The sequence below is a fragment of the Poecile atricapillus genome, chromosome 33 (assembly GCF_030490865.1).
Source record: "Poecile atricapillus isolate bPoeAtr1 chromosome 33, bPoeAtr1.hap1, whole genome shotgun sequence".
Classification (NCBI taxonomy): Eukaryota; Metazoa; Chordata; class Aves; order Passeriformes; family Paridae; genus Poecile; species Poecile atricapillus.
In genome coordinates, this window is record NC_081281.1 from 796,221 (window position 1) to 912,388 (window position 116,168).

Below are 116,168 nucleotides of genomic sequence, written 5' to 3' on the forward strand. Positions count from 1 at the left end.
GGGTGTTTGGCCGAGTTTTGGGTGTGGATTATGATCACTGAGGGAAAACGGAGAAAAAAAATCCCCTCTTGTGGGGGGTGCAGCTCATTATCCATCAAAATTCTCATTTTTTTTAATAAAAAACCCCAATTTTTCGAGTGTTGTTGTCAAAACTGGGCTGGGCACTGCTTCTCCTCAGCATCATCAGGAAGAAATTGTCCCACGGCGCCGAGCAGGAAGGGTCTGGATTCATTCCCGGATTCGTTCCCCGTGGAGAATTCCATAATTAAAGGAGGATTTCGCCCTCTCTGCTTCTTGCCCCGTGTGGGGCACAATTACCCAAGAGCTCCCGAAACTTCCCCGTTCCTTTTCGTGCCCCGAATTATTCGGGGCCCTTTCTCCTGCCCACAAAACCCCCCCGGGCGGGGCCAGCTCACACAAAACCACATTTTTTAATTAAAATTAATGAAAATGCCCAGGCCCTGCCCCTCTCCCCGCGGCTTTGGGCTCCGTCTTGGTGTCACCGGGGCTGGCTTTATTCTGTCCTGGTCCCTCTCAGCTCTGCGGGAGCCAGCGGGGACAAATCGGCCTTTTTGGGGTTGTTTTGTGTCACAATGAACCCACAGAGGCGCCGAGCAGGTTTTTAGTGACTTTTAAAATTAATTTTCTGTTTTTTTGGGGTTGTTTTGTGTCACAATGAACCCAGGAAGGTGCTGAGCAGATTTTAGTGACTTTCAAAATTTATCTACTGATTTTTGGGGTTATTTTGTGTCACAATGAACCCACAGAGGCGCCGAGCAGGTTTTTAGTGACTTTTAAAATTAATTTTCTGATTTCTTGGGGTTATTTTGTGTCACAACGAAGCAAGGAAGGCGCCGAGCAGATTTTTAGTGACTTTTAAAATTAATTTTCTGGTTTTTTGGGGTTATTTTGTGTCACAATGAAACAAGGAAGGCGCCGAGCGGATTTTTAGTGACATTCAAAATTCGTCTCCTGGTTTTACGAGGTTTTTTTTGTTTTTAGTCAGTGTGAGGTGAGGAGTTGAGCCCGTGAGAAAGTCCCACGCGACTTTTGGAGGAGGTTTTATTTTGGGGTGGTTGTGCAAGCGCTGCCACCCAAGCCGGCCGTGCCTCACCCCTCCCGGTCACCTGAGAGTCACCAGGTGCCACATTCCCGCTGCTCCGAGGGCAGGTGACACCCTCGGGATCCTCCTGGGGTGACAAAAACCTCCAGGAGCTGAACAACTTCCTCCAGCCCCGTGTGACTTCCCCGGTCATTCACCTCCTTATCTCACAGGGATTAAAAATCTCATAAAACTTTTTTTTTTTTTATCATTTTTTTAGGTCACTAAAAATCCGCTCGGTGCCTTCGTGGGTTCATTGTGACACAAAATAACCCCCAAAAAACCAGAAAATTAATTTTAAAAGTCACTAAAAACCTGCTCGGCGCCTCTGTGGGTTCATTGTGACACAAAACAACCCCAAAAAGGCCGATTTGTCCCCGCTGGCTCCCGCAGAGCTAAGAGGGACCAGGACAGAATAAAGCCAGCCCCGGTGACACCAAGACGGAGCCCAAAGCCGCGGGGAGAGGGGCAGGGCCTGGGCATTTTCATTAATTTTAATTAAAAAATGTGGTTTTGTGTGAGCTGGCCCCGCCCGGGGGGGTTTTGTGGGCAGGAGAAAGGGCCCCGAATAATTCGGGGCACGAAAAGGAACGGGGAAGTTCGGGAGCTCTTGGGTAATTGTGCCCCACACGGGGCAAGAAGCAGAGAGGGCGAAATCCTCCTTTTTTTTTTTTTTTTCAGGGAATTCTCCATCTCCATCCCGACTTTTCCTGCTCAGCTCCGAGCCGCAGGAGCGCGGCTTTGTTGTGGCTTCTCCCCGGCGGGGATCGTTCCTTTGATCTGAATCCGCGATTCCTCCGTGGCTCGGAGGTTTGGACCCTCCCTTGGACCAAAACCGGCAGCTCCCGTTTTTATTAATACCATTTATAATTAGATTTTATTTCTATTCCTTGATATTGATTTGTCCAGGTCTGGGAGGGAATTTCCAGCAGGAATTTCCACCTGGAAAAGGCGGAATTCGCGGAGTTTCAACCCAGCCTGATCACACCTTGAGAATTCGCCTCTGTTTTTCTTCTCCCTCCTTTTGTTCTGCTTGCCGGAGTTTCTATTTTCGGAGCAGGGAGGGAGCTCTGCATTCCTGGGCGCTTGGCTCAGCCTCCAAAACCTCCAAAACCGCGTTCCTGACTTTATTAAAGGCGGAGAACCCGCCAGGTCCCACCGGGCTCCTCCTCCTGGGGGTTTTTTTTGGGAGCTCTTCCCTCCTTCCCTCCTCCCTCAGCGGGCTGCGGATTCCCGCTGGAGTCAGGCGGGGTGAAAAGGGCACAATTCCAAAATCCCGGAGATTGGGAATGAATTCCGCGGTCGTCGAGTCCCGGCTGTGCCCGATCCCCGCCTGGACACGCGGAGAAACATCCAGGAATTCCTCGGACACCTCCAGGGATGGGGATCCGACCTTCCCTGAGCCCCTTTCCAAATCCTGGCCGCCCTTTCCAGGAGGAATTAACCAAATTCCAGGATTTCCCACCCCGAGCATCCCCTGGCACCGCTCGAGGCCGCTCCCTCTTGCCCTGTCCCTGTTCCCTGGGATCAGATCCCAAATCCCGGCTGGAAAATCCCGGAATTCGCCCTGGATCCCCCTTTTTTCCAGGCTGAGCCCCTCCACAGCTCCCTCAGGATTTTCCAGCTCCTTCTCCCGCTGCTCCAGCCCCTCCCTGTCCCTTTTCCATGAGGGGACACAGCCCCGAGTGTCCCCAGTGTCCCCAACCAGCAGAGCGCAGCATCGGCCCGCGCAGGCGGCTCCTGGAAAAATCCCTTGGGATCCTCCCCTCTCCCTCCCTGTCTCCAGGAAAAATTCAAATTTGGGATTTGGCCCAGTCCAGCCCCTTTTTTTTTTGGCCGCTGGATCTGGGAAGAGCCCGAGGGAGCGGCACGGGCTGGGAATCAACCGAGGAGAAGGAGCTGGAGGGTCCTGGGGAGCAAAAACCTGTCCCAGAGCTGAGCATTCCCAGGGATCGGGGAGGGATCCCATGGATCGGGGAGGGATCCCATGGATCGGGGATCTCCCGCCCCTCTGCTCGGCCTCCTGTTCACACTGCTGGGAAAACTGGGAATGTTGAGGCTGTGGAGACCCCGAGCTCCTGCCAGGATCTGCAGGGAAGCTGGAGAGGGATTTTTCCTCAGGAATTGCAGGGACAGGACACGGGGAGTGGGTCAGGGGGATAGAGGGGGAATTTGGGTGGGATTTTGGGGAGGGATTGTTCTCTGTGAGAGCCTGGCTCGGGTTATTCCAGGGATTTCCCACCCCTGGATGCGCTCAAGGGGCTCCAAACCATTCCAGGGTTCCAAATCATTCCCGGCCCCCAAACCTTTCCACAATTCCAAATCTTTCCACAATTCCAAACCATTCCACAATTTCAAACCATTCCACAATTCCAAACCATTCCATGATTCCAAACCTTTCCACAATTCCAAACCATTCCACAATTCCAAACCATTCCAGGGTTCCAAACCTTTCCACAATTCCAAACCTTTCCATGATTCCAAACCTTTTCACAATTCCAAACCATTCCACAATTCCAAACCATTCCAGGGTTCCAAACCATTCCACAATTCCAAACCTTTCCACAATTCCAAACCTTTCCCCAATTCCAGGCACAGGGATGGGAGGGAAGGGCAGGGACCAAAGGAAACGTGAGGGGACGGCGCTCGGAGCGTCTCAGACGCTCTAATTAATAATTAAAGAGCCGCAAACGAGCTGCAGACAAGAAAACTTCTCTCATTCCGAGTCCGGCGAGGAGAAAATTCCCGATTTGGGCGATTTAAGAGCGCTCAGGGCAAAATGAGAATGAAAATGAGAAAACTCCTCAGCCGAGTCCCTCTTGCTTCACCCTGAAAGGGTTTTATTACTCAATTAACTCTTGGTTTCTCTAATTAGGAGCTCTTTGTTCTGGGCCAGGCTCGGGGGAGGTTAAGCCTGGCTTTGGGGTCAGAATAACCCCGGTGACTTCGCAAAGCTCAGCTTTTCGTGGGGTTTCAGAGGCGATTTCTCTTCCCCCAGCGCCTCCGTCCCGGGATTCCAAGGGGAGTTCCAAGGGGATGGGATTCCACGGGGAGCAAATCCCTGGGATTTGGGGTTTGCCCTCGTGCAGCTGTCGGGATGGAGCAAATGGTGAGCCCAGGCTTGTAATTTTAATTATTTTAATAGTTAATATTTTAATAATTAACTCGCTCATGGAACTCGCGGGTAGGGGGAAATCCAAGATAAATCCCCTTTCTTTTTTCGAGCTCAAAAACCTCGAATTGCCTTTCCCAGCGGCACCGTGGACCTGATACTCCAAAAAAATAAATAAAAATATTGGATTTTGCCCTTTTCCGAGAGGTCAGGGAAGGCTGAGCCGTGTCCCGGTGTCCCAATTCCACCCTGGGTGACCCCAAGGGTTTCCAGCAGGTCCTGGAAAAAAAACCTGGGAAAGGCTGAACTGCAGCGAGGTCATTCCCGAGCTCCGGAGGGGGAATGGAGCAATCGGGAATTGGGTTCTTTGATGGGACGGCCGCTGGAAAAGTCGTGGGGTTTCAGTGAGGCAAGAGGAGCCCTGAGGGGGAAATTAGGGATAAATTTAGGCTGGGAATTAGCAGGAGGTTTTCAAGGAGAGGAGAAATGAGGGATAAATTTAGGCTGGGAATTAGCAGGAGGTTTCCAAGGAGAGGAGAAATGAGGGATAAATTTAGGCTGGGAATTAGCAGGAGGTTTTCAAAGAAATAAGAAATTAGGGATAAATTTAGGCAGGGAATTAGGAGGAGATTTCCAAGGAGAGGAGAAATTAGGGATTGATTTAGGCAGGGAATTAGCAGGAGGTTTTCAAGGAGAGGAGAAATGAGGGATTGATTTGGGCTGGGAATTAGGAGGAGGTTTCTAAGGAGAGCATAAATTAGGGATAGATTTAGGCTGGGAATTAACAGGAGTATTCCAAAGAGAGGATAAATGAGGGATCAATTTGGGCTGAGAATTAGCAGGAGGTTTTCAAGGAGAGGAGAAATGAGGGATCAATTTGGGCTGAGAATTAGCAGGAGGTTTTCAAGGAGAGGAGAAATTAGGGATAAATTTGGGCTGGGAATTAGGAGGAGGTTTCCAAGGAGCAGCCCAGGAGGAGTCAGGAGCAGGCTGGGAAATCCGAAAATGGGGCTCAGAACAGGGGCCAAGCTTTGTGCTGGAGTTTGGGGGATTTATGGGGAAGTTTTATAGCAGAGTCCCAGATTTGAGTCCGTGACTCAGCTGGGAAAGGCTTGGAGTTTTATAGGAATTGTCTGGATCCTGGGAAGCTCGGGAATCATGGAATTATGGGATGGTTTGGGTTGGAAGGGATCTTAAAAATCATCTCGTACCAAGCTCTGCCGTGGGAAACTTTCTGCTGTCCCTGCTGGCTCCAGCCTGGCCTGGGACACTTCCAGGGGTGGGAAATCCATGGAATAACCTGGGCCAGTCCCTCACAGGGAATAATTCCTTCCCAAAATCCCACCCAAATTCCCTTTCTATCCCCCTGACCGCATTCCCTGTGTCCTGTCCCGAGGAAAAATCCCTCTCCAGCTTCCCTGCAGCCCCTGGGAGGGGCTCTGGGGTCTCCACAGCCTCGACATTCCCAACATTCCCGGACTGCCAGAAATAAAACCAGCCAGGAAAAACCCGTGGGATGCTCCAGATCCAATCCTTGGATCCTGCAGCACTTGGGGGTGTCCGGGTTTTATTTTCGGGGGGGAGAGGACCTTAAATCCCACCCTGTGCCAGGGGCAGGGACAATTCCCACCCTCCCAGGTGGCTCCGAGCCCCGTCCGGCCACTTGGACACTTCCAGGGAAGCCACGGAGGTCCCGGGAGTCTCCAGGAGGAGACAGACCGATACTGGGAGATGCTGTAGGTGCTAATTAAGACATCCAGCAGGTGCTAATTAAGGCTTTGTTTGATGAGTTCACCGCCGTGTCCAGAGCTGGACAGGACAACGAGGAACGGGCGTGAGCCAAACCCTGCCCCGGCCGGTTCGGCGGCTCCTGAGTCAGGGCTGAAATCCAGCGGGGAAAAAGTTCCTGGATTCAGCACAAAGGTCCTGAATCCTGCGCTGGGGGGGCAGGGAAAAATCGGGGAGAATCCATGAAATTGCAAAGGAAGGCTGCTCATTTCCCCACCCCTCAAAAAAAAAATCTGATTCTCTAAGAAAAGGTCCCCAAATCCTGCGTGGTGAAAATGGTTTCCCACAAAAAGCGGATCCTTCCCCCAAATCCTGGGTGGAAAAAAGGTCAGGGAGCATCCTGAGGGTCCAGAGGGAGGGGTCCTCACTTCCCAAAAAAATCTGATCCCTGCACAAAAATCCCAAAATTCTGGGTGGCAAAAAGTCAGGGAGCATCCATGAGGAGCCCAAGCCCAGATTCTCTGCGGGGCTTTTCATTCCCAAAAAAATCTGATCCCCCCCCCACAAAAATTCCCAAATCCCGGATGGCAAAAAGGTGAGGGGAGCGTCCACCGAGTCCTGAGGGAGGGGTCCTCACTTCCCCAAAAAAATTCTGATCCTTTCCCCAAATCCTGGATGGAAAAAAGGTCCTGGGGGAGGGGTTCTCACTTCCCAAAAAAAATCTGATCCTCGCATAAAAATCCCAAAATCTGGGGTGGCCAGAAAGGCCGAGGAGCATCCACGGAGTCCTGGGTGAGGGATTCCCAAAATTTGGATCCGTTTTTTTCGGCAGAGGGAAGTGAAGGAGACCCCGAGACGCCTCCGGGATGTCCCAGACCGAGCTCCCGTTTGGAGCTGCTGGAATAAATCCTGGGAATCACCTGCTCGGGATTTGTGGGATCCGGAGCAGCGATTCCCATCCGGGAATGCCGGGCTGGGAATTTCCTTCCCCGGGGTTCTGGCGATCCCTGGAATTTGGGATGGACTGGGAGCTCCCTCCACTCCCTCACGTTTCTCCCGTCGCTTTCCCGAACCGCGCCGCTAAAAATAGATTTTTGTGCAATTCCCGGGGATGGGAAAAGCAATTCCACCTCTCCTCCGGGAAAAACCTTCCCTCCCTTTCCAGGGGCTGACTCCGGAGCCTCTTTGGGCAATATCCATCATTTTTGTGCTGAGGTTGCTGCCCGGTGACCTCTGGAGCATTTCCAGACTGGATCCACACCAGTTTAATTTCGGGAATTTGGGAATATCCATAATTTTTGTGCTGAGGTTGCTGCCCAGTGACCTCTGGAGCATTTCCAGACTGGATCCAAACCAGTTTAATTTCGGGAATTTGGGAATATCCATAATTTTTGTGCTGAGGTTGCTGCCTGGTGACCTCTGGAGCATTTCCAGACTGGAACCAGTTTGGAGTTTTCCAGACTCCAAAGCAGTTTAAGGTCAGGCCGCATCTCCTGATCTCCAGACAGGGTTTAGGATTAGTTTTGGGTTCAGGATTAGGTTTAGGATTAGGTTTAGGATTAGGTTTAGGATTAGGTTTAGGTCTCTCCCTGCCAGCCATGGGAAGTGTCTGCCTTTAACCCCCGGGTGTCGCAAGCTCGGGGTTTAAATTTGGCACCGGAACATTCCAGAAATCCTTCATTGCTGAAATCCAGAGGTCTGGGGCGGGTGGAGGTGTCGTGTCCGAGGGATGCAGCGAGCTCCGGCCTGAGGTGGAGAATTCCCTCGGGAATATTGCACAAAAATGCGGGTGGAAGGTCGGAGGTGGTGAAATTCCCTGTCCGTTCTCAAAGCCGGCTGAAATCCGGGATCAGGGAATGACCAAAGGGCGGAATAATGGGATCAGGGAATGGTAAAATTAGAATCAGAGGGTCTTGGAATCAGGAAATCAGGGAGTGATAGAATCAGGGAATCGTGGAATTATGAGATCGGAGAATCAGGGATTGATAGAATCAGGGAGTTATGGAATCTGAGAATCAGAAAATCATGGAATCACAAAATCACAAATTGCTGGAATTAGAGGATCCCAGAATCATAAAGTCATGGGATAATAAAGTCAGAGAAATCAGAAAATCACGGAATAAGAGGATCAGGGAATGGAGGAATGGAGGCATAACGGAAGCATGAAATCATGGAATAACAAAATCGGAGAAAATCAGAGGATCATGGAACGGTTTAGGTTGGAAAGAACCTTCAGGATTATCCCATTCCAAGCCCCAGGGACAATTCCCTCTATCCCAGGTTTCTCCAAGCCCCATCCAACCTTTCCCCGGACACCTCCAGGAACGGGGCAGTGCCGAACCCCGGGGACTCCGATCTCCTTCCCGGCACCTCCCGGCGGGAAGGGCAGAATTCCAGGAGCTTATCTCGGTTCCCGAGCCCTGCCTCGAAAGCAGCCGGGCAGGTCTGGGAAGTGCCCTAATTCCAGCCTGGAATCGGCACCGGCGGAGCAGCCTGACTCAGGCTGGGGGATTCCCAAAGCCGGAGAATAAAACCGAGCCTATCCCGGAGGGATCAGCAAGGCAGGACCCAGGGAAAACGGGAATTACACGGAGAAAATCCCGGAATTTTCCGGCCTTGTGCTGCTGGAAGGTTGTTGGGAGAGGAAATCGCTCCAGGCCGGGAGCAGCCGCTTCCAGGAATTCCGGGAGGTGACACAGGACCAGCTCAGCCTGTTGGAAGTGATCGTGCCGGGATCTTGATCCGATAAAAGCTCCGGAAAAGCCACGGAGATGAGCCCGGGATGACCAAAGGTGACGAAATTCCCGTCGGGGTTGGACACGGCGTCTCCAGGGCTGGAAATCGCCCTTCCCCTCACGGCTCCGGAATCCCAGTGGAGACTGGGGGGATTGGGATTGGATTTCTGAGGGTTTTCCCACCCCATAAATGTTTTGTTTCGTTTTTAGCTGGAATAATCCTCAGGGAATGCTCTGCGCACGCGGAATTCCCTTTATTTCGCATCCGAAACGCCTTTTAAAATTCCCGGTCTGGAATTTCGTGGGGCCGGTTCCCCAAATCCCATTTGGGGTTGGAAAAATCTCGGCCATTCCTAAAAATCCCTGGAGATGAACTCAGTTCCCTGCTGGGTCACATTTGGATTTTCCATCTCCGTGGAAAATGAGATTTCTCCAGAGAATTCCAGGATTTTTGGGGTTGGAAAATCCCTCCAACGCCATCGAGTCCAACTTTGGATGGGTCAACACCTTTCCAGAGCCCTGGGGGGTGTCCAGGAATTCCTTGGAAAAGCTCCCTGACCGCCCTTTCCAGGAGGAAGTTCCCGGAATTTCCAGGAAATCCCTCCTGGTGATTCCAAACCGAAATGAAAGTTGAAGGAAATCCACAAAGTTCTTCCCAGGAAAACCCATCCCTGCTTTTCACAATCCCAGTAAAACCACTTCAGAGGGTTCACTGATAAAGAACAGAGGAGAGAAGCACAAATGATCCCGAATTCCCAATAAATCCCAGGAATTCCAGACCTCAGAGCGGGTTTTAACTGTGGAACAATCCCGGGATGGGAATTCCCAATAAATCCCAGGAATTCCAGAACTCAGAGTGTGTTTTAACTGTGGAACAACCCTGGGATGGGAATTCCCAATAAATCCCGAGAATTCCCAATAAATCCCAGGAATTCCAGACCTTAGAGCGAGTTTTAACTGTAGAACAACCCTGGGATGGATTGGGATGAAGATTCCAAATAAATCCCAGGAATTCCAGACCTCAGAGAGGGTTTTAACTGTGGAACAACCCTGGGATGGATTGGGATGGGAATTCCCAATAAATCCCAGGAATTCCAGACCTTAGAGCAAGTTTTAACTGTGGAACATCCCCGGGATGGGAATTCCCAATAAATCCTGAGAATTCCCAATAAATCCCAGGAATTCCAGAACTTAGAGCGGGTTTTAACTGTGGAACAACCCCGGGATGGATTGGGATGAATATTCCAAATAAATCCCAGGAATTCCAGAACTCAGAGCAAGTTTTAACTGTAGAACAATCCCGGGATGGGAATTCCCAATAAATCCGAAGAATTCCCAATAAATCCCAGGAATTCCAGACCTCAGAGCGGGTTTTAACTGTGGAACAACCCCGGGATGGGTTGAGAATGAGAATTCCCAATAAATCCCAGGAATTCCAGACCTCAGAGCGGGTTTTAACTGTAGAACAACCCCGGGACGGGTCAAGGTGTCACCAAACCCCACCAAGCCCCCAAAACCTCTCCGGGCTCTTCCGAAGCTCCGTGAACCCGAGGCCGGGAGCTTTATCCAGGGAGGAATTCCACGCTTCACCGGGATTAGCCAAGGGATGAACTCGGAATCCTCTCTGGAAAGTGCCTACGTGTAAAACCGGGCCGGGCAGGGTTCTTGTGAAAGAATGAGCTCATCAGCCAGGAGGACTCATCCCCAGGAGGCAGGGCTCCCAAACCCTATAAAAGATCCCAAATCTCCCGGCTCCCGCATCCACTCCGCTCCCGCTGCTCCCTCGGCTGGGTGAGTCCGGGAATCCGGAGATTCCTCGGGTTCCCTGGGATTGGGAATCCCGGGATTTTTTGGGGGAGGTTTGGGATTCAGAGTTCTGGGATTTAATTTTTTTTTTTTTTTTTCAGGGGGGTTTGGGGTTGAGAATCCAGAGATGCCTCAGGGGGGTTTGGGATTGAGAATCCCAAAATTTTTGGGGGATATTCGGGACTGAGAATCCTGAGATTTTTGGGGAGGTTTGGGGTTGAGAATCCCAATATTTTTGGGGGATATTCGGGACTGAGAATCCTGAGATTTTTGGGGAGGTTTGGGGTTGAGAATCCCAATATTTTTGGGGGATATTCGGGACTGAGAATCCTGAGATTTTTGGGGAGGTTTGGGGTTGAAAATCCCAATATTCTGGGGGGATATTTGGGACTGAGAATCCTGAGATTTGTGGGGAGGTTTGGTACTGAGCATCCTGAGATTTTGGGGGGATATTTGGGATTCAGAATTCCGAGATTTTTGGGGATATTTGGGATTCAGAATTCCAAGATTTTAGGCGGATATTGGGGATTCAGAATCTCGATATTTTGGGGGGAATTTGGGACTAAGAATCCCGAGATTTTTTGGGGGGGAAATTTGGGGTTTTGCTCCTCGACTCCGCAGCCCTTCAGGGAAAGTTGGATTTGGTTCCTTGGGATACCTGGAGGGTTCCTGGAAAGAAGGGAATTTGTGGGCGTTGGGGCGGCTTGGAAATGGCTCTGGGAGGCAAATTAAGACCGAGTCTAAATCTGAGGGTAATTAAATCCTAAATTAGACCCTTCCCGAGGCACGGGACCAGACGGAATTCCGTTGGTTTAAGGAGGGATCTCCTCCCTCCAGGGAAGGGCACCAAATCTGATTTTTCCAGTGATTTTGCGGCCAAAATATTCCGAAATATTTCCCCGGGAATTCCTGGGGAAAAGGAAAAATTGGGAGCAGGGAGACAAGGAATGAAAATATTCCCCATAAGTGCCGCCTCATCCCTGTCAGGATCAAGGTCTTAATTAATTAATAAATAAAGTAATTAAGGTCTTATCAAAAAGGGCAGAGAGGAGGGAATTGGCTGTGAGAGGAGCTGGGAATTCCGCAGGGAAGGGAGGAGGGATTTCCCCTCTCTCTTCCTCGGGGACGGGTCCAAATCCCTTCCAACCCCGCTTTTGGGATTCCCACCTTTCGCTCCTGCGCTGGGATTTGGGAAGGCGGCAGCGCAGGAATTCCCGCGGGTCCGGGCGAGCCTTCGGCAGCCGCGAAATTGTCCCCAAATTGTCCCCAAATTGTCCCCAAATTGTCCCCAAATTGTCGGGAGGAGAAACCCTGGCTGGGCTGGGGACAATCCCGGTTTTATCCCTGAGAATTCCCTGCCCAGGACCGAGCCAGGCTCCAAATCCTCGGCGTTGTCACCGCGAGGGGAGGAGTTGTCCCCTGCGGGTTTAACCCCCGGCTCGCCGGAGCCTGGAGAAACCTCCCCCGGCGCTCCAAATTCCCAGGAAAAGCTGAAAATCCAGGGGTAAAAAGCGGGAGTTATTTCGGGTTTATCGGTCCGGATCACCCCCGTTTGCCCCACGTTTATATTTTTGTTTTTCTGGCGCTGAAATGTTTGGTTTTCGCCTTTTTTTTTTTTTTTTTTTGTGTTGTTATTTTGGGGGTTTTTTTCAGCTCCCCAGGACAGAAATCCCAGGGATTTGGGAATTTGGGAAGAGCTGTGAAGCAGAAATCAGCCGCGGGTTCAAAGGGGCGGCTCTGCTTCCTCAGAAAAGAGGGGTGGGATCAGGGCAGGATGGAAAAGGAGGAATAAACCCCCATTCCTTAGGGAAAAACCTCGGGAAGCCAAGGGCAGAGCAGGAAAACTCGGTTTCTTTTTTTTTGTGGTTATTGTTGATTTTTTGTTGGTTTTTTTCCCGTCACCCTCCTCCCGGTACCACATGAAATTCCCATTTTTTTCCCCCCCTTAGGTGATCCCGTTTTCCCGCAGAGATGTCTCTGAACCAGATGCAAATCAAGCAGGAGCTGACGCTCCCCCCCGGGCTGGGTAAAACCACCCCAAAAACCATCCCGGAGCCCCAAAATCCCCAAATCCCGGTGCCCGCCCCTTGCCCGGAGCCGGTGGCGAAATTCCAGGAAAAAGCGATTCCAGTGGAACCGGGAAAAGGGGAAAATCCGGGGGCTGCGGTGCCGCAGTGCCCGCCCCAGGAGCAGCAGAGAGCAGAATTCCCTCCGAAATTCCCGCTGGAAGAGAAATCCCGCCCGGAACCGCCGCTGGAGAGGCAGGAGGAAAAGGAGATCCCGGTTCCCTGCGCCCAGGAGAAGCAGCAGCGCCAGGAAATCCCGGTGTCCATCCCAGAAAATCAGGAATGCAAGGAAATCCCGGTGTCCATCCCAGAAAAGCAGGAGCGCAAGGAAATCCCGGTGTCCATCCCAGAAAATCAGGAATGCAAGGAAATCCCGGTGTCCATCCCAGAAAAGCAGGAATGCAAGGAAATCCCGGTGTCCATCCCAGAAAAGCAGGAATGCAAGGAAATCCCGGTGTCCATCCCAGAAAAGCAGGAGCGCAAGGAAATCCCGGTGTCCATCCCCGATCCTGTCCCGTGTGCCCAGGAAAAGCAGGAGCGCAAGGAAATCCCGGTGTCCATCCCAGAAAAACAGGAATTCCAGGAAATCCCGGTGTCCATCCCAGAAAAGCAGGAATTCCAGGACACCCCAGTCCCCGTCCCAGTTTCCTGCCCTGAACCCATCCCGCCTTCCCAGGAAAAGCAGGAATGCCAGGAAATCCCCGTGTCCATCCCAGAAAAGCAGGAATGCCAGGAAATCCCCGTGTCCATCCCAGAAAAGCAGGAATGCCAGGAAATCCCCGTGTCCATCCCAGAAAAGCAGGAATTCCAGGAGATCCCTGTCCCCATCCCACTCCCAGACCCCGTCCCGTGCTCCCAGGAAAAGCAGGAATTCCAGGAGATCCCGGAGCAGCGCTCCCTTCCCGAGAAATTCCCTCCCCTGGAGCAGCAGCTGGAACAGCCCGGCCTCTGGCAGAAGTAGAAGGAAAAATCCCAATCCCGGAGATTTTTCTCCAGAGGTTTTTCCAAGCCTTTTTTTATTTTATTTTATTTTTATTTTTAAACCCTTGCAGAGCTTTTTTTTTTGGTTGTTTTTTTTTTCAGGAATTCCTTCCCGCCGCTCCTCCCGCTAACGCGTTTTCCTTTACTAACAGCAGGGAATTCCCGTCGGGAATGGTTTTCCAGCAGGGTTGTAGCTCAAAATTCCCAAAATCCTGCTTTTTTCTGTTTTTTTTCCCAATCCCACGGCTTTGGAATGCCCGGAAAGCCCCACAAAAAAAAATCATGGAATGGAGAGGGGTTCATGAAGTTAAAAAACCCCAAATCCAGGGAAAAACCCTTTTTCCTTCTTTTCTCCTCTGGATTCCAGCTCCCACCTGGAATTTCGGGAAGTTTTTCCCTATAAATCAGATTAGTGCGGAATCTGCCCCCAAAACTTCCCAAAATCGGGAATTAAGGGGCTGAATATTTGGTGGAATTCAGAAGAATCCTTTGGGATGGAGGGGGGAAAAAAGGGAGATTTTTTAGGATAGATCCGATTTTGGTGGAATTCAGAAGAATCCTTTGGGATGGAGGGGGAAAAAAAGGGAGATTTTTTAGGATAGATCCGATTTTGGTGGAATTCAGAAGAATCCTTTGGGAATTAAGGGGAAAAAAGAGATTTTTAGGATAAATCCGAGCTCTCTCTCCCCTTGAATTTCCTCGGAGGTGTCAAAGAACATCTCAGGCCGAGAATATTGCATAATTATCCCGATTTATGGATCATTAACTCCACTCCAGACATGTTTGGGAAGGGATTAACCCCGGGCGTGGCGCAGACGGGATCAAGGAAGAATTCCAGCCGGGAATTTCGCCACCCGTCGGTGTTTGGGATTTTGTCTCGCAATTATTTTCGGCTGCTGTTGGATCCAGGATTGATTTCAACCGTGAAAAATTCCACAATAAAAGCGACTTTCAGTACTGAGTTTTGGGAATTTTTGTTCCTGGTCGTGGGGATTTTAATAGAGAGTTTTGGGCGATTTTTATACCGAGTTTTAAGGTTTTTAATACCGACTTTTGGGGGGTTTTATATCGAGTTTTGGGGGTTTTTTATACCGAGATTTGGGCGATTTTTATACCGAGTTTTAGGGGTTTTTCATACCGAGTTTTGGGGGTTTTTATACCAAGTTTTTGGGGTTTTTTTATACCGAGTTTTGGGGGGTTTTATACCGAGTTTTGGGGGGTTTTTAATACCGAGTTTTGGGGTTTTTAATACCGAGATTTTGGGTGTTTTTGTACCGAGTTTTGGGGTTTTTTTATACCGAGTTTTGGAGGTTTTTTTATACCGAGTTTTGGGGGGTTTTTATACCAAGTTTTGGGGTTTTTTTATACCGAGTTTTGGGGGGTTTTATACCAAGTTTTTTGGGGTTTTTTTTTATACCGAGTTTTGGGGGGGGTTTATACCGAGTTTTGGGGTTTTTTTAATACCGAGTTTTGGGCGATTTTTATACCGAGTTTTAAAGTTTTTAATACTGAGGTTTGGGTTTTTAATACCGAGCTTTTGGGGGCTTTTTTATACCGACTTTTGGGGGGTTTTTATACCGAGTTTTGAGGGGTTTTATACCGTGTTTTGAGGGGTTTTTAATACCGAGTATTGGGGTTTTTAATACCGAGTTTTGGGGTTTTTTTATACCGAGTTTTGGGGTTTTTTTATACCGAGTTTTGGGGGGTTTTTAATACCGAGTTTTGGGGTTTTTAATACCGAGATTTTGGGTGGTTTTGTACCGAGTTTTGGGGTTTTTTTATACCGAGTTTTGGGGGTTTTTTATACCGAGTTTTGGGGGTTTTTTATACCGAGTTTTGGGGGGTTTTACACCGAGTTTTGGGGGTTTTTTATACCGAGTTTGGGGGGGGGGGTTTATACCGAATTTTGGGGGTTTTTTATACCGAGTTTTGGGGTTTTTTATATTGAGTTTTGGGGGGTTTTATACCGAGTTTTGGGGTTTTTTTTATACCGAGCTTTTGGGGTTTTTTTATACCGAGCTTTTGGGGTTTTTTTATACCGAGCTTTTGGGGTTTTTAATACCGAGATTTTGGGTGGTTTTGTACCGAGTTTTGGGGTTTTTTTATACCGAGTTTTGGGGGGTTTTTATACCAAGTTTTGGGGGTTTTTTATACCGAGTTTTGGGGGGTTTTATACCAAGTTTTGGGTTTTTTTTTGTGCCGAGTTTTGGGGGGGTTTATACCGAGTTTTGGGGGTTTTTATACCGAGTTTTGAGGGGTTTTAAATACCGAGATTTGGGGGTTTTAATACCGAGTTTTTGGGTGTTTTTATACCGAGATTTTGGGAGGTTTTATATACCAAGTTTTGGGAATCTTTATCCCAAGCTTTGGGAATTTCCATACCAAATTTTGGGAATTATTTTAATCGAGTTTTGGGGATTTTTTCCCCCCAGGTTTTGGGGATTTCCCACGGCTTTTCCTGCGAAAGACGGAGAGGAGGCTCAGCTCGCAAAAGCCGGGGTTTGCCTTGATTAAATCTGATTTTTTTGGGGGAGAAAACAAGAGAAAAAACGAAAGGGAAAAACGGGAGAAAACCACCAACAAAACCACCAGGAAAAACCAGGCCATTCCATCATTTTATTGCGCCACATCCCAAATTAAACCCGGGATTAGTGATTAATTTCTAGCCCTAATTAAGCGCGTCTCCTCGCCGGGTAAATCCCGGCGGGCCAGCAGGTCCGGAGGGGTTCCCGGGAGCCCGGAGAGGTGGAGAAAAAGCAGAATTTGGGATTTGGGATGGATTCTACTTCTGCTTGGAGCACTGCTGCTGCTGCTGCTGCTGCTGGGGGAGGCTCTTGACGGCCGCCTTGGCCTGGCCTTTGGAAGCCTGGCTTTGCTGGACCCCCTTGGGAAGGGCCCCGCATTTCTCCTGGCACTGGGCCGGGATCTGCTGCGGCTGCTTCTGCTGCTGGGACATCCTGGATCAGCCTGGAATCCAAAAAAAAATGGGATTTTAGGGGTTTTTTTTGGAGCTTGGTTTGGCCCTTTCGGGGCGTTGCGGCTCCCAGGTTGACCCCATGGATTTAATCCCGGAGCAAATCCATTAAATTATTAAATTAAATTAAATTAAATTAAGTTAAAATTAAATTAAATCCCCGAGGATGCTGCAGGGCTGGCTGGATTTTGGGGATTTCGGTTTCCAGTCCGTTTTTGGGGTTTTTTTTTTTGGGATCCCACCCCATTCCCTGTGGGATCGGCCGCTCCAATCTAAATCTGATCCTAAAACTGGGATCAGAGGCCAAGCCCAGCCTAGCAAAGCCAGGAAAAGGCTGCAGAGCTGGAGAGGAGACAAAGCAGCACCTGGGGCTTTCCCTCCTTCCCTCTGCTCATTTATTTCCTGGGAATCTCAACTTTAAATGCTCAGGGGATAAAAAAAACCGTGGATTTGGAGGAAAGCTGGAAAAGCTCCAAGAAAAGCGGCCAAAGAGGGAAAAATTCAGGATTGGGAGTTTTTGACAGGGAAAAATCCTTTGTTAGCAGTCCCAGTATTGGATACCAATCCCAATATTTGATAATGTTCCCGGTATTTGATAATATTCCCAATATTTGATAATATTCACAATAGTTGATAATATTCCCGGTATTTTATAATATTCCCAGTATTTGATAATATTCACAATATTTGATAATATTCCCGGTATTTGATAATATTCCCAGTATTTTATAATATTCACAATATTGGATACCAATCCCAATATTTGATAATATTCCCAATATTTGCTAATATTCCCGGTATTTTAAAATATTCCCAGTATTTGCTAATATTCCCAATATTTAATAATATTCCCAATATTGGATACCAATCCCAATATTTAATAATATTCCTAGTATTTAATAATATTCCCAGTATTTGCTAATATTCCCAGTATTGGATACCAACCCCAATATTTGACAATATTCCCAGTATTTGATAATATTCACAATATTTGATACCAATCCCAATATTTGATAGTATTCCCGGTGTTTAATGAAATTCCCAGTATTTGGTGCCAATCCCAATATTTAATAATATTCCCAGTATTTTATAACATTCCCAGTATTTGGTGCCAATCCCAATATTTGATAATATTCTCAATATTTAATAATATTCCCAGTATTTGATAATATTCCCACTATTTTATAACATTCCCAGTATTTTATAACATTCCCAGTATTTGGTGCCAATCCCAATATTTGTTACGGATTTTTTTGGAACCACCCCCTCCCTTCCCAGCTCCCTGAGACCCCCCCCAGAGCAGGATCCACACCCAGAGCCACGAAATTCGGGCAGAATGAGGATTTTATCCAAGGAAACAGAATTTTATCCAAGGAAACAGAACCGGGATCCCTGGAAATCCCGGGAATCTCTTCCACCGCCTGCCCACGGACACCAACCTTTGTTCATCCACGGGATCCTTATCAGTTTGGGGGAAAAAATCACCGAGCTCTGAACCAAAGAGCCCCAAAACCCCCCAAAATCCGTTTCCCACTGGGATTTTTTGGGGATCAGGGAAAAAAAGAGGGGGAAAATCCCATTTTTTCCAGCCCTGGGGTGGGAAAGGGCAGGGAAGGACTCACCTGGAGCGTCCTGCTGGAGGAGGAAAAGCTGAGGAGGAGCCGCTGCGGGTGTGGAGGCTCCCGACGGAGCGGCTTTTATATCCCCGCGGATTTAATGACTCCGGATTAAACTCGGTGACCAGAATCTTTCACAACCGGAACCGGCGCCGCTCCCACCTCCTGGACCTCAGTCAAAGTCTGGGAGAGATTCCCTCCTCTCCCGGCTGCGGGGGATTGGGCACACCCAGGGCTGCTCATCGCCGGGTGATTTGTTGGTATTTTATTAATAATTCATTAATAATTCGTTAATAATTCATTAATAATTCACCCCGTCTCCGTTCCAGGCAGAGATCCCACCAGGAACCGGCAGCTGGGATGGGAATCATCCAATCACATCCACTCAGGAATGGGTTTTAGGGATGATTTTGGTTGGGGATCTCCAGAAATCCGAGAGGGGTTGGGAATCTCTCCCATCTCCTGGGAAAAGCAACGGATCCCAGCTCGGAACCCCGCGATTCTGGATTTTGCTGTTTCCCTTCTCTAATTCCCATCCCAAAAAGAGGAATTAAACTTTTATTTTTCCTCCCCAGGAAATTAGGGAAATTTTCCAGGCTCCTCCACCTCCACCCTGATGAAATATCCCCGACTTATTGCAAATATTCCAGGAATTCCAGCAATTCCTGGCGCTGGCCACAGCTGCTGCGTCAGGGCTTGGCCACAGGAAATGGCCGGGTCCCTCTGGCCACTTCCTCTGGATTTTCCAGGTGCTCTCCTGACCCCTGATCCCGGGGAAAACTGGGAAAATTCCAGTGGCTGGATGGATGGATGGGGATGAGGATGCTCCAGAATCAGGTGAGTCAGGGAGCAGAGGAGCTCCACGTGATTCCCAATTTCAATTTTTTCCATCGTTCAGGATCTCAACCTCTTCCAGGCCTCCAAGAGGACACCAAAGTGGCATTCCAGAGCCTGGATCCGCAAATTCCACGGAGGAATTTGAGGTGCTAATTCCTCATTTCCCATCCTTTTTTTTGGGAATTCCTGCTCCCGATTTTCCCCTCCTCGGGTCCTAATTCCTCATTTCCCCATCCATTTTTTTTTTGGGAATTCCTGCTCCTGTTTTTCCTCTCTTCAGGTCCTAATTCATCATTTCCCCATCCATTTTTTTTTGGGAATTCCTGTTCCTGATTTTCCTCTCTACAAGTACAAATTCCTCATTTCCCCATCCATTTATTTTTTGGGAATTCCTGCCCCAAATTTTCCCCTCCTCAGGTCCTAATTCCTCATTTCCCCATCCATTTTTTTTTGGGAGTTCCTGCCCCAAATTTTCCCCTCCTCAGGTCCTAATTCCTCATTTCCCCATCCCTTTTTTTTGGGAGTTTCTGCCCCAAATTTTCCCCTCCTCAGGTGCTAATTCCTCATTTCCCCATCCCTTTTTTGGGGGGAATTCCTGCTCCCGATTTTCCTCTCCTCAGGTGTGAACTCCTCATTTCCCCATCCATTTTTTTTTGGGAATTCCTGCTCCTGCTTTTCCCTCAGGAGTGCTCATGTTGTTTTTTTGTGCTCAGGTTTTTATTTTCAGACGTGATCCCCCCCTCGTCCGAGGGCGTCACCTCTCGGTGTCACCTTTTTCGGTGTCACCTCCTGGTGTCGACATCGAGGGACACCGAGAGGAGCCTGCTCCTCTCCTCCCCACCTGCACATTAAAAAGGGTTTGGAAAGAGATTTGGAAACACCGCTGGCACGCCCCTGAATAGAAATATCTCGCTTTTCTTCTCCAGATCAGACATTCCCCACCCTTCCCTTAATGAGGGGGTGGGTGGGGAGCGATTTCAGCATTCCCAGACTGGGAATGGCGCGGCCGGCACGGAGACGGAGGTGAAGAAAGCCACAGGCACAACCTTTATCTCCGAAATTTGGGGTTTTTTTAATGTTTTTAACTCCCTCCGGGCAATGGGGGTCTCCCTTCAGCTTCAAACTTATCCAGAATAAAGGTGTGTTTATATTTATTTAAAATTTCGCCTTCCAGGTGTTCAATTCTTTCTTTGTTAAGGCTTTCTTCCACTTAAATTCGCCTTTCAATGGTTTCTAGGATTTTCCCCCAAAGCCTCAAGCTGTGAAGACCAAAATTCTGTCTGAAAAATCAAATTTCTATCAATAATATTCAGGAAATAATTGATGATAATTCTTGTAGGATTAGTAGGAATTTCTCCATATTAAAACGTTTTGTTCTCACTTCCTGCACCAAACCCCTCCCCAACCACTCTTGAAAATGGAAATTACGGAAGAAGTTTTGGGGTCTGAGGAGGTGGAAACGGGGAGAAAAAAGGCAAAAGACACCTGGTGCCATCAATGGTCATTTTTTTATTGCTGCACAGAGAATTGACAGGACTGAGAAGAGACAAGAGGAGAAGGGAAGGGGAAAAACGTCGGCGTCTTCCACCTCCCGAGGTTCCCAACGCCAAAACATCGGGAACGCCCAAGGAAAAACGCCGGCGTGGCGGGAGCAGAGGTGAAAACACAGGGAAACACTGGGAGAGAAAACGTCTTCCAAGAGGAGGAGAAGGTGGCGGGATCAGAGCAGGAGAAGCCTGGTTGCGTGGCCGATGGGTCTGCGCCGTGTTTTCCATCCCGGAGCGCGCGGCTCGGGCTCCTCGCCGGGCTCACCGGAGCCGCTCGGCGGGGCCGGGATCAGCAGGGGCGGGAGCAGGGCTCCAGGCACACGGTCTCGCACGACTCCACGCACTTGGCGCTGCAAACCTCGGCCTGGCACTGCTCCACGCACTTGGTGACGCAGGGCTCCGCGCACTGGGTGGGGCACTGGGTGGGGCACTGGGTGGGGCACTGGGCGGGGCACTGGGTGGGGCACTGGGCGGGGCAGACATCCACGCACTGCGGGGCGCAGCTGCTGGCGCAAACGTCGACGCACTGCGGGGCGCAGGTGGTGGCGCAAACGTCGACGCATTGCGGGACGCAGGGCTCCGCGCACTGCGTGGCGCAGGTGGTGGCGCAGGTGGTGGCGCAGACGTCGGCGCATTGCGGCACGCAGGGCGCGGCGCAGACGTCGGAGCACTGCGGCACGCTGGCGCAGGGGGCCTGGCAGACCTCGACGCACTGCGCGGCGCAGGGCTCCGGGCACTTGGCGCATTTCTGCAGGCAGATGGGAGGCGGCAGGCAGGGCTGCTTGCACTGCTCGTAGTAGTAGGACATCCTCGGGGAAAAAGCTGGGAAAAAGCTGGGAAAAACTTGGGGAAAAAGCTGGGAAAGAGAGAAAAAAAAAAAAAAAGAGAGAAAGTCAGGGTATCGGTCCGTGCTTATCGACGGTGTGAGGTCTCGGAAGGTTCGGCTGAGGAATGTTGGGAAAAGCCGCCTGTGGTCCAGGATTCTGTTCTGGAGTTGGAAGGGACCCACAGGGATCTCACCAAGTCCAGATCTCCAGGGAATGGCCCCTGCAGGGATCGAATCCATGAGCTTGGCGTTGTGAGCGCCACGGTCTGGGCTAATCCCGGGGATTTATGGAATTATTAATGGAATTACGCTGCCAGAGAATCCTTTCCTTCATTGGGAACCTATCAGGAATCCTCCAGCCGTAATTCCTGAATTTTACGCTGGGATTGCCCAGAGTAGAAGCCAGAAGACAAAAATTCTTCAATTCCTGCTATTCTGGGATCCATTGGCAGATGTTCCAGGGTTTATCTCCTCCTTTCCGGATCCTCCACCCACCTGGGCCCGTCCCCCGTGCTGGGAATTCCCAACCACAACGCCCAGAGGCCACAAATCCCGGCATCATCCCATGGAATCGCGGCGTGGTTTGGGTTGGGAGGGATCTCAGTGACCATCTGCTTCCAACCCAGACCGAGCTGCTGCAAGACCTGTCCAACCTGGCCTTGGACGCTTCCGTGGACGTGGAATCCGTGGAATAACCTGGAATAACCAGGGCCTCGCAGTTCCTTCCCCGGATCCAACCTAAATTTCCCCTGTTTCAGTGCAAACCCTTTCCCCCTTTTCCTGTCTCTCCGGTTCCAGAGATAAAATCCCTCTCAGTCTTCCCTGCAGATCCTGGAGCTGAGGTCTCCACAGGCTGAACATTCCCAGCTCTCCCATCCTGATGATCCTCCAGATCCTGGGACAACACGGGAATTGTTTTGGGGGGATAAACGTGGCTCATCCATTGGTGAGGGAAGGGTTGCAGCGCCCATTCCCAACTCATTTCCTCCTCCTGGCCTCTCCCAGAGGTCTCCCCTGGCTTTGCCCGCAGGAATCCTGCAGCTCCCTGCTCCCGGATAAAGCCTCTTCCCACCCATCCCGTTTGAAGTCCCGGGAGCTGTTCCGCAGCATCCATTAATTTATTTAATTCCCAGCCTTAACGAGGCAGGAACAAATTAAGCAGGAGGGAGCAGGAGAGGCAGCCACGCTTTTGGAGGAGGTGACTTCTCCAAGCTCCTCCAGGTAGAGCAAACCCTAAATAAAACCCCCAATTCCAGGAAAATCCTCGGAAGAGACGCACGGGGAGCGAAGCATTCCCAGCACCCGGAATGAACTCTCTTCTCCACGAGATATCCTGATAAAAATTCCTTGATAAAGCCAAGGAGAACTTACCGGGTCACCGGTCCTGGCGAGCGACGGAGAAGCCAAAGGAACTGGCGGGAGCCTCCAAATCCAAACCTTTTATACGGCCGGAGTGGCGTCAGCTCCGGAAGCGCGGGAGCCCAGGGGGACGGACAGCTGACCACAAACTGCCCCGGCAGGCTCCACCTCCACATGCTTTGCATGTTTGTTTGCATCCTAATTTTTGGTGGAAGCCCTCTTCCAGGAAAGCAGGTGATGCTGAGCCAGCCCCGCTCCCATCCCGGTCATTCCCAACGGGAACGGCGGAGTCATTAAAAAAAAAAACACCCAGAAAACCAGCGGGTGATGAATTAATTGGTTTTTAGGAAGGGTTTTAATGTGCTGGGCCTTATTTCCATAAATGTCGGGTTTTGATACCTGGGGTTTTTCCAGCTGTTATTAGGGAAGATGGATAATTAATTGGATTTACTATGAGAAATACCCCGTCCTAATTCTCATGGGAAGGCACAGCCGATCCTCCAGCGCTCCCACAAAACCCTGAGGTCCCTGTTTTCCTGGAAAATTAAATTATTTCATTCATCCAACCCATTCCTCTCCATGGGTTAACCAGCTGTGCTTGGAAATTCCAACAGGGACACAACTCCGGCTCCTTTGAGGAACATTTCAATAATAATCCTCATTTCAAAGACGTTTTTCCCTCCCACAAAAGCACAAAAACCTCCAGTTTAAGTGGGATTTAGGCCCGGGGTACAATTTTTATTAAAGTTCTGCTGATTACGGAAAATCCACGTTTCTTCCAGGTATTCCAGTCACGGAGGTGAGAACGTGACCATCACAAGAATGCTAAACAGAGGTAAAAAAAACCCCAAAACCAACCAACCCAGCACGAGCAGCACGTCCTGTTTATGCCCCAAACCCGGCGTCTCCCGGAGAATTCCAGGCGTCAGCAGCGGTTCCTTCCCAGGAATTCCAGCCGGAGCTGAGGGATCTCCACGGCTTTTGGGCGGCTCAGCTTTTCCACAGACTCCGCTCCTGCCCCTTCTCCGGAGGCTCCGCTGCCCCGGAGGCTTTTCCAGGGGTAAATTTGGATTCTCAGAGTGTGGTTTGCTCGTTTTAAACACCTCCTTTGCCACGGGAGGAGAAACTGCACCCGGCAGGGCTCGGGTTCGGGAGCTGGATTTTTAGGCAGACGAATCCCTCCTGGTTTTCTCCTCCTCGAGCTGCTGGGTGTGGAAATTTTCCCCCAGAGCTGCTTCCAGCTCTTATCTTCCCGAGGAATATCCCATATTCCGGTCGGAATGGCTCCTCATTATCTCCTCAGGCTCCAGGCTCACCTCAAAACCATCTCTGAGGACCGGTCCTGCACCTTTCCACCCCGAGTTATTTCACACCTCCTCGTTAGCGTTGATTAGCCAGAAATTGGAGCCTTGCAAAGGCGGATTAATTGGGGAGACGTAAAGGGATCCGCGCTGCCGGCGGGTGGGAACGTCAAGGGGGTTGGGTGGTTATCCCTAATTGGGGATTATTTGGGAATCTCCATTACGTTTATGGGCAGTTGGAGCCCTCGGAGCCGTCACGTTGGTGCCGCCGGTGAGTCAGGACCTCCGGTGGCCCCGGTGACTCCTCCCCGAGCGGGTCAGGAGGGAATTCCGGGAGGGAATTCCACGAGGGCAGCACCCCCGGCTCCAAGGGTCCTGCCCCATCTTGTGCTGGAGGGACAAAGATTTCCCAGGATCCCAAAATCCCTGAGCTTGGGGAAGATCTCCCGCAGCAGCGAGTCCGAGCTGTGCCTGGTCACCACCTGGTGACCCAGAGCAACATCCAGGAATTCCTCAGACACCTCCAGGGATGGGATCCAACCCTCCCCGAGCCCCTTCCGAGGCTTTTTCCCCTTTTCCAGGAGGGATTTTCCCAAATTTCCGGCTCTGAACCTCTCCTGGCACAGCTCGAGGCCGTTCCCTCTTGTCCTGTCCCTGTTCCCTGGGATCAGATCCCAAATCCCCCCTGGAAGAGCCAAAAATCCCCCCTGGAAGAGCCCAAAATTCCCCCGGGAAGAGCCCAAAATTCCCTCTGGATCCCCCTTTTCTCCAGGCTGAGCCCCCCCAGCTCCCTCAGGATTTTCCAGACCCTTCTCCCGCTGCTCCAGCCCCGTTCCCATCCCTGGCCATTCTCCAACCCCTCCTTGTCCATTTTTCATGATTCTCCAGAACTGGACACGGGGTCGAGCTCCAACCTCATGCGTAATTCCCATTTTCCCAAGCAAGAAAAGGAATTTTTTCCTGCAAATTTCCATCGATTCCCAGGGAAATCAGGGATTCTCCCCATTTTCCTGCCCGATCCCTCCACTCCCGGTGGCAATTAAACCTCCCGGGCCCTCATCAGACCCAGCTTTCCCCTCTCCTCATTCCCACAAAATCCCGGGGAAGGTGGGAGGGTCTGAGCCGGCTGCCAGGTGCCTCCGGGAATCCTGGAATTTTTGGGATGCCGGGAGGATGAGAGGACACTGAGCCTCACATGGAGGTGAGGCTCCACGCCCGAGGGAGGATTTGGAGCCAGCCACGAGGTCCCGGTTCCCGGAGGAACCCAAATCCCACCATTCCAGCCCCTTTTCCTGTTTACTCCGGAAGGTGAGCGCTCGGCGAAGAATGACAATTAGCAGCCGGGTAATTAAATCTGGGAAGGAGGAACTGGCTGTGGTTATGGAAAAAAAAAAAAAAATCAAAACAAACAAAAAAACCCCAAAAATAAATTCTTCACCTCTTTTATATCTTTGATTTTTTCTCGATTATTATTTTTTTTTCCCCAGGAAAAATCTCTGGATTTCCTCTGGATAATTTTTTAATTTACTGGATAAAATTGTTTTGATCTCCATGAAAATTTTACATCTCAGAGAACTTCACCCCACAGAGTGATTCTACAACATTTTCTTGCAGTGAGCAGTGATTTTTCTGCCTGTTTTAATTCCACAGGTGTGGAATAAACATCCAGGTGCTCACGCAGGTAGAATTCCCGTCTGGATTTGGTTTTTTTTTCCCCCTGGAAATGATGTTTCTGCTCTCTGCTGCTTCGAGGCGATTTAAATCTGAATTTTACAGGCATCTGAAGGGTTAAATACCACACCAGAAGGGAAAAACTAATCCAAAACAAATTTATATTCCCACCTGCATTTTATTTCCCAGAAAAAAAAAGATTTGGGAGCAGGGGCGGAGGAAACTTTCTGTCACAGAAAATTCCAGAAAGGAATTTTCGAGGAGTTTTGGAGGGAACAGAGGAGCTCCGAGGTTGTCACCAAGCCCTTGGGGCATCTTTGGAGGAGATGGTGGCGGCTTCCAGACGGTTCCACCCCGTCTGCCGCCGCCCCCGCTCCTCCCGCCCGAATTCCAAGCGGGATTTGCTTCCCGAACCTTCCCCGGGCCGTTCTCCTTCCTCGGGAATCTCCTGGGATGGTCCTGACCTGTTCCAGGGGTTTGGGATCGGTGGGAGCGCGGGGATGTTCTGCTTTATTTGGGGTTTTTCGTGTGTTTTGTCAGCGCGTGGGATTGAGCTGGGATTGAGCTGGGATTGAGCTGGGATTGATCTGGCATTGATCTGGGATATCAGACATTGATTTGGGATTGATTTGGGATTGAGCTGGGATTGAGCTGGGATTGAGCTGGAATTTATCTAGGATTGAGCTGGGATTGAGCTGGGATTGATCTGGGATTGGTCTGGGATTGAGCTGGGATTGAGCTGGGATTGAGCTGGGATTGAGCTGGGATTGAGCTGGGATTGAGATGGGATTTATCTGGGATTGAGCTGGGATTGATCTGGGATTTATCTGGGATTGAGCTGGGATTGGTCTGGGATTGAGCTGGGATTGAGCTGGGATTGATCTGGGATTGATCTGGGATTTATCTGGGATTGATCTGGGATTGATCTGGGATTGATCTGGGATTGATCTGGAATATCAGGCATTGATCTGGGATATCAGGCATTGATCTGGAATATCAGGCATTGATCTGGGGTATCATCCATTGATCCGGGATATCATCCATTGATCCGGGATATCATCCCTTGATCCGGGATATCATCCATTGATCCGGGATATCATCCATTGATCCGGGATATCAGGCATTGATCTGGGATATCATCCATTGATCCGGGATATCAGGCATTGATCTGGGATATCATCCATTGATCCGGGATATCAGGCATTGATCTGGGATATCATCCATTGATCCGGGATATCATCCATTGATCCGGGATATCATCCATTGATCCGGGATATCAGGCCAGCGTCAGGATTGAGGGAAGGGCTGGAGCTGTGCCAGGGATTGATTTTGATTGGGATGGATTTTGGGAAAAGGTTCTTCCCACCGGAATGTGGGAGCGCTGACCCCATGGAACGGTCTCCACATCCCAAACCCACCAGGACAACGCTCCCATGGACACGGTGGGGTTTTGGGATGTCCTGGGCAGGGCCCAGAGCTGGATTTGATGATCCCCGCGTGTCCCATCCCAGGACATTCCATGATCCCGGCGAGACCTTTCCCAAGCGTTTATTTTTCTTTTTACAAAAATCAGGATTTTAGGAAAGGAATTAAAAGGATAAAAGGGAAGCGAAGGAAATGCACGAGGCCGATGCCAAGATCGTTTCTTTTATTGCTTCAGACACGGAAAAGGAAAAGGAAGAAGGAAGAGGGGAATTCCTCCGCTGCCAGGGGGAACTGCGGATTCTTTCTCCCGGGGAAGAAAATCCCGGGGGCACAAAATCGCTCGGTTACATCCCGCGAGGAAAGGCGCTTTCTTGAGGTTAAAAACAGCAGGAACGAGGCAGAACGCCAGGAAAAATTCAGGATTTACTCTTCCCTTGGAGATCCCATGGGGGGAAACCCCCCAAGGGGAGCGGGATCCCCTCAGGGAGCCCGGAATTTCGGGCAGCAGGAGACGGGGCAGCGCTGGCCGCAGACAGGGCAGGTCTGGGTGACGCAGGTGGTGGAGCAGGAGTCGGAGCACCTGGTGACAACCTGGACGCCCCCGCGGCCCTGAGGGGTGGCACAGCAGGGGTCTTGGCACGTGGTGGCACACCTGGTGGCACAGCAGGGGTCTTGGCACGTGGTGGCACATCTGGTGACATCCTGGCAGCACGTGGTCACTCCTTGGCAGCAGGGGTCTTGGCACGTGGTGACACACCTGGTGGCACAGCAGGGGTCTTGGCACGTGGTGGCACACCTGGTGGCACAGCAGGGATCTTGGCACGTGGTGGCACATCTGGTGACGTCCTGGCAGCACGTGGTCACTCCCTGGCAGCACGTGGTCACTCCCTGGCAGCAGGGGTCTTGGCATGGGGTGGGACAGGTGGTCACTCCTTGGCAGCAGGGGTCTTGGCACGTGGTGGCACACCTGGTGGCACAGCAGGGGTCTTGGCACGTGGTGGCACATCTGGTGACATCCTGGCAGCAGGTGGTCGCTCCCTGGCAGCAGGGATTGACACAGCTGGTGGCACAACAGGGATCCTGGCATGTGGTGACACATCTGGTGGCACAGCACGGATCCTGGCATGTCGTGGTGCACTTGGTGACCTCCTGGCAGCAGGGATCGACACACCTGGTGGCACACCTGGTGGCACAACAGGGATCCTGGCACGTGGTGACACACTTGGTGACCTCCTTGCAACATGGGTCCACACATCTGGTGACACACCTGGTGGCACAACAGGGATCCTGGCATGTCGTGGTGCACTTGGTGACCTCCTTGCAACATGGTTCCACACACCTGGTGGCATACTTGGTGACCTCCTGGCAGCAGGGATCCACACACGTGGTGACACACTTGGTGACCTCCTGGCAGCAGGGATCGACACACCTGGTGGCACACCTGGTGGCACAACAGGGATCCTGGCAGGTGGTGACACACTTGGTGACCTCCTTGCAACATGGGTCCACACACCTGGTGACACACCTGGTGGCACAGCAGGGATCCTGGCAGGTGGTGACGCACTTGGTGACCTCCTGACAACACGGATCCACACACCTGGTTCTGCACTTGGTGACCTCCTGACAACACGGGTCCACACAGGTGGTGACACGCTTGGTGACCTCCTGACAACACGGATCCACACTCCTGGGGTCACACCTGGTCACGCAGCACGGGTCCTGGCACGTGGTGGGGCACTTGGGCACCTTCTTGTAACACGGGTCCACACATCTGGAGCTGCACTTGGTGCCCTTCTTGGAGCAGGGGTCTCCACATCTGGACTTGGCCCCTTTCTTGCACCACGGGATCACCCACGGGCTGCTCCACTTGGTCACCTTCTTGCAGCAGGGGTCGTAACACGGCGTCAGGACCTTGGTGGCTTTCTTGCCACACGGGTCCACGCACGGGGTGACATACTTGGTGACCTCCTGGCAGCAGGGGTCCACACAGGTGGTGACACGCTTGGTGACCTCCTGGCAGCAGGGGTCCACACAGGTGGTGACACGCTTGGTGACCTCCTTACAACACGGATCCACACAGGTGGTGACACGCTTGGTGACCTCCTGGCAGCAGGGGTCCACACACGTGGTGGTGCACGTGGTCACTTCCTTACAACAGGGATCTTGACACGTGGTGACACACTTGGTGACCTCCTGACGGCAGGGGTCCACACATGTCCTGGTGCATTTGGTGACCTCCTTACAACACGGATCTTGGCACGTGGTGACACACTTGGTGACCTCCTGACAACAGGGATCTTGGCACGTGGTGACACACTTGGTGACCTCCTGACAGCAGGGATCCTGGCACGTGGTGACACGCTTGGTGACCTCTTGACAAGTGGTGACCTCCTTGCAACAAGGATCCTGGCATGTGGTGACACACTTGGTGACCTCCTGGCAACACGGATCTTGGCATGTGGTGACACACGTGGTGACCTCCTTACAACAGGGATCCACACATGTCCTGGTGCACTTGGTGACCTCCTTGCAACATGGATCTTGGCACGTGGTGACACACTTGGTGACCTCCTTGCAACATGGATCTTGGCATGTCCTGGTGCATGTGGTGACCTCCTTACGACATGGATCCTGACAGGTGGCGACACACTTGGAGACCTCCTGGCAGCAGGGATCCTGACATGTCCTGGTGCACTTGGTGACCTCCTGGCAACACGGATCCTGACACGTGGTGACACACTTGGTGACCTCCTGGCAACACGGATCCTGGCACGTGGTGACACACTTGGTGACCTCCTGACAGCAGGGATCCACACATGTCCTAGTGCACTTGGTGACCTCCTGGCAACACGGATCTTGGCATGTCCTGGTGCATGTGGTGACCTCCTTACAGCATGGATCCTGACACGTGGTGACACACTTGGTCACCTCCTTACAACACGGATCTTGACACATGGTGACCTCCTTACAACACGGATCCTGACAGGTGGTGACACACGTGGTGACCTCCTTACAACAGGGATCCTGGCACGTGGTGACACGCTTGGTGACCTCCTGACAACACGGATCCTGGCACGTGGTGGCACACTTGGAGACCTCCTGACAACATGGATCCTGACAGGTGGTGACACACTTGGTGACCTCCTTACAACACGGATCCTGACACGTGGAGACCTCCTGACAACACGGATCCTGGCACGTGGCTGTGGAGCTCTTGGCCAGCTCCTGGCAGCAATCCCGGCTGGTGCTGCTGTACTCGGTCACCCGGCAGCAGCAGCAGCAGCAGGAGGGGTTCCCGCAGGTCCTGGTGACCCCGGACAGGCCCTGGCAGCACGGTGGGACACACGTGGTGGCCACCAGGCCGCAGGGATTGGCACAGCCGGCCGCCTGGGCCGCGGCCAGACCGCCCAGACTGACATAGGTGGTGGTGCCGGGGTAGCAGCAGGGGATCCCGCGGCGAGGGAGGCGCTGGAAGCTTCTGCCGGTGCCGCAGGAATCCAGGCTGGATCCCACGGGGAAGCTTCGCGCCAGGACGGCGGGAGGGGGGATGCAGATCTGGCTCAGCGGGCAGCCCGTGGGGCGACGCATTTCTGGGGGGAACGTGGGGGAGGCTGGAAGCAGGAAAGGGATAAAATTTAAAAGGTGTGGAAACATTCCGGGCTGTTTTGTACCCAAAATTAAACCATTTTTTAATTTTTTTTTCCCCCCACAGAATCCTGAACTGGGACAAACAGCCGTGGGGAGGAAGTGACTCCACATTGAAGCATTTCAGACAAATCCGTAGCTATTTTCAAGCCATTTCCTCTCAAAACAGGAAGCAGGAATGATTTGGGCTCCTTTAGGGTTTCTGGAAGGTCTGAAGCCTCCACCTGCCCACACCAAGGGGTGAAACTTTGCCATTCCTTCCCTAACTTCACCCAAAAAGGCTCCGGATCACCCCACCCTCATCAGGGGGACACCAGTGGAGGCTCCAGGCTGGAAAATCTCCCCAAGGAAAGGCTCAGCCGCTGCTGTTCCCACAAAATCTGCCCGGCTCTTCCCACCCCGATTCCTCCTTTCGGGCAGAGCCTTCCCCGGAGTCTCCACTGGTTATCACCCCTCCCACGCCTCCCCTTTGAAGTCCCAGCCTGGCCTTTTGATCTCTCCCAAATCCAACAATTCCCTGGGTGAAGCCGGTCAGGAGACAGAGAGAGAGAGAATTTTGTCCTCCTCAACGGAGAAAGAGCAAAACCCGCAGCGAATAAACCCCGGAGAAGCCGGAATTAAAACCCGGGGGAATCCCAAGGCCAATATCCCCGAGCAGAAACGCTTTTAAAGTCTCTTAATTTGCTTCTGCGCGGCTCCAAAATGAAAGAAATAAAAACCCCAAGCACCAGGTGACTTCCCGGGAAACCCAGCTGGACTTACCCAATTCTCCACCAGGCAGCACCAAATGAAACCAAAAATGGCTTGAGGAACTGGGGAATAGGAATCCTTTTATAGGATTTGGGTGTCCGTGGCTCCGGAAGTGAGACACCTGAGGGGTATGGAAATCAAATATTTAATAATCCAGACCTGCTCCACTCCAATCCTTCAATTACTCCACTCGACATTATAATTTTTAATGTCGCCGAGGTGGGACGTGAGACTCTTATGACTGCGAGGAATTCCCCATCCAGGAATTTCCTACGGACTGGGAAGTGCGGAGAGGATGAGGCAGCCTGGAAACAATCCCCCCTCGGGATTAAACTCTGGGGGGAAAAAAAAGGGGTTTTGGTGCATTTCCTTGCAGAGCTGGGATGGGATTCTGGAAGGGGCTTGGCTCGCTCACAGTATTCCTTCTGCTGGGAATTTTATTCCTGATAATTTGGGAATTTGCCTCGGTGGGAAGAGCCGCTCCGTGAATATTTTGGATGGCTCAGGGAGGCCCCAGGATCATCCCCAAGTCCTTTCTGGGGTGGGAAAATCCTTTGGAGTGTCCAAATCTGCTTTTTCCTCAAGGTCCCTGGAACATCTGGGTGGTCTCAGCTGTGGGACACAGCTCTAGACGTGGTCCAGGAATTCCTCCAGGGATGGCCACTCCAAACCTTCCTGGGCAGCCCCTTCCAAGGCTTTTTCCCCTTTTCCAGGAGGGATTTTCCCAAATTTCCCACCCTGAGCCTCCCCTGGCCCAGCTCGAGGCCGTTCCCTCTTGTCCTGGCCCCGTTCCCTGGGATCAGACCCCAAATCCCACCTGGAAGAGCCCGAAATTCCTCCTGAATCCCCTTTTTCTCCAGGCTGAGCCTCCCCAACTCTCTCAGAATTTTCCAGAACCTTCCCCAGCCCCGTTCCCATCCCTGGCTCCAGCTCCAGCCCCTCCCCGTCCCTTTCCACGATTGTCCAGAGCTGGACACAGCACCGGACACTCCCCAGGGGACAATCCCTGCCCGGGTCTCGTTTTTGCCACAATTCTTCCATTTTCTCAACACAAATCTGATTGATTTGATTTGTTGGGATTTGTTGTCCTCCAGGGGAATCTCCACATTTCCAGGATCTCCAGGATCTCCCAGCTCCAGCAGGTGACACCCAGGGCGACGAGGGATGAGCTCCTGGACCTCGGTGGCCTCTGGGTCGGTTTTTGTGCCCATTTCTGGAGGTGACACCCAGCCCGAGAAGGTGACAAACTTCACGCGGCCGGGAGCCGCCGTCTTCTCCCCGCGGAAAACCCGTCCCAGCCTGGAAAAGAAGGAGGAGAAACCCAACCAGTTCTCCTGAGACATCAAAGGCTCTGGAATTCCTCCTCTGCTCGCTGCCACCCAGCCCGGAGTCACCCGGTGACACAACCAGGGACACGCACCGCAGGTGAGGCCGTTTCCACCAGGAGACCAAGCAGGGGTTTGGCTCTTCCCTCTCCAAATTTGGGTGCCCGGTGGTGGGTTTTGGTTATTTCCTGGAAATAAAAAAAATTCGGGATTTGTGACTGCTTAGCTTGGGAGTTTGGAGGAAAAATTTCCTTTTTTTTTGTTTTGCTGTTCCCTCAAAAAGAGCTTTTCTTGCTCAGATCTGTTCTCAACCAAACAATTCCAGTGATTTTCCAACTTTTTTCTTCTCGGGAGGGGATTGGAGGATGGGGACAGATTTATTTCGCATTTTTGGGTTTATGAATTTTCCAGCTGGGTGGAATTGGGGTGTTTTGGGGTAAAATGAAGGGAAAAGGGTGGTGGCCACTCCTCCGGTCACCTGCCTGCTCCTCACACCAGGACAATGGAGACGGGATTTGAGTCAGAACCTCGGAAAACACCACGAGACGAGCGCTGAGCGAAGAGTTTCCAGCGGCTCCGTGGAAAAACAGGGCGGAAAAAGGTCAGGCGTGGCTAAAAATAAAGGAATCCCCCAAATCCCACATCCCTAATGGAGCTCACGAGGTGCTGGGCCGGAGGATGTCGGAGCATCCCAAAATCCTGCCCCGTCACCGGGTGATTATTGGAGAGCCGGCCGGGGATCCCACTCATTTCCCAAATTCCTCCCTGGCGTCAGCGGGTGAATTCCCCAGCTCCAGCCACGGAAATAGGCGTTTTCCATTAAAAATAATTAAGCAAATCATCCCTGGCGGGGCAGAGGCGGAGCGAGGCCGTGGGGAGCTCCGGGAACATCCCGGGAACATCCCGGGATAACGCGGCCGCCTCCGTCCTGCCCATCCTGAGCCAGGTGAGTCTCTTTGGGATCCCACAGATCCTTTTTCTGGAGTGGATTCCTGGGAAAGATGGAAAAAGGGGATTTGTGGTGCTCAGTTTCCTCTGGGGTAAAGTTTCAAGGGGTAAAAATCTTCCCTTGTGCTGGTTTGGTTGTAATTCTGGAATTCTCATGGATGCTCTGGAAAATTCCTGTGGTTCCAGCACTGGATTTAGTGGGATTAAATCCTGTCCTGCCAGGAGATCCGGGATCCATTCCAAACAACTGGGGAAGGGAAAAAACAGCTGGGGAAGGGAATGAAGCAGCTTGAAATTTATAAACATGAAAACGTGAATCAAATCCGTTGTTATCCCGAAAAAAAAAAGCTGGAAAATGTTTGGAATTGTTTGGCTGAGAGCAGATTTTAATGAGAAAAGCTGAGTTTGGGAGTCTGAGGAGAAATGTGAAAAAATGAGGAGTTTTTCCCCGAATTTTTGGCAGGATTGGGTGCGAAATTGTTCTTTTTTCTTCCAGCTCTCCGTCGCAGGGAGATGAATTCCCAGTGCCTGCCCTGTTCCCGCCTGGATGAGGCTGCCCAGAGCAATCCCTGCGCCGTGGTGGCCCCGGAGCAGAATTCCCGGGTGGATCCCTGTCCCTGCCAGGACCTTTGTCCCTCCTGTCCCTGTGTCCCCCCTCAGGTCCCCCCCGGGGCCACCTCCCCGTCCCTGCCCTGCGTGGATCCCGTGAAAATCCCGAGTTTGGGAGAGGAGCCCTTCACCATCGAGACGCCCGGGATGTGCCTGATGAAGTTCCCGCTCCAGAAATCCATCCTGACCGTGGAGCTGTGTCCTCTGGATGCCGCCAGGACCTGCACGGAAAACCTGGAAAAGCTTTCCCTGGAATTCCCAGCCGTGGCTCCAGAGCCCTGCGCCCTCCAGGTGATGGAGCTGAGCGTGGAAGAGCCCTGCCAGGCCCAGGGCACGATCCTGGGGGATCCCTGCGCATCCCAAAGCGGGATTTCCCTGGATCCCTGCTCATCCCAAAGTGGGATTTCCCTGGATCCCTGCTCATCCCAAAGCGGGATTTCCCTGGACCCCTGCACATCCCAAAGTGGGATTTCCCTGGATCCCTGCTCATCCCAAAGAGGGATTTCCCTGGATCCCTGCTCATCCCAAAGTGGGATTTCCCTGGATCCCTGCTCATCCCAAAGTGGGATTTCCACAGATCCCTGCTCATCCCAAAGCGGGATTTCCCTGGATCCCTGCTCATCCCAAAGCGGGATTTCCCTGGATCCCTGCGCATCCCAAAGCGGGATTTCCATGGATCCCTGCTCATCCCAAAGCGGGATTTCCCTGGATCCCTGCTCATCCCAAAGTGGGATTTCCACGGATCCCTGCTCATCCCAAAGTGGGATTTCCCTGGATCCCTGCTCGTCCCAAAGCGGGATTTCCCTGGATCCCTGCTCATCCCAAAGTGGGATTTCCACGGATCCCTGCTCATCCCAATCCCAGGGACTCGGGGACGCCGGAGATTCCAAGGACACCAAATCCCAAACATCCCCACGGAGCCCGTTCCGCCTCAATTCCTGCACTTCCAGCATCGTGGAGCGCTGCCTTTCCCGCTGCCAGAGCTGGCTCCGAGGCAAAAAATAGGATTGGGATGAGGGAAAAGGGTCCCTGCCCGGCTCGGATGAGTCCGAGCTTCCCACAGGTTGTGAAAAATGCGGGAATTGCTTCAGGTGAGATTAAAACAAACAAACAGAAAAAAAAAAAGCTGTTTTTTCAATCATCTCCTAATTACTCCCTCGTTTCGATTGCCCAACCAGAGGTGCAATAAATAATGGGAAAACGATCCAAGTGGGAATTGCAGCCGGGGTCCTCTTTCGTCACCCGCCGCCCTTTTCGCTTCCCACGGACGGACGACGAGGTTCGGAGCCGGCTTTAATCCACTCCTGCTTTTGTCTTTGCGTTTTTAATCCTCTTTCTTACTGGTTTTTCCCATTAAAACGATGGGAATGTTGAGGAAAGCAGATTTTCCCTCGGAAATCAAACTCCAGGAGCTCCTTGCCCAGGGATGAGAACTTTTTTTTGGGGAATTCTGGGCTGGATCTGAGTTTGGGGACCACCAGCAGCACCCCAGGGCTGGGGATGTTTGGGTTTTTTGGGTTTTTTTTTTTTTAGGGAAGCCAATCCCTGGAGCTGGAGCCCAGCCTGGAATCCTCATTTTCCTGGGATGAGTCCCCAGCCCCAGAGGCTTTTCCAGGCAGGGAGAATTCCAGTTAAACCAGCAGCTCCCAGTTTGCCAGAGGCTGGGAACCCCTAGGGGAGGCGGATTTTACCTGGAGGCTCCGTTCGGGACCTCCAAAATCCAGAAGAGATGGGTGAGAAACTCCTGGGAATGTTCGGGAAGATCCAGAGCCCGTCCCAGCGCCATTCCCGGTGTCACCAGCCAGAAATGCCGCTGGAAAACCGGGCAGGCCACTGGGAGAACTGGTCAGGGCTGGATTCCACCGGCCCCGGTGTCCAGCAGGGCTGAGCCGCTCCCTCCTCCCGGCCCCAGCAGCTTCACCCGGCTCCATCCCGATTTCCATGGAGTCGGGAGAGATTCCAGCTTTTCCCGAGCCTCTGGGATGAATCTGCACCCGGTTAACCAGGATTTAAAAGCGGGAGAGTGGGAATTTCTGGGAAATCCGGGCGAAAGGCGGGAAGAATTCCAGCTGGGGAATTGGATGGAAACATCCCGGGGAATGGGATTAAAACACCCCAAGGAATTCCATAAAAATGTCCTGAAAATGGGATTAAAACACCCCAAGGAATTGCATGGAAATGTCCTGAAAATGGGATTAAAACACCCCAAGGAATTGCATGGAAATGTCCTGAAAATGGGATTAAAACACCCCAAGGAATTTGGTTAAAACATCCTGAGGAATTGGGTGAAAATATCCCAAAAATTGGGATGAAAACATCCTGAAAATTGGGATGAAAACATCCCAAGGAATGGGATTAAAACACCCCAAGGAATTTGGTTAAAACATCCTGAGGAATTGGGTGAAAATATCCCAAAAATTGGGATGAAAACATCCCAAAAATTGGGTGAAAACATCCCAAAAATTGGGATGAAAATATCCCAAAAATTGGGATAAAAACATCCCAAGGAATGGGATTCAAACATCCCAAGAAATGGGAAAATGAGCAAAAGGGAGCACGGGAAAATCCCACTCTCCCCAGGAGGATCGGGAAAGGGAACGGGAAAATCCAAAATATTTGCGAGTTTGGGGCTGGGAAGGCAGGGAAAAGATTTAATTAACTCCTCCCTAATTATCATTAATGATGGTTGGATTTATTAAAAGTGTCTCAAAGCAAGGAAAGGATCTGGGATATGAATCCCTGATTTGAATTGTGCGATTATTCAAATCCAGAGAGCACAAGAGGAGCTCTGAAATCCAATTATCCCAGCAGGAATAATCAAAATATCCTCATTAACATGGGAAAAAAAGCAGGATTAGGGGAATTTTTGGCACTTCTGAACATCACCGGGAATTAAGGACGGCAGAAAGAGCTCGGGAAAAGGAAGGATTTGATTCCAATTATTTAATTCCAGAGATGTGGGGATGGAAATCCCCGGGGAATGGGAAGGTTTGGGAATCTGCTTTGGGATGAGGCAAAAAGAGGGAGAAAAAGTTGGAATTTGGGGTGAATTCCGCAGGGGAAGAGGGAAGGAAACGGGGAGAAACAGCAAAGGAATGTTGGGAAAGGGATAACGTGGATAAATCTGCAAAAATGTGGATAAAACCTCCAAAAACCTGGATAAACCTGGCAGTAATAAATGAAATAAAAAGCAAAGCAAAATAAAATAAAGATAAAAAAAATGTAAGAATATAAAATGTAAAATGTAAGTGATATGAAAGATATAGAAGATATAAAAGATAGATATAAGATATAAAACATATAGAAGATATAAAAGATAGATATAAGATATAAAATATATAGAAGATATAAAAGATAGATATAAGATATAAAATATATAGAAGATATGAAAGATAGATATAAGATATAAAATATATAGAAGATACAGAAGATATAGAAGATTTTTAAATATAAAAAGATATTTTACATATTTAATATATTTTATATATATATTTTATATATATAATATTTTATATATTATATTATATTATAATTTTATATAATACTATATTATATAAATTTATATAATATTATATTATAATATTTTATATATATATTTTATATATAAAATATATATATAAATACAAAATATAAATAAAAATAAATATGAATTACATAAATATAAATATATATAAATATAAATATATATAAATATAAATATATATAAATATAAATATATGAATATAAAATCCCCTGAACCATTTAGGTCCGGAGGGGTTGACTCCCAGTTCTCCCAGTGGCTCCCAGCCCGGCACTGGGAGCAGAGGGAGGAATTACAGCCCTTTTCCCTCGGCGTGCCTCAGTTTCCCCACGTGTCCCCATCCCACAGGACATTCCAGGGGATCCCGGTCCCGCTCCCGGAGCCACTTGGTGGCACTGTGGGAGAAGATTTCCCTGCTGGGTGCCGGATCCAGGAGAATTCCAGGAGCTCCGGGATCACCTGGGGTCGATCCCCCCTTGGTCATCCAGGGGAATCTCCAGGAATTCCTTGGACACCTCCAGGGATGGGATCCAACCCTCCCCGAGCCCCTTCTGAGGCTTTTTCCCCTTTTCTAGGAGGGATTTTCCCAAATTTCCCACTCTGAACCTCCCCTGGCCCAGCTCGAGGCCGTTCCCTCTTGTCCTGTCCCTGTTCCCTGGGCTCAGATCCCAAATCCACCCTGGAAAATCCCAAAATTCCCCCTGGATCCCCATTTTTCTCCAGGCTGAGCCTCCCCAGCTCCCTCAGGATTTTCCATTCCCTTTTCCAGCCGCTCCAGCCCCGTTCCCATCCCTGGTCCTGCTCCAGCCGCCCCGGACCGGGCACAATTCCCATCCCAACATCCTCATTCCTCTCCCTTTGTTTCCGCTCCCTCCCCACCCCTCTCACCAAACCCGTTCCCAGCCCCGGGCGCGGCTCCGGCACCGCCTCAGCCCCAGCCCCGGCGCGGTAAAAATAACTAAAATCACCAAAATAACCAAAAATCACCTTTCACACCCAATTCCTGCCCAAATCCTGCCCAAATCCTGCACAATTCCCACCCAATTCCTGCCCAATTCTCACTCAATTCCCACTCAATTCCTGCCCAATTCCTGCCCAATTCCTGCCCAATTCTCACTCAATTCCTGCCCAAATCCTTCCCAATTCCCAATTCCTGCCCAATTCCTGCCCAATTCCCAATTCCTGCCCAATTCTCACTCAATTTTCACTCAATTCCTGCCCAAATCCTGCCCAATTCCCACTCAATTCCTGCCCAATTCCTGCCCAGTTCTCGCCCAATTCCCACTCAATTCCTTCCAAATTCCTGCCCAATTCCTGCTCAATTCCTGCCCAGTTCTCACTCAATTCCTGCCCAATTCCCACTCAATTCTCTCTCAATTCCTGCCGGATGTGTCTGTGGACAGGATCAGGAGTCTAATTCTAATTCTAAGTCTTAATTCTGGAGAAAATCCTCATTAATTAGAAATTAGAGGAATTGGGTGAGGGGCGTTTCATGGGTGTCTCCCCCGGAATTCCCAGGCCGGAATCCTGATCCTATAAAAGATTCCCTGCTCCGGTTTGGATGGGATATCCGGAATTCCCAGGCCGGAATCCTGATCCTATAAAACATTCCCTGCTCCGGTTTGGATGGGATATCCGGAATTCCCAGGCCGGAATCCTGATCCTATAAAAGATTCCCTGCTCCGGTTTGGATGGGATATCCGGAATTCCCAGGCCGGAATCCTGATCCTATAAAAGATTCCCTGCTCCGGTTTGGATGGGATATCCGGAATTCCCAGGCTGGAATCCTGATCCTATAAAAGATTCCCTGCTCTGGTTTGGATGGGATATCCAGAATTCCCAGGCTGGAATCCTGACCCTATAAAAGATTCCCTGCTCTGGTTTGGATGGGATATCCGGAATTCCCAGGCTGGAATCCTGACCCTATAAAAGATTCCCTGCTCCGGTTTGGATGGGATATCCGGAATTCCCAACCCTCCCCTGGCCTGTCCGGAGCTGAGACCCCCCCCAGGAGTGATCCCAGCTCCGGAATTCCGATCCGGGAGCCTCTGGAATGGCTTTGGGATGACGGGAGCAGCAGGGGGGTGGTTTTGGGGTTTTGGGGTTTGGGATCTCTGATTCAGAGCCGAGGCAGCCCTGGGGTTCGGGGCCGTCCCCGAGGGTGACGTCGGAGGTGGCACCGAGGGCTCCGCGCGTCACCGACCTCAGACGAGGCGTGGGGACCTCGGCCGGGCCCCGGCGGCGCCGATGGGGACGGGGACGGATGGGGACAAACAGGACGGGGGGAGGAATCCCGGTGGTCCTCACCCCGCGGGAGGGATCCACATCCCGGCTGGAAAAGTGTCCCGGGACAGCCTGAACCCGGCGTTTGGTGACATTCCCGAGGCGGTGACAAAGCTCCAGGCACATCCCGGTGGCACCAAACCCCCTTTTCCCACCGGGGTTTTCCCCAAAAATGCTTTTCCTGAGGAGAATCCGCTGGGATTTGGGGAAGGAATCGTTCCCCGTGAGGTCCTGGCTCAGGGAATTCCATGGATTTCCCATCCCTGGAAGTGTCCCAGGCCAGGCTGGATCCACCTGGGAGAGTGGGAGGTTTCCCTTGGATCTTTCAGGATCTTCAAGGTCCCTTCCAACCCTTCAAACCATTCCAGGATTCCCTGGAATCCCAGTTTGGATGGGATATTTGGGATAAATCCTTCCCTGGCCCTGGGCTATTCCATGGATTCCCTGGAAGTGTCCAAGGCCAGGCTGGATCCGGATTTGTCCTCTTCCCCACCCTCCTGCCCAAATTCCTGCCGGGATCCTGGGATCAATCCCCCCTTGGTCATCCAGGGGAATCTCCAGGAATTCCTTGGACACCTCCAGGGATGGGATCCAAACCTCCCTGAGCCCCTTCCAAGGCCTTTTCCCCTTTTCCAGGAGGGATTTTCCCAAATTTCCCACCCTGAACCTCCCCTGGCCCAGCTCGAGGCCGTTCCCTCTTTTCCTGGCCCTGTTCCCTGGGATCCAACCCTTGGACGCTTCCAGGGAATCCGTGGAATATCCCAGGGCCAGGGAAGGATTTATCCCAAATATCCCACCCAGATTCCAGGGAATCCTGGAATGGTTTGAAGGGTTGGAAGGGACCTTGAAGATCCTGAAAGATCCAAGGGACACCTCCCACTCTCCCAGGTGGATCCAGCCTGGCCTGGGACACTTCCAGGGATGGGAAATCCCTGGAATTCCCTGAGCCAGGACCTCACGGGGAACGATTCCTTCCCCAAATCCCAGCGGATTCTCCTCAGGAAAAGCATTTTTGGGGAAAACCCCGGTGGGAAAAGGGGGTTCGGTGCCACCGGGACGTGCCCGGAGCTTTGTCACCGCCTCGGGAATGTCACCAAACGCCGGGAAAGCGCTGCCAGGACCTTTTCCCAGGCGGATTCCGGCGGCTCCCGCGCGGATCCTGGGCTGGCGATTCCCGACAGTTACAGGCCCCGCCTGATTTGCATAATCACCCCAAATCCACCCCAAAATTACAGCGTCCCAAGGGTGTCATTACGGCCCAGGTGGGGCCTAATTTGCGCCGGGGTAATTAAATCCCCGAGGAAGAAAAAAAAAAAAAAAAAAATAAAAAAATTAAAAGCCCAAAAATGAACGTTGGGGACGATCCCTGAGCTGAGTGTCCCTGAGGTTATTAATTAACCGGCGTTAATTAATTGGGATCCTACACCCAGCGTGAGCCACGGGCGAGGCTGCGGGACGGGTTCCTGCTCCAGGTGGTGTCCCCGTCACCTCGTCCCCAAATCCCGGCTCTGGAATTTTCCCCGATTTCCTCCGAGTTCCTGGGGAATGAAGGAAGAGTTAATTAATTCGCTGCTCCAAGATTAAATTAAAAAATGAGGAGGTTGTGAGGTAATTACGGCCCGAGGGCAAACAGAGGAAATTCGGCGTTAATCGACCTCTCAGCAGAGGTTTCTGTTTTAATTTTTAATTAAAATCCAGCGAAGTTGGAATTAAAATCATCTAATTAGTGTTAGGAGTTTTATCGTGATTTTTCTCAATGAAAAGTCATCATGGACTCAAATTTCCTCATTCAAAAACCTTAAATTCATCTAAAAATGTGTTTAGTTTAATTTAATTCAGTTAAAATTAATTTAATTTGGTTTAAAAATTCATTTCATCGCTTAAAAATGGTTATTTTTTATTTTTTATATTGGATAATGCGGCCAAATGCTCATTAATGGGAATTAAAAATAAGAATAAAACTCCACAAGGGAGTCCCACGAGCTGAAATCAGCAGGATTTGGGAATTTCACCCAGATTTTAGGGCTGAAATCTTCTTCCCTTTGCCTGATCCAAACCTCAGGATTGAAATTCCAAAGGAAATGCACAAAAAAGAGACAAAAATCCCCTCTGGAATTGCGGGACCAATTTTATGGATCATAAAGATCTTGATTGTCCCTGATCTGCTCATCCTGAGCTCTGCCGCCGTCAGCACTTAAATTCTCCTCTGTAATTAATAAATCCAATTGAATTTAATTAATTTAATGAATTTAATAAATTTAATTAAAATACTAATTCCTATTTTTTGATGTGGTTTCGCACGCGTTAAAGACTTAACCCCCCCCCCGCCCATAACACAAATATTTACATTAACATCCACCCTCCTCCATTTACGCTCTGGAGCCCTTCCAAGATTTCCCAAAACAAAAATAAAAACCAAAATAAAACACGAAATGCCACCGTAAAAGGATTTTACGGGCCAGGATTTTCCAGGATTAGGCGGAACCGGCCCGGAGAGCCGCTGCTATTTCGGGGTGAAAATGATAGGGAAGGGTTGATAAAGCCAAAATAACCCGTTTGGGACTGGGCTCGGCCCAGGATGAATCAGGACAACGTCCACAGAGGGTGGCTCCTCTCCAACCCCGCGCGGGACCCTATAAAAGCAGCCCCGTCCTCCCCTGGCTCCGCACGGCTTCCCAGGAATCCCACCGGATCCCGCCGGAGACTTGGGTGAGTGGATCTCCCGGGATTGTCCCCCTGGCTTGGGAATGTTCCCCGTGTTGGGGATCCCGGGGCTCCTCTGGGGTCGGTGGGAAGACCCTGGTGGGGTTTTTTGGGAATACCGAGGGGTTTCTCCCCGCTGGAATTGCTGGGTTGTCCATGGGGGAATATGGGAGAAGTTCCAGGAATGTCCCCCTGGGTTGGGAACGTTCCCCCGTGTTGGGGATCCCGGGGTTCCTCTGGGGTCGGTGGGAAGAGCGGTTCCCGGTGGGATTGGGAATTTTTTGGTAAAAATTGGTGTTTTTTGGGAATACCGAGGGGTTTCTCCCTGCTGGAATTGCTGGGTTGTCCATGGGGGAATATGGGAGAAGTTCCAGGAATGTCCCCCTGGGTTGGGAACGTTCCCCCTGTTGGGGATCCCAGGGTTCCTCTGGGGTCGGTGGGAAGAGCGGTTCCCGGTGGGGTTTTTTGGGAATACCGAGGGGTTTCTCCCTGCTGGAATCGTTGGGTTGTCCATGAGGGAAAACGGGAGAATTTGGGGATGTCCTTGGGGGTGGGGTCAGCTCCCGGCTGGAGCTGGATCCCGCCGGAGACTTGGGTGAGTGGATCTCCCAGGATTGTCCCCCTGGCTTGGGAACGTTTCCCCGTGTTGGGGATCCCGAGGCTCCTCTGGGGTGGGTGGGAAGAGCGGTTCCCGGTGGGGTTTTTTGGGAATACCGAGGGGTTTCTCCCTGCTGGAATCGTTGGGTTGTCCATGAGGGAAAACGGGAGAATTTGGGGATGTCCTTGGGGGTGGGGTCAGCTCCCGGCTGGAGCTGGATCCCGCCGGAGACTTGGGTGAGTGGATCTCCCGGGATTGTCCCCCTGGCTTGGGAACGTTCCCCGTGTTGGGGATCCCGCGGCTCCTCTGGGGTCAGTGGGAAGAGCGGTTCCCGGTGGGATTGGGAATTTTTTGGTAAAAATTGGTGTCTTTTGGGAATACCGAGGGGTTTCTCCCTGTTGGAATCGCTGGGTTGTCCATGAGGGAATACGGGAGAAGTTTGGGGATGTCCTTGGGTGTGGGGTCAGCTCCCGGCGGAGAAATGGCTCCCTTTCCATGGAAATTCCGGCATTTCCGAGGGGCAGGGAGCGCTCGTGTGCCCGGGCACGTTCCGGAGGCGGGAATGGGGCACGGAGCAGCTCCCCGGGATCAGATCGGGCAGGGATGTTCCCGACGGGAGGCCCGGGGATGCCACAAGGAAGGAAGGAGGGAAGGAGGAGGCTTTGGAGGTTTCCAGGCGCAGCTTTTGAGGTCTCTGCCCCAGATCTTGTCTTGGGTTGGGTTGAGGCTCCTCTCGCCGGGATCACAGGGACGGATCCTGGGAACATCAGGAGCTCCTGGAATGAGGCCACGGAGATGCTCCAAGGGCTGGGGAGAGGTTGGGAGAGCTTGGAAAGGTTCCCCTGGAGGGGAGAAGCTCCATGGAGACTTTAAAGACCTCCCTGGGCAGCAGAGGGGTTGGATTGGGCAACCCTCAGGGCCCATTCCAAGGAAATAATGGGAATATCCATGGATAATTCCACGGGGCAGGATCCGGGGGCACCCCCTGAGTCACCACCGCCGCGCCCCCGTCACCGTTCCCGCTCCAACGTCACCCAAACGCCTCGGTGGCGGAGCCGGAGGCCACTCCCCATCCCACTAAAACCCCGGGACGTGCTCCCGGCGGGGAACTGGGAGCTGGGAATTCTCCTCCCTCTTCCCGAGGGAATCCCGCATCCCGTGCCGTGCCCCTGTCCCCCTCCAGGCTCGCTCGGATCTGCAGGATGTCCCCGTTCTTGGACAGCATCGCCACCATCGTCGGCGTCTTCCAGCAGCACGCCCGGGGCCACGGGGACGGCTCCGGGCTCAGCCGCGGGAGGATGAGGGAGCTGATCCAGAGGGAATTCGCGGATTCCCTCGTGGTGAGCGCGGCCGGGAAGGGTTGGGATGCAGGAAGGGAAAAATCTCCTCCGGAAAGGGAATGGGGAGGGTTCCACCAAAGGTTGGGGTGCTTTGTGCTGGGTCTGGGGGATCCTGAGGGAGCTGGGGGGGCTCAGCCTGGAGGAAAGGGGGATCCAGGGGGAATTCGGGGATTTTCCAGCCGGGATTTGGGATCTGAGCCCAGGGAACAGGGACAGGACAAGAGGGAACGGCCTCGAGCTGTGCCAGGGGAGGCTCAGGGTGAAAAATTTGGGAAAATCCCTCCTGGAAAGGTTGGCCAGGCCTTGGAAGGGGCTCAGGGAGTGGCCATCCCTGGGGGTGTCCGAGGAATTCCGGGATGTTGGTTTGGGTGATGGATCCCAGGTTGGAGTCAATGATTTTGGAGTCCTTTCCCAAAATCCTGGGATTTTGTGACTGCTCCCACAACTCCTCCAACCCATTGTGCCACCAAAACAAAAAAGGGCAAAAGCTTCAGAATGAGCTGGGGAATTTCCTTCAGGGAAAAGGAAAAATCCCAAAAATCCCAAAAATCTTTCACTTCTGTAAAAGGAGAACTCCCAAAAAGGAAAGAGCTCCTCAGCTTCAGCCAGGGAGCGACCAGGAAAACGGGGAATGAATTCCCACAGACGCAAAAATGAATTCTCACTTTTAGGCTGAGCCCTAAAAGTGGAATTCTGAGAGACAGAAGGAGAGTTTCTGCAATTCTTCCCACTTTTTGCATTTTCCCAGGAAGACAAAAACCCCTTTTTTTCCCCCCATCCCGTTTTATTCTTCCCCCTGCAGAAGCCACACGACCCTCAGACCATCGAGAAGATCCTGCAGTTCCTGGAGTGGGATGGGGACGGGGACATCGACTTTAACGAGTTCCTCCTCCTGGTGTTCCGGGTGGCCAAGTGCTGCTTCTGGTTCCAGCCCAGGGCCCCCTTCCTGGTGCAGAGGACGAAGCTCCCGAGCGGCGGAAAATCCCTCCGGGAGCCGGAATTCAGGAGCAGAGGGAGCCGCCGGCAGCTCCAGGAGGAGGAAGAGGAGGAGGAAGATCGCCAAAGCCGGGAGAGGAACCGTGAGGTGGAGCTGCAGCGAGACCTCAGGCTCGGGGAGGTGGAAATCTCGGAGGGAAGGAGGAGGGAGCAGCAGGAAGGTGGCGGGGAGGACGCGGAAGCGAGCGGGGAGCCGGGAAGGAGGATCCGGGAGAGGTTCCAGGAGGAAGAACCAGCGGACGTGAGGACGGGCAGGCAACGCCGAGAAACCCAACCGCGGGCGGAGCGGTGGAGCCGCCCGGAGCCGGGGCGCGGTGAACGGAGCCAGAGGCCACGAGGAGCAGATGGAGGAGGTGACAATCGGCCACGGGAACCAGAATTGCTGCGGGAAGAGAGGAGCCGCCACCGCCGGCGAGAGCAGGAACAAAGAGAGACGGGAGGGAGAAGATGCCGGGTGGCTGAGCAGGAATGCCCGGAGTCCAGGAGGCCACACCAGACGTTCCTGGAGGAACCGTTAGAGATGGAGCTCGGGGAACGTGGGAGAGCAGAGCCAGGGGAAGGCGGATACAGGCGGAGAGAAGAGCGGGAACGGGAGCTGGAAAGGGCAGGAAGGGAAAGGGAGATCCGGGAGGAGCAGGAGAGGGGAGAAAGAGATGATCCCAGAAGAAAAGGGAGAAGGAGAGAGAGGAGAGAGGATCAGGAACGGGATCTGGAGATCTCAGAGCGCCGCACTCGGGACAGGGAGGAACGAGAGGCTGTGATCGACCTGAGAGAGCCACGGGAGAGACGAGAGCGGGAAATTCGTGAGGCTGAAGAAGATGGGAGGAGAGAACGAGGAATTTATGAAAGGAGAAGAGAAACCTCAGTGGCAGAAGCTGAAGCTGAAGTCAAAGTGCGCCGTGACACCCGAGAGCGAGGGGAGGAGCTGAGAAGAAGAGAACGACCCTGTGATGTCTCCTGTGAGGAGGAGGAAGACAGAAGGATTTGTCCCAGAAGGGAGAGGGAAGAGATCGTGAGGGAGAGGAGAGAGGATCAGGAACGGGATCTGGAGATCTCTGAGCGCCGCACTCGGGACAGGGAGGAACGAGAGGCTGTGATCGACCTGAGAGAGCCACGGGAGAGACGAGAGCGGGAAATTCGTGAGGCTGAAGAAGATGCAAGAAGAGAACAAAGAGGAACTCTGAGGTACGAGAGGGACAGAGAAACCTCAGTGGCTGAAGCCGAAGTCAAAGTGCGCCGTGACACCCGAGAGCGAGGGGAGGAGCGGAGAAGAAGGGAACGTCCCTGTGAGGAGGAGGAAGAAGCAGGAGAAGCAGCAGAGAGAATTTCCCGGGTGAGAGAGAGGGAAGGAGCCCTGAGGGAGAGGAGAATCCATCGGGAACGGGATCTGGAGGTCTCTGAGCGCCGCACTCGGGACAGGGAGGAACGAGAGGCTGTGATCGACCTGAGAGAGCCACGGGAGAGACGAGAGCGGGAAATTCGTGAGGCTGAAGAAGATGCAAGAAGAGAACAAAGAATTTATGAAAGGAGAAGAGAAACCTCAGTGGCAGAAGCTGAAGCTGAAGTCAAAGTGCACCGTGAGATCAGAGAGCGAGGGGAGGAGCTGAGAAGGAGAGAACGTCCCTGTGATGTCTCCTGTGAGGAGGAAGAAAGAAGAATCTGCCCCAGAAGGGAGAGGGAAGAGCCCCTGAGGGAGAGGAGAAGTGATCGACAGCGGGAGCTGGAGGTCTCTGAGCGCCGCACTCGGGACAGGGAGGAACGAGAGGCTGTGATCGACCTGAGAGAGCCACGGGAGAGACGAGAGCGGGAAATTCATGAGGCTGAAGAAGATGGGAGGAGAGAACGAGGAATTTATGAAAGGAGAAGAGAAACCTCAGTGGCAGAAGCTGAAGCTGAAGTCAAAGTGTGCCGTGAGATCCGGGAACCACGAGAGGAGCTGAGAAGAAGAGAACGACCCTGTGAGGAGGAGGAAGAAAGAAGAATCTGCCCCAGAAGGGAGAGGGAAGAGATCGTGAGGGAGAGGAGAAGTGATCGACAGAGGGATCTGGAGGTCTCTGAGCGCCGCACTCGGGACAGGGAGGAACGAGAGGCTGTGATCGACCTGAGAGAGCCACGGGAGAGACGAGAGCGGGAAATTCGTGAGGCTGAAGAAGATGTGAGGAGAGAACAAAGAGGAACTCTGAGGTACGAGAGGGACAGAGAGACCTCAGTGGCAGAAGCCGAAGTCAAAGTGCGCCGTGAGATCAGAGAGCGAGGGGAGGAGCTGAGAAGAAGAGAACGACCCTGTGAGGAGGAGGAAGAAGCAGGAGAAGAAGCAGAGAGGAGAATTTCCCGGGTGAGAGAGAGGGAAGGAGCTGTGAGGGAGAGGAGAATCCATCGGCAACGGGATCTGGAGGTCTCTGAGCGGGACAGGGAGGAACGAGAGGCTGTGATCGACCTGAGAGAGCCACGGGAGAGACGAGAGCGGAAAATTCGTGAGGCTGAAGAAGATGCAAGGAGAGAACGAGGAATTTATGAAAGGAGAGGAGAAACCTCAGTGGCAGAAGCTGAAGTCAAAGTGCGCCGTGAGATCAGAGAGCGAGGTGATGAACTGAGAAGAAGAGAACGTCCCTGTGAGGAGGAGGAAGAAGCAGGAGAAGAAGCAGAGAGGAGAATTTCCCGGGTGAGAGAGAGGGAAGGAGCTGTGAGGGAGAGGAGAATCCATCGGGAACGGGATCTGGAGGTCTCTGCGCGCCGCACTCGGGACAGGGAGGCAGAAGCCGTTGACAGAATCCGGAGAGAAACACGGGAGAGACGAGAGCGGGAAATTCGTGAGGCTGAAGAAGATGCAAGGAGAGAACAAAGAGAAACTCTGAGGTACGAGAGGGACAGAGAGACCTCAGTGGCAGAAGCCGAAGTCAAAGTGCGCCGTGAGATCAGAGAGCGAGGGGAGGAGCGGAGAAGAAGAGAACGACCCTGTGAGGAGGAGGAAGAAAGAAGAATTTTCCCCAGAAGGGAGAGGGAAGAGATCGTGAGGGAGAGGAGAAGTGATCGACAGCGGGAGCTGGAGGTCTCTGAGCTCCGCACTCGGGACAGGGAGGAACGAGAGGCTGTGATCGACCTGAGAGAGCCACGGGAGAGACGAGAGCGGGAAATTCGTGAGGCTGAAGAAGATGCAAGGAGAGAACAAAGAATTTATGAAAGGAGAAGAGAAACCTCAGTGGCAGAAGCTGAAGCTGAAGTCAAAGTGCGCCGTGAGATCCGGGAACCACGAGAGGAGCTGAGAAGAAGAGAACGACCCTGTGAGGAGGAGGAAGAAAGAAGAATCTGCCCCAGAAGGGAGAGGGAAGAGATCGTGAGGGAGAGGAGAGTGGATCAGGAACGGGATCTGGAGATCTCAGAGCGCCGCACTCGGGACAGGGAGGGAGAAGAAGCCACAATCAGCCGGAGAGAGCCACGGGAGAGACGAGAACGGGAAATTCGTGAGGCTGAAGAAGATGGGAGGAGAGAACAAAGAGGAACTCTGAGGTACGAGAGGGACAGAGAGACCTCAGTGGCAGAAGCTGAAGTCAAAGTGCGCCGTGAGATCAGAGAGCGAGGTGATGAACTGAGAAGAAGAGAACGACCCTGTGAGGAGGAGGAAGAAGCAGGAGAAGAAGCAGAGAGGAGAATTTCCCGGGTGAGAGAGAGGGAAGGAGCTGTGAGGGAGAGGAGAATCCATCGGGAACGGGATCTGGAGGTCTCTGAGCGCCGCACTCGGGACAGGGAGGCAGAAGAGCCCAGCAGGGAGAGGAGAGACGCTGGCCAGGAGATCCGGCTGGAGGTCCTGGAGGAAGAAGAGGAGGAGGAGGAGCTGGAGCGGGGATCGTGGCGGTACCAGAGCCTGGATGTGGACAGCGGCAATCTCTGCCCCCCGGGTCAGGAGGCGCCCGTCAGTGACCTCAGGGTCCGGTACCGCCCCGCTGAGCCCGAGCTCCGGCCCGAGGTCCGGCTGCTCCCCGGGGCCCCGGAGCCTTCGAGCATCGCGTACCTGGTTCATGTGATCCAGAACCGGGCTGAGCCCAAAGCCGCCACCTACGAGATCGTGTGCCACCAGCGCGGCCAGCCCTGCTCCGTGTCCCCGAGCCACCGCCCCGAGCCGCAGCCCAGGGCCACCAAATCCCTGGAAAAACCCCAGGATGTGGATGAGCCCCGGGAAAGAGCCGGGAGGGAGGTGAAGGATGGAGCCCGGGAGGAGGCGGTGAAGTCGCAGGAGCTCCGGAGGCGCCCCGAGGTCGCCGAGGAGCAGCCCCGGGGTGAGGGGTCCCAGAAGGTCCCGAGGGAGCCCCGGAGGGACCGAGGGGACAGCGAGGCCAGGAGCTGCCCCCCGGCTCCCGAGGCTCGGGAATGTCGCGATCCGGAGCGCAGAGATCCCGGGGAGAGCCGCGGAGAGGGAATCCAGGAGGATGAGGAGGCTCCCGAGGAGGAATCCAGCAAGAGGAGCGGCCGGGAATCCGGCAATTCCCAGCTTTCTCGGGAAGGTGGCACCAAGCAGGGCCAGGAGCCCTCGCAGGAGGCTCCGAGCCGCCCCAGGGATGAATCCAAGACATCCTGAGGGGAATCCGCATCTCCCTGGAGCCTCCAGGTCCTTCTGAGCGGCACCTCTGAAGGATCCCGGGGTGTCCAGCGGGGTTTGGGGGCTTTTCCCTGGGATAAATCCCCAGCGGGAAGCGAGATCCCTCCGGATCCGGAGTTTCCGCCTCCCTGCCGGGTGTTTCCCTCGATATTTAATCACTTTTTCTGCTCTAATTGGAGTCCTTTGTCCCTTTTGTGCACCCTGGGGTGTCGCTCCAGCTCCTCCCAGCCCCGGGGCTGCGGCTCCTCTCGGCTTCTGCCGCGAAACTCCAAAGAATTCCCGATTTGGGGGCCTGGAAATCCTGGAGGCTGGGAAAAACCTTTCCAGCCTCGATTCCAGCGGAATTCCAGCGGGATTCCAGCTCCAGGCTCGGGGATTTGGGGCGGCCGCAGGGTGCTGGTGGTGGGTGGGGGATTCTCCTTCTCCTCCTTTTCCTTTTCCTTCCTTTTTGTCGCATGGAAAATGGGAATAAACGGCTGATTCCTGCAGCAGCTGCGAGCGTCTCGTTCCGGGGGGGCTGGGAGAACTGGGATCCGGCATTCCCAGTTGGGATCTGACATTCCCTGTTGGAATCCGACATTCCCAGCTGGGATCTGACATTCCCAGCTGGGATCTGACATTCCCAGTCAGGATCAGACATTCCCAGTTGGAATCCGACATTCCCAGTTCAAGTCTCACGTTCCAAGTTCATCCCGGGGTTCTTCCCCCACTTTTTCCTGCTCCGAGTCCCGCTGGGAATTCCCGGGATCCCCAAACTCATCCCCATCCCTGATTTTCCCTCCTCCCTCCTCCAGGAATCCCCTCCAGAGATTTTGGGGATTTTCCCCTTTTTCCTTCTCCAGTCCCCCCTGAAAATTTTCGAGATTTTTCCCCAGTCCCCCCTGAAAATTCTGGGATTTTCCCCCCTTTTTCCCCCCAGTCTCCCCCTGCAGATTTTTGGAATTTTTCCTCCTTTTTTCCCCCAGCCTTCCCCTGCAGATTTTTGGGATTTTCCCCCCTTTTTCCCCCCAGTCTCCCCCTGCAGATTTTTAGGGAAAAATTTCCCCCTTTTCCCCCAGCGTCCCCCTGAACATTTTGTGATTTTTTCCCCTTTTTTTCCCAGTCTCCCCCTGATTTTTTTGGGATTCCCGCCCGCCCCAGGAGGGTTTTTGCGAAGGGCGCGGCGCATTCCAGAGGCTCGGGAGGAGCCGCGGTTGCCGCTGGAAACGGGAATTGCCCAACTCTGACTCAGCCCGGGCGGGGCTCCCCGAGTTCTCTTTTTTTTCCCCGAGTTCTTTTCCTGATCCAACAATTCCAACCTCGAGCGGGTCCCAGCCATGGTGAGGGAGCCGCGATTCCCGGGAATGCGGGGAGGGTGGGAAAAGAGATTTTATATCCCGCAAAAATTGTGGGAATTGGAGTGGGGAGAGGGCAGGGAATGGTCCCGGGGGAAGGAAAAACGGGGGAGGGAAATGGGGGGAAAACAGGGAAAAAACAGGGAAAAACCAGGGGGGAAAACGGGGAAAAAACAGGGAAAAACGGGGGGAAAAACAGGGGATAAACGGGGTGGGAAAACAGGGAAAGAAACGGGGGGAAAACCAGGAAAAACTGGGAAAAATGGGGGGCGGAAACAGGGAAAAACAGGGGGGGTGGAACAGGGAAAAATCTGGGAAAAAAGGAGAAAAACTGGGAAAATGGGTGAGAAACCGAGAGGGGCAGGGGGGAGAAATGGGGAAAATCGGGATTTTCTCCCAAAAATCCGCCTCGTCCAGAGGGCGGATCCAGCCCGGGCCTTTCCCAGTTCCGCGTTGGATCCGAAACCTCCCCAGGGAATTTCCAGGCTGGGCCAAGGAGCGAAATCCCGGGAAAAATGCGGCGGGACGGGTCCGGCTGAGCCCTTCCCTCATCCCGAAAAAAACCGGGATTGCTCCTGGCACACTTGGAATGGGCACAGGAGGCTCCTCCAGCCCTTCCCTCATCCCGAAAAAAACCGGGATTGCTCCTGGCACACTTGGAATGGGCACAGGAGGCTCCTCCAGCCCTTCCCTCATCCCGAAAAAAAACCGGGATTGCTCCTGGAACATCTGGAATGGGCACAGGAGGCTCCTCCAGCCCTTCCCTCATCCCGAAAAAACCGGGATTGCTCCTGGCACACTTGGAATGGGCACAGGAGGCTCCTCCAGCCCTTCCCTTATCCCGAAAAAAAACCGGGATTGCTCCTGGAACATCTGGAATGGGCACAGGAGGCCTCTCCCTGTTCCCAAAAAACCTGGAATGGGCACAGGAGGCTCCTCCAGCCCTTCCCTTATCCCCAAAAAAACCGGGATTGCTCCTGGAACATCTGGAATGGGCACAGGGGGCTCTTCCCTGCTCCCAAAAGTCCTGGAATTCCTCCTGGAATGAGTTCAAGGGGTCCTTCCCTGCTCCCAAAAAACCTGGAATGGGCACAGGGGGCTCTTCCCTGCTCCCCAAAATTCTGGAATTCCACCTGGAATGAGCACAAGGGGCCTTCCCTGCTCCCAAAATCCTGGAATTCCTCCTGGAATGGGCACAGGGGGGCCTTCCCTGCTCCCAAAATCCTGGAATTCCACCTGGAATGAGCACAAGGGACCTTTCCCTGCTCCCAAAATCCTGGAATTCCTCCTGGAATGAGTTCAAGGGGTCTTTCCATGCTCCCAAAATCCTGGAACTGCTCCTGGAACATGCCCAGGAGGCTCCTCTGGCGGTTCCCAGCTCCCGGGAAAAGCGGGATGGGGGTGGATCCCGATCCCTTCCTGATCCCTTCCCGATCCCTTCCCGATCCTTTCCTGATCCTTTCCTGATCCCTTCCTGATCCATTCCCGATCCTTTCCCGATCCTTTCCCGATCCCTTCCCGATCCCTTCCCGATCCCGCAGCCCACGGAGACGGAGCGCTGCATCGAGTCGCTGCTGGCCGTGTTCCAGCGCTACGCCGGCCGCGAGGGCAGCCCCGGATCCCTCTCCAAGCGGGAATTCCGAGCCTTCATGGACACCGAGCTGGCCGCCTTCACCAAGGTGAGCGGGGACGGGAGCGTCGGGATCCGCGGGATCGGGGTGGGATCATCGGGATCGGGATGGGATCATTGGGATGGGATCCTCGGGATCAGGGTGGGATCCACGGGATTGGGATGGGATCATCGGGATCGGGATGGGATCATTGGGATGGGATCCTCGGGATCGGGGTGGGATCCTCGGGATCGGGGTGGGATCCTTGGGATCAGGATGGGATCATCAGGATTGGGGTGGGATCCTCGGGATCGGGATGGGATCATTGGGATGGGATCCTCGGGATCAGAGTGGAATCAATGGGATTGGGATGGGATCCATGGGATTGGGGTGGGATCATCGAGATTGGGGTGGGATCCTCGGGATCGGGGTGGGATCCTCAGGATTGGGATCTGGGATCGGGATAGGATCCATGGGGTTGGGATGGGATCCTCGGGATCAGGATCCTCGGGATCAGGGTGGGATCAATGGGATCCATGGGATCCATGAGATTGGGATGGGATCCATGGGATGGGATCATGGGATGGGATTGGGATGGGATCCATGGGATCATGGAATGGGATGGGATCCATGGGATCCATGGGATGATCCATGGGGTAGGATTTATGGGATCAATGGAATCCATAGGATCCATGGGATGATCCAGGGGGTCCCAGATTGGGATCGGGATGGGATCACGGGAACATCACCCACCGGGGAGATTCCAGGATTTTCCCATCCCAAACCCTCCCAGCCTGGACAGGGAATTCCCGAACCTCATTCCAAGCAGCAATTCCCATTTTTTCCCCCCCTCAGAACCAGAAGGACCCGGGCGTGGTGGACAGGATGATGAAGAAGCTGGACATGAACAGCGACGGGCAGTTGGATTTCCAGGAATTCCTCAACCTCATCGGGGGCATCGCCGTGGCCTGCCACGATTCCCTGCTCCTCAAACCCCAAAATCCCTAAATCCGGAGCCTCCGGAGCCGTCCTCGCAACGCTGGAATCCAGGGAATGGCCCCGTTCCCCTTTTTTAATTTTTTTGGGAAAAGGATAAAGGATAAATGATTTTTTTTTTTTGGATAAATAAAAGGTTTAATGCCCCGGGATTTGTCGGGAAAACGGCGCCGATCCCGAGGGATTCCGGGATTATCCGCTCCAAATTCCAGGAATTCCCTGCAGGGATGGGGATCCAACCCTCCCTGAGTCCCTTCAAGCAGTTCCCAAACCCTTTTTTCCATGGAAAAATCATCCCAAATGACCCAATTATTCCCAAATTTCCCACCCTGGCCCAGCTCGAGGCCGTTCCCTGGGATCAGATCCCAAATTCCCGCTGGAAAATCCCGGAATTCCCCCCTGGATCCCCCTGAGCCCCCCCAGGATTTTCCAGAACCTTCTCCCGCCGCTCCCTGGGCACTTCCAGCCCCTCAATCCAAGCCCTGGACATTCCCAGCGGGAAAATCCCTGGAATTGCATCCCTGAATCCTCCCCGCTGTGGATTCCCATCCCTCTCCCCCCTCCAGGCACCGGAATCCACCCAAAATTCGGGAATCCCGGGGCCTTTTCCATGCCCTGGGGCCAAACCTGGGAATTCCAGAGGACAAAACACCAGGACGAGCCCTGGGGGTTAATTGGGACGCTAATTACACCCCACTAATTAACACACCCGGCTCCAAACCCTTCCCATCCTCAGGAGCATTCCCAGAGCTGGGAACGGGGATAAAATCCCAATTTTTTTTGGGTGTGATCTCCAAAGCAGGAAAATCCAGGTAATTAACAAACTTTATTAACGAGGGGAGCTCATTAAGTGGCCACGACTTAAGGAGTCATCGGACACGGAGCCGCTTCCAGAGGGAGCAGGGGTTCCCTGGATTGGGGATTTACGGAGCCAATCCCGGCTTTTCCAAGTTTTTTGGGGTTTTAAGGGGAGCAGAGGTGGTTCCCAAACCAGGATTTGGGATAAAAGCGCAGGAAAACCGGTCTGGGGACAAGGAGAAGAAAAATTCCTGCTAAAAGTGAGGAAAAACCTGGAAAAGAGGATGGGAATGGCCAAAGCTGGAATGAGGAGTGGGAATTTCCTGATCCAGGAGAATTCCTAGCGGAACTGGAGGGGGCTGATGCGCAGCCCCAGCACGTCCTTCCCGATCTCCGTCACCTGCAGGGACAAAGAGAGGATTCAGGGCTGAAAATTTGGGATTCAGGGGTGAAATCTGGGATTCAGGGGTGAAAATCTGGGATTCAGGGGTGAAAATCTGGGATTCAGGGCTGAAAATTTGGGATTCAGGGGTGAAAATCTGGGATTCAGGGGTGAAAATTTGGGATTCAGGGCTGAAATCTGGGATTCAGGGGTGAAAATCTGGGATTCAGGAGTGAAATCTGGGATTCAGGGGTGAAAATCTGGGATTCAGGGGTGAAAATCTGGGATTCAGGAGTGAAATCTGGGATTCAGGGGTGAAAATCTGGGATTCAGGGGTGAAAATCTGGGATTCAGGGCTGAAATCTGGGATTCAGGGCTGAAAATCTGGGATTCAGGGCTGAAAATCTGGGATTCAGGGGTGAAAATTTGGGATTCAGGGCTGAAAATCTGGGATTCAGGAGTGAAAATCTGGGATTCAGGGCTGAAAATCTGGGATTCAGGGCTGAAAATCTGGGATTCAGGGCTGAAAATCTGGGATTCAGGGCTGAAAATCTGGGATTCAGGGGTGAAAATTTGGGATTCAGGGGTGAAAATTCGGGATTCAGGGCTGAAATCTGGGATTCAGGGGTGAAAATCTGGGATTCAGGGCTGAAAATTTGGGATTCAGGGGTGAAAATTTGGGATTCAGGGGTGAAAATCTGGGATTCAGGAGTGAAAATTTGGGAATTAAGGGTGAAAACTCAGGATTTAGGGGTTGGGTTTGTGGCTGTTGCTCCTGGGCCTGTGCTGGGAGCACTGGGAAAGGTCTGGGAGCATCCTCAGACCACCCTGGTGGGATTTGGGTGTGAATTTGAGGGATTTGGGTGTGAATTTGAGGGATTTGGGTGGAAATCTGAGAGATTTCAGGGGATATTGGAGATATTTCCATGGATGGATAAGATCCCCCCTCAGCCTCCCTCAAACCGAGCAGGCCCGACTCCCACAGGCCTTGTGGGAAAAACAGAGGAGAGATTTTTGGGGATATTGGAGATATTTCCATGGATATTTGAGATATCTCCACAGATATTTGACTTATTTCCATGAATATTTGACTCATTTCCCCAGATATTTAACTTATTTCCATGAATATTTGACTTATTTCCATGGAAATCAGATCCCCCCTCAGCCTCCCTCAAACTGACCAGGCCCGACTCCCACAGGCCTCTCTTGTGGGTAAAACAGGGGAGAGATTTTTGGGGATATTGGAGATATTTCCATGAATATTTGACTTATTTCCATGGATATTTGACTTATTTCCACAGATATCTGAGATATTTCCATGGATATTTGAGATATTTCCATGGATGGATAAGATTCCCCTCAGCCTCCCCCAAACCGAGCAGGCCCGACTCCCACAGGCCTTGTGGGCAAAACAGAGGAGAGATTTTTGGGGATATTGGAGATATTTCCATGAATATTTGACTTATTTCCATGAATATCTGACTTATTTCCATGAATATTTGACTCATTTCCCCAGATATTTAACTTATTTCCATGAATATTTGACTTATTTCCATGGAAATCAGATCCCACCTCAGCCTCCCCCAAACCGAGCAGGCCCGACTCCCACAGGCCTCCCTTGTGGGCAAAACAGGGGAGAGATTTTTGGGGATATTGGAGATATTTCCATGAATATTTGACTTATTTCCACGGATATCTGAGATATTTCCACGGATATTTGAGATATTTCCATGGATGGATAAGATTCCCCTCAGCCTCCCCCTAACCGAGCAGGCCCGACTCCCACAGGCCTTGTGGGAAAAACAGAGGAGAGATTTTTGGGGATATTTGAGATATTTCCATGGATATTTGAGATATCTCCACAGATATTTGACTTATTTCCATGAATATTTGACTCATTTCCCCAGATATTTAACTTATTTCCATGAATATTTGACTTATTTCCATGGAAATCAGATCCCCCCCTCAGCCTCCCTCAAACCGACCAGGCCTGACTCCCACAGGCCTCCCTTGTGGGCAAAACAGGGGAGAGATTTTTGGGGATATTGGAGATATTTCCATGAATATTTGACTTATTTCCATGGATATCTGACTTATTTCCATGAATATTTGACTTATTTCCACGGATATCTGAAATATTTCCACGGATATTTGAGATATTTCCATGGATGGATAAGATTCCCCTCTGCCTCCCTCAAACCGAGCAGGCCCGACTCCCACAGGCCTCTCTTGTGGAAAAAACCACTCCAGAGCCCAAATTCCCTCACAGAGAAGAGATTTTTTTGGGATATTAGAGATATTTCCATGGATATTTGACTCATTTCCATGGATATTTGACTTATTTCCATGGATATCTGAGATATTTCCATGGATGGATAAGATTCCCCTCAGCCTCCCTCAAACCGAGCAGGCCCGACTCCCACCGCCCTCATGGAAATTCGCTGATTTGACCCCAAATCCCTTCCAGGAACCCCAAAATATCCCCACCAAAACCAGCCCAGAACCCTGGAACGCCCTCAGAGCCCCGTGAGGAGAGGCAGGAGGAGCCTGACCGTGGTGACGCGGCAGATCTGCCCGCGGAACTCGGGGCTGTAGCAGGCGCCGCTGAGGGGACATTTCTCCAGGGCCTTGCCGCGGTAGATGGGGCGGTAGGAGGCGGCGCAGATGTCGAAGGGGTTGTGTTGGTCGTAGTTGAGCTGGTGGCTGTCGCTGGGGTTCTTCTCGCACGCCGCCAGGATCTTCCTCGTCTGGGGAAGAGGAGAAGTGAGAGTGGGGATGTGGTGGGGAAGTTTGGGGAGGGGGATGCCTCAGGAATGGGGCAGAGCAGGGATATGGGGATGGGGATATCACAAAATGGGGTCACAAAGGGGATTTGGGGATGGGGATACCTCAGAAATTGGTCACAGAGAGGTTTTGGGGACAGGGATACCTCAGAAATTGGTCAGAGCAGGGGTGTGGGGATGGGGATATCACAAAAAAGGGTCACAGAGGGAGTTTGGGGACAAGGACGCCTCAGGAATGAGTCAGAGCAGGGGTGTGGGGATGGGGATATCACAAAAAAGGGGTCACAGAGAGGTTTTGGGGACAGAAACACCATAAAAAGGGGTCACAGAGGGTTTGGGGACAGGAATATCACAAAAAAAGCTCACAGAGAGGTTTTGGGGACGGGGATACCTCATAAACTGGTCACAGAGAGGTTTTGGGGACAGGAACACCACAAAATGGGGTCACTGATGGGGTTTGGGGACAGGGATATCACAAAAATGGATCACAGAGAGGTTTTGGGGACAGGGATATCATAAAAAAGGGGTCACAGAGAGGTTTTGGGGACAGGGGTACCTCAGAAATTGGTCAGAGCAGGGGTGTGGGGATGGGGTATCACAAAATGGGGTCACAGAGGGGATTTGGGGACAGGGACACTGCAAAAAGGGGTCACAGAAAGGTTTTGGGGATGGGGACGCCTCAGAAATTGGTCAGAGCAGGGGTGTGGGGATGGGGATATCACAAAATGGAGTCAGAGTGGGGGTTTGGGGATGGGGACACCTCAGAAATTGGTCACAGAGAGGGTTTGGGGACAGGGGTACCTCAGAAATTGGTCAGAGCAGGGGTGTGGGGATATCACAAAATGGGGTGAGAGTGAGGGTTTGGGGACAGGGATATCACAAAAATGGGTCACAGAGGGAGTTTGGGGATGGGGACACCTCAGAAATTGGTCAGAGCAGGGGTGTGGGGATGGGGATATCACAAAATGGGGTCAGAGCGAGGGTTTGGGGACAGGGATATCACAAAAATGGGTCACAGAGACGTTTTGGGGACAGGGATATCATAAAAATGGGTCACAGAGGGTTTGGGGACAGGAATACCACAAAAAAAGCTCACAGAGAGGTTTTGGGGACGGGGATACCTCAGAAATTGGTCACAGAGAGGGTTTGGGGACAGGGACATTGCAAAAAGGGGTCACAGAGAGGTTTTGGGGACAGGAACACCACAAAATGGGGTCACTGATGGGGTTTGGGGACAGGGATATCACAAAAAAGGCCCACAGAGAGGTTCTGGGGACAGGGACACCCCAATAAAGCCGTTTCACAACTTGAAGGCCTCATCTGAGGACCTCACCTTGGGTTTGAGGACATTTGGGGACATTTGGGGACATTTGGGGACATTTGGGGACAGGACCATGGAGGTCTCACCTGCTGGGCCACCTCGGGCTTGGGGCCGAGCTCGAGCAGGCGCCGGGCGAAGGTGGCGGCGCTTTTGAAGTTGCGGAGTTTGAAGAAGAGGTTGAGGGCGGTGCGGAGCACCAGGATCATGTGCACGGGCTGCAGCTGGGAGTGTGTGAAGTAGGCGGCCATCTGCCAGGGAAAAACGGGATAAATCCTCAGGAATAACGGGAATTACAGGCAGTGCCTCCCCTCCAGGCTGGAGTTGGCGTTGAAGGAAGAATTCTGTATTTTTGATGAGTTTTTTGTGCAGGATTCCTGCACTTCTGCCCTCAGAAATTCCGTATTTTTGCCCTCAGGAATTCCTTTGTTTTTCCCTTCAGAAATTCTCACCTTTTCCCCTCAGGAATTCCCACATTTCCCCTCAGAAATTCCCACCTTTTCCCCTCAGGAATTCCCACATTTCTCCTCAGGAATTCCCACCTTGAACCCTCAGGAATTCCCACATTTCTCCTCAGGAATTCCCACCTTGAACCCTCAGGAATTCCCCTATTTCCTGCTTCAGGAATCCTGTATTTCTCTCGTCACAAATTCCCACATTTCCCCTCAGAAATTCCCACCTTTCCCCCTCAGGAATTCCCACATTTCCCCTCAGAAATTCCCACCTTTTCCCCTCAGGAATTCCCACCTCTTCCCCTCAGGAATTCCTACATCTCCACCCCTCAGAAATCCTGTATTTCTTCCTTCAGCTATCCCACATTTTCCCCTTCAGGAATTCCATGTTTTTCTCTCTGGAATCCCACATTTCCCCCCTCAGGAATTCCATGTTTTTCTCTCTGGAATCCCACAATTCCCCCCTCAGGAATTCCATGTTTTCCCCTCAGAAATCCCACATTTCCCCTCGGGATTCCCTCACCTCACAGATCCTCTTCTGCTGCTCCAGCGTCTCCTTGGGCAGCTTCTTCCTCTCGATCTCCATGGACAATCCCACGATGTATTCCCGGCAAATGGCGATCAGCTGCTGCGCCTTTGGGGCAAATCCCGGGATCAAACCCTTCCCTGGGCACGCTTCGGGATTGGGATTCCCATGTTTGCCCCCTCAGGAATTCCACATTTTCTCCCTCAGGAGTTCCCCCATTTTCTCCCTCAGAATTCCCACATTTCCCCCTCAGAAATCCCATATATCCCCCTCAGAAATCCCATATATTCCCTTCAGGAATTCCCATGTTTTCCCCCTCAGAAATTCCCCCATTTTTCCCCTCAGGAATTCCCCCATTTTCCCCCTCAGAAATCCCATATATCCCCCTCAGAAATTCCATATATTCCCCTCAGGAATTCCCATGTTTTCCCCACAGGAATTCCCCCATTTTCCCCCTCAGAAATTCCCACATTTTCTCCCTCAGAAATTCCCACATTTCCCCCTCAGAAATCCCATATATCCCCCTCAGAAATCCCATATATTCCCCTCAGGAATTCCCATGTTTTCCCCACAGGAATTCCCCCATTTTCCCCCTCAGGAATCCCTCATTTTCCCCCTCAGAAATCCCACATTTTCACCCTCAGAAATTCCCCCATTTTTCCCCTCAGGAATTCCCCCATGTTTTCCCCTCAGAATTCCCACACTTTCCCCCTCAGGATTCCCACACTTTCCCCCTCAGGATTCCCATGTTTTCCCCTCAGAACTCCCCCATTTCCCCCTCAGAATTCCCCCATTTTCCCCTCAGGAATTCCCCCCTCAGGATTCCCCCTGTACCTCAGCGATCTCCTGTTTGTTATCCACCACCAGCAGGGGAACGCTGAGCAGGATCAGCCGGAATTTCTCCACGGCCTCCTCGAATTTGCCGGCGGTGGTGAGCTGATAGCAGAGCTGCAGCCTCTGGATCAGCTCCCCCAGCTTCAGCCCCACGGCCGGCAGCGCTCCCTTCATCCCGCCCTCCTTCCTGGGATCCACCAGGAAAACCGGGATTTAGGGGGAGTTCTACTCCCTGAGGCCTTTCCCATCCTTCCCAAACCTTTTTCCCCGTGGAAAAATTGTGCCAAATATCCAGGCCTGGCACGGCTTGAGGGTGTTTCGTCTCGTTCTGGCTCTGTTCTCTGGGATTAGATCCCAAATTCCCCCTGGAAGAGCCTGGAATTCCCTCTGGATCCCCCTTTTCTCCCCCAGCTCCCTCAGGATCCTCCATTCCCTTCTCCCACCGCTCCAGGACACTTCCCACTTCCCAGCTCCTCATTCCATCAGGATCCAGCCCTGGACATTCCCTGGATTTTACCCCCAAACCCATCTCTGCCCCCCACAATTCCCACCTCTCTCCACAAACCGGGAATTCCGCCTCCTCCCCATCCCTGGAGGCGCCCAAGCAATTCCTGAACCTCACTCTGAAGGAATCAACCTCACCCACCTCATTCCCAACCCCAGAAATCCGGGATTTCTCTCCAGGAAGAGCATTCCCAGCAGCCTGGGGGATCCCTGGAATCCGGGGAAGGCGCTCACCAGTTGCGGTGTGGGAATCCGTACATGGCGGGGAGGCTGGGAAGCGCCTGGAACGTCGTCCGGCCTCGGGAAAACGTCTGCAGGAAGAGCTGCTTGTAGGGGCCGAAGTTGGTCACTCCCACCTGGTCATGGAGCAGCTGATGGGATAAAAAAAAATCATGGATTGAGCCGGGAAAATCTGGATAGGGCAGCGCCAAGGCCTCGCTTGGGGTCAGATCCATGGGAAAACGGGGATGGAACGTTCTGGAACAGACACGGAGCGAGGATTCCGGGTGTAGGCGAAGTGAAAGGGAAAGGAGGAGTTTTTCCAGAAGAAAATTCCGTGGGAGACTCACCCTCATGGCTGTCTCGAAGGATCCTGCCAGGATGTGATCCACGGGGAGCTGGGAATTGTTGCACCACACCTGGAAAAGAGGGAAGGGAATCCAGGTGGGACTGGGACGGGCACGGCTCCCACGGCACAATTCCCACGCTGAGCTCATGGATCCCAGGGGAAAAAACAACCCCAAGGACGAAGGGGAAAAGGAGGAAATTCCCGGTTTTCCGAGGAAATCTGGGATTTACCTGGGCTGGGCTGGTGCCTTTGGTGGGGGGCACGAAGAATCCGTCCTCGGCCGCTCCTGCGGGGCCGGCGGCGACGTCCTGAGGGAAAATCCCGGAATTCCAGCTGAAAGCCGAGCTGGATCATCCCAGAGAACATTCCCCGCTTCCCAAATTCCCGAGGAATCAGCGCTGGGATGCCCCAGGATTCTCCTACCAGCTCGGGGGGAAGATCCAAATCTTCTTCCACTTCCCATCCTCCTCCTTCCTCCTGCCCTTTTCCCGTTCCCTCCTCTCCGAATCCTTCCCCGGCATCCACGAATCCGTCTGTGGGGAGCAGGGAATGTTCTCTGGGATCCCATGGGAATGGGGAACGGGGTTTTCCAAGGGAAATTCCAGGATTTTTCCCACCTTCGTCCAGCTGCAGCTCGGCGTCCTCGCCCCAGCCCTCGGTGCCCACGGCGTCCATGTCGATGTCGGCGGCCAAGGCTCCTCCTTTCCCTAAAAAAAAACAGGGAAAGACCCTCAGGAAAGAATTCCAGGAGGGGAAAAGCCCACCCTGCCCTTGTGCTGTTGCATCCCGCGGAATTTCGGGATTTGGGAGGGTGGGGCAGAGCTCCAGGATGGATCCTCGCTCTGAACTCCAGGAATTCCTCCATCCAGGGGTGGGATCCAACCCTCCCTGAGTCCCTTCTGACGCTTCCCAACCCTTTTTCCATGGAAAAATCATCCCAAAAATCCAGCTCTAGCACAGTCCGAGACCGTTCCCTGAGATCAGATCCCAAATCCTGCCTGGAAAAGCCTGGAATTCCCCCGGATCCCCCTTTCCTCCCGGATGAGCCCCCTCATGATTTCCCATTCCCTTTTCCAGCCGCTCATTCCGTGACTTCCCACAGCCCCGGCCATTCCCAGGGCTCATTCCCAATCCCAATCCCGTTATTCCCAGTGCCTCACATCCAGCTCCTTTCCCAATTCCTCCCCCAGAACATTCCTGGGTTTGATGCTGCCGCAGCCACGGGAAGCTCCCCGTGCCGATCCCAAATCCCGGGAATACCGGGAACACCGGGAATGCCGGGAATGCCGGGAATGCCGACCTTTCCCGGCGATGGAGCCCTCGAAGAATCCCTTGGAAACGGTCAGGAGGGGCCAGTTGGTGTCCAGGGGCAGCACCGGCGCCGGCGGCTGCAGCAGCCGCGCCTCCGGATCCACGGCCGGGATCTGGGATGAGCCGGGAAAACGTCGGGAAAATCCCGGACTTTGGGATCCCGGCCCGCTCCTCGCTCCGGAAAGGAGCTGCTTTTCCATCGTCTCCTCCTTCCCCAATTCCAGGAGTTTCCCAGGAATCCTCTCCTTCCCAAATTCCAGGAGTTTCCCAGGAATCCTCTCCTTCCCAAATTGCAGGAGTTTCCCAGGAATCCTCTCCTTCCCAAATTCCAGGAGTTTCCCAGGAATCCCCTTCCCCTCCTTCCCCAATTCCAGGAGTTTCCCAGGAATCCCCTTCCCCTCCTTCCCCAATTCCAGGAGTTTTCCAGTTGCTCTCCCACTGGATCCCCCCATCCCCGAATTCCAGGAGTTTTCCAGGATTTCCCCCTTCCCCACCATTCCCTCCTCCCTCGATTCCAGGAGTTTTCCCCGCTGGATCCCACTGCTCCCTTCCCAAATTCCCGGAGTTTTCCCGGAGTTTTCCGGGCGTTCCCACCGTCTCCTTCTCGGGATCGAAGGATTCCCGCAGGCTCTCGGCCTCCTCGTCCAGCCCGTGCGTGGCGGCCGTCAGGAACGCCAGGGATTCTGGAATGACGGGAATGACCATGGGAATAACGGGAAAAGCCATTGGAATGACAGGAATAACCACGGGAATAACAGGAAAAGCCATTGGAATGATTGGAAGGACTCCCCATGCCCGGAATTCCTGGAATTCCCCGGGGAAGGAATCCCTGTGCCTGTGAACTCTGGGAATTCCATGGGGAAGGGCTCCCAGTGCCCAGAACTCCGTGAATTCCCTTTGGGAAGGGTTCCCAGTGCCCAGAACTCTGGGAATTCCCTGGAAAAGGACTCCCCAGACCCAGAATTCCCTGGAAAAAGTCTCTCCACACCCAGAATTCCTTGAAGAATGACTCCCAATACCCAGAACTCGGTGAATTCCCTTTGGGAAAGTCTCCCCACACCCAGAATTCCCTGGAAAAGGATTCCCCACACCCAGAATTCCCTTTGGGAAGGGTTCCCAGTACCCAGAACTCTGGGAATTCCCTGGAAAAGGACTCCCAGTGCCCAGAATTCCCTGGAAAAGGTCTCTCCACACCCAGAATTCCTTGAAGAAGGCCTCCCAGTAGCCAGAACTCCGTGAATTCCCTTTGGGAAGGGTTCCCAGTGCCCAGAACTCTGCGAATTCCCTGGAAAAGGACTCCCAGTGCCCAGAATTCCCTGGAAAAGGACTCCCCACACCCAGAATTCCCTGGAAAAAGTCTCTCCCAGAATTCCTTGAAGAAGGACTTCCAATACCCAGAACTCGGTGAATTCCCTTCGGGAAGGCCTCCCCACACCCAGAATTCCCTGGAAAAGCCCGGAATCCCGGGAATTCCCTCTGGGCAGGACTCACTCTGGCCGCAGCCGCGCAGGATCCGCACCCTCTCGGCCACGTCCCCCAGGTACAGCGCGTTCTGGTAGTGCCCGCTCATGTCCTTCCGGATCTCCGCTGCGCCCAAAAAAACCGGGAAATCAGGGAAAAAAAATCCCGGGAAAAACCAGAATTCCCATCGGGAAAGGCGGAGCTCACCGATCTTCATCATCTTGCGGAGTTTCTCCAGGTTTCCGGTGAGGAGATAGAGGAAGGAGAGGCGGTCGAAGTTCTTGGTGCGCTGGTAGCACATCTCCACCACCTGGTGGTTCCCCTGCAGCAGCGCCGCCTCGCCCAGCTTCTGCCAGCAGCCCTTGTCGTCCAGAGCCTTGGCGGCCTCCAGCGCGATCTGTTCTCCGGGAATTCCGGGAATTCCGGGAATTCGGGATTGGGAATGGGATCACGGGGCGGGGATGGGGGTTGGGAGTGGGGGGTGCTTTGGTGGTGCGGGGATTTGGGGGTGTCCAGGGGGATCTGTGCCCAGGGGGTGTTCTGGGTGCTGAAACATCCGGAACTGAACTTCCCAGAATCATCCCAGAACATCCTGAGCCATCCCAGAACATTCCGGAACACCCCAGAGCATCCTGAGCCATCCCAGAGCATCCCAGAACATCCTGAGCCATCCCAAACCATCCCAGAACATTCCAAAACACCCCAGAGCATCCTGAGCCATCCCAGAGCATCCCAGAACATCCTGAACCATCCCAGAGCATCCTGAACCATCCCAGAACACCCCGGAACGTTCCAGAGCACCCCAGAGCGTCCCAAACCATCCCAAACCATTCCCAAACCATCCCAGAACATCCCAGAACATCCCCAAATCATCCCAAACCATTCCCAAATCATCCCAGAACATCCCAGAGCATCCCAAACCATCCCAGAGCATCCTGACTTATCCCAGAGCATCCAAGGTCATCCTGAACCATCCCAACCCATCCCAGAACATCCTGAACCATCCCAGAACACCCCAGAACATTCCAGAACACCCCAAACCATCCCAAACCATCCCAGAACACCCCAGAACATCCCAGAACACCCCAAACCACCCCAATCCACCCCAATCCGCCCCGATGCCGCCGTTGCCATCACCTCGATGTTGCCGCACTCCAGGGCGAGGCTGAAGCGCGTCTTCTCATCGCGCACGAAGTGCAGCGCAACCTCGGGGTACCCCTTACGCTGCAGGTACGCGATGATGGCCTGGCCCACCAGCCGCGCGCTGCGCACCATGTGCAGAACCTGGATCACAAATCCCAAATCATATCCCAAATCCCAAATCATATCCCAAATCACATCCCAAATCACATCCCAAATCCTCATCCCAAATCCCAAATCACATCCCAAATCCCCATCCCAAACCCTGCCCCACCAGCCGTGCGCTGCGCACCATGTGCAGCACCTGGATCACAAATCATATCCCAAATCACATCCCAAATCCTAAATCACATCCCAAATCCCAAATCACATCCCAAATCCTCATCCCAAACCCTGCCCCACCAGCCGCGCGCTGCGCACCATGTGCAGCACCTGGGAGATCCCAAATCCCAAATCATATCCCAAATCCTGAATCGCATCCCAAATCACATCCCAAATCACATCCGAAATCACATCCCAAATCCTCATCCCAAATCACATCCCAAACCCTGCCCCACCAGCTGTGCGCTGCGCACCATGTGCAGAACCTGCGGGATCCCAAATCATATCCCAAATCATATCCCAAATCACATCCCAAATCCTCATACCAAATCCCAAATCATATACCAAATCATATCCTGAATCCTCATCCCAAACCCTGCCCCACCAGCCGCGCGCTGCGCACCATGTGCAGCACTTGGATCACGAATCATATCCCAAATCATATCCCAAATTATATCCCAAATCACATCCCAAATCCTCATCCCAAATCCCAAATCACATCCCAAATCACATCCCAAACCCTGCCCCACCAGCCGCGCGCTGCGCACCATGTGCAGAACCTGCGGGATCCCAAATCCCAAATCACATCCCAAATCCTGAATCACATCCCAAATCACATCCCAAATCACATCCCAAATTATATCCCAAATCACACCCCAAATCATATCCCAAATCCCAAATCACATCCCAAATCACATCCCAAATCCTCATCCCAAACCCTGCCCCACCAGCCGCGCGCTGCGCACCATGTGCAGAACCTGCGGGATCCCAAATCCCAAATCACATCCCAAATCCTGAATCACATCCCAAATCACATCCCAAATCACATCCCAAATTATATCCCAAATCACACCCCAAATCATATCCCAAATCCCAAATCACATCCCAAATCACATCCCAAATCCTCATCCCAAACCCTGCCCCACCAGCCGCGCGCTGCGCACCATGCGCAGAACCTGCGGGATCACAAACCATATCCCAAATCATATCCCAAATCCCAAATCATATCCCAAATCCTCATCCCAAACCCTGCTCCACCAGCCGCACGCTGCGCACCATGTGCAGCACCTGGATCCCAAATCCCAAATCCCATCCCAAACCCCATTCCTCCCTCATCCCAAATCCCATTATTTCTCGTCCCAAACCCCGTCTCTCCTCCCCGGTTCATTCCCAATTTTCCCGGTGTTATTTTTCCCAGGAACGATTCCCACACCTCGCCATTCCTCCCTGATCCCCAAACCCCATCTCTCCTCCCCGGTTCATTCCCAATCCCATTTTTCTCAGTGTTATTTTCCCGGGAATGATTCCCGCACCTTGTCATATTTCCTGATCCCCAAACCCCATCTTTCCTCCCTGGTTCATTCCCATTTTTCCCGGTATTATTTTCCCGGGAATGATTCCCACACCTCGCCACTCCTCCCTGATCCCCACACCCCATCTCTCCTCCCCGGTTCATTCCCATTTTTCCCGGTGTTATTTTCCCGGGAATGATTCCCGCACCTCGTCGTATTTCCTGATCCCCCAACCCCATCTCTCCTCCCCGGTTCATTCCCGTTTTTCCCGGTGTTATTTTTCCCGGGAACGATTCCCGCACCTCGTCATTCCTCCCTGATCCCCAAACCCCATCTCTCCTCCCCGGTTCATTCCCGTTTTTCCCGGTGTTATTTTTCCCGGTGTTATTTTTCCCGCACCTCGTCGTATTTCCTGTGGATGAGGGCGAGTTTGAAGCGGAACTCGGTGGGGTCGATGCTGAGCACGCGCGGGCGGCACTCGCGGTCCAGGCAGTGCACGCTGTTCCCGCGCACGCGCGTCACGTAGATGGGCAGGTCCAGCGTGCGGATGATGCCGTGATCCCTGCGCCGAGACGCCGCTGGAATCCCAGGGGGCATTCCCGGGGGGCATTCCCGGGGGGATTCCCGATGTTCCCGGGGGATTCCCGATGTTCCCGGGGCATTCCTGCCATTCCTGGGGCGTTCCCGGGGGATTCCCGATGTTCCCGGGGGGATTCCCGATGTTCCCAGGGGGATTCCCGATGTTCCCAGGGCATTCCCGCCATTCCTGGGGCGTTCCCGGGGGATTCCCAATGTTCCTGGGGTGTTCCCGATGTTCCCGGGGGATTCCCGACATTCCCGGGGGATTCCCGATGTTCCTGGGGCATTCCCGATGTTCCCGGGGGATTCCCGATGTTCCCGGGGGATTCCCGATGTTCCCGGGGGATTCCCGATGTTCCTGGGGTGTTCCCGACATTCCCGGGGCATTCCCACCATTCCCAGGGGATTCCTGGCATTCCTGGCGAGCTCCCGGGGCATTCCCGGCCATCCTGAGGAGCTCAGAGCCATCCCGGGGCTCTCCCGTCCATCCCAAGGAATTCCCATCCATCCAAGGACTCTCATTCCCGCCCATCCCAGGGAATTCCTGGATCATTCCATGCGGGTGTTCTCCCATTCCCGCCCATCCCAGGGAATTCCTGGATCATTCCAGGCAGGTGTTCTCCCATTCCTGCCCATCCCAGGGAATTCCTGGATCATTCCAGGCAGGTGTTCTCCCATTCCCGCCCATCCCAGGGAATTCCCGGATCATTCCAGGCAGGTGTTCTCCCATTCCCACCCATCCCAGGGAATTCCTGGATCATTCTGTGGGGGTGTTCTCCCATTCCCGCCCATCCCAGGGAATTCCTGGATCATTCCAGGCAGGTGTTCTCCCATTCCTGCCCATCCCAGGGAATTCCTGGATCATTCCAGGCAGGTGTTCTCCCATTCCCACCATTCCCAGGGAATTCCCGGATCATTCCAGGCAGGTGTTCTCCCATTCCCACCATTCCCAGGGAATTCCTGGATCATTCCAGGCAGGTGTTCTCCCATTCCTGCCCATCCCAGGGAATTCCCGGATCATTCCAGGCAGGTGTTTTCCCATTCCCGCCCATCCCAGGGAATTCCTGGATCATTCCAGGCAGGTGTTCTCCCATTCCTGCCCATCCCAGGGAATTCCTGGGTCATTCCAGGCAGGTGTTCTCCCATTCCTGCCCATCCCAGGGAATTCCCGGATCATTCCAGGCAGGTGTTCTCCCATTCCCACCCATCCCAGGGAATTCCTGGATCATTCTGTGGGGGTGTTCTCCCATTCCCGCCCATCCCAGGGAATTCCTGGATCATTCCAGGCAGGTGTTCTCCCATTCCTGCCCATCCCAGGGAATTCCTGGGTCATTCCAGGCAGGTGTTCTCCCATTCCCGCCCATCCCAGGGAATTCCCGGATCATTCCAGGCAGGTGTTCTCCCATTCCCGCCCATCCCAGGGAATTCCCGGATCATTCCAGGCAGGTGTTCTCCCATTCCCGCCCATCCCAGGGAATTCCTGGATCATTCTGTGGGGGTGTTCTCCCATTCCCGCCCATCCCAGGGAATTCCCGGATCATTCCAGGCAGGTGTTCTCCCATTCCTGCCCATCCCAGGGAATTCCTGGATCATTCCAGGCAGGTGTTCTCCCATTCCTGCCCATCCCAGGGAATTCCTGGATCATTCCAGGCAGGTGTTCTCCCATTCCTGCCCATCCCAGGGAATTCCCGGATCATTCCAGGCAGGTGTTCTCCCATTCCCGCCCATCCCAGGGAATTCCCGGATCATTCCAGGCAGGTGTTCTCCCATTCCCGCCCATCCCAGGGAATTCCTGGATCATTCCAGGCAGGTGTTCTCCCATTCCCGCCCATCCCAGGGAATTCCTGGATCATTCTGTGGGGGTGTTCTCCCATTCCTGCCCATCCCAGGGAATTCCTGGATCATTCCAGGCAGGTGTTCTCCCATTCCTGCCCATCCCAGGGAATTCCCGGATCATTCCAGGCAGGTGTTCTCCCATTCCCGCCCATCCCAGGGAATTCCTGGATCATTCCAGGCAGGTGTTCTCCCATTCCTGCCCATCCCAGGGAATTCCTGGATCATTCCAGGCAGGTGTTCTCCCATTCCCGCCCATCCCAGGGAATTCCTGGTTCATTCTGTGGGGGTGTTCTCCCATTCCCGCCCATCCCAGGGAATTCCTGGATCATTCCAGGCAGGTGTTCTCCCATTCCTGCCCATCCCAGGGAATTCCCGGATCATTCCAGGCAGGTGTTCTCCCATTCCCGCCCATCCCAGGGAATTCCTGGATCATTCCAGGCAGGTGTTCTCCCATTCCTGCCCATCCCAGGGAATTCCTGGATCATTCCAGGCAGGTGTTCTCCCATTCCCGCCCATCCCAGGGAATTCCTGGATCATTCTGTGAGGGTGTTCTCCCATTCCCGCCCATCCCAGGGAATTCCCGGATCATTCCAGGCAGGTGTTCTCCCATTCCCGGCCGGCTCCGGCTGTAGCCGGGGCTCACCCCGAGGTGACGGCGTATTTGATGTGGTTGCTGGTGGTGTAGATGAAGACGCCGCTCTCGTCCCAGGCTCCGCTCTTCACCCGGATGTTCTCATGGATCTGGCACAGAGACTCCAGCTTCCGGTTACACAGCAGGATGGCTGCGGGGGAAGGAAGGGAAAAACCGGGAATGAAGCCGGGAATACAGGCGGAATACAGCCGGAATACAGGCGGGAATGAATCCGGGAATACAGCTGGGAATACAGCCGGAATACAGCCGGGAATACAGGCGGGAATACAGGCGGGAATACAGCTGGGAATACAGGCGGGAATACAGTGGGAATACAGGCGGGAATACAGCCGGGAATACAGCGGGAATACAGGCGGGAATACAGGCGGGAATACAGGCGGGAATACAAGTGGGAATACAGCCGGGAATGGAATACAGGCGGAAATGGAATACAGGCGGGAATACAGCGGGAATACAGCCGGGAATGGAATACAGCTGGGAATGGAATACAGCTGGGAATACAGGCGGGAATACAGGCGGGAATACAGCCGGGAATGGAATACAGCCGGGAACGAATCCCGGAATACAGCCGGAATACAGCCGGGAATACAGCCGGGAATTCAGCCGGGAATACAGCCAGAATACAGGCGGGAATGGAATACAGCTGGGAACGAATCCCAGAATACAGCCGGGATACAGCCGGGAATACAGCTGGGAATGCAGACGGGAATACAGCCAGAAACACAGCTGGGAATACAACCAGGAATACAGGCGGGAATACAGCTGGGAATGGAATACAGCCAGGAATGAATCCGGGAATACAACCGGGATACAGGCGGGAATACAGCTGGGAATACAGGCGGGAATACAGCTGGGAATGAATCCAGGAATACAGCTGGGAATACAGGCGGAAATACAGGCGGGAATACAGGCGGGAATACAGCTGGGAATACAGGCGGGAATACAGCGGGAATACAGGCGGGAATGGAACACAGCTGGGAATACACCTGGGAACACAGCTGGGAATGAATCCAGGAATACAGCCGGAATACAGCCGGGAATACAGGCGGGAATGGAATACAGGCGGGAATACAGGCGGGAATACAGGCAGAAATGGAATACAGCTGGGAATACAGGCAGAAATGGAATACAGGCGGGAATACAGGCGGGGCTCACCGTGCTTGGCCAGCAGGGCCACGTGGGACATGTCGGCCGACCAGATCACGTACTTCACCTTGGAGATCTTCACCGACGACAGAGTCCTGCGGAAAAACGGGATTGGGGAGCCCGAAAATCCCTGGAAGAGCCCAAAAAATCCCAGGGGAGCCCAAAAAAATCCCTGGAAAAGCCCAAAAAACCCTGGAAGAGCCCAAAAAATATTGGAAGAGCCCAAAAAAACCCTGGAAGAGCCCAAAAAATCCCTGGAAAAGCCCAAAAAACCCTGGAAGAGCCAAAAAAAACCCTGGAAGAGGCAAAAAAATCCCAGGGGAGCCCAAAAAATCCTGGAAGAGCCAAAAAAACCCTGGAAGAGCCAAAAAAAATTCCAGGGGATCCCAAAAAACCCTGAAAGAGCCCAAAAAAACCCTGGAAGAGCCCAAAAAACCACCAGGGGACCCCAAAAAAACCCAGGGGATCCATTTTCCAGCCTTTCCCAGATTTCCACAGGAACAGGAAGGATTTGGGGTGGAAAAAGTGGGATTTGGGATGAAAAAAATGGGATTTGGGGGGAAAAAACGGGATTTAGGGGAAAAAAATCAGGATTAGGGTGAGGAAAATGGGATTTAGGAGGAAAAAACAGGATTGAGGGGGAAAAACGGGAATTAGTGTAAGAGAAACGGGAATTAGGATGAGAAAAAATGGGATTTAGGGTGAAAAAAGTGGGATTTAGGGGGAGAAAAAAGGGGATTTAAGGGGAGAAAAAGCGGGATTTGGGAATTCCGGGCGAATTCCCACCTTTTCTGCTGGACATCGAAGAGGGTGACGGAGTCGGAGTCGCGCAGGAGCAAATTCCCGGTGCCGGCGTAGAAAATCTCGTCGCAGTTGGGAACCGGAATCTTCTTGGTGATCTCGTTCTTCAGGTTCTTGATCAGGATCTGGGAAGGAATTCCCGGATTTTGGGGTTTTTTGGGAATGCTGCCAGGGGTTGGGGGGTTTATTCCGGGGTTTTCCTGGGTTTTTTTTCCGACCGGAATCCCCGGAATTCCAGGAATTCCCTGCAGGGATGGGGATCCAACTCTCCCTGAGTCCCTTCAAGTAGTCCCTAAACTCTTTTTTCCATGGAAAAATCATCCCAAATTATCCAATTATTCCCAAATTCCCCACCCTGAGCCTCCCCTGGCCCAGCTTGAGGCCGTTCCCTGGGATCAGATCCCAAATTCCCGCTGGAAAATCCCGGAATTCCCCCTGGATCCCCCTTTTCTCCGGGATGAGCCCCCTCCAAGATCCTCCATTCCCTTTTCCAGCCCCATTCCCGCTTTTCCAGCCCCATTCCCGCTTTTCCAGCCCCATTCCCGCTTTTCCCAGCCCTTTCTTCGGGATGAGCCCCGCCCGGATCCGCCCCTGCCATCCCGGAATTCCCGGAATTCCCGGAATTCCCGGGATCCTCACCGAGTGCATCCGGTCCAGGACGGCGAATCGGTTCCGCGCCACCCACACGGCCGTGAGCCCCGAGGAGCGCTTCCCCTCTGGAGCTGGAATCCAAGATTGAGCCGGGAATACGGGATAAAACCGGGAATCCAGACGGGAATCCAGATTGGGGAATGGGATCGGGATGGATTTGGGATGGGATTGGGATGGGATCGGGATGGATTTGGGATGGGGTTCAGGGATTGGGATGGGATTGCTGGGATTGGGATAGGATTGGGTTGATAGGATTGTGGTTTGGGATGGGACTGGAATGGGATCGGGATGGGATCGGGATGGGGTTCAGGGATTGAAATGGGATTGATGGGATTGGGATGGAATTGGGATGGAATTGGGATGGGATCGATGGGATCAATGGGATCGATGGGATCAATAGGATTGGGATGGAGTTCAGGGATCAGGATGGGGTTCAGGGATTGGGATGGATTTGGGATGGGATTGATGGAATTGGGACAGGACTGATGGGATCAATGGGATCAGTGGGATCAGGATGGAGTTTAGGGATTGGGATGGAATTGGGATGGATTTGGGATGGGGTTCAGGGATCAGGATGGGATTGGGATGGGATCGATAGGATTGGGATGGAGTTCAGGGATTGGGACAGGATTCGGATGAGATTTTATGGGATTGGGATGAGATTTATGGGATTGGGATGAAGTTGATGGGATTGGGATGGAGTTCAGGGATTGGGATGGGATCCATGGGATCATGGAATAGGATGGGATTGATGGGATCAATGGGATCAATGGGATTGGGATGAGATCAATGGGATCGATGGGATCAATGGGATCAATGGGATTGATGGGATCAATGGGATTGGGATGAGATCAATGGGATCGATGGGATTGATGGGATCAATGGGATCAGGATGGATTTCAGGGCTTGGGACGGGATCCGGAGCTTTTCCAGCCGGGATTGGGATTGGGATTGGACCCCGGAGCTGCCCCCGCCCCTTTCCCCGTCCCCGATTTCCCCAGAAAGCCCCAAATTCCCCGGATCCCCCCCCCAGAATCCCGGGATTTTGGGGATCAGAGGAGACCCCAAATTCCCAGCACAATTCCCCCACCCCAGGCTGCTCCAGCCTCGGAGATTCCAGAAAAATCCACAATTTTCCAACAGAAAAAATCCCCAAAATGTGCAATCCCAGGGATTTTCCACAAAAAAAAAATGGAATTTAGGGGATTTCCCCCCCAAAAAAGCAGGAATTTGAGAGATTTTTCCCAAAATTCCAGAGATTTGAAGGATTTTCCCCTCCAGACTTTCCCCTTCTCCCTCCTCCAGCAGCGGAATTTTCCCTTTTCCCTGTTTTTTTTCGGGAGCCAGCTGCTCCTCCAGCAAATCCAGGGATTTGATGGATGTTCCCAATTATCCCAGCTGGACAAAGCTCCCAAAAAAAAATAAACACCAAAAAAAAAAAGGGAATTTTTTGTTTTTTCCCGTTCTCTCCCTCCAAATCCAGCCCAGCAGGGAAATATTCCCCGCTCGGAACCCTCCGGAAAATCCATAAATCCCTGGAAAAATCCCCAGATCCGTCCCCTCTCCCGGCATTCCGTGGCAGGGGGAGCAGCTGGAGTGGGAAAAGGAACAATTTGGGAATTTTTTATCCCATAAAATCCCGGCTGGGAATCGCCAGAAAACAAAAACCCGAGGTGGAATTTGCCGGAAAAACAAGGAAAAGAGGGAAGGAAAAAATTCCTGGGATTGTGGCTTTGAAAGGGTTTTTTTTTTTTTTGGGATAAAACATCCCAAAAAATCCATCTGAGATCCCTTGATCCCGGAAAAAAACAGGGAAAATTCCAGCTGGGATGGAAATTTGGGAAAGGAAAGGAAAATTCTTGCTAAAACACGGATGGGAGGCTGGAAAAATCGGGAATTTTTCAAGGGAAAAGTAGCCAAAAATCCGAATAAAATAAAAAATTGGATTTTTCGGGATAAATAACGGGAAAAAGGGAGATGGGGATGGGAATTCCCGGGATTTCGGGGGGCTGGGGCTGCACCCACCGTCGGGATTTTGGGAATCGGCGTCCTTGGGAATGCTGTACAGGTCGTAGGTGCTGTTCTCCAGGTTGCTGGCACGCTGAGGGAGGGAAATGTGGGATTTTAGGGATCATTCCCAAAAAAAAAAGTGGGATTCGAGGGGTTTTCCCAAGAAAAACGGGGAATTGGAAAAGATTTTCCCAAAAAAATGAGATTTTTCTGGATTTTTTTCCTAAAAAAATGACAATTTAAGGGATTTTTCCCCAGAAAATGAGATTTTAAAGGATTTTTTCCCTGAAAAAATAAAAACTTAATGGATTTTTTCCCAGGAAAAAAGGGAATTTAAGGGATTTTCCCACCACAAAATAAAAGTTGGGATTTGAGAGATTTCTCCCTAAAAAAAATCTCCGATTTGAGGGATTTTTCCACCCCAAAAAAATCAGGAATTTCAGGAATTCCCCCCACCCCCATGTGGAATTTGAGGGATTTTCCCCAAAAAAAGTGGAATTTTTTCCCCCCAAAGATGCGAAATTCCCAGGATTCCTCCCAAAAAAAACCTGAAGGGATTTTTCCATGAAATCAGGAGGAATTTGAGGAATTCCCCCGGGATATTCCAGGTTTTTTTGGGGGAAAACTCCCGGATTTTGGGACTCACGGTGCAGAGGAGCACGGAATTCTCGGCGGGGTTGTAGGACATGCTGAACACCGGGAACTTGGAGCCGCTGGAAAAAAAACGGGAAAAGGGAAAACTTGGAATGGAGGAGATGAAAAAAAATGGGAATTCCTGGATTTGGGGAATTCTGGGTGAAATTTGGGGAATTCTGGGTGAGATTTGGGGAATTCTGGGTGAGATTTGGGGAATTCTGAGTGAGATTTGGGGGATTCTGGGTGGGATTTCTGGAATTTTTAGGGGGAGATTTTGGGAATTTCTGGGTGGGATTTTGGGATTTATAGTCAGAATTTGGGGAAATTCAGAGCTGGATTTCGGGAATTCCAGGTGGGATTTGGGGAATTCCTGTTGGGATTTGGGGAATTCATGTCAGAATTTTGGAATTCCATTGGGGATTTGGGAATTTCTTTGGGGATTTGGGAATTCCTTTGGGGATTTGGGGAATTCCATTGGGGATTTTGGGAATTCCCATTGGGATATTTCAGAAGTTGTGGCTGGGATTTGGGGAATTCTGGGCAGGATTTGGGGAATTCCTGTTGAGATTTTGGAAATTCCCATTGGGATTTTGGGAATTCCCGTTGGGATTTGGGGAATTCCAGTCAGGATTTGGGGAATTCCTCTCAGGATTTGGGGAATTCCCACTGTGATTTGGGGAATTCCTGTTGGGATTTGGGGAATTCTGGGCAGGACTTCAGAAGTTCTGGTCGGGATTTGGGGAATTCTCAGCAAGATTTCAGCAGTTCTGGCTGGGATTTGGGGAATTCCCGCTGGAATTTCGGGAATTCCGGTCGGGATTCTGGGAATTCCGGTCAGGATTCTGGGAATTCCCGTCGGGATTCGGGGAATTCCTGTTGGGGAATTCTCAGCAGGATTTCAGAAGTTCTGGCCGGGATTTGGGGAATTCCTGTTGTGATTTGGGAATTCCTGTCAGGATCTGGGCAATTCCGGTCGGGATTCTGGGAATTCCGGTCGGGATTTCGGGAATTCTGGTCGGGATTCTGGGAATTCCAGTCGGGATTTGGGGAATTCCTGTTGGGGAATTCTCAGCAGGATTTCAGAAGTTCTGGTCGGGATTTGGGGAATTCTCAGCAAGATTTCAGCAGTTCTGGCTGGGATTTGGGGTATTCCCACTGGAATTTCGGGAATTCCGGTCGGGATTCCGGGAATTCCCGTGGGAATGGCGGGAATTGCCGTGCCTGCGGAGCTGCATGACGGCCACGTCGCGGGAGGAGCTGAAGTCGAGCTGCCGCAGGAAGCGATCCTTGACGTAGAACAGGGAATTGCCGTGGACGGCCAGAGCCGGCCGCTCCCGCTCCAGCTTGAACACCAACATCCCTCCGTCGTGACCTGGGAAAAACAACAGGCGGAAAAACAGCCGGAATTACAGCTGGAATGGGGGATACTGAACACCAACATCCCTCCATCGTGGCCTATGGAAAACAACAGGCGGAAAAACAGCCGGAATTACAGCTGGAAAAACAGCTGGATTGAACACCAACATCCCTCCGTCGTGGCCTATGGAAAACAGGCGGAATTACACCAGGAAAAACAGCTGGATTGAACACCAACATCCCTCCATCGTGGCCTATGGAAAACAGGCGGAATTACACCAGGAAAAACAGCTGGATTGAACACCAGCATCCCTCCATCGTGGCCTATGGAAAAACAACAGGCGGAAAAACAACCGGAATTACAGCCGGAATTACAGTGAGAATGAACACCAACATCCCTCCATCGTGACCTGGGAAAAACAACAGGCGGAAAAACAACCAGAATTACAGCCGGAATTACAGTGAGAATGAACACCAACATCCCTCCATCGTGGCCTATGGAAAACAACAGCCGGAAAAACAGCCGGAATTACAGCTGGAAAAACAGCTGGATTGAACACCAACATCCCTCCATCGTGACCTATGGAAACAGCTGGAAAAACAACCGGAATTACAGCTGGAATGGGGGATACTGAACACCAACATCCCTCCATCGTGACCTATGGAAAACAACAGGCGGAAAAACAACCGGAATTACAGCTGGAAAAACAGCTGGATTGAACACCAACATCCCTCCATCGTGGCCTATGGAAAACAACAGGCGGAAAAACAGCCGGAATTACAGCTGGAATGGGGGAGATTGAACACCAACATCCCTCCATCGTGACCTATGGAAAACAGCCGGAAAAACAACCGGAATTACAGCTGGAATATGGGATACTGAACACCAACATCCCTCCATCGTGACCTGGGAAACAGCCGGAAAAACAGCCGGAATTACAGCTGGAAAAACAGCTGAATTGAACACCAACATCCCACTGTCATGGCCTGGGAAACAGCCGGAAAAACAGCCGGAAAAACAACCGGAATTACAGTGAGAATGAACACCAACATCCCTCCATCGTGACCTGGGAAACAGTCGGAATTACAGCCCGAACTACAGCCGAAATTACAGCTGGAATGTGGGATACTGAACACCAACATCCCTCCGTCATGGTCTGGGAAAACCGGCGGAAAAACAGCCAGAATTACAGTGAGAATGAACACCAACATCCCACTGTCGTGGCCTGGAAAACAGGCGGAAAAACAGCCGGAAAACCAGCCAGAATTACAGCTGGAATGTTGGAAATTACAGCCGGAATGCCAGGAATTACAGCTGGAATTCCAGCCAGAATTACAGAAGGAATGCTGGGAAAAACAGCCGGAATCACAGCTGGAATCACAGCTGAAATGTCAGGAATTACAGCTGGAATTACAGCGGGAATTACAGCTGAAATGTCGGGAATTACAGCGGGAATTTGGGATGGAAACGGCGGAGATCGAACACCAGCGCGGCGCCGTCGCGGCCTGGGAAACACCCCCGGAATTCCGGGAATAATGGAATCCTCTCCCAGCCGGAATTCAGGGATTCCCACTGGAATTCAGGGATTCCCACTGGAATTCGGGGATTCCCACTGGAATTTGAGGCTCTCCCAGGTGGAATTCAGGGATTTCTCTGGGAATTTTGGGATTTCTCTGGGAATTTCAGGGTTTCTCTGGGAATTTCAGGGTTTCTCTGGGAATTTCAGGATTCCCACTGGAATTTGGAGCTCTCCCAGCTGGAATCCAGGGATTTCCCGGGAATTCCTGGCTCTCACCGGCAGCGAAGAGGTTGAGGTTGGGATGCGCCGCCAGCACCCAGAACCGGTCGTGGTCGCGCCGGAACGTTTGGACGCCGGTCCTGGAAAGGGGGAGAGGGAAAATCCGGGAATTGCCGGGAATTCCCAGGAATTCCCGAGGCTCCTTCCCGAGGCTGCTGACCTCTTGGACATGTCCCAGACCCGGATGCTCTTGTCCTCGGAATTGCTGAGGATCAGCTCCTGGCGCGGGTGGAAAACGGCGCAGGAAACGTTGTTGTAGTGCCCGCGGCACGTGTCAACCTCCCAGGCCTTGGATTCTGCGGAATTCCGGGGAAAATCCCGGGAAAAGGGGGGGGAAATGTCATGGGATGGGGAAAAATCCCAAGGAATGGGGAGAAATCCCAAGGAAATGAGGAAAAATCCCAAGGAAAAGGGAGGAAAAGCGTTGGAAAAAGGAAAAAAGGTGTGTCCACCTCCCAGGCCTTGGATTCTCCAGAATTCCAGGGAAAATCCCGGGAAAACGGGGGAAAAATGTCATGGAATGGGGAAAAATCCCGAGGAATGGGGAGAAATCCCAAGGAAATGGGGAGAAATCCCGAGGAATGGGGAGAAATCCCAGGAAAATGGGGAAAAATCCCAGGGAAATCAGGAAAAGGCCCAGGGAAATTGGGAGAAATCCCAGGGAAAAATGGGAGGAATGGGGGAGGATTCCCGCTTTTCCAGGGGATCCCGAGGGGTTTGTCCCGGGTTTTCCCGGATTTTCCCGGATTTTTCCAGGTTTTTCTCACCGTTCATCCTCCAGATCTTGACCTGGCGATCGTCGGCGCCGGAGACGATGAGCGGCATCGAGGGGTGGAAGGCGGCCCAGTTCACACCCCGGTCATGGCCCTGAATCCCGGGAAAAAACACCGGGAATGGGCCGGAATTCCAGGAAAAAACACCGGGAATGGGTCAAATCCCAGGAGAAAACACCAGGAATGGGTCAAATCCCGGGAAAAAACACCGGGAATGGGCTGGAATTCCAGGAAAAAACACCGGGAATGGGTCAAATCCCGGGAAAAACCACCAGGAATGGAAGGAAAATCCAGGGGAAAACACCGGGAATGGGGAGGATCCAGGGAATGGTGGGGAAATCCAGGGAAAACCATCAGGAATGGAGGGAAAATCCAGGGAATGGGGCAAAAACCCCAGGGAATGGGTGGGAATCCATGGAAAAACAGTCAGGAATGGGGAAAAATCCATAGAAAAATGGCTGGGAATGGGGGAATCCAGAGAAAAATTGCTGGGAATGGGGAAAATCCATGGAAAAATGGCTGGGAATGGGGAAAATCCAAGGAAAAATGGCTGGGGATGGAGAAATCCATGGAAAAAAAGCTGGGAATGGGGAAAATTCAGAGAAAAATAGTTGGGAATGGGGGAATCCAGGGAAAAGCTGGGCCTGGCTCTGCCTTTCGGTGCTTCCAGGGATTCCTGGGATTCAGGGTTTCCCGGGATTCGGGGATTCCCGGGATTGGGGGATTCCTGGGATTGGGGATTCCCAGGATCCAGGGATTCCCGGGATTCAGGGATTCCCGGGATTCGGGGTTTCCTGGGATTGGGGATTCCCGGGATTGGGGATTCCCAGGGTCCAGGGATTCCCAGGATTTGGGGATTCCCGGGATTGGGGATTCCCAGGATTCAGGGATTCCCGGGATTCGGGGTTTCCTGGGATTGGGGATTCCCGGGATTCGGGGCCGTACCTCCAGCACGTGTTTGACCACGGCGTCGGTGGTGCCGAACAGATCGACCCCGGTGATGCCGCGAACGTCGGAATCCACGGAGCCGGGAGAGAGATTCTTCTTCCGGAGACCTGGGAACAGGAATGGGATCGGGATTGGGAATGGGATTGGGAATGGGATTGGGATTGGGAATGGGATTGAGATTGGGAATGGAACAGGAACAGCCCCAGGATGGAATCCAGGAAAGGATCGGGAATGGATCCAGGATTGGATCCAGGATCAGCCCCCGGATGAGCCCCCAGAGCCCAAAATCCCAGGATTTTTGCCGATTCTCCAAAGGCCAATTCCAGGAATTCCTCAGGGATGGGATCCAACCCTCCCTGAGCCCCTTCCGAGGATTTTTCCCCTTTTCCAGGAGGGATTTTCCCAAATTTCCCACCCTGAGCCTCCCCTGGCACAGCTGGAGGCCGTTCCCTCTTGTCCTGTCCCTGTTCCCTGGGATCAGATCCCAAATCCCCGCTGGAAAATCCCAAAATTCCCCCTGGATCCCCCTTTTCTCCAGGCTGAGCCCCCTGGATCCCCCTCAGGACTTTCCATTCTCTTCTCCCACCCCATTCCCACTTTTCCCAGGAGTTTTTGGGATCCCGATGAAGCCCCACCCCTTTTCTCAGGATTCCCCAGATCCTTTTCCCACCGGACATCGCCCGTTCCCATTCCCAGATTTTCCATGGAATCTCATTGGAGACGTCCCACCCCCATTCCCACCCCAATTCCCGAGGTTTTTCCCGGATTTTCCATGGAATCTCACCGGAAATGTCCCAAACCCTGACGCTCTGCTCCATTCCCACCCCAATTCCCGAGGTTTTTCCGGGATTTTCCATGGAATCTCACCGGAAATGTCCCAAACCCTGACGCTCTGGTCCATTCCCACCCCAATTCCCGAGGTTTTTCCGGGATTTTCCATGGAATCTCACCGGAAATGTCCCAAACCCTGACGCTCTGGTCCAGGCTGGCCGACACCACCAGGTCCTCGCTGGGGTGGAACTGGGCGCACATCACGTAATGATTGTGTCCCGTCAGCACGCTGATCCCGGGAAAAAACATGGAAAAAGTCATGGAAAACACATGGAAAACACATGGAAAACATGGAGGGATACAGGGAGCAGGGTCAGGGCGCTGATCCTGGGAAAAAACGGGAAAAAAACGGGAAAAAAACATGGAAAACACAGGGAAAACTTGGGGAGATACAGGGAACACGGAGAGGGGGCTGATCCCAGAAAAAACATGGAAAAATCATGGAAAACACATGGGAAACACATGGAAAACATGGAAGCATACAAGGAGCATGGTCAGGGTGCTGAGTCCATGGAAAAGTGGGAAAAAAACGGGGAAAAAATGGGAAAAAAAGATGGAAAACACAAGGAAAACACAGGGGGATACAGGGAGCATGGGGAGGGTCCTGATCCCGGGAAAAAATCATGGAAAAACTTGGAAAAACTCATGGAAAACACATGGAAAACATGGGAAATCCAGGGAACACGGTGAGGGCGCTGAGCCAGAGGAAAAATGGGAGAAAAATGGGAAAAAATGGGAAAAAAACATGGAAAAAATGGGGAAATCAAGGGAATACAGTGAGGGGCACTGAGCCAGAGAAAAGAGGGGGAAAAAATGAGGGAAAAACGGGAAAAAACCTGGAAAAAACGGGAAAAAACCATGGAAAACATGGGAAAATACAGGAGCACAGGAAAACTGGGAAAAACCCGGGAAAAACACATGGAAAACACAGGAGAAACTTGGGAAAATCCAGGGAATCCCAACCAGGGCGCTGCTCCCGTGGAAAAATGGGAAAAAACACGGGAGAAAGCAGAATCCCAGGGAATGCTGGGAATTGTGGGGAATTCTGGGGAATGCTGGGGAATTCTGGGAATGCTGGGAATTGTGGGAATGTTGGGAATTGTGGGAATGTTGGGAATTCTCTCACCAGACACAGGTGCGCGACTGCCAGTTCCACACGCGGATGGTTTGGTCGTCGGAGGCGCTCAGGATCCAGGGATATTCCTGGGAAAAGGGGAATTCTGGGAATTCCAAATCCGACCCCAAAATCCCCCCGGAGCCGCCGCCCCACCGGGAATTCCTGGGAATCGATTCCCACCCTGAGATTCCCCTTGGGAAAATTCCCATTTAAAAAATTCCTGTGAAAAAATTCCTATCGAGAATTCCCAGGAGAAAATTCCTGGGAATTGATTCCCACTGGAGATTCCCAATGGAAAAATTCCAAAATATTGATTCCTATTGGAGATTCCCATTGGAAAAATTCCCATGAGGGGATTCCCACTGGGAATTCCCGGGAAAAAATTCCTAAGGCAGGTTTCCCATTGGAAATTCCCATTAATTAAGAGATTCCCATTGGAGATTCCCAAGAGAAAGGAGATTCCCAGCCGGAATTCCCAGCTGGAATTCCCAGTGCTCCCAGCAGGAATTCCCGGTGCTCCCAGCAGGAATTCCCAGCTGGAATTCCCGGTGCTCCCAGCAGGAATTCCCAGCTGGAATTCCCAGTGCTCCCAGCTGGAATTCCCAGTGCTCCCAGCAGGAACTCCCGGTGTTCCCAGCCAGAATTCCCAGTGCTCCCAGCAGGAATTCCCAGTGCTCCCAGCAGGAATTCCTGGTGTTCCCAGCCGGAATTCCCGGGATTCCTCACGTGGTGGAAGAAGGTTGTCCGGATGTAATCCAGGTGCCCCAGGAGGGTGAAGAGGCAGCGCCGCAGTTTGTAATTCCAGACCTGGGAAAAACCGGGAAAAACCGGGAATAAGCTTGGGAATAACCCAGGAAAAATGCAGAAATTACCCCAGGAATAACCTCGGGAATTATCCCAGGATTAAACCAGAAATGACCCAGGAATAACCTGGGAATTACCCTGGGAACAATCTTGGGATAACCCTGAGAATATCCCAGAAATCACCTGGGAATTACTCAGGAATAATCCCAGGAATAACCCTGGGAATAACCCCAGAATTAAACTGGGAATAAACCATGGATTAAACTGGGAATAACCCTGGAATTATCCTGGAATAATCCTGGAAAAACCTGGGAGTAACCCCAGGAATAACCCCGAGAATAAACCTGGGAATTACCCCGGGAATATCTCAGGAATAACCCCAGGAATAACCTTGGGAATCACCCCGGAATTATCCTGGAGAAACCTGGGAATAACCCCAGGAATCACCCAGAAATAAATCTGAAATAACCCCAGGAATAACCCCAGGAATATCCCAGGAATAACCCCAAGAATAACCCCGGGAATAACCTGGGAATCACCCTGGAATTATCCTGGAAAAACCTGGGAATAACCCCAGGAATCACCCAGGAATAACCTTCGGATAACCCCGGAAAAAAACCTGGAATAATGCGGGAATAACCCCGGGAATTCCACTCCGGGAAAGGCACCAGGAACGCTCCATTCCCGCCTTTTCCCCGGGAATTTTTCCCGCTCATTCCCAGATTTCCCCTCCCTTTCCCCAATCCCCAATCCCAAACTTCATTCCCGCAAATCCCAGGAGGGGAAGGAGCTCGGGGCTCATCCCAGGTTTTGGGTTTTTTTGGGAAAAGCCGGAAAACCGGGAATTGCTCACCTTGATTTTGTAGTCGTCGCCTCCGGAGACGAAGAGCGGCTGCTGCTTGTGGAAGTCGATGCCTCGGACGGGCCCTGAGCCGGGAAAAACCTCTGGAATTCCCTGGGAAATCCCGGGAAATCCCCAAATCCTGGAAAATCCCGGGAAATCCCGGGAAATCCGGGGCGGCGGAGGCGATTCCCGCTTTTTTTAACGGATTTTCCCCCTCGTTTTCGCCGCTTTTTGTCCCTTCAAAGCTTCCAAAAAATCGGGAATTGCCGGAATTCCAAGCCTGGATCCGGGTTTTTATGGGATTGGGGAATTTCCCGGACTCAGGGGAGTTCAGGGCATCCCAAAATCCCACCCAGATCCCGGGAATGCTCCTGGGAGCCTTTCCCAGATCCCAAAAATCCTCCCTGGGCAGGAGGGGAATTTCCCTGGATTCCATCCCAAAATCCCCGGGGATTTTCGGGCCAGAATTCCCATTTTTTTGGACGGAATTCCCACTTTTTGGGACAGAAATTTCCAGTTTTGGTCAGGAACTCCAAGTTTGGAGCTGGAATTCCCAGGTTTTTGGCAGCAATTCCCATTTTTGGGCCAAAATCCCCATTTTTTGGGCCAGGAATTCCCATTTCTTGGGCAGTAATTCCCATTTTTGGGGCCATTATTGCCATTTTTGGGCCAAAATTCCCATTTTTCAGTGGGAAATTCCCATTTTTCTGGCCAAAATTCCCGTTTTTCTGTGGGAAATTCCCGTTTTTCCCTGGGGAAAATTTCTCCGGCCGAAATTGCCGCTTTCTGGGCGTTAATTCCCATTTTTGGGCCGAAATTCTCGTTTTTTTGCACCGAAAATCCTCTTTTTTGGGCCGAAATTCCGATTTTTCGGGCCAAAACTCCCATTTTTTGGGCCGAAATTCCCGTTTTTCCAGCCGAAATTCCCGTTTTTCCCTGGGAAATTCCCGTTTTTCCCTGGGAATCACCATCGTGCTCGTCGAATTTGTCGATGAGGGTGCAGACGCGATAATCCCAGAGCTGGATGACGCCGTTGTGGAGGCTGCTCAGCACCCACGGCCGCTTGGGGTGGAAGGAAAGCCCTGGAAAAAAACGGGAAAAAAATCGGGAATCAGCGGGAAAACCAGGCTGGGAATGATGGGGGAAGAATAAAGGATGGGGAATGTGGGAAAAGGATGGGAAAAGAGGGGAAAAACCTTGGGAAAGGAGAGGGAAAAGGTGTGGAAAGCTCTGGGGAGAGGTAAAGAAAAGGCGGGAGAAGGACAGAGAAAATCCTGGGAAAAGCCAAGGAAAAACTGGGAAAAGTGGGAGAAAAAATGGGAAAAGCTGGGAAAAAACTGGGAAAAAACTGGGAAAAGCCAGGAAAAACTGGGAAAAGTGAGGGAATCCCCTGGGAAAAGCCCGAGCCCAGCCCGAATCCCGGGAATTCCAAGGCACCTCCAGGGATGGGATTCAACCCTCCCTGAGCCCCTTCTGATGCTTTTCACCTTTTCCAAGAGGGATTTTCCCAAATTTCCCACCCTGAGCCTCCCCTGGCCCAGCTCGAGGCCGTTCCCTCTTGTCCTGTCCCCGTTCCTTGGGATCAGATCCCAAATTCCCGCTGGAAAATCCCAAAATTCCCCCTCAGGATCCCCCTCAGGATTCTCCATTCCCTTCTCCCACCCCTCCAGACCCTCCCTCCATGCGGGATCTTCCCGCTCCCCTCACAAATCCCCCCCCAAGCCGCTCCCACGCCTCTCCCCCGCTTCCCGCATTTCCCAAATCCCGATTTTCCGCCGTTTTTCCCGGGATTTTCACCTTTAACCCGCGCGGATTTGGTCTCGAACTTGGTCAACATGGCGGCCCCCCCTCAGCCCGGAGCCTCCACGTCAGCACCGCGGAGCCACGCCCATTCTGACGTCACTTCCGCCAAGTACCCGGAAGTGAAACAGAGGCGGGCAGTAATGGCGGCGGCCGGGCCGGGCCGGGGTTCCCGGGGAACCGCCCGGAATTTTCCGGGAACGGCCCGGAATTCCCTGGGAACGGCCTGGAATTCCCCGGGAACGGCCTGGAATTGTCCGGGAGCGGCCCGGGGTTCCCTGCGGATGCTCCGGGCTCTGCTCGTGGCCGCGCTGGCGGCGGGTGAGGCCTGAGGGAGGAGGGGGAGGGGAGAGCTCAGAACCTCCCGGGGCCACTTTGGGGTCACCCGAGACACTTTGGGGTCCTCTGGGATCTTTTTGGGGTCACCCGGGACAATTTGGGGTCCCCTGGGATCTTTTTGGGGTCACCCGAGACACTTTGGGGTCCTCTGGGATCTTTTTGGGGTCACCCGAGACACTTTGGGGTCCCCTTTGACCCTTTTGGGGTCCCCTGTGACACTTTGGGGTCCCCTGGGATCCCTTTTAGGGCTCCCTTTGACCCTTTTTGGGCTCTCTGTGACCCTTTAGGGTCCCCTTTGCCTTTTGGGGGTCTCTGTGATCCCTTTTGGGGTCCCCTCTGACCCTTTTTGGGGTCTCTGTGACACTTTTGGGATCCTTTGGGGTCCTCATTGCCCTTTTGGGGTCCCCTGTGACCCTTTGGGGTCCCTTTAGGGTCCCCTGTGACCCTTTTTGGGCTCTCTGTGACACTTTTGGGATCTTTTGGGTCCCCTCTGACCCTTTGGGGTCCTTTTAGGGCCCCCTTTGACCCTTTTTGGGGCTCTCTGTGACCCTTTGGGGTCCCCTGGGATCCCTTTTGGGTCCCCTTTGACCCTTTTTGGGGTCTCTCAGCCATTCCCAGGATTTTTTCCCCCATTCCCAGGATTTTTTCCCCCATTCCCAGGATTTTTTCCCCCATTCCCAGGATTTTTTCCCCCATTCCCAGGATTTTTTCCCGCATTCCCAAGACTTTTCCACCAAAAGGGTCTCTCAGCCATTCCCAGGATTTTTTCCCCCATTCCCAGGATTTTTTCCCCCATTCCCAGGATTTTTTCCCCCATTCCCAGGATTTTTTCCCGCATTCCCAAGACTTTTCCACCATTCCTGGGATTTTTTCCCCATTCCCAGGATTTTTCCCCCATTCCCGGCATTTTTCCCACCACCATTCCCGGGATTTTTCCTGCCACCATTCCCAGGATTTCCCCACCACCATTCCCAGGATTTTTTTCCCCCCATTCCCAGGACTTTTCCCGCCACCATTCCCGGAATATTTCCCACTGCCATTCCTAGGATTTTTCTCCAATTCCCGGGATTTTTTCCCCAATTCCTGGGATTTTTTCCCCATTCCCAGGATTTTTTCCCCCATTCCCAGGATTTTTTTCCCCATTCCCAGGATTTTTTCCCCCATTCCCAGGATTTTTTCCCCCATTCCCAGGACTTTTCCCGCATTCCCAGGACTCTTCCCCCATTCCCAGGATTTTTTCCCCAATTCCCAGGATTTTTTCCCCAATTCCCAGGATTTTTCCCCATTCCCAGGATTTTTCCCTATTCCCAGGATTTTTCCCCCATTCCCAGGATTTTTTCCCCCATTCCTGGGATTTTTCCCCCATTCCCAGGATTTTTCCCCCATTCCCAGGATTTTTCCCCCATTCCCAGGATTTTTCCCCATTCCCTGCAGGTCCATGTGGGAGCAGCTCGGTGGAGAGGAAGATTTACATTCCCCTGGAGCGCGCGGCGCCCTGCGTGCGCCTGCTCAACGCCACGCACCAGACGGGCTGCCAGGGTGAGAAACATGGGAATTCCCGGAATTCCTGGAATTCTGGGATTTGGGAATGTTGGGGGATGCTCAGCACCACGCACCAGAGCGGCTGCCAGGGTGAGAAACACGGGAATTCCCAGGAATTCCTGGAATTCTGGGATTTGGGAATGCTGGGGGTGCTCAATGCCACGCACCAGAGCGGCTGCCAGGGTGAGAAACACGGGAATTCCCTGGAATTCCTGGAATTCTGGGATTTGGGAATGCTGGGGGATGCTCAGCACCACGCACCAGAGCGGCTGCCAGGGTGAGAGAAATGGGAATTCCCAGGAATTCCTGGGAATTCTGGGGTTTGGGAATGCTGGGGGGTGCTCAACGCCACGCACCAGAGCGGCTGCCAGGGTGAGAAACACGGGAATTCCCGGGATTTCCTGGGAATTCTGGGGGTGTCTGAGGGTGAGGCTGGCGGCGCGAGAGCCCCGGAAATTTGGGAATTCTGAGGGGACAATTCCCAGATTTTTGTCCCACAGCTCTTCCCTTCAATCCCTCATCCTCCTGCCCTGCTTTTCCAGGGAATTCTGAGGGAAAAATTCCCAGATTTCCATCCCACAGCTCTTCCCTGAATCCCTCTCCTGTTTTTCCATGGGAAATGGTGGAATTCCCTGGAATTCTGAGGGGAGAATTCCCATATTTTTGTCCCACAGCTCTTCCCTCGATTCCTCAGCTTTCTGCCCTGCTTTTCCATGGAATTCTGAGGGGACAATTCCCACATTTTTGTCCCACAGCTCTTCCCTTCAATCCCTCATCCTCCTGCCCCTCTTTTCCATGGAATTCTGAGGGCAAAATTCCCAGATTTCCACCCCACAGCTCTTCCCCGAATCCCTAAACCTTCCCTAAATTCCCGCCCTGGTTTTCCAGGGAATATTGGGAATTCTGAGGGGGCAACTCCCACATTTCCACCCCTCACCTCTCCCCCTCACTCCCTCATCCCCCTTCCCTTTGCTTTTCCATGGAAAACGGTGGAATTTGGGCCGTTTCCCTGGAATGCTGAGGGGCCATTCCCGCTTTTCCAGCCTCTCTGAGCGGGAACACGGGCGTGATCCACGTGGTGGAAAAGGAGGAAGACCTGGAATGGCCGCTTTCCAAAGGGCCCCATCCCCCCTACATGATCCTGCTGGACGGGAATCTCTTCTCCAGGTCGGTTTTTTGGGATTGGGAAGCCCAAAAATCTGGGATCAAATCCCATTTTCCAAGCCCTCCCATCACCCCTGATTCCCGGGCTTGGAGCGTTCCTGGTTTTATTGGCATTTCATGGATTTGTTCTTTCCTAAATTTGGTTTTTCCTGCTTTTTCTTTTTGTGGGATGAGCCCTTTGGGAATTCCTGAATCCGTGCTGTTGATCCATGATTTAAAAAAGAGGGAAAAATAAACCCCGGGATGGACTTGGGGCTCCTTTTCCCGGGAAAAACGCGGTTGGAATTTTCTCCCTGGTGATTTTTTTCCCAGCGTTTTGGGCTCTGCCAAGATCAAAATCCGGGAATTTTCCCTTCATTTCCTTGATTCCCCATTGGATTTCACTTTTCCCTGGATCCATCCCTGATTCCAGCCTCGTTTTCCCTCCTCCAGGAAGGTTTTGATGCAGCTGAAGGAGAATTCCCGGATTTCTGGCCTGGCCGTGGCCCCTGCCTCTCCCGCCCCTCCCCAAGGATTTTCCCCAGGATTGAAATGTCCCAATGATGGATTTGGTGAGGAAAATTCCAATCTTTCCCCCATTTCTTTCCACCATTTTTTTTCCCCATTTTCTTTTTCTCATTTCTTTCCCATTTTTCTCTGATTTTTTCTCCTTTTTCCCCCAATTTGCCCTCATATTTTGCCCATTTTTCTATCATTTTTCCCTCACATTTCTCCATTTTTCCCGGTTTTCCTTCATATTTCCTCATTCTTACTTTATATTTTCCCATTATTACCTATTTCCTCACTTTTAGCTCATATTGTCCATTTTTCTCTGGTACTTCTCCACTTTGCCCTCCTTTTCCCCTCATACATTCCCATTTTCTCCTCATATTTCCCAATTTTCCTTCATATTTTCTCATTTTTATCTCATATTCTCCCATTTTTCCCTCACTTTTCCCCCTTTTCCTTCATATTTTCCATTTTTCTGTGGTATTTCTCCACTTTTCCTTCCTTTTCCTCTCATACATTCCCATTTTCTCCTAATATTTCCCAATTTTCCTTCATATTTCCTCATTTTTCCCTCATATTCTCCCATTTTTCCCTCATATTTCCCCATTTTTCCCTCATGTTTCTCACTTTTCCCTCATATTTTCCATTTTTGTCTGGTACTTCTCCACTTTTTCCTCATATTTCTCCTCACACATTGCCGTTTTCTCCTCATATTTCCCAATTTTTCCTTCCTATTTCCCCATTTTTACCTCATATTCTCCCATTTTTTCCTCATTTTCCCCCATTTTTCTCTCATATTTCCCCATTTTTCCCTCACGTTTCCCCCTTTTCTCTCATATTTTCCATTTTTCTCTGGTATTTCTCCACTTTTCCCTCCCTTTCCCCTCACACATTCCCATTTTCTCCTCATGTTTCCTCGTTTTTCGCTCATATTTCCCCATTTTTTTTTCGTATTTTACCATTTTTCCCTCATATTTCACCATTTTTCTCTCATATTTCCCCATTTTTCTCTCACTTTCTCCTCACATTTTCCCATTTTTCCCTCATATTTCACCATTTTTCCCTCATATTTTCCATTTTTCCCTCACTTTCTCCTCACATTTTCCCATTTTTCCCTCATATTTCACCATTTTTCCCTCATATTTCCCCATTTTTCTCTCACTTTCTCCTCACATTTTCCCATTTTTCCCTCATATTTCACCATTTTTCTCTCATATTTCCCCATTTTTCTCTCACTTTCTCCTCACATTTTCCCATTTTTCCCTCATATTTCACCATTTTTCCCTCATATTTCCCCATTTTTCTCTCACTTTCTCCTCACATTTTCCCATTTTTCCCTCATATTTCACCATTTTTCCCTCATATTTCCCCATTTTTCTCTCACTTTCTCCTCACATTTTCCCATTTTTCCCTCATATTTCACCATTTTTCCCTCATATTTTCCATTTTTCTCTCACTTTCCCCTCACATTTTCCCGTTTTTTCCCGTTTTTCCGGGCAGGGCTGTACTCGGAGGCCTACGGGCCGCAGTTCGCTCACTGCAATGGTTCCCTCTGGAATCCCGGCGGGAGCGGCCTCGCCTTCGAGGATTTCCCCTTCCCCATTTTCCTGCTCGAGGACGCCAACGAGACCCGGCTGATCAAAGAGGTGCTGGAAAAGCGGGAATGGGCTGGGAATGCCGGATTTTCCCTCAGGAATGGGCTGGGAATGCCGGGGTTTTCCCTCAGGAATGGGCTGGGAATGCCGGGGTTTTCCCTCAGGAATGGGCTGGGAATGCTGGGGTTTTCCCTCAGGAATGGGCTGGGAATGCGGGGCAAGGGAATGGGCTGGGAATGCCGGGGTTTTCCCTCAGGAATGGGCTGGGAATTTTCCCTCAGGAATGGGCTGGGAATGCCGGGATTTTCCCTCAGGAATGGGCTGGGAATGTCGGATTTTCCCTCAGGAATGGGCTGGGAATGCCGGGGTTTTCCCTCAGGAATGGGCTGGGAATTTTCCCTCAGGAATGGGCTGGGAATGCCGGATTTTCCCTCAGGAATGGGCTGGGAATGCTGGGGTTTTCCCTCAGGAATGGGCTGGGAATGCCGGGGTTTTCCCTCAGGAAACCGGGAATGGGCCAGGAATGCTGGGTTTTGTCTCATGAATAGGCTGGGAATGCCGGGTTTTCCCTCAGGAAATCGGGAATAGGCTGGGAATGCAGGGTCTTCCCTCAGGAAATCGGGAATAGGCCGGGAATGCAGGGTCTTCCCTCAGGACTGGACTGAGAACAACAGGTTTTACCTCAGGAATAGGCCAGGAATGTGGGATTTTCCCTCAGGAATGGACCGGGAATGCGGGGCAAGGGAATGGGCTGGAACACGGGCGTTTTCCCTCAGGAAACCGGGAATGGGCCAGGAATGCTGGGTTTTTGCTCAAGAATGGGCTGGGAATGGGGATTTTCCCTCAGGAATGGACCAGGAATGAGGGTTTTCCCTCAGGAAATCAGGAATAGGCCGGGAATGCTGAGTTTTCCCTCATGAATGGGCCGGGAATGCTGAGTTTTCCCTCAGGAATGGGCCGGGAACACGGGGCTTTCCCTCAGGAATGGACCAGGAACACCGGGATTTCCTGGCAAGACAGAAACTTGAAAGAAACACAGGATTTTCCCAGGAATGTGTTTTCCCAGGAATGTGTTTCCCAGCGCTTATCCCGTGTTTTTCCCGGCAGTGTTTCCTGGCTCACAACGTTCCGGGCGCAGGCGGCGCGGCGCCGCCGTTCCCGCTGTGCGCGCTGCAGCTGCAGGCTCACATGCACGCCGCCGCCAGCACGGCCACCTGCATGCGCCGCAGCTCGCTGCAGAGCGCCTTCAGCATCAACCCCGGTGCGTATTCCCATTCCCAATCCCGCTTTTCCCGCCCTCTTCCCGGGAATTCTCCCGCTTCCCGCCTCGTTTCTGCTCTTACTCCAACTCCCATGGGGGTTTTCTCCCTTCCCAAGTCATCCTGGTGATCCGTTCCCGTATTCTATTCCCTACCCTCAAGATTTTTGCTATTTTTCCATTAAAATTCCCTCAGGAATTTTGTCTTTTTCCAACAGAATCCCATTTTTCCCCATGGTTTTCATGGAATTCTCTCGCTTTTCACCTCCTTCCTCCTTTTATTCCGACTCCCGCGGCAGTTCCCTCCCTTCCCTGGTGATCCTTTCCTATGTTTCTCTCCCTATTCCTCTGGTTTTTGCTGTTTTTCCATCAAAATTCCCTCAGGAATTCTGGTTTTTTTCCAATGGAATCCCATTTTTCCCCATGGTTTCCATGGAATTCTCTCACTTTTCACCTCCTTTCTCCTTTTATTCCAACACCTGCAGCAGTTCCCTCCTTTCCTTGGTGATCCTTTCCTATGTTTTTCTCTCTATTCCTCTGGTTTTTGCTATTTCTCTGTTAAAATTCCCTCAGGAATTCTGTTTTTTTCCAACAGAATCCCATTTTTCCCTATGGTTTCCATGGAATTCTCTCACTTTTCACCTCCTTCCTCCTTTTATTCCGACTCCTGTGGCAGTTCCCTCCCTTCCCTGGTGATCCTTTCGTATGTTTCTCTCACTATTCCTGTGGTTTTTGTTAGTTCTCCATTAAAATTCCCTCAGGAATTTCAGTTTTTCCAACAGAATCCCATTTTTCCCATGGTTTCCATGGAATTCTCTCACTTTCCATCCCCTTTCTGCTCTTATTCCGACTCCTGTGGCGGTTCCCTCCCTTCCCAGTTCCTCCTGGTGATCCATTCCCAGATTTCACTCCCTATCCCAGTTATTCCTAATTTTCCCCCTAAAATTCCCTCAGGAATTCCATTTTTCCACCAAAAATTGGGATTTTCCGCTCGTTTCCCGCTGCAATTCCAGCTCCAGGAACGTTTCCCTCTCTTCCCAGAGATCCCAAAGCCTGGAGCTCCCCAAATCCCACCAATCCCTGCCTTTTTTCCATGGAATTCCCCCCTTTCTTCCCAAACTCCCCCGCTCCTGCCGGGATTAACTCCTCCCCTTTTCCCGGCTGGGATTCCCGCGGGGTTTTCCCGGTTTTTCCCGGCGATTCCCGGGATTTTGGCGCCGTTCCCGCAGAGATCGTGTGTGACCCGCTGCTGGATTTCAACGTCTGGAGCTCCCTGCAGCCCATCAACGCCTCGGGGAAGGTGGAGCCCGGGCAGCGCCTCGTGCTGGCCGCCACACGGGTACGGAAAACCGGGAAAAACACCCGGAAAAATGGGAAAAACACCCGGAAAGCACGGGGGAAATCACAGAGAAATCCCGGGAAAAATCCCTGGGGAAATCCTGGAAGAATCACTGGGAAATTGCAGAGAAATCCCAGAGAAATCCCGGGAAAAATCCCTGGGGAAATCCCTGGAAAAATCCCCGGGGAAATCCTTGGGGAAATCGCAGAGAAATTCTTGGGAAAATCTTTGAGAAATCTCTGAGGAAATCCTTGAGAAAATCCCAGAGAAATCCCAGGAAAAATCCCTGGGGAAATCTTTGGGAAAATCCTTGAGAAAATCCTGGAGAAATCGTGGAAAAATCGCTGGGAAATTGCAGAGAAATCCCTGAGAAATCCCAGGAAAAATCCCTGGGGAAATCTTTGGGAAAATCCTTGAGAAAATCCTGGGGAAATCATGGAAAAATCGCTGGGAAATTGCAGAGAAATCCCTGAGAAATCCCAGGAAAAATCCCTGGGGAAATCCATGAAAATTCCCTGAGAAATTCCTGGGAAAATCCTTGAGAAAATCCCAGGGAAATCCCAGAGAAATCCTTGAGGAAATCCTGGGAAAATCCCTGGGGAAATCCTGGGAAAAATCCCAGGGAAATCTCAGAGAAATCCTGAGAAACTCCCAAAGAAATCCTGGGAAAAATCCCAGAGAAATCCTTGAGGAAATCCTGGGAAAATCACAGAGAAATCCCAGGAAAAATCTCTGGGGAAACGGAAGAGAAATTCCTGGAAAAATCCTGGGGAAATCACAGAGAAATCCCTGGGAAAATCATAGAAAAATCCCTGAGAAAATCCTGGAAAAATTCCTGGGGAAATCAACCCCTGGGTACGTTTTTCCGGGGGGTTCCCGCTCTCATTCCCGTTTTTCCCGTGGCCATTCCCGCTTTTCCAGGTGGACAGCCGCTCGTTTTTCTGGAATGTGGCTCCGGGGGCCGCGGCCTCGGTGGCTCCCTTGGTTTCGCTCCTGGCGGCCGCCGAGGCTCTGGCGGCGGCTCCGGGATCGCAGCTCCTGCCCCGGAACGTTCTCTTCGTCTTCTTCCAGGGGGTGAGAGCGGAATTCCCGAGGGATCCGGCCCCAGATCCTCGGGATCCGGCCCCAAATCCTCGGGATCCTGCCCCGGGTCCTTGGGATCAGCCCCAATTCCTTGGGATCGACCCAAGATCCTCAGGATTGGCCCCAAATCCTTGGGATTGGCCCCAAATCTTCGGGATCCGGCCCCAAATCCTTGGGATCCAGCCCTGCCCTCGGGATCCTGCCCCAGGTCCTTGGGATTGGCCCCAAATCCTCGGGATTGGCCTCAAATCCTTGGGATTGGTCTCAAATCCTTGGAATCAGCCCCAAATCCTCAGGATGAGCCCCAAATCCTTGGGATTGGCCCCAAATCCTTGGAATCAGCCCCAAATTCTCAGGATCAGCCCCAAACCCTCAGGATTGGCCCCAAATCCTTGGGATTGGCCCCAAACCCTCAGGATCAGCCCCAAATCCTTGGGATTGGCCCCAAATCCTCGGGATCCAGCCCAAGCCCTCAGGATCAGCCCCAGATCCCAGCCCAGCCCTCGGGAATGGGATTTTTTTTCCCAGGATTTTGGGTGGAATTGGCTCCATCTCCATTTCCTTCCCTTTCCCACCTTTTCCCTTCTTTTCCCTTCTTTTCCTCCTTTTCCTTGGATTTTTCCTTTTTTTTTCCTTTTTTTTCCCCTTTTTTCCCCTTTTTTCCCCCTTTTTTTCCCCCTTTTCCCGGCTCCCAGCCGCAATTCCCGGAATTCCCTTTTCCAGGAGAGTTTCGATTACATCGGCAGCTCCCGCCTGGTCTGGGACATGGAGCAGGAGAAATTCCCGCTGCGCCTGGAAAACGTCGGAGCCTTCCTGGAGCTGGGCCAGGTCCGGGAAATTCCAGAGGGAAAAAATTCCCGGGGAATCCCGGAGCCGAGATTCCCACCCAGAGTTTCCCCTGGAATTCCCAGAGTTTCCTTCAGAATTCCCTGAATTTTCCCCCAAATTCCCTGAATTTCCCCCCCAAATTCCCTGGAATTCCCATCCCAGCTGGGATTTTTCCCTGGAATTCCCATCCCAGCCGGGGTTTTTCCCTGGAATTCCCATCCCAGCTGGGATTTTTCCCTGGAATTCCCATCCCAGCTGGGATTTTTCCCTGGAATTCCCATCCCAGCCGGGGTTTTTCCCTGGAATTCCCATCCCAGCCAGGATTTTTCCCTGGAATTCCCATCCCAGCCGGGATTTTTCCCTGGAATTCCAGGTGGCGCTGCGGAACGACTCCGTGCTCTGGCTGCACACGGATCCCATCTCCCGCCGGAACGAATCCGTGGACGAGGAGGTGAGGCCGGAATCCCGGGAATGTTCCTCATCCCGAGGAATCCCTGGGAATTCCCAAATTCCCCTTTTCCCTGGATGTTCCAACCGAAAATCCCCATCCCGAATATCCCGGGAAAAGCCGGAATTTCCGGCAGGATTTCCCATCCCATTCCCGGCATTCCCAGCATTCCCATTCCCACATTCCCCCATTCCCGTTGTTCCCATTCCCATTTTTCCGTCCCCATTCCCGCCATTCCCACATTCCCACATTCCCATTCCCTTCCCATTGTTCCCATTCCCGATTTTCCATCTGCATTCCCCCATTCCCGTATTCCCATTGTTCCCATTGTTCCCATTGTTCCCATTGTTCCCATTGTTCCCATTCCTGTTGTTCCCGCTGTTCCCATTCCCGTTGTTCCAGTTGTTCCCATTGTTCCCATTGTTCCCATTCCTGTTGTTCCCATTTTTCCCATCCCCATTGTTCCCATTCCCAGTTTCCCATCCTCATTCCCATTGTTCCCATTGTTCCCATTGTTCCCATTGTTTCCATTGTTCCCATTGTTCCCATTGTTCCCGTTGTTCCTGTTGTTCCCATTCCCACTGTTCCCATTGTTCCCATTGTTCCCATTGTTCCCACTGTTCCCATCTCCCCATTCCCACTGTTCCCACTGTTCCCATTGTTCCCACTGTTCCCATTCCCAATTTCCCATTCCCATCACCATTCCCACTGTTCCCGTTGTTCCCGTTGTTCCCATTCCCAATTTCCCATTCCCATCACCATTCCCGCTGTTCTCGCTGTTCCCATTCCCATTGTTCCCATTGTTCCCATCTCCCCATTCCCATTGTTCCCATTGTTCCCACTGTTCCAATTGTTCCCATTGTTCCCATTGTTCCCATTGTTCCCATTGTTCCCATTGTTCCCATTGTTCCCATTGTTCCCATTGTTCCCATTGTTCCTGCTGTTCCCGCTGTTCCCACATTCCCATTGTTCCCATTGTTCCCATTGTTCCCATTATTCCCATTCCTGTTGTTCCCGTTGTTCCTGTTGTTCCCGTTGTTCCCATTGTTCCCGTTGTTCCCGCTGTTCCCGCTGTTCCCACATTCCCATTGTTCCCATTGTTCCCGTTGTTCCCGTTGTTCCCGCTGTTCCCGCTGTTCCCACATTCCCATTGTTCCCACATTCCCATTGTTCCCACTGTTCCCGTTGTTCCCGTTGTTCCCGCTGTTCCCACATTCCCGTTGTTCCCACATTCCCGCTGTTCCCGCTGTTCCCGTTGTTCCCGCTGTTCCCACATTCCCGTTGTTCCCACATTCCTATTGTTCCCATTGTTCCCATTGTTCCCATTGTTCCCACATTCCCGCTGTTCCCACATTCCCATTGTTCCCATTGTTCCCACATTCCCGTTGTTCCCACATTCCCGTTGTTCCCGCTGTTCCCGCTGTTCCCACATTCCCATTGTTCCCACATTCCCGCTGTTCCCGCTGTTCCCACATTCCCACATTCCCGTTTTTCCAGGTCCGGGCTCTCGTGGCCGCTCTCGGTGTCGCCGCCTCCGGCTCCGGCGTCTCCGTGCGGGAACCGGGATTCTCCCGGCCCCTCCCCCCCTCGGCATTCCAGAGGTTCCTGCGGGCCCGGAGCATCCCGGGGGTGCTGCTGAGCGACCACCGGGAGCAGTTCCACAGCAGGTAAAAACCGGGAATGACGGGAATTCCGGGAATTCTGCAGCGGGGAAAATCTGGGAATTCCACAGCGGGGAAAATCCGGGAATGAAATCTGGGAATTCCAGAATTCTACAGCAGGTAAAAACCGGGAATGACGGGAATTCCGGGAATTCTGCAGCGGGGAAAATCCGGGAATGAAATCTGGGAATTCCAGAATTCTACAGCAGGGAAAATCCGGGAATGAAATCCAGGAATTCCAGATTTCCACAGCAGGGAAAATCCGGGAATGACGGGAATTCCGGGAATTCTGCAGCGGGGAAAACCCGGGAATTCCACAGCAGGGAAAATCCGGGAATGAAATCTGGGAATTCCAGAATTCTACAGCAGATAAAAACTGGGAATGACGGGAATTCCGGGAATTCTGCAGCGGGGAAAATCCGGGAATGCCACAGCAGGGAAAATCCGGGAATGAAATCTGGGAATTCCAGAATTCTACAGCAGGTAAAAACCGGGAATGACGGGAATTCCGGGAATCCCACAGCAGGGAAAAACAGGGAATGCCAGGAATTCTGGGAATTCCGCAGCAGGGAAAAACCGGGAATGCTGGGAAATCCACAGCAGGAAAAGTCTGGGAATGAAATCCGGGAATTCCAGAATTCCACAACAGGGAAAATTCGGGAATCTTGGAATTCCACAGCAGGGAATATCTGGGAATGATGGGAATTCCACAGCAGGGAAAAAATGGGAATGAAATCGGGGAATTCCAGAATTCCACAGCAGGGAAAATCCAGGAATGAAATCCGGGATTGCCGGGAAATCTGGGAATTCCACAGCAGGGAAAATCTGGGAATCTGGGAATTCCACAGCAGGGAAAAACCAGGAATGAAATCCAGGAATTCCAGAATTCCACAGCAGGGAAATCCCGGAATGCCAGGAAATCTGGGAATTCCAAAGCAGGTAAAAACCGGGAATGAAATCCAGGAATTCCAGAATTCCACAGCAGGGAAATCCCAGAACGGGGAAATCTGAGAATTCCGGAATTCCACAACAGGGAAATCCGGGAATTCCAGAACAGGAAAATTCTGGAATGAGGAAAAACCAGAATTCCACAACAGGAGGAAAGTCTGGGAATTGGTAAAAATCCCGGAAAAAAATCCCAGCTTTCCCGGATTTTTTTCCGGGATTTTCCCCTGGATTTTGTCCTGGGTTTTTTCTGGATTTTTTCCGGGATTTTTCCCGATTTTTTCCCAGGTTTTTCCCAGATTTTTTTTCCTGGATTTTCCCCAAGATTTTTTTCCCAATTTTTCCTGCGCTTTATCCCAGATTTTTCCCAAATTTTCCCCGGATTTTCCCCAGATTTTCTCCCGGATTTTTCAGGATTTTCTCCCGGGATTTTTTCCGGGATTTTTCCCGGATATTTCCCGGATTTTTTCCCGGTTTTCCTCTCCAGGTATTTCGAGAGCATTTACGACACGGCCGAGAGCATCGGGCTCCGTTATCCCGAGGGATCCAGCCCCGAGGAGCAGCTGGAATTCGTCTCCGACACCGCCCGGGTCCGCGGAATTCCCGGGATTCCTGGGAGTTGGGATGAAGGGAATTCCCAGGATTTGGGATCTGGGAGATTCCTGGGATTGGGGATCAAGGGAATTCCTGGGGTTCAGGAGCTGAGATTTGGAATCCAGCAGATTCCCGGGATTTGGGATCCAGGGGATTCTTGGGATTTTGGATCCAGGGAATTCCTGGGTTTGGGGATCCAGCAGATTCTCAGAATTTGGGATCCAGGGGATTCCTGGGATTCCTGGGAGTTGGGATCCATGGGATTCCCAGGATTTGGGATCTGGGAGGTTCCTGGGATTTGGGATCCAGGGAATTCCTGGGATTCCTGGGATTCAGGATCCGGGAGATTCCCGGGATTCAGGAGCTGAGATTTGGGATCCAGCAGATTCTCAGAATTTGGGATCCAGGGGATTCCTGGGATTCCTGGGATTTGGGATCAAGGGAATTTCTGGGATTCGGGATCTGGGAGGTTCCTGGGATTTTGGATCCAGGGAATTCCTGGGGTTTGGGATCCAGCAGATTCCCAGGATTTGGGATCTGGGATTGGGGCTCCAGGGGATTCCAGGGAATTCCTGGGGTTTGGGATTTGGGATCCAGGGAATTCCTGGGGTTTGGGATTTGGGATCCAGGGAATTCCTGGGGTTTGGGATTTGGGATCCAGGGAATTCCTGGGGTTTGGAATTTGGGATCCAGGGAATTCCTGGGGTTTGGGATTTGGGATCCAGGGAATTCCTGGGGTTTGGGATTTGGGATCCAGGGAATTCCTGGGGTTTGGGATTTTGGATCCAGGGAATTCCTGGGGTTTGGGATTTTGGATCCAGGGAATTCCTGGGGTTTGGGATTTGGGATCCAGGGAATTCCTGGGGTTTGGGATTTGGGATCCAGGGAATTCCCAGGATTTGGGCGGGAATTGGAGAGGAGGGCGGAGCTCCGGGCCGGGCGCTTTCCCGGGAATTCCCAGAATTCCCAGAATTCCCGGAGTGAATTCCCGCATTCCCGGCAGGCGCTGGCCCAGGTGGGGACGCTGCTGGCCCGGACGCTCTTCGGGTGGGCCGGAGGCACCGAGGGAGCCGAGAACATCCAGGCTGATCCCAAAACGGTGGGAATGGCGGGAATCCCGGAATGCTGGGAATGCTGGGAATCCCGGGAGTCCAGGAATGCCGGGAATGCTGGGGATCCTGGGAATCCGGGAATGCTGGGGATCCACAGGTGCCCTGGGATCACCGATTTCCCTGGAATGCCCAATTTTCCCAGAGTCCCTGGAGTTGGAATTCCTGATTTTTCTTGGGATCAGAATTCCTGATTTTCCTGGGATTGGAATCCCCAATTTCCCTGGGATCAGAATCCCTGATTTTCCTGGGATCAGAATCCTTGATTTCCCTGGGATCTGAATTCCCAATTTTCCTGGGATTGGAATCCCCAATTTCCCTGGGATCAGAATTCCCGAATTTCCTGGGGTCAGAATTCCTGATTTTCCTGGGGTCAGAATTCCTGATTTTCCTGGGGTCAGAATCCCCAATTTCCCTGGGATCAGAATTCCCACTTTTCCCAGGATTCCCGCTCCCCTCTCCCACAATTCCAGCTCCTTCCCCACCCCGGAATTCCCGTTTTTCCTCCATTCCATGTGGGAATTCCGGGATGTTCCCAGGTCGCCCGGCTGCTCTACGGATTCCTGATCAACTCCAACAATTCCTGGTTCCAGTCCCTGATCAAACCCGACCAGGCCGGGATCCTGGGTGAGACGCAATTCCCGGTGTTCCAGACGCCATTCCCGGTGTTCCAGACACAATTCCCGGTGTTCCAGACGCCATTCCCGGTGTTCCAGACACAATTCCCGGTGTTCCAGACACAATTCCCGGTTTTCCAGACACAACTACGTGGCTGTGGCTCCCATTCCCAGTTTCCCATTCCCATTCCCAGTTTTCCCATTCCCATTCCCAGTTTCCCATTCCCAGTTTTCCATGATTTCCCATTCCCGATGTTTTTCCAGGCCCATTCCCCCAGCACTACGTGGCCGTGGTTCCCATTCCCAGTTTCCCATTCCCAGTTTCCCAGTTTCCCATTCCCAGTTTCCCATTCCCAGTTTCCCATTCCCAGTTTCCCATTCCCAGTTTCCCATTCCCAGTTTCCCATTCCCATTCCCAGTTTCCCATTCCCAGTTTCCCATTCCCATTCCCAGTTTCCCATTCCCAGTTTCCCATTCCCAGTTTCCCATTCCCATTCCCAGTTTCCCATTCCCATTCCCGATGTTTTTCCAGGCCCGTTTCCCCAGCACTACGTGGCTGTGGTTCCCATTCCCAGTTTCCCATTCCCATTCCCAGTTTCCCATTCCCAGTTTCCCATTCCCATTCCCAGTTTCCCATTCCCATTTTTCCATGATTTCCCATTCCCGATGTTTTTCCAGGCCCGTTTCCCCAGCACTACGTGGCCGTGGTTCCCATTCCCAGTTTTCCATTCCCAGTTTCCCATTCCCATTCCCAGTTTCCCATTCCCAGTTTTCCATGATTTCCCATTCCCGATGTTTTTCCAGGCCCGTTTCCCCAGCACTACGTGGCCGTGGTTTCCATTCCCGTTTTTCCATGATTTCCCATTCCCGATGTTTTTCCAGGCCCATTCCCCCAGCACTACGTGGCCGTGGTTCCCATTCCCATTCCCAGTTTCCCATTCCCATTCCCAGTTTCCCATTCCCAGTTTTCCATCATTTCCCATTCCCGATGTTTTTCCAGGCCCATTCCCCCAGCACTACGTGGCCGTGTCCAGCCCGGCCAACACGACGCAGCTGCTGCAGGCGGCTCTGGCCAACCTGACGGGAACGAGGCTGAACCTGAGCCGGGAGCAGTGCCAGGATCCCGGGAAAACGCCGGGAATGCAGCCTGAGGTGAGCTCTGGAATCCTGGGAATATCCTGGGAATGTCACTGGGAATGTCAGTGCCAGGATCCCGGGAAAACACCGGGAATGCAGCCCGAGGTGAGCTCTGGAATCCTGGGAATGTCATCATTGGGAATGTCACTGGGAATGTCAGGGCCAGGATCCCGGGAAAACGCCGGGAATGCAGCCCCAGGTGAGCTCTGGAATCCTGGGAATATCATGGGAATGTCACTGGGAATGTCATCATTGGGAATGTCAGGGCCAGGATCCCGGGAAAACGCCGGGAATGCAGCCCGAGGTGAGCTCTGGAATCCTGGGAATGTCATGGGAATGTCATGGGAATGTCATGGGAATGTCATGGGAATGTCATCATTGGGAATGTCAGGGCCAGGATCCCGGGAAAACGCCGGGAATGCAGCCCGAGGTGAGATCCCGGGAATGTCATGGGAATATCATGGGAATGTCACTGGGAATGTCATGGGAATGTCAGGGCCAGGATCCCGGGAAAACGCCGGGAATGCAGCCTGAGGTGAGCTCTGGAATCCTGGGAATATCATGGGAATGTCATGGGAATGTCAGGGCCAGGATCCCGGGAAAACACCGGGAATGCAGCCTGAGGTGAGATCCTGGGAATCCTGGGAATGTTATCATTGGGAATGTCAGGGCCAGGATCCCGGGAAAACGCCGGGAATGCAGCCCGAGGTGAGCTCTGGAATCCCGGGAATGTCACTGGGAATATCACTGGGAATGTCATTGGGAATGTCAGGGCCAGGATCCCGGGAAAACACCGGGAATGCAGCCCCAGGTGAGATCCTGGGATTGGGATTGGGACGGGATCTGGGGGAAACCGGGAATTGTTTCCGTGGGTGAGTGGGGGCGGGAATGGGATCCAGGATTCCCAGCTGGGAGATCCCATTCCCGATAATCCCGATTATCCCGATTAATTATCCCGATTATCCCGAGTATCCCGATTTTCCAGCTGTTTGAGCACCGCTGGGTGCAGGGTCCCATTCCCGATTATCCTGGTTTTCCAGCTGTTCTTTTCAGCTGTTTTCCAGCTGTTGTTTCCAGATGTTTTTCCAGCTGTTATCCAGCTGTGTTCCAGCTGTTATCCAGATGTTTTTCCAGATGTTTTTCCAGATGTTTTATCCAGATGTGTTTTCCAGATGTTTTTCCAGATGTTTTTCCAGATGTTTTCCAGCTGTTTTTCCAGATGTGTTTTCCAGATGTTTTTCCAGATGTTATCCAGATGTTTTTCCAGATGTTTTTCCAGCTGTGTTCCAGCTGTATTCCAGATGTTTTTCCAGATGTTTTTCCAGACGTTTTTCCAGCTGTGTTCCAGATGTTTTTTCCAGATGTTTTTTCCAGATGTTTTATCCAGATGTTTTATCCAGATGTGTTATCCAGATGTTTTCCAGCTGTAATCCAGCTGTGTTCCAGATGTTTTTTCCAGATGTGTTTTCCAGATGTTTTTCCAGATGTTTTTCCAGATGTGTTTTCCAGATGTTTTCCCAGCTGTATTCCAGATGTTTTTCCAGCTGTTTTTCCAGCTGTTTTTCCAGCTGTTTTTCCAGATGTTATCCAGATGTTTTTCCAGCTGTGTTCCAGCTGTATTCCAGATGTTTTTCCAGATGTTTATCCAGCTGTTTTTTCCAGCTGTTTTTTCCAGCTGTTTTTTCCAGCTGTTTTCCAGATGTTCTCCTGCTGTTTTCCCGCTGTTGTTTTCCAGTTGTTGCCCGCTGTTTTCCCGTTGTTCTCCAGCTGTTTCCCTGTTGTTTTCCTGTTGTTCTTCAGCTGTTTCCCGCTGTTGTTTCCCAGCTGTTCTCCAGCTGTTATTTTCCCGCTGTTGTTCTCCAGCTGTTTCCCTGTTGTTTCCCTGTTGTTCTCCAGCTGTTTCTCTGTTGTTCTCCAGCTGTTTCCCAGCTGTTCTCCAGCAGTTTCCCCGCTGTTGTTTCCCAGCTGTTCTCCAGCTGTTTTCCCGCTGTTGTTCCCCAGCTGTTTCCCGCTGTTGTTTTCCAGCTGTTCGAGTACCGCTGTTGTTTCCCAGCTGTTGTTTCCCAGCTGTTCCCCAGCTGTTCCCCTGTTGTTTTCCCGCTGTTCTCCAGCTGTTTCCCTGCTGTTGTTTTCCAGCTGTTCGAGTACCGCTGGGTTCAGGGTCCCCTGGTTGACAATTCCAGCCGCAGATTCCCGGGCTGTGTCCGCTCCGGCGCCCGCCTGGCCCCGGCGCTGTCCCCGGCCTTCGAGCTGCGCCGCTGGGATTCCCGGGAATTCTCCACCTGGACCGAGAGCCGCTGGAAGGAGATCCGGGCTCGCCTCTTCCTGGTGGCCAGCAGGGAGCTGGAGGTGCCACGGGGATCCTTCCCCAATTCCCTGATCCCCGAAATCCTGGAATTCCCAAATTCCCAAATCTCCAATCCTCAAAATCCCCAGTTCCCAAACTCCCAGTCCCAAATTCCCAATGCCCAATTCCTCAATTCCCAAATCCCCCATCCCAAACCCCCCCAAATCCTGGAATCCTCAATTCCCAAATCCCCCAATCCCAAATTCCCCAAATCCTGGAATCCCCAATTCCCCCAAATCCCAGAATTCCCAAATTCCCAAATCTCCAATCCTCAAAATCTCCAGTCCCAAATTTCCCAGCCCCAATTCCCAAACTCCCGATCCCAAATTCCCTGTGTCCAATTCCCCCAAATCCCAGAATTCCCAAATCCCCAAATCTCAAACCTCCAAATCCCCAAATCCCCCAATCCCAAACCCCCCCAAATCCCAGAATTCCCAAATCCCCAAAGCTCCAAATCCCAAAATTCTCAAATCCCAAATCCCCCCAAATCCCAGAATTCCCAAATTCCCAAACCTCCAAATCCCCAAATTCTCAAATCCCCAATTCCCCCCTCCCCAATCCCGGATTTCCTCACTCCCTCTCCCGGAATTCCGGTGTTTTCCAGCTGCTGACGCTGCTCCTGGGGCTCCTGGTGCTGCTCCTGTCCCTCCTCTTCACCTTCCTCATCAGCTCCCGGGCCCAGCTCCTCTTCGGGACCCCCCCCGGCCCCTCCGGATACTGAAAATCCGGGAAAAAACGGGAAGAACCAGGAAAAACCAGGAAAAACCGGGAAAAACCAGGAAAAACCAGGAAAAACTGGGAAAAACCGGGAAAAACCAGGAAAAACCAGAAAAAACAGGAAAAACTGGGAAAAAACAGGAAAAACTGGGAAAAACCAGGAAAAACCGGGATCGGCCTCGGGAATCCCCCCCGGAGTGGGAAAAGGGAGAGGGGATCCCGGGAAACGGCGCCTGGGGGGAATTCCTGGAATTCTGGGTTGGATTCTCTGCCCTGAGTGGGGAATTCCCGGAATTCTGGGTTGGATCAACACCCTGAGTAGGGAATTCCTGGAATTTCGGGTTGGATTCTCTGCCCTGGATGGGAATTCCTGGAATTCCGGGTTGGATTCTCTGCCCTGAATGGGGAAATTCCCAAAATTCCCGTTCGGATTCCACGCCCTGACTGGAAAATTCCCGGAATTCCCGCTTCCCTGAGGGGAAAATTCCTGGAATTTCTGGATCCATCCGGTGCCCTGAGTGGGAAATTCCCAGAATTTTCCCGGAATTCCCGGTTGGATCCATCCTTTCTCCCAAAATCTGGATAAAGGAAGGATAAAGGGGTTTTTTTTTGGGAATTGTGAGGAATTCCAGGGGTTTTGGGAATATCCCGATGGAAAAATTCCCTTTTTTTTTCCCTGGGATTTGTAAATATTATAAATAAATCCATGGAATTCCCAAGGAAACTTCCGGATTTCCGGGTTTTTCCTCCTCGGAGCCGCCAAAAAGGGAAAAATCTCTGGGAATTGGGGGAGTTTGGGAATGGGGGAAATCCCGGGAATTCCTGGGGTTGGGAATGAGGGAAATCCCGGGAATTCCTGGGGTTGGGAATGGGGGAAATCCCGGGAATTGGGGGAGTTTGGGAATGGGGGAAATCCCGGGAATTGCTGGGGTTGGGAATGAGGGAAATCCCGGGAATTCCTGGGGTTGGGAATGAGGGAATTCCCAGGAATTGCTGGGGTTGGGAATGAGGGAATTCCCGGGAATTGCTGGGGTTGGGAATGAGGGAAATCCCGGGAATTTCTGGGGTTGGGAATGGGGGAATTCCCGGCTGCTCCGTGGGACCTTCCCGAGTCCGGGGGATCTTTGGGATCCTCGGGATCTTTGGGATTTTCGGGATCTCTGGGATCCTCGGGCCATTCCCGCTGGAATCCCCCATTCCCAGCAATTCCAGCCGGGAATCCCGGCAGGGAAAGAGGGAAGAGCCGAGCTCATCCCGCCGGGAATTCCCCGGGAAAGGGATCCCGGATCCGCGTCCCCAATCCCGGCCGGTTTTTTGGGATCAGCCCGGAGCTCCCGGATCCCGTTCCAGGAGCAGCCGAGATGGGAGAAGCGCCTGGAATTCCCGGCGGGAAGCGCTGGCAGCTCCCGGCTCATTCCCGGCTCATTCCCGGCTGGAATTGCGCCCGGAGCCCGCGGCCTCAGCTGCGGCCGCACCGGGAACGATCCCAAAAAATCCCCTCGGGGCGGCGGGGAGGGGGATCCGGGCTGGGAATGTGGGATCGGGAATGATGGATGAGGAGCTGGGATTTGGGATTTGGGATTCGGGATTCGGGATGGGGGTGGGGAGTGATGGATGCGGGGGGGGAGCCGGGAACGATCCCAAAAATCCCCTCGGGGCGGCGGGGAGGGGATTCGGGATTCGGGATTCGGGATGGGGATTCGGGATGGGGATTTGGGATTCGGGATTTGGGATTCGGGATTCGGGATGGGGATTTGGGATGGGGATTTGGGATTCGGGATTTGGGATTCGGGATTTGGGATGGGGATTTGGGATCGGGATTTGGGATCGGGATTTGGGATGGGGATTTGGGATCGGGATTTGGGATGGGGATTTGGGATCGGGATTCGGGATGGGGATTTGGGATCGGGATTTGGGATCGGGATTCGGGATCGGGATTTGGGATGGGGCCGTGCCGGGAATGATCCGGGAGCCGCTCCAGGCTCCGCCGCTCTGTCCCTGTCCCTGTCCTTGTCCCAATCCCTGTCGCCATCCCCATCCCTGTCCTCTCCTGTCCCTGTCTCTGTCCCTGTCCGCTGTGTCCCTCTGTCCCCTCCTGTCCCCATCCCCAGCCCGTTCCCTGTCCCTGTCCCCATCCCCTGTGTCCCTGTGTCCCCTCCTGTCCCCATCCCTGTGTCCCTCCTGTCCCTCTTGTCCCCTCCTGTCCCCTGTGTCCCTGTGTCTCTGTCCCTCTGTCCCCTCCTGTCCCCTCCTGTCCCCATCCCTGTCCCCTCCTGTCCCCTCTGTCTCCTCCTGTCCCCTCCTGTCTCCATCTCTGTCCCTGTCCCCTCCTGTCCCCTCTGTCCCCATCCCCTGTGTCCCTGTGTCTCTGTCCCCTCCTGTCCCCTGTGTCCCCTCCTGTCCCCTCCTGTCCCCTCCTGTCCCCTGTGTCCCCTCCTGTCCCCTCCTGTCCCCGTTCCCGCCCCCCCGCTCGGGCTCCGCGCCCGCCGCTGCCGCAGCTGCTCCGGAACGGCCCCGGAGCCTCGGGCGGAGCCGCGCGGGCTCAGCTGCGACAGCGGGGACAGGAGGGGACAGAGGGGGGGACAGAGGGGGGGACAGGAGGGGGGGACAGGAGGGGACAGGAGGGGACAGAGGGGGGGACACGGGGACAGGAGGGGACAGAGGGGGGACACGGGGGGGGGACAGGAGGGGACAGGAGGGGACAGAGGGGGGGACAGGAGGGGACAGAGGGGGGGACACGGGGGGGGGACAGGAGGGGACAGAGGGGGGGACACGGGGGGGGGACAGGAGGGGACAGAGGGGGGGACAGAGGGGGGGACAGGAGGGGACAGAGGGGGGGACACGGGGGGGGGGACAGGAGGGGACAGAGGGGGGGACACGGGGACAGGAGGGGACAGAGGGGGGGACACGGGGGGGGACAGCGGGGACAGGAGGGGACAGGAGGGGACAGAGGGGGGGACACGGGGACAGGAGGGGACAGAGGGGGGGACAGAGGGGGGGACAGGAGGGGACAGAGGGGGGGACAGAGGGGGGGACAGAGGGGGGGACAGGAGGGGACAGAGGGGGGGACACGGGGGGGGACAGCGGGGACAGGAGGGGACAGGAGGGGACAGAGGGGGGGACACGGGGACAGGAGGGGACAGAGGGGAGGGACAGGAGGGGACAGAGGGGGGGACAGAGGGGGGGACACGGGGGGGGGACAGGAGAGGGACACGGGGGGGGGACACGGGGGGGGACAGAGGGGGGGACAGGAGGGGACAGAGGGGGGGACACGGTGGGGGGACAGGAGGGGACAGGAGGGGACAGAGGGGGGGACACAGAGGGGGGGACACGGGGACAGGAGGGGACAGAGGGGGGGACAGCGGGGACAGAGGGGGGGACACGGGGGGGACACGACGGGGACACAACGGGGGGACAGCGGGGGGACAGCGGGGACACTGGGGAGGGACACGGGACAGCGGGGACAGGAGGGGACAGAGGGGGGGACACGGGGGGGGGACAGGAGGGGACAGGGATGGGGACAGGGACAGGAAGGAACGCGGGAGGGAGAGCCCCGCAATGTCCCGGGAAGAGCGGGAATGATCCCGGATCCCCGGGAAGAGCGGGAATGATCCCGGATCCCCGGGAAGAGCGGGAATGATCCCGGATCCCCGGGAAGAGCGGGAATGATCCCGAATCCCCGGGAAAAGCGGGAATGATCCCGAATCCCCGGGAAAAGCGGGAATGATCCCGAATCCCTGGGAAGAGCGGGAATGATCCCAGATCCCCGGGAAGAGCGGGAATGATCCCGAATCCCTGGGAAAACCGGGAACGATCCCGAATCCCCGGGAAAACCGGGAACGATCCCGGCTGGATCGGGAGCTCCGGGAGAATCCCAAGTGCGGGATGGGGGTGCTGGGAGCTCCCGGGATCGGAGCGGATTTTCCCGATTTTCCCGATTTTCCCGGAGCTGAAGCGGGAGAATCCCGGGAGAGCGGGGGCAGAACCGGCCCCGACGGTCCCGGCTGGACACGGGATCCCATTCCCGGTTATTCCCGGTTATTCCCGGTTATTCCCGGTTATTCCCGGTTTATTCCCGGCTTATTCCCGAGTTTCCTCCCTTCCACTTTTCCCTCTCCAGGTGAATTTTCCAGGCGGGATTTATGGGATGGACCCGCAGCATCCTCAGGGATCACCCGAGAGCTCCAGAGCCTCGGGATCCACCGGGAATTCCGCTCCAGGCTCCCCTTTCCCTTTTCCCGAGTTTCCCGAGGCCGGGAATGCCGCTCCAGGCTCCCTTTTCCCTTTTCCCAGCCCGAATTCCCTCTGGAAAAGCGGGAATTCCGCTCCAGGCTCCCCTTTCCCTTTTCCCGAGTTTCCCGAGGCCGGGAATTCCGCTCCAGGCTCCCCTTTCCCTTTTCCCGGCCCAAATTCCCTCTGGAAAAGCGGGAATGCCGCTCCAGGCTCCCTTTTCCCTTTTCCCGGCCCGAATTCCCTCTGGAAAAGCGGGAACGCCGCTCCAGGCTCTTCTCCCCCCTTTTCCCGGCCCGAATTCCCTCTGGAAAAGCGGGAATGCCGCTCCAGGCTCTTCTCCCCCTTTTCCCAGCCCGAATTCCCTCTGGAAAAGCGGGAATGCCGCTCCAGGCTCTTCCCCCCCCCTTTTCCCTTTTCCCGAATTCCCGCTGGAAAGGAGCACCGGGAGCAGCTGTCGCCTTTTCCCGGCCCCTCCCGGGGGGCTCCGGGCAGCCAATGGAATCCCGAATTCCCGCTTTTCCATATTTATGAGGGAGAGGGAGGGGGAGCGGAGGGGCCAATGAGGCTCCCGGGGTCGGGCCCAGGGTGGATAAATTGGGAATTTTTGGGGGGGGAGCAGCGAATTCCTCCTTGGAGGCTCCGAAGCGGCGCTGCCGGCCCGGGAATTCCCGGCTTTTTCCCGGCTTCTTCCCGGATTTTTCCCGGATTTCCATCCCAGATCCTTCGCGGGACCTCGGGAGAATCCAGGGAAAGTTTTTTTTTCCCTTTTCCTCCGTGGATGGATGAGGGGAGCGGATCCCAAATCCTGGGAACTGCGGGAGGAGAAGCCCCGGAGCGCGGGTTTGGGGTAAGGCGGCTTTTCCAGGGATCGGGAAGGGATCAAATCCCGGGATCCGGGCGGGAATCGAGCCCCAGATTCCCGGGAAAAGGCTCGATCCCACCGCCAGCTTCCCCAGATCCCTTTGGAATAAAAGCTTTTCCTGGGAGGGTTTGGAATTTCGCCGGGAATTTGGGTCCGGGACACGCCGGGAGCATCCAAGGAAAATTGTCGGGAATTTCGTCAAAGGGAGAGCGAGGAGGCCGCGGGGAATTCCCGGGGTTTTGCTGGGAAAAGTGGAGGCTGAATCCTTGGAGCGGCTGGGTTTGGGAATGGGGAGGTTTTCCCAAAAAAAAAACCGGGAAAGAGGCGCTGGAGGAGCGGGAATTCCACACGCAGGAAAAGCTCTGGGATGGATCCGGGAATGAAACTTGAGTTTTCCCAAAAAAACCAATCCTGCTTCCCTTCCCGGAGCGGGATCCAGCCCCAATTCCCTCTCCAGGGGCCAAATTCCCAAATTCCCGGGAATCCCAGACTCACAGGGCAGCTCAAGGGGCCAAATCCCCACATTCCCGAATTCCCGAATTCCCGAATTCCTGTCTCAGCCTGGGAGAACTCCCGAGGGTGATCCCGAACATCCGAATTCCCGGGAATTTCTTTGGGGGAGTCCGTGGGGAAAATCCTCCCCCCCAAAGGGATTTTGGGAGCTGTTGCTCGGCTCTTCCCGAATTTTTTGGGGGAGACAAATTCCCGTCATTCCAACCTCGTAAAAAAATCGGGATTGGGGCCGTTCCTGGCCTGTCCCGGTGGGATTCGGGATCCCATTCCCGACCTTTTCCCATCCCATTCCCGATCCATTCCCGATCCATTCCTGATCCATCCCCAGCTCATTCCCAATCCATTCCCATCCCATTCCCGATCCATTCCCGATCCATTCCCGGCTCATTCCCGATCCATTCCCGGCTCATTCCCGATCCATTCCCGATCCATTCCTGATCCATTCCCGATCCATTCCCGATCCATTCCCGGCTCATTCCCGATCCATTCCCAATCCATTCCTGATCCATTCCCGGTTCATTCCTGATCCATTCCCGATCCATTCCCGATCCATTCCCGATCCATTCCTGATCCATTCCCGATCCATTCCCGATCCATTCCCGGCTCATTCCCGATCCATTCCTGATCCATTCCCGATCCATTCCCGATCCATTCCCGATCCATTCCCGGATCATTCCCGGTTCATTCCCGATCCATTCCCGATCCATTCCTGATCCATTCCCAGTTCATTCCCGGTTCATTCCCGATCCATTCCCGATCCATTCCCGATCCATTCCTGATCCATTCCCAGTTCATTCCCGGTTCATTCCCGATCCATTCCCGATCCATTCCCATCCCTTTCCCGGCCGCTTTTCCCATTCCAGAGCTTTTCCTCCTTTCCCTGGAGGCGCCCAGGGAGGGCAGCGGGGGTGAGGGGGAGGAAGATGAGGATGAGGAGGAAGATGAAGATGATGAGGATGATGAAGATGAGGAGGATGATGAGGATAATGAGGATGATGAGGATGAGGATGATGAGGATGATGAAGATGAGGATGAGGAGGAGCCGGGGCCGTTCCCCGCGGGCGCTGCCGGAGCAGCTGCGGCCGCCGGAGCCGCGGGAGCCGCGCCCGGGGGAGGGAGGGGGGGACAGACGGACAGGGAGGGACAGAGAGGGACAGACGGACAGGAAGGGTCAGACAGGCAGGACAGAGGGACAGGGAGGACAGACGGACGGACAGGGAGGGAGGGACAAGCGGACAGGACAGACAGAAGGACAGACAGGACAGATGGACAGGGAGGGACAGAGAGGGACAGACGGACAGAGGGGACAGACGGACAGGAAGGGTCAGACAGGCAGGACAGACGGACAGAGGGGACAGACGGACGGACAGGGAGGGACAGACGGACAGAGAGGGACAGACGGACGGACAGAGGGGACAGACGGGGCTCATTTGCGACACAAAGCCCGGGGCCCGGGCCCCGCAGCCGCCACCTGCTGCCCCCGCCCCGCGGCCCCGCCATTCCCGGTGTTCCCGATATTCCCGGTGTTCCCGGTGTTCCCGGTTATTCCCGGCATTCCCGGTACTCCCAGTATTCCCGGGATTCCCGGGATTCCCGGTAATTCCCGTTAATTCCCGTTAATTCCCGGTAATTCCCGATATTCCCGGTAATTCCCGATATTCCCGGTAATTCCCGGTATTCCCGGTAATTCCCGGTATTCCCGGTATTCCCACCCGGAGCTGAAATTCCCGATCCTTCTTTTCCAGACCCGTCGGGATCTGAGCCCCGAGGGCTCCGGAGCCGCGTCCTGATCCCAAAAAACCCCAAAACCACGGGAAAAACTCCTCGGTTTCCTCTCCCAGCCTCCGGCTGCTCTCCCGGATTTATTCCCGGAACACGGAATTCCCAAGGAAAACGCCCCAATTCCCGCCCGGAATGTGATGAGGAGGAGGAAGAGGAGAATCCCCACGGGCCTTGCTGGGAGCCGAGCGCCCCAAATCCCGGGATTTCTCCTGCTGAGGTGACCCCAAAATCCCCGGGATCAGCTTTTCCCAAAGATCCACAAAATCCCCGGGATCAGCTTTTCCCAAAGATCCACAAAATCCCTGGGATCAGCTCCGAGGTGTCCCCAAACTCCAGGATCCATTGGAATCGTCCCCAAGCCCTGGGATCTTTTGGGAATTATCCCAGATCCCCGGGATCCATTTGGAACTGTCCCAAATCTTCGGGATCCATTTGGAATTGTCCCACATCCCCAGGATCCGTTGGGAATCATCCCAGATCTCCGGGATCTGTTGGGAATCCTCCCAAATCTCTGGGATCCATTGGGAATTCTCCCAAATCTCCGTGATCCGTTGGGAATCCTCCGAAATCTCCGGGATCCATTCGGAATCCTCCCAAATCTCCGGGATCCATTGGGAATCGTCACCACATCCCGGATCCATTCAGAATCCTCCCAAACCTCTGGATCCATTGGGAATCCTCCCAGATCTCTGGGATCCGTCGGGAATCGTCACCAAATCTCCGGGATCCATTCAAAATCCTCCCAGATCTCCGGGATCCATCAGGAATCATCACCAAACCCCAGATCCATTGGGAATCCTCCCAGATCTCTGGGATCCATTAGGAATTCTCCCAAATCTCCGTGATTCATTGGGAATCCTCCCAAACCCCGGATCCATTTGGAATCCTCCCAGATCTCCGTGATCCACTGGGAATCCTCACAAATCTCCAGGATTCATTGGGAATCCTCCCAAATCTCTGTGATCCATTGGGAATCCTCCCAAATCTCCGGGATACGCCGGGAATCGTCACCAAAGCCCAGATCCATTGGGAATCCTCACAGATCTCCGGAATCCATTGGGAATCCTCCCAGATCTCCGTGATCCGTCGGGAATCCTCCCAGATCTCCGGAATCCATTGGGAATCCTCCCAAATCTCTGTGATCCGCCGGGAATCCTCCCGGATCCCCACATTCCGTGCGGGATGATGCTGAACTCGGAGCCGGCCGCTCCCGACGTTCCCCCGGCGCGCTCCGACGCCGGCGGCTCCGGGGCCGGGGGGAATCCGGCGGATCCCGGATCTCGGAAGGAGCCGCTGAGCCGGGAGGAGCGGCGGCGCCGGCGCCGCGCCACCGCCAAGTACCGGACGGCGCACGCCACGCGGGAGAGGATCCGCGTGGAGGCCTTCAACGTGGCCTTCGGGGAACTGCGGCGCCTCCTGCCCACCCTGCCCCCCGACAAGAAACTCTCCAAGATCGAGATCCTGCGCCTGGCCATCTGCTACATCTCCTACCTGAACCACGTCCTGGATGTGTGACGTGTCCGTGTGTCTGTCCGTGTGTCCGTGTGTCCATCTGACCTGTCCCTGTGTCCATCCGTGTGTCCATCCCTGTGTCCCTCTGGCCATCTGCTACATCTCCTACCTGAACCATGTCCTGGATGTGTGAGTGTCCATCTGTCCATCTGACCTGTCCGTGTGTCCATCTGACCTGTCCGTGTGTCCCTCTGGCCATCTGCTACATCTCCTACCTGAACCACGTGCTGGACGTCTGAGTGTCCGTCTGTCTGTCCGTGTGTCCATCCCTGTGTCTGTGTGTCCATCCGTGTGTCCCTCTGGCCATCTGCTACATCTCCTACCTGAACCATGTCCTGGATGTGTGACCTGTCCGTGTGTCTGTCCGTGTGTCCATCCCTGTGTCCATCTCTGTGTCCGTGTGTCCGTGCTGCCCACCCTGCCCCCCGACAAGAAACTCTCCAAGATCGAGATCCTGCGCCTGGCCATCTGCTACATCTCCTACCTGAACCATGTGCTGGATGTGTGACCTGTCCGTCTGTCTGTCCGTGTGTCTGTGTGTCCATCTGACCTGTCCGTGTGTCCATCCCTGTGTCCGTGTGTCCCTCTGGCCATCTGCTACATCTCCTACCTGAACCACGTCCTGGATGTGTGACCTGTCCGTGTGTCCGTGTGTCCGTGTGTCCCTCTGGCCATCTGCTACATCTCCTACCTGAACCACGTCCTGGACGTGTGACGTGTCTGTCTGTCTGTCCGTGTGTCCATCTGACCTGTCCGTGTGTCCCCCTGGCCATCTGCTACATCTCCTACCTGAACCACGTGCTGGATGTGTGAGTGTCTGTCTGTCTGTCCGTGTGTCCATCCCTGTGTCTGTGTGTCCATCCCTGTGTCCCTCTGGCCATCTGCTACATCTCCTACCTGAACCACGTGCTGGATGTGTGACCTGTCCGTGTGTCCGTGTGTCCGTGTGTCCCTCTGGCCATCTGCTACATCTCCTACCTGAACCACGTCCTGGACGTGTGACGTGTCTGTCTGTCTGTCCGTGTGTCCGTGTGTCCATCTGACCTGTCCGTGTGTCTGTCCGTGTGTCCGTGTGTCCATCCCTGTGTCCATCCCTGTGTCCCTCTGGCCATCTGCTACATCTCCTACCTGAACCACGTCCTGGATGTGTGAGTGTCTGTCTGTCTGTCCGTGTGTCTGTGTGTCCATCCCTGTGTCCCTCTGGCCATCTGCTACATCTCCTACCTGAACCATGTCCTGGACGTGTGACCTGTCCGTGTGTCTGTCCGTGTGTCCGTGTGTCCCTCTGGCCATCTGCTACATCTCCTACCTGAACCATGTCCTGGATGTGTGAGTGTCCATCTGTCCATCTGACCTGTCCGTGTGTCCATCTGACCTGTCCGTGTGTCCCTCTGGCCATCTGCTACATCTCCTACCTGAACCACGTGCTGGACGTGTGACCTGT

General features: G+C 53.0%; 10 protein-coding genes across 10 annotated transcripts in view; 6 read left to right on the plus strand and 4 right to left on the minus strand.

Annotated features, from left to right (window-relative positions):
• Positions 1–276, minus strand: part of LOC131590275 (keratin-associated protein 10-6-like) — a 4,542-nt gene extending 4,266 nt beyond the window's left edge. Inside the window, exon 1 of the mRNA XM_058860204.1 lies at positions 1–276. This exon is cut by the window's left edge and continues 411 nt beyond it. The gene's annotated coding sequence lies outside the window, so the exon portion shown is untranslated.
• Positions 277–12,454: 12,178 nt separating this feature from the next.
• On the plus strand, positions 12,455–13,510 carry LOC131590276 (titin-like). The gene is made up of 3 exons (XM_058860205.1): positions 12,455–13,042; positions 13,085–13,330; positions 13,364–13,510. Exons 1-3 carry the CDS (start codon positions 12,455–12,457, stop codon positions 13,508–13,510), a joined length of 981 nt encoding a protein of 326 aa, XP_058716188.1.
• Positions 13,511–20,793: 7,283 nt separating this feature from the next.
• On the minus strand, positions 20,794–21,312 carry LOC131590256 (proline-rich protein 9-like). The gene has a single exon (XM_058860185.1). It carries the CDS (start codon positions 21,310–21,312, stop codon positions 20,794–20,796), a length of 519 nt encoding a protein of 172 aa, XP_058716168.1.
• A 6,254-nt stretch (positions 21,313–27,566) lies between these two features.
• On the minus strand, positions 27,567–30,674 carry LOC131590277 (keratin-associated protein 16-1-like). The gene is made up of 3 exons (XM_058860206.1): positions 30,138–30,674; positions 29,040–30,014; positions 27,567–28,739 (listed from the first exon to the last, which is right to left on the minus strand). The coding sequence occupies exons 1-3, from the start codon at positions 30,672–30,674 to the stop codon at positions 27,567–27,569; spliced, it is 2,685 nt and encodes an 894-aa protein (XP_058716189.1).
• A 13,995-nt stretch (positions 30,675–44,669) lies between these two features.
• On the plus strand, positions 44,670–50,868 carry TCHH (trichohyalin). Its single transcript, XM_058860207.1, has 3 exons — positions 44,670–44,807; positions 45,610–48,525; positions 49,177–50,868. Exons 1-3 carry the CDS (start codon positions 44,670–44,672, stop codon positions 50,374–50,376), a joined length of 4,254 nt encoding a protein of 1,417 aa, XP_058716190.1. The 3' UTR covers positions 50,377–50,868.
• A 717-nt stretch (positions 50,869–51,585) lies between these two features.
• On the plus strand, positions 51,586–54,461 carry S100A11 (S100 calcium binding protein A11). The gene is made up of 3 exons (XM_058860244.1): positions 51,586–51,716; positions 53,273–53,410; positions 54,197–54,461. Exons 1-3 carry the CDS (start codon positions 51,714–51,716, stop codon positions 54,347–54,349), a joined length of 294 nt encoding a protein of 97 aa, XP_058716227.1. The 5' UTR covers positions 51,586–51,713; the 3' UTR covers positions 54,350–54,461.
• A 683-nt stretch (positions 54,462–55,144) lies between these two features.
• COPA (COPI coat complex subunit alpha) lies at positions 55,145–86,717 on the minus strand. Its single transcript, XM_058860242.1, has 33 exons — positions 86,608–86,717; positions 85,779–85,892; positions 84,820–84,893; positions 83,889–83,969; positions 83,172–83,248; positions 82,165–82,274; positions 81,212–81,321; positions 80,261–80,360; positions 79,654–79,789; positions 79,491–79,573; positions 77,560–77,710; positions 76,349–76,415; positions 75,718–75,793; positions 73,681–73,763; positions 73,027–73,166; positions 72,250–72,335; positions 71,086–71,224; positions 68,427–68,589; positions 66,412–66,558; positions 65,482–65,671; positions 65,305–65,400; positions 64,408–64,496; positions 63,803–63,926; positions 63,120–63,209; positions 62,926–63,035; positions 62,733–62,810; positions 62,504–62,572; positions 62,169–62,305; positions 61,431–61,617; positions 60,594–60,704; positions 59,708–59,869; positions 58,070–58,264; positions 55,145–55,535 (listed from the first exon to the last, which is right to left on the minus strand). The coding sequence occupies exons 1-33, from the start codon at positions 86,645–86,647 to the stop codon at positions 55,476–55,478; spliced, it is 3,675 nt and encodes a 1,224-aa protein (XP_058716225.1). The 5' UTR covers positions 86,648–86,717; the 3' UTR covers positions 55,145–55,475.
• Positions 68,601–71,079, plus strand: LOC131590303 (uncharacterized). The gene is made up of 4 exons (XM_058860243.1): positions 68,601–69,636; positions 69,689–70,468; positions 70,521–70,728; positions 70,781–71,079. The coding sequence occupies exons 1-4, from the start codon at positions 68,675–68,677 to the stop codon at positions 71,072–71,074; spliced, it is 2,244 nt and encodes a 747-aa protein (XP_058716226.1). The 5' UTR covers positions 68,601–68,674; the 3' UTR covers positions 71,075–71,079.
• Positions 86,718–86,731: 14 nt separating the features above from the next.
• Positions 86,732–105,993, plus strand: NCSTN (nicastrin). Its single transcript, XM_058860245.1, has 17 exons — positions 86,732–86,931; positions 88,384–88,488; positions 89,535–89,658; positions 90,088–90,206; positions 91,645–91,790; positions 92,847–93,000; positions 94,227–94,336; positions 95,258–95,410; positions 96,143–96,247; positions 96,621–96,698; positions 98,193–98,362; positions 99,789–99,891; positions 100,899–100,994; positions 101,544–101,631; positions 102,622–102,773; positions 104,895–105,107; positions 105,710–105,993. Exons 1-17 carry the CDS (start codon positions 86,754–86,756, stop codon positions 105,824–105,826), a joined length of 2,211 nt encoding a protein of 736 aa, XP_058716228.1. The 5' UTR covers positions 86,732–86,753; the 3' UTR covers positions 105,827–105,993.
• Positions 105,994–114,397: 8,404 nt separating this feature from the next.
• On the plus strand, positions 114,398–114,727 carry NHLH1 (nescient helix-loop-helix 1). Its single transcript, XM_058860694.1, has one exon. It carries the CDS (start codon positions 114,398–114,400, stop codon positions 114,725–114,727), a length of 330 nt encoding a protein of 109 aa, XP_058716677.1.
• The last annotated feature ends 1,441 nt before the right edge of the window (positions 114,728–116,168 follow it).

Excerpts from the sequence above, each read along its gene's own strand:
- LOC131590276 (XM_058860205.1), top strand. The coding sequence starts at position 12,455 with ATGTCTCTGAACCAGATGCAAATCAAGCAGGAGCTGACGCTCCCCCCC. Across the intron at positions 13,043-13,084 it reads AGGAGCGCAAGGAAATCCCG|GAGCGCAAGGAAATCCCGGT; the intron begins GTGTCCATCCCC and ends CAGGAAAAGCAG. Across the intron at positions 13,331-13,363 it reads AGGAATGCCAGGAAATCCCC|ATCCCTGTCCCCATCCCACT; the intron begins GTGTCCATCCCA and ends GAATTCCAGGAG.
- LOC131590256 (XM_058860185.1), bottom strand. The coding sequence starts at position 21,312 with ATGTCCTACTACTACGAGCAGTGCAAGCAGCCCTGCCTGCCGCCTCCC.
- LOC131590277 (XM_058860206.1), bottom strand. The coding sequence starts at position 30,674 with ATGCGTCGCCCCACGGGCTGCCCGCTGAGCCAGATCTGCATCCCCCCT. Across the intron at positions 30,015-30,137 it reads AGGATCCGTGTTGTCAGGAG|GTGACCAAGTGTGTCACCAC; the intron begins GTCACCAAGCGT and ends TGTTGTAAGGAG. Across the intron at positions 28,740-29,039 it reads GCCAGGAGGTCACCAAGTAT|CGTGTCACCACCTGTGTGGA; the intron begins GTCACCCCGTGC and ends GAGGTCACCAAG.
- TCHH (XM_058860207.1), top strand. The coding sequence starts at position 44,670 with ATGTCCCCGTTCTTGGACAGCATCGCCACCATCGTCGGCGTCTTCCAG. Across the intron at positions 44,808-45,609 it reads AATTCGCGGATTCCCTCGTG|AAGCCACACGACCCTCAGAC; the intron begins GTGAGCGCGGCC and ends TTCCCCCTGCAG. Across the intron at positions 48,526-49,176 it reads ATCGGGAACGGGATCTGGAG|ATCTCAGAGCGCCGCACTCG; the intron begins GTCTCTGCGCGC and ends CGGGATCTGGAG.
- S100A11 (XM_058860244.1), top strand. Across the intron at positions 53,411-54,196 it reads AGCTGGCCGCCTTCACCAAG|AACCAGAAGGACCCGGGCGT; the intron begins GTGAGCGGGGAC and ends TCCCCCCCTCAG.
- LOC131590303 (XM_058860243.1), top strand. The coding sequence starts at position 68,675 with ATGTTCCCGGGGCATTCCTGCCATTCCTGGGGCGTTCCCGGGGGATTC. Across the intron at positions 69,637-69,688 it reads TCCCGGATCATTCCAGGCAG|GTGTTCTCCCATTCCTGCCC; the intron begins GTGTTTTCCCAT and ends CATTCCAGGCAG. Across the intron at positions 70,469-70,520 it reads TCCTGGATCATTCTGTGGGG|GTGTTCTCCCATTCCTGCCC; the intron begins GTGTTCTCCCAT and ends CATTCCAGGCAG.
- COPA (XM_058860242.1), bottom strand. The coding sequence starts at position 86,647 with ATGTTGACCAAGTTCGAGACCAAATCCGCGCGGGTTAAAG. Across the intron at positions 71,225-72,249 it reads GGCCCTGCTGGCCAAGCACG|CCATCCTGCTGTGTAACCGG; the intron begins GTGAGCCCCGCC and ends CTTCCCCCGCAG. Across the intron at positions 62,306-62,503 it reads CCTTCGAGACAGCCATGAGG|CTGCTCCATGACCAGGTGGG; the intron begins GTGAGTCTCCCA and ends TTATCCCATCAG.
- NCSTN (XM_058860245.1), top strand. The coding sequence starts at position 86,754 with ATGGCGGCGGCCGGGCCGGGCCGGGGTTCCCGGGGAACCGCCCGGAAT. Across the intron at positions 91,791-92,846 it reads AGACCCGGCTGATCAAAGAG|TGTTTCCTGGCTCACAACGT; the intron begins GTGCTGGAAAAG and ends TTTTCCCGGCAG. Across the intron at positions 93,001-94,226 it reads CGCCTTCAGCATCAACCCCG|AGATCGTGTGTGACCCGCTG; the intron begins GTGCGTATTCCC and ends CCGTTCCCGCAG.
- NHLH1 (XM_058860694.1), top strand. The coding sequence starts at position 114,398 with ATGCTGAACTCGGAGCCGGCCGCTCCCGACGTTCCCCCGGCGCGCTCC.